A 144,179-nucleotide genomic window follows, 5' to 3' on the forward strand; every position below is an offset into this window, starting at 1 on the left:
ATCTGAGCATGTATAGTGGTACAGAGAAGGAGAGATAGACAGGGAGAGAATGAGTAATGTATGTGGGTTTGTGATAGAGCTGGGATATGATGTGGAAATATTATGGTAGTTAGTGAAGTGAGTTAGTGTTGTGAGTGTACAAAGCAGTAACAAATACTGTCATTGTGAGTTGAGATGGTGAGAGTTTAGATGGTGGGTAGAGGAAGGTAGAAGTTTGGTAAGATGATGACTCTTTGATATATTAATGAACGGAGTGTTATGAGAAATGGAGGAAAAAGAGTTGTAAAAGCTGGGGAGATGTTTGCAGGGTAGTGTATAGATAGTTAAGGTAGATGTTTACATTGTAGTATATAGATGATTAAGGTAGAGGAGAGTGGTTAGGTTGCTTGCAGAAAGCTGTGTGGTATCAGTTTGTGGGCAGGGGAGTTGAACAAGTGATTAGTGTATAGATGAAGGTGGAGATCAAAAATGTGTATTGATGATAATTATACTTAGGTAATCTAAAGGGTAGGACCCTAGCATGTTCAGGCGGTATCACGCACACTGAGATAGCAAATCTGCTAGTGAATGGTTTTAGTGAAAATTTCACTTCCTTATCCCCTCCTAACTTACAAAAACCTTCCACAACCCCACCCAACCTATATACCTGAAGATCAGGCTCTCAAAGCCTTGTCTGAGGCAAAAAACACAGTCTCTATGGGACCAGACGACATCCCAGGCTGTCTATTAAACAGGCTAAAACATGAACTGTTGTCACCACTAAGTACCCTTTTCAATCATAGCTTAATCACATGCTTTATTCATGTGGAATGGAGAACAGCAACAGTTATTTCCCTCTACAAAGGTGGCCTAGCAACAGAACCAGGGAATTACAGATGCATAAGCCTAACAAGCCTGATATGTAAGGCCATGGAACGTATCATTATGGACCTCATAAATATAGACATTGGTGACCTCCAAACCCTGGATCCTACCCAGTTCGACTTTGTGAATCCCCACTCCCAATTCCCCAGCCACCCCTCAGGCCCTTACATTCATTCCCTCTTTACTCCTCATACAATTTAGTACATATTACCCACCCCTTATAGACATATACATTAAAACCTTCTTCCAGTTTCTATCCTTTGTCAATTCATGCTGCAACCCATTCCACACACTTAAAGCTTTATTTACAGATATTCTCAACCCACTTTCTTCCATACACACTCCTCCTTACCAACACCTTTATCCATCCATCCATTCACACACACACACACACACACACACACGCACGCACACACACACACACACACACACACACACACATTTGTAAATTATAATGTACATACACACATTTATTAACACACACTGATACACACACACACACACACACACACACACACACACACACACACACACACACACACACACACACACACACACACACGCGCACACACACACACACACACACATGCACACACATATAAATAAATAACAATTCCACAAAAGCACTTTGTTTAGATACTCATATAACTAGTTATAGCTACTAAATAGGATCATAGGAGATTACTATTCTATTGACCAGGAGGTCATTTTAAGCCTAGACATTTTATCCCAATGTAATACCACAGAAATGCTAGTCAATACCCAAGATTGCATCTACTGATGACTGCCCATGTTCAAGAGGTTGTGGGGTCTAACCCTGAAAGAATTTACGGTGCCCATCCACTTATCAAGGTTCCTCTTGAACAGTGTCATAGAGGTACTCTGTTTCACATGAATTGGTAGCCTGTTTCAAAGATGAGGCAGTTGCTGGGAGATAAATCTGTCCTTCCAGCATATCCCATTTAAGTCACAGGCCATATTTAGATCCTTGGAATGGGTAGCCCTAGTCCCGTTTAATTTATGGATCTGTAGCAAGTTCATTAGGCTTGGGTCTTGGATTTCTCTGTAGGCCAGGCATAAGTCTCCCAAAGAAGTCTATACAATACAGAGTATAGTGACAGGGACTTTAGTTGGTCTGTGTAAGGTACATGCTGGAGCCCTCTGATCTTCTTTGTTAGAAACCTCTGAGGTCTCTCTAATTGCTGCAGGTGCTTAGTACAGTACATGCCATATGGGGTATCATACTCAGTTATGGGCCAAATAAGTGCTGAGTATAGTAGATTTATAACTTCTTTTGCTCTCAAGGTGATACCTTTACTAATCAAGTATGCAGTGTAGAAAGCTTTCCTTACTAAAGTAGGCACATGGTTGTCGAAGTTGAGATCGCAGTTAACTTGTAATCCCAGGTCGCTTACCACTTCATGGGTACTTAGGATATTGTTGTTGATTTGACAGTGTGAGGGGACATTGTGCTGAAGGGAATGATGATGCATTTGTTTACATTTAGTTTGAGACCATGACTAATACATCAGTTGCTGGTCTGGATGAGGCCCTCCTGGAGTATGCAGACATCATTTGGAGATTCAATGATTGGACCTAGTTTACAGTCATCTGCAAACTTGGTCAGCCACAACCCCTTAGTTTTGACCTGAACTTTTGAGAAGTATATGCCAAACAGTAGGGAGCCCAGCACTGACCGTTGTTTCACCCCACTGATGACAGGTATGCTGGTTGATGTGGAGTCACCCACTTTGATAGTGTGTGCCTGGTTTATGAGCCAATTATCAACCCATCTTACAATGAAGGGGTTTACATTCAGTTTGCTAAGTTTATCAGTAATGCCTAAATAAAGCCTTTGCCAGGTCAAGGTACGTTGTGTGCATAGATTTGCCCTTGCCAATGGCCTTGGTCACATTTTCAAAATATAAGTACCATTAACTTGAGACATTGACAGAATAAGAGAATGTGGATTAATATACAGTTTCTGAAGTAAAGAAAGTCTATAGCTCTAATGTTGTTGTGTCTTTTGGCTTTTCCCGGTTAGGGGTCACCACAGTGGAACTCAGGTCCGCTAATGATTGGCAGTAGATTTTTACATGCCGAGTTGCCGGCCCTGAAGCACAACCTTCAATGAAGGTACGCCCATTCATGCATGTCTCCAAACAGAAGACACTCTAGCTGAGAATCGAACAGGACAACGTCTTACTGTGAGGTGACAAAGCTACGGCAGCACCACCACTGCAGTACCCCTAATAATTGTCATTATTTAAGTACAATTCATCACATTTTGTTCAAAATTCACACTTGTAGGAGGGATTAAGAAGGGCATAGATAAAATTTGAGTCAAAATCAGGGACATCCCTGAAAATCAGGGACAGGTGAGAGGTATAGTAGGAGACAATCAGTCTATGCTGGCAATTTTAGCACAAGTAGTAGCACAATAGCAATTTCAGCACAAGTAATGGTAAAGAGACCCATTTAAAATCATGTACATTGCTAATTACGGACTAATGCTTAGTTGTTAGTTGGGGACTTGCAAACTTATTCCTAGCCCAAATGAACTTAGCTAACAATAGATAAACTATTAAAGCATATGTGTGTGTGTGTGTGGGGGGGGGGGGGGGGGGGCAGTCACGGATGCTTTCATAGCCTGAACTGATGCAGTTGCTTTTACAAACAATTAACTGAGGAGGAGATGCAAGCCTTGCTAAAAAGTAAATTAACAGGGACTGCTATCTCACTACTAAATAACAATAAAGATATACAACAGAGTTAACCTGTATTTGCTACTTTAAATGTGTTTTGCAAGTTTAAAAAGGCAAGTAAAATGTTGTACTCGTGGGATTCAGTGGTAGATGTGCAAAGCCTTGTTGTGTTTTTTTAAAACAAAAACCCAAACTGTAGCTTGAAGAAACTGGCTGTGAGGAAAAGACAAATGTGACTGCCACAAAAATAAAGAATAGAAAAAGTTTAGATAATGTCTAGATTGTCCTCTTTTCAGTCTGTGTGAATTTATAGTTGATTATTCCCTTTGGGATAGATAGAGTTTGCATGTCTAAAGCCTATCTCTTTCTAACAACAAACAGAAAAATTAGAGGGAAAACAACAAAATATAAATCAAATTACTTTGTCTTGTCTGCAAGCTATCCCTTCCTTTCTACAATCAGTAAAAAAAAAAAAAAAAAAAAAAAACTGTGGTAAAAATAAAATATAATTCAAAATAAATCAATCTTCTCTTACCAGGCAACTGCACAGTCAATCACAAACCAACACAAGACTGGATCAGATAAATTATGATGACAGGTACCTAACCCAATATATCTCCCCTTTCTTGAATAAATTCTACTTATTTATTAAGTATAGTACTTACCTGGCAACATTTAAAACCAGTATGGATAATGGGATTGGTGATTTACAAATGGGACATGTGGGGAGAGTGTACATAGTGGGAGGCACTATTAATATCCTATAAATAATGTGATATAGCTGAGCTTCTCAATGTTCACATTGCCCACAAACTTAATAAGAACTTCTGAAACTATGAACTTATGAACTGTTGCCTGCTACAACCTTAAGACAGGTTATTTTCAGATGCCAAAATAAATAATGGTGTGTGTGTGTGTGTGTGTGTGTGTGTGTGTGTGTGTGTGTGTGTGTGTGTGTGTGTGTGTGTGTGTGTGAGAGAGTGTGTGTGCGCAAAATACTACTGACAAAAGGTATGTTAAAATGATAGATTAGTGTTGATTCGCCAAAAGATATTCAAAATTCATTCATGTGATTAAACCTCTGCAAACCATATTCAGTGAAAAGACACTCCTTTTGATAAGTATTTTTTGTTTGCTGAGGATAAGCCTTGTGCACCCCCAAATTGTCACACATCACTGGAGAGAAGTACAATCTCAATGATCACTGAAAAGTGCCTTTCGGCATTTACTTGAATAAGATCCGACAAATTGACTGACTCATAAAACTTTTATTTAACTTGAAATAAAGATGCTTTTTGTGTATCACCATCCTTATCAAATAATGTCACCTTAAGAAAACTCTACTCCATCTATACTAGAACAGAAAAAAATAAAACTTTTCATACTTCACACATGAAATACACATATATGAATATACAGTCCTGAATAAATACATTATTATAATGTATTTAGTATAAATACCCAGAGACTCCCCAGACTCTGGAATAGATTGCCCATACATGTCAAGCAGAGTACCTCTTTGGTCCTCTTCAAAAGGAACCTTGACGATTGGATGGGAGAAAGGAAATTCACCCCGGGGATCACGTCAGTCGCCCTGCTAGACAGGGGTCCAGGGAAGTAAATAGTGTGGGAAGAAATAGCCAGGGAATTGTTATGGCTAGGCTTGTATAGGCCCTAGGGCTGATAGCCTACTACCAACCTATGAACCTATGAACCTATTAACCCCTCAAAAATGTTGTTCCTCTTACAAGAAAACTAATAAAACAATTGAACAAACAAATTCATCAATAAATGAATCAAGAAATACACCCTAGCTAATCAATAATATAGCACAGGCTGAATATAAAACATATCACTAACTATGATTAAACTTAGTAAATATCACAATTAAGCTTTTTGCTTTTACAATTAGCTGTTTGCTAACTCTGTTGGCAAAACTTGGAACTCTCTTCCTGCTGATCTTACTTTTGAACCCTCTCTTAGTCAGTTCAAAAAAAAGCCTCAGGCTATACTTTAAAGCTCACTGGCTATGTCCTTGTTCAAAACACATCTAGATCCTCCTTTGTAGTCTGTAATCATGTTACATTGCCTAGTCATTTTGTCAACACTGTTTTAAAAATGTATGATTATATTACCTGCTTGCTCAACTGGAGCCTGTAAACAGTGTGTAACTTGTAATCATGATGTGATTTTTTACTGTATGTTCTACCTTGGAGCTTTTCTCCCTGGGCCTCCGCTGAAAATAGACATGTATCCAGTCGGACTATCCCGGTCAAAAATGTAAAATAAAATAAATAAATAAGCTAAAAAAATGTGTGTGTGTGTGTGTGTGTGTGTGTGTGTGTGTGTGTGTGTGTGTGTGTGTGTGTGTGTGAAGACCAACATCCAGAACACTGACTTTCCACTCGAGGTAGGTAACTTCTTGGCCATCCCCCAAAAAATAAATAAATAAACCAAACAAAATTAAACCCAACCTTGTGGGGTGCTTCACCCCCCACACCCCCCCTAACTAAATATACCAACTTCGAGATTGCAGTACCATGGGGATAAGGGGCAAAGGTCAACAGGATGGCCAAGTGGTTACTTACCTCGAGTGGAAAGTCGGTGATGCCAGTGTCAGTCTTCTGGTTTGTCGATCCTTTCGTCTCGGCGAAGTGAAAGTTGGTCATGTGGCCATTCAGGTAAGTAAAGTAGTCCCATATATATATATATATATATATATGTGTGTGTGTGTGTGTGTGTGTGTGTGTGTGTGTGTGTGTGTGTGTGTGTGTGTGTGTGTGTGTGTGTGTGTGTTTGTGTGTGTGTGTGTGTGTGTGTGTATATAGACAGTTATAGAAATGATCTGCCTCTGTAAGCTGAAATGTTCCTGAAATAACATAAAAGAACAATGAGTACACAAAAGTGCTAAGCCACACCCTTGCTTCATAACTATCAACATCTTGTTTCAAGATTTCTGGACAACACCAAGATAATGAAGGGCGCCAAGGTTTCAAAATCAGGAATAATTTTTAAATGTGACTCTAACTTGCTAAGTTAATAGAACAACAGGTTTTGCATAAGCATGCATTTCTGGACAGTAAGAAGTATGAAGCTCTAATGATTACATTCACTGGCTGTTATTTTCAGTGATTTATGAAAACAAAATCAAAAATGTTGTGAGGGACAAGCCAAAAATATTAGGCAAAATCAGGGACAATTGGGAGGTTTATCTTTCCTGTAAGTTTTTGGTGTACAATATGAAAAAAATTGAGTACGTTGCTTACATTTTCAAAGTCTGAGAATCAAACACACATTATTTCTAGCACAGATTTTTTGTTTTTGGTTTTCACAGTCATATCAGTAATGCAATGTTGCATTGTCCCAGACTTATGCCTAATAATCTAATATATTTTTAAACTCTCTTATTTTCTGGCACACTGACTAATCATCCAGACTTTTCTCATATTCTAATGACCCATTCTTTCCCTTATCCCAAATGGTCTTGATCTGCAATCACTGGGGTGATTTTCAAGCACAGGGAATCTCCCACTGGTGGAAGTGTACCATTTTTATAGCCGTATTATCCCCCGAAGATTGGAGGTATATGTCCATACTTGCAGCGATTGAGACTAATAGCACTGAGTTTACACATCATTCTCCTGACTCAAGCAAGCACTTTTCATTCTAGATACATGACATTTCCTAAAGTTTGACTAGGGTTCATCGAGCAAATTTTTCCCCTAGGATTAGAGCTCTATCCACAGGCTGCTCACTTCCACTACCCTGGCCATCTCCTCTGACACATGGGCTTGCTAGGTGAACCTGGGTCACCAGAGCTGCAGTCAGGACTCTGACCTTCTAAACCTCAGAGGTGACCCATTTGATGTATAGGTTAACTATGTGTCATTGGCATGCACAAGCTCTGTATGCACACCCTTACAAGTATCACCATGAAACATATTAACGTGGCTCTACAAACTCTCTAAAATACATGTACTCTAGCAATACATGTTTTTATGTGAAAAAAGAAAAAAAAAAAAAGGAAAACAAACATTTTTTTTAAAGTGTAAGTCTCCTAGATTTTTACATGTGAGGTCCTTACCCCCCCATATTGTCCGTTGCTTAGGTATTCTTACTGAACATCCATTGTAATCTGCAACTCAGAGAAGTAGTGATCATCTTAAAAATTAAAACAAAAAATTTGCTCTTTCTCTGTGACTCATTGATATCAGCATTCACATAATATACAAATCTTAAGGTTAAATACTTCTCTACAATGGGGTATAAGCAATCATAACATGAACAGAGAGCTAAAATGCTAGAATAGACAAAAAACACACAAACCCTTTTTGAGCAAATGAATATGAACCATAGCATATTATTTGATGATTATACATAGCTGTTTGCATGCAGATATGAAGTATGGATATGAATGTGTGTACTAGTGACAAAAGCAAATTATTATTGTCTGACAAAGATGGATTTAGGATAAGCTGTTACTGAAACCCTGTCAGCCCTGTTCCATCTAACTAATGACGTTTTCACATTCTATGCTGTGTGAATTATAAAAGCCTCAGTTTCACCAATAATCATGTTCTGTAATGGTTGTGTTACTGACTGAGAAATTTTAGTGTGATGACCTGAAAGTAAACAAACTTCGGTTCTTTTGATATTTGTACTGCAGTTTGTTATCCATAAAGCAAAATTCTGGATAAATGATTTATAAGACTATAGGCTGACAGAGCTTCCGCAATGCCTGACCCTCAAATAAGAATGTTTTATAAATGAGAATGTTGCTATAACCTTCCTTTGTAAATTCCCCTTAGATTAAAACCAAAGCAATGTGATTAGCTACATGGCAGGTGCAAGTGTTTCAGTGACATGCCTGCTAAGAAGTGGTATGCATAATTGATGGTTCCAGTATAAATGACTGATTACCAAATCTCTGAACCTTAACTCGTCAGTTGCAAATGATTGAAATCCCCCTCCCCCAAACCCTAAACTCTAGAAGAGCTAATTTATGCTATTTGTTGGAGGGGGAAACAAGCCCCCTGCAGCTCAAAACTCCCTTATTTAAATTAAGTAACTGTATGGATGCACAACTAGTGGGAAAAAATGAACCTCATGAAAGGGTTATCATAATATATGCACTGACTGCAATTTTACAATCTGTGTGACTGCAGACAGTCTGGAAAATGTAACATCAGGGAGACAGAATAAGGAGTTAAGGTTCAGAAAATATACATTGACCAGCTGTAGAAAAAACATGATAGATGAATCTAAGAATGTTACTGTTCCTGCTTTGAATACATGATGATACTTCTATTTGATTGCATAAAAAAGACTGGTAGAATGTAACATGAGAGCGGATGTTTTGAAATGGGTCACTGTTCTTAGGACAGTTAGGCTTTCTGTAGCAGTGGCAAAAGTGACATTTGAGTTTTTTGCATTTTTATATATTTCTGATGTTGCTCTTCATTTAAAATTTAATTAAACTGTGAGGATAATTCATCTACAGTTGAAGCTTATCAGTAGAAATTGTGCCTCTGTGGTGCTTATCCATTTTAATTTTATTTCTCTGACATGTCTAGTGTATAAGCACTTTGAAAGCCACCTTGTCCTACTAAGTAATTTTAACAGATGTGACTGTTATTAAAGAGGATAATTATGATAATATCAGTTTATACTGACTATTGTCTGCTGCCTGTAGCACAGAGATTCACAGTGGGCTTGGTTTCCCGGTAGCAGAATTAGATGTTCTTCATCTCACATTGCTGCAGTCCTTACATATGGGTAGTCCGCTGTCCTCGGTCGGCCCGAATACCAAAGTATTAGGCTGACGTCGGTCAAGGCGCTTAAAACTGACATCAGGACGTCAGGGTACAAAAGCGCATGACCGACGTCATTTCCTCAGTCTTTTTTGCCGCATGGTCCGATGCAGAAGCAGCGTTGCAAGTGCCGTTCGGCGTTCTGAAATTTTTCTAATTTGGAGTTTCAGACCGAATCCAAGTTGGCTAAGTACCCCGTTGGGGAATATTTTGGTTTTTTCTTGCCTCAGTGTTTTACCGGATGTCAGAAAAAGTGAATAACTGTATTTCTTGTGGGAAACAGATACCGCATAGGGATTATCATTCTTTGTGTATTCCTTGTTTGGGGCCTGAGCTCGACGTTGTTGGGTGTCGCTTTTGTGCTAGGTTCAATAAACGCACTATTAAGCGAAGGTTAGATTGTGCTAGGCTGGTCTTTGGGAAGCGGTGCAATTATAATATGCCGTCAGATTCTCCGGCGCCCGCTTCTGCGAAGAAGCGCAAAGACAAAGCAGTTAAACCCAGGCAAGATGAGTCGTCCGTTCCGGACGCCGGTTCTTTAGAGGCTTCAGTGGAACCTGTGGTTCCAACGGAGACTTCTCTGGAGTCTCAGGGGGAGACTTTGATTTTGCAGGAGGTGGTCTCTCAGGAGGCAGGTCAGGCTGAAGGGGCTTCTCAAGTTACTGTACTCCCCTCCCTTCCTAGGGTGGTTAGGCCTTCTCCTTCTGTTTCCAAGGCTTCTCCCAGAGGCAGGCCAGTTTTAGCTTCTGTTGGTGTCACTCCTAGTTCAGCAGGGTCTGTGCCTAAGAAGCACATGCTTAAAATGGCAGAAGATTTGATTACTCTGATTAGAGGTTCTTTGCCCCCTCCTGATAAGAGGCCTAGGATGGAGCCAGAGTTGGGAAGTTTTGAGCAGGCTTCGGATGTTTCAGAGTCTTCAGCTGAAGACTTGCAGGAGTACTCTCCTTATTCTGATTCTGATGCAGATGATTCCACTCCTTCTGCTTCTCCTCCAGAGGATTTTTCTTTTTCAGAGACACTTCATTCTATGAGGGAACATTTTAAGGGGAAGGTCAGGACTTCTCTGATTGTCGGAAAAGGCTTAGGGAATTTTTGCTGTTACCCCAGCATAGGCCCTTGGCTATACCCCCTGTTCTGGATGTTGTGGAAGATGTGTTTGCAGAGGCTTCACTTAATCCTGATTCTCTGCCTCCTGCTCCTGTTAAACCGGATAGGTATTACAGGGTGCCTGAGGCTCATAAATATCTTTATAAGAGTCCTAGGGCGGACCCAGAAACTATTAGTCAGGGACCTAAGGGTGTCAAGGCCTCTGTTGTAAAAAATCTGGTTCCTCTAGATAAAGAAGCCAGAGCTTTGGATAGATGGGGAAAGAAGGTCTATACATCTTCTACCTTAGCTATGAGGGCTTTGAATTGCCAGTTTCATATGTTGAAATATCAAAACTTTCTTCTTTCTCAATTGAAGTCTAAGGTGGATTCTCTGGCGGAAGGCATTGAGCGTAAAGAATTACAATATTTGGTGCATGTCTCTGAACAGGTGGGTAAGCATTCATTACAGTGTGGTTTTGATGCTGTGCAGGCCTCGTCTAGGGTGGCTGCCACTGGCTCAGTTCTTCGCAGGCACGCCTGGCTGAAGGATCAGAATTTATCTGACCATGTTAAGACAAGGATTTTGGATGCTCCTTTGCAGTCTGATGTGTTGTTTGGTTCACCTGTGGAGTCAGTCTTGAAGAAAATGGAAGACAAGGCTAAGTCTATGCAGGCTGTTAAAGATTTTTTGCAAGTTCAGCCTCCGAAGTTTAGTAGGAATTGGCCTGCTAAGGGGTGGACGTATCCTTCTTATGATTCTCAGTCTAGGGGTAGATCTAGACGTGGTAGGGGCAGAGCTCAGAGTTCTTTCAGACCTAGAACAGGGAGTTCACCTGCACAATCTTCGGGTGAGGGCAGGGGCCAGTCCTTTCGTAAACAGGCCCAATGACCTACTTTTTCAGCTGCCAGATCCTGCTTGCCTGGCAGCACCTTTGGGAGGAAGGTTAGCACTCTTCAAGGAAAATTGGATGTTGATTACCCAAGACAAATGGGTATTGGATATCATACACCAGGGTTACAAGTTTTATTTCCATACCTTGCCTCCTTTCAAAGGCATACCGGACGTTCCTCCTCAGCAAAGACTAGAGGCTCACAAACAAATTTCTCTACTACTTCAAATAGGGGCCATACAACCGGTCCCTCTGCCAGAAGTGGGCCTAGGATTTTATTCTCGCCTGTTTCTAGTACCAAAGAAAGGAAACTCGTGGAGACCAATTTTGGATTTATCTATCCTCAACACATATCTGGACATTCCCAAGTTCAAAATGTTGACGTTACAACAGCTTTTACCTCTGCTGGGCAAAGATCACTGGATGGTGACTCTGGATCTCAAGGAAGCTTACCTTCATGTTCCTATCAGGCCCAGTTGCAGGAAGTATCTGCGTTTTCGGGCTGGGACTTCACATTATCAGTTTTCTGCATTGCCCTTTGGCTTATCTACTGCACCCAGAGTGTTCACGAAGGTTCTGGCTCCAGTGGTAGCTTTCTTCAGGCTAAGAGGAATACAAATCTATCCTTATTTGGACGATTGCCTGATTCTGGCCCAAGAAAAGGACGAACTTCTTCATCATTTACAGTATGTGATGGCAGTGTTAAGATACCTGGGGTATTCTGTGAACGAAATAAAGTCCAGTCTAGTACCCTCTCAGGACATGTGCTTTCTGGGTGTGAGACTGAATACAGCATCCCAGATGGCCTTTTTGACCCCGGACAAACAAAAGAATCTTTCTCTTTACTTCCATCAATTGTCTCGTCAGTCCAGGCTGACTGCAAGGACAGTCCTTCAAGCCTTGGGGTTCATGGCATCTTGTATTCTGGTACTTCCCAATGCCAAACTGCATATGAGGAAGCTACAGTGGTATCTCAAGAATGTATGGACACAGCACTGCCAAGATTTGGACACTGTCATTCAGATAATACCTTGCATTCAAAAGGAATTTTTGTGGTGGGCTCAGGAATGTCACCTAAACAAGGGACTCTCTGTGACCCGGCCAGAGGCGAGTCAGATTTTAACGACAGATGCCTCAGACAAAGCTTGGGGAGCTCATCTAAATGGAAAATGGGTACAAGACACGTGGCCTGCCAGACTTCAACATCTACATATCAACTTGAAGGAGATGTTAGCAGTCCAATTTGCATTGATAGCTTTCAAGGATTTACTTCTTCCAGGGCAGGTGTTGATTCAAACAGACAACACAACTGTCATGTGGTACATCAACAAGCAAGGGGGAACGCATTCTTATCCTCTATGCAGACAAGCAATGATTTTGTGGGAGACTGCTCTCAGTTTACAGCTAAATCTTCAGGCAAGGTTTCTGCCAGGAGCACAGAACTCCTTAGCAGATGTGTTGAGCAGACAAATTATGGATCCCCACGAGTGGAAATTGGATCCTCATGTATTTCAGAGATTGACAGTGTTATGGGGAACTCCAGACATAGATCTGTTCGCTTCTCCACTAAATTACCAGCTGCCAAAGTTTTGCACAAAAGGTTTCATCCCACAGCTTGGAAAGTGGATGCTCTCTCATTCAATTGGAGCAATCTTCACGTGTATGCCTTTCCACCTCTGCCTCTCCTCCCAAAGGTACTGCTGAAGGTCAGACAGGACAAGCCAAACATGATTTTAATAGCTCCAGATTGGCCTCGACAACACTGGTACCCATTACTGAGAAGTCTGGTACAGGAGCCTCCATGGCCTTTGCCTTGATTCCTCACCTGCTGTCTCAGGAGAACAGTCATTTACTCAATGTCAAACTTCATTCTCTACATCTGACAGCCTGGCATATTCTGTTTTAAACCCTGGAGGGTCTCAGCTTCCACAACAAGTTTTGAATGTTATTTTGGAGGCCAGAAGGCCTAGTACAAGGAAAGTTTACGCAGATAAATGGAGGAGATTTTTATTTTGGAGTACAGCAAAGGACTTTGATGTTTCTAAACCTAATTTAAGTGTTGCGCTTCAATACCTTACTGAGTTATTGGACAAAGGTTTGTCCTTCTCCTCTATAAAGGTTCATGCTGCAGCAATTTCTGCTCACTATGACTGTGACCCACCATTATTTTCTCAGCCTTTGTTTAAGCAATTCCTTAGAGGGGCAAAGAATATAAGACCCCCACGTAGAGCTCCTACTCCTGCTTGGGATCTCAATTTTGTGTTGGAGAAACTCACTCTACAACCTTTTGAGCCTGCAGCATCGGCAGAGTTGAAATATTTATCATGGAAGACTGCTTTTTGTTGGCCATTACCTCTGCGAGAAGGGTTTCTGAATTACAGGCCCTTATGGCAGTTGAGCCTTTCTTAATTTTCCACAAGGATAGGGTGTCTTTGCGTACTAACCCTTCTTTTATGCCTAAAGTGGTTTCTAGTGTGGCTTTAAACCAAACTATTCATTTGCCTACTTTTTATGCAAACCCCCAAAATAAAGGGGAAAGGATTTTGCACACTTTGGATATACACAGACAGTTGCGATATTATTTGAGCAGAACTAAAGGGTTCAGGCAGTCTCAGCAGTTGTTTGTTTCTTTTGCTTTGGGTTCTCAGGGCAAACCTGTTTCAAAACAACTATTTCTAAGTGGATTGGGTTTTGTATTGCTTTCTGTTATTCCCATCATGGTAAGGAGATTCCAGCTGGGATTAGGTCTCATTCCACTAGGGCTACTGCCACTTCTACAGCTTTTTTAAGGGGGGTGGCTACTAAAGATATTTTGGAAGCAGCTACTTGGAGTTCAGTGCATACTTTCTCTAAGCATTACCACCTTCCACTTTACTCTAAATCTAGGGCTGGATTTGCCACTGCAATTTTACAGGGCATTTTGGCAGCTCCTAATGCTTTATAGTTTTGCCATCCTCCCTTACCTCTGCTTTGGGATTCTACCCATATGTAAGGACTGCAGCAATGTGAGATGAAGAACATAGTACAGTTTTGTACCTACCATAAATGTAGATGTTCGAAGATCCACATTGCTGCAGTCCAATTTACCCTCCCTCCTTCCCCTCTGTTCTTGAAGGTGGTGGTGTGGTTTGTGTTGTACATATTGTAAATATGGTTAGTGCACGGGTGGTTGGTTAGTTTTTGCTGGTTTTTGGCTTTGGCCTTTCTTGTTAGGGCCTTCTGACATCTGGGGCAAGAAAAGACTGAGGAAATGACGTTGGTCATGCGCTTTTGTACCCTGACGTCCTGATGTCAGTTTTAAGCGCCTTGACCGACGTCAGCCTAATACTTTGGTATTCGGGCCGACCGAGGACAGCGGACTACCCATATGTAAGGACTGCAGCAATGTGGATCTTCGAACATCTACATTTATGGTAGGTACAAAACTGTACTTTTTTTCTACATTAAAAACTAATAATTCCTGTTATGAGAAATAAAATAAAACAACTAGGAAATAATGTTAACATGCACACAAATAGAAAACCAAGCCATAAAAAAATCACCAGCTGGTTTATATATGTTTTTAAGTTAAAAGACCTACCATCAAAAGTAACGCGTCATTCACTTTGTCTCTCTTTTTTTTTTTAGAGGTCATTTTTCCCCTTCTGTAAATAATCAATACATGGTGCTAAGACATGGATGACATCAAACTCGTTGTTGTTTAGAAAGGAATAATAACTATTTTTTTGACTGAAGTGAACTATATTAATTGAAAATGCCTGTCAAACTTAATAGATTCAGTAACAGAAACATACAATTGTGCATTATTCATTTTATTTCACTATTTGCCAAGAATATTGATCCTTCTGCTTTATTGTTTGCTAAGAACATATGACCTCAATGTACTTCATTTTATATTCATTAGTCTTTACCGTCACAAAACAGTTGTACATAGTTTGATTAGCATTCATAAAACCATGATGGAAAATGAGGGAAGAAGATTCAGTTTTGATGCAGTGTGAGTGTGTGTGTTTGTGTGTGTGTGTATGTCTGCATGCACTTGAACATGTGTGTGTGTGTTTATGTGTATGTATATATGTACTTGTGGGTCAGTGTGTGTGACTGTGTGTGCATGTCTGTGTGGGGGTGTGAGTGATAGAATGAAATAAGTAGTTTCCTGAGTACCTATATCAGAATAGAAATATTTTTGATTCATATAAGGTATGACAGCATACACTTCTTCAAAGGGTCAGTCGACCAAAAGAATATATTTCAAAATTATGTTACTTAAAAACACAGAAAGAATTAAAACAAATATATGGTAGTAAGTGCTCTAATTGAATAAAGAAAAACATATCGGTCTAGTTAATTACCATGATATAAAACATACTGAAAGAAAAAAAGACATGTAAACAAATAAAAATATAAAACTGCTATTTACATTTCTTTGTGACAGTCCAAGGGGTACCTGTGGCATTGTTGACAATGCAGTTCTTCATGATTGTTTTACATGTTTAAATTAAAAAGGCGAGAAAGCAGCATTGTTATTAATATTATACAATAGAAAGATTTTAGGGAGATCAACCATTCAGCAAATGCTACTGTCTGGAATGCAATTTCCTTGATCCCAGCCGCTCAAATTTTGTGGACTCCAATAACCTTTGCATTTATATACTTCACTGTAAGATCACAATAATGAGAATACATTTTTACCTATGTAGGTGTTTCTGCTTTCTACACAGCTGTACAGCCAGTATGTAAAATAAGTGGGCATGGAGGACAATGTGCATTATATGGGCTATTGCAGGGGATTTTCCCACTATAAAAACTCTTTTCCTCATTGTTTTGCCCACAATTTTAGTGGGTGTTCTGTTTGACAAGTTTAACTCATCAAGTTTGCCGTCAGACTGTTTTGTGCTAACTTCTTGCAGAGCAACCAGGATCTCAGCTCCTGTTTATGTGATTTATCTCTCAGTCAGGTGGAAAAATTAATATTTCACCAATTATAATAGAAAGTGCAGAGACTGAAAGTCAGTGACACTAACAAAAATGCAACTTGAAACAGTCATTATTTGTATTGCCACTAAACAGTATCCCCCACAAATATAAACACAAATATTAATAAAAAAATAAACAAAGTTGGCATATTTTTTCAGTAATGACCATCGCAGTGCTTCAGTAAACTATTTTGATATAACTAGTAATAGTCACAAAATCAATGCTGCAAAGTACATTTGTTTGCAGTTTTTGCCATAAGGTACATTTCTCTGTATAGACCTGGTGAACCTAGACTTTGTCATCAATTTCGTTTTTATTCTCTTTCAATGACCATCAAATTCCTCAAGAGGAATCATTCTGATTTAGCTGAGTGTTTGTTCACTTCCTAGTTGTTGGTGATCTCTTTTCTGCTGTTAATGAAGGAGATTAAAAGAACCTCAACTTGTCCTGCACTTCCCTCTCAAAAATATACAATCACACCTGACTACATTATTGATCAAAACTTCATTAGGCAGGAAAATATAAACAGCACATATTTTCCATCATTATTTGGTTATCTTTATAATTTGCTGCATACTGACTGAGCCAGGGAAGTAGAATGCTGGCAATAAATGACGGTGTGTCAGAGCCCCCGAAGCAGGCAGGCAAATCAACTCCATACAATTAGTAGACAACCACTGCCTCGTAGCTTTATCAGAGCTACTTCCTATTGACCTGGAGTGACCATAAAGTTTCATGTAAAGGAAGGACATGGAATTGAAGAAGAGCAGAGAGAGTGTTTAAACCTGGGACATTTGAAGTGTAAGACAAGTCTCTACTTTGGGTGAGTGTTCTTAAAAGAGAGTTTCTACTGTTAGAAAGTAATGCATATGTAATGAATAGCTGTTGAGGTTTGTCATACTGCAGAGACATATAAGGAGATAGACAGAGAGAGAGAGAGAAATAATGCTATCAGCCCAAATATCTATGGAGACTAATTATTTTTTTTTGTTAAATGTTTTTTTATTAATTTTTTGAAAAAACAAAACTACACTAACCCATTTAATCAGAAAATTAACAAAACCATAACTATTTACAAACGTCCACAACAAAATTTGATATAATAAACTAAGCCATTAATATTTGTTTAACAAATCACTTAATTTTAGTCAATAGTCTGTTTTTTCAGTCTAGTTAATTACCATGATATAAAATGTACTGAAAGAAAAAAGGCATGTAAACAAATAAAATATGAAACTGCTATTTACATTTCTTTGTGACAGTGCAAGGAGTACCTGTGGTATTGTTGACGATGCAGTTCTTCATGATTGTTTTACATGTTTAAATTGAAAAGGTGAGAAAGCAGCATTGTTATTAATATTATACAATAGAAAGGTTTTAGGGAGATCAAACATTCAGCAAATACTATTGTCTGGAATGCAGTTTCCTTGATCCCAGCTGCTCAAATTTTGTGGACCCCAATAACTTTTGCATTTATATACTTCACTGCAAGATCACAATAATGAGAATAAATTTTTACCTACGTAGGTGTTTCTGCTTTCTACACAGCTGTACAGCTATGGAGGTAGTATGTAACATAAGTGTGTGTGGAGGACAAGGTACACTATATGAGATATTGCAGGGGACTTGCCCACTATAAAAACTCTTTTCCTCATTGTTTTAGCCACATTTTTAGTGGGTATTCTGCTTGACAAGTTTAACTCATCAAGTTTGCCGTTAGACTGTTTTGTGCTAACTTCTTGCAGGGTAACCAGGATCTCAGCTCCTGTTTATGTGATTTATCTCTCAGTCAGGTGGAAAAATTAGACATATTTCACCAATTATAATAGAAAGTGCAGAGTCTGAAAATCAGTGACACTAACAAAAATGTAACTTGAAACAGTCATTATTTGTATTGCAACTAAATGACAAAGCTAATCTTAAAACATATTATAATATATCCCCCACAAATACTAACACAAATTTTAATAAAAAAATAAACAAAGTTGGCATATTTTTTCAGCAATGACCATTGCAGTGCTTCAGTAAACTATTTTGATGTAACTAGTGGTAGCCACAAAATCAATGTTACAAAGTACATTTCTTTACTGTACTGCTAATGCATTGCAAGTTCATGAAAATGCACACAGAGACACAGTAAACTCTGTGGCCCCCTTTCTAACATATTAGTGAAACGATGGAAACTCATGAAGTGCACATTATATAATGATTTTGTTTAATAAAAAAAAAGGTTGAATAATTCTTTAAGTAATGCCATTGCATAACACCACTGCACTCTGGAGAAGGAGTGGGTACTTCATATATTTACCTGTTGTCAGTGGGTATTGTTTGGTCACTTGAGCTGTGAACTTTTAACTGAACAATGCCCCTTACTTGGGGTAATTAGATACATCATGCACTTTTTGCAGTTTTTGCCATAAGGTACATTTCTCTGCATAGACCTGGTGAACTTAGACTTTAAGTAATCAATTTCATTTTTTATTCTCTTTAAATGACCATCAAGTTCCTCAAGAGGAATCATTCTGATTTAGCTGAGTGTTTGTTCACTTCCTAGTTCTTGGTGATCTTTTTTTCTGCTGTTGATGAAGGAGATTAAAAGAACCTCAACTTCTCCTGCACTCCCCTCTCAAAAACCACACTTAACTACATTATTGATCAAAACTTCATTAGACAGGAAAATATAAACAGCACATATTTTCCATCATTATTTGGTTATCCTTATACGTTGCTGCATACTGACTGAGTCAGGGAAGTAGAATACTGGCAATAAAAGATGGTGTGTCAGAGATCCTGAAGCAGGCAGGCAAATCATCTCCATACAATTTGTTTACAACCACTGCCTCATAGCTTTATCAGAGCTACTTCCTATTGTCCTGGAGTGATCACAAAATTTCATGTAATGGAAGAATGTGGAATTGAGAATGAGCAGAGAGAGTGTTTAAACCTGGGACATTTGAAGCGTAAGACAAGTCTCTACTTTGGGTGAGTGTTCTTAAAAGAGAGTTTCTACTGTTAGAAAGTAATGCATATGTAATGAATAGCTGCTGAGGTTTGTCATACTGCAGAGACATAGGAGATAGACAAAGAGAGAAAGAGACAGAGAGAGAAAGAGAGAGAGAGAGAGCCCAAATATCCATGGAGACTAATTATTTTTTTCTTAAATGATTTTTTATTAATTTTTTGAAAAAAACAAAACGGCACTAACCCATTTAATTAGAAAATTAACAAAACCATAAATATTTACAAAAGTCCAAAACAAATTTTGATATAATAAACTAAGCCATTAATATTTGTTTAACAAATCACTTAATTTTAGTCAATATCTATTTTGATTTGTAAAATTAGAAGTTTTCATTTCTAAGGTTAACAGTTCTTTCTTGCAAACATTTTTAGCCAAATAAATGAATTCAGCAAAAGATAAATACGTTTTACAGTTCCAGTTTTTTTTTCGCAATTACTTTCCTTGCTATGTTTAAAATGGACCAAATAAGATGCACTTATAATTTAGGGATAGATTTTGGGATTGGAGCATTAAACAATATCAATGAATTGGTTATAATACATTTATCTGTCCACAACACTTGAGAAAATTCATAAAATCAGTCCAGAATGATGTGACCATTATACAGTCTGTCATATAATTTCAGTCTGCTTCAAAATTATCGTTACATCTCCAGCAATTATTTTTTCCAGTTTTATATACTAATTCAATTTTATGAGGGTTAAAAAAGAAAAAAAAAACTCTGGGAAGAAAATTCCAAGTATAAATTCTTCAATAAAGAGAAGATGTAGTCTTTCCACCAGACTTTAGAATTAACTTTTTATCACTATTGGAACAATCAATCCCATTAATATTTAAAGGGTAATTCCAAAAGGATGAATCTAAAGATGTGAACTCCACTTTTAAAATTTTATATATTATTGATAAGTAAGATATATTACTACTTAAATTACTATTACTATTAAAGATAAATTCCAGGGTTTTAGAGATATGCTTTTCTTGATAATCCATGGAGATTTTAATTTGACCACTTTTACATTTTTACAGCTCTATATATTTAACCAAGTATTTTTCTCTAAACAAATTTTCCAAAGAAGATGATTTGTAGTACATAATTTATTCCCATTTAAAAACTGATGTCAGAATATTATATTTGTTTCTTTAAGTTGTAAGATTTTACTTGTAAAATGATATAGGAACTATCCTCAGAGATACACAACATTTGCTGAGAGACTTAGAATCTTTTGACCTCCTGGAAAAGACTAATGGGAAACTGCTTTTGGTCACCTTGGATGTCCGTGACTTGTTCACATGCATCCCCAATGACTATGGGACTCAGGCAGTAAGAGAAGTGTTGGTAACTAACAGCAACTTCTCCAGGAACAGGCAGATACTAATTAACCAACCACTTGATTTGGTATTAGATTGTAATGTGTTTACATTTCACAATAAATACTACCTCCAAACATGGGGTGTCGCTATGGGCACCCCATGTGCAAACTCTTATGCCAATTTGGTATTATATCACTGGGAACAGGCACATGTCTTTAATAGTAGGTGGATGAAACATATACGTATATATAGGAGATTTGTAGATGATGTGATTCAGGCATGGGATGGGACCGTTGAAGAATTGAACAGATTCGTGGAATACTTAGAAACAACCACCACATTTCTAAGATTCACACATGAATACTCCTATACAGAGGTTAATTTTTTAGATCTAACCTTATTCTATGACATCCATGATAAATTGTCCTTTAGACTTTTTAGAAAAGTTTGTTGGAGGAATACCATCTTGGAATACAGCAGCATGCACCCGAGATACATGTTCACAGGTATAATGAAAGGACAATTCTCGAGGTTAACCAGGCTATGCAAGGATACAGACACTTTACAAATAGAAGCAGACAACATGGAGAGATTGTTTATAGCCAGAGGTTACAAAAGCAAGTTAGTCAGAGACATGAGGAATTGTGTTATACCAGAATATAATAGACACATCACTCCAGGGGAGAGGAACACAAGATCCAAAGAAGTAAGAGATGGAAATGATTCCACCTATCACAGGCAGAACACAACAGTTAATTTTATATTAAAATACACAAACGATATACATGAAATCAAGAAGATTATCAACAGACACTGGAACATCCTTGGTATCACAGATGACACAAGAGGAGTAGTAGGTCAAAGACCGAGTTTTGTTTTCAGGACTTGTGATAATCTGAAAACAATATTTTCATACAATTCAAATGACATCTCCTATACACAAGATACAACATCTGCTACAATAGGAACTTTTCCATGCAAGAAATGTAGCATGTGTCAATACATCAATCCTATTCAGGAATACGAACACCCACATGGACATTTCCATTTCATACCTAGAAGTTATACAAATTGTGACACCAACAATCTAGTTTACATGGCTAATTGTGACTCATGCTCAGCTTTCTATGTTGGCCTCACCAAGAGGAAACTGAGAGAGCGTATATACAATCACGTATATGATATACGCAAACAAAATGAGTTGAATGCATTAGCCAAGCACATTATTTTGAATTCTATGCACAATTTTAAGTTCAGGGTCTTACAAAACATCCACATCAGCCCAAGACTGGGAGATAATGAGAGAGCCCTAGCGAAGCTAGAGATGGAATGGATTTTTAGATCTGGAGCACACAGGTTCCCCGGCATAAATAACTATGTATCAGTGAAACCGTTTTTAGAATAAATTGTGACATGGTAGTACAAACTCATATACTTGGATTGTAGACTCTGAATATAGTTTTTGGTACTCTAGTCACTCAAGCACTCTCAATATTTTATTTAGATTATAAAATATAGGAATACACATATATTTTTCTTATTACTGAAAAATCCTGTCAAAAATAGAACATATTGTTCTCTTGAATACACTTAGGTTGTAGGTAGACATTTCAGCCTCCTGCAGCTTCATCACAGAGGATACGTGGATAATAAAGAGGGGATGTTCCTTTTGTGAGGCAGTTGAACAGTATTTTTAGTAGAATCAATAACTGAGTAGACAACATATAAATAACATCTAAGTTTTATCATTGAATGATCATTAACGATATATATATTTATGCCTGGGAGTACTAGGATTATACACAAGTTTTTCAGGCATATGATTATTGCAATACACACATTCAGTTGAGATGCGTTAATCCATCTGATATTCAATGACTCTAACACACAGCACAGCGCACTTTATATCTAGATGTAAGTGAGACACAGAGATTAGAGACAGTTTAGGATGCCTCATTTAGTGACAGCAAATCTCTCTGAAAAGATAGTAAGCTAGGATTCTAGCGTCAAATGAATTGACATCCAATATATATATACTCATAGTGAATAGTTGACGCAGACTTTACACCCCATATTAGATGTGATGCTGACTTAGCGTCAATTGCCAGATGGGTTAGAAAATACTCACACGTCTTATAAAGCCGAGGTTTGACATTTGCAACAGCATTTTTAACAGAACCCAGATGAAGCATTTTCTGTTGCTAGATGATGAAGCTAGGATTACAACAACAACATTAGCTGCGCAGCAGACAGACTACTGAAAACATGAATTAAGTGTATATTTTATTGGATTTCACTGTATTGTGTTCCTTCACCTCGCATATATGCACACCTGACTCACTATTTCCATATTACCGTGCATATAAACCCTCCTATATTTCCATGCCTGTATTCATTTTATTCATTTTATTCATATATAGTTTATATTTGATAAATTTGGAATACACACACATTTTCATCCGCGGTTATATCTTTGGTCATTTGTAGATAATGCGACACCGCGTATCAGTAACAGAAGAAGCATCAGAGAGCTTACATTCAGTTAGTGTGACACTGCATTAGAAGTCTTAAGACTAGATACACTTTAAATCTATTTTACTTCATTTATATGTCTTTTTTAAATTTGTTTGAATGATTTAATTTGTGATGTGTCTAAATGCTTTTGAATTACACCCAGGACTTAGGTTGATGTATTAGCTAGTATTCATATGAGATATTTCTGATGACAGTTTTGTTTTGTATTTGCGGAAGAAAAGTGCCATGATTTCCAGCGAACTGAAATGCATCAATTCACTAATTTTGAAGCATTCTGAATATCCAGCCCCATGGCGAGAGATTGTTTTTGAATTGTTTTTGATGTGTTTTATCTTGATTTTTTAATCATTATTTACAACAAGCTGAGGTTTTTAATAATTTAATAATATAAAAAATACAGTTATTTATTTATGGAGCGAATAGGAAAGGTAATTATTTAGCTAACTATTACAAGAACATAAGGATGTTGAGTTGTTTGATTCAGAAATGAATTATTCAATTGGGGATAAGTGTTAATTGCATAATGAATTGTTAGATTATGTGATTAGCAAACACTGTTTTTGTATATAAACAACTGAAAAATATATGGAGATTGATCTGAAGAAGCTTGCTAGCCGCAAGTGAAAGCGCTTATCTCTACTCGTTCACTTTATTTATCGAATAAAGACTTTTTGTTGAAGAAGGTGTCTCGTGGTGTATCCTGACTAGTTTTCTTCTGTAAGATTTTACTTGTATTAAATGTATATAAACAACCATTAGTATTAGGTACAGGGAATAAAAGAAACATTAAATTTTTAACTATATGGTTAGAATTCATAAATCTTTTAAATGCATATATAATGTAGTCTGTAAAAAGAGTAGAGATTAGATTTTTCCTATCATTTAGACAAAAATCTTTCAAAACCCAGTACCATTTATTTATTTCAAAAAAACAAATGAGAGTCTATAACATGTATGTTACTAGAAAATAATCTTTCATGGATGGACTTCCAATTAGATTGATATGACGAGTTTAACCATAATGAAAGTATATTTGGAATAGTAGATTTGGCATACAATTCAATATTTAGGAAACCTATACCACCCTCCTCCTAACCTTTAGTATGCTAATCAAAAGTTATTTTGGTTTATTAGAGATCCATAAAAACTTAATAAGAATAGAGTTCAACTTCTTAAAATTTTCTTTATTGGGACATATTATTAATGACTGCATGTGAAATAGAATTTTTGGCAAAATCAATGTGTCAGTCTTCCATTGTGAGAAAAGATTTATTCTAGTTAACAATTAATTTAATTACTCTATCAAATTATTATAATTTGTTAAAATTGAATCCTTTACAATAGATCTAATAATAACCCCAAGGTAATAATTTTTATTATCCCAGTTAAATATTTTAAAGTTATTTAAATATTTATTATTTTTTATTTATTGGCAGAGTTTTTGTTTTGCTGTTATTACATTTTAAACCTGAAGCTTTTTCAAAATATTCTATGGAAATAATTATTTGTTTCAACAAAGATTCAATAGCACCACTAGTTATCAAAATGTCATCTGCAAATAGTTGGATTTTACAACTATGATTACAATCTATTGAAAATCCCTTCATTTTATCATTAGATCTAATATAGTTGGCAAAACATTCAATGGCTAAAGCATATAATAAAGGGGACAAGGGACATCCCTGTTTAGTGCCCATTAAGGTTTTGAAAGAGCTACATAAGAAAGCACCAATCTTAACAAAAGAGAATGAGTTACTATAAAGGTTTTTATAAGATTTATACAAATTTCAGAAAAAAATATATTCTTTAGGTAATTTAAATAAGTAAGGCCAACTGATAGAATCAAAAGCTTTATCTATATCTAAATATATTATTGATTATTTTTTGCTTTTATTAGCCATAAAAATTAAAGTATTAAGTCTAATAATGTTAACCTCAACCTTTCTATGTAAAATAAACCCAGTCTGGTCATCATTTATAAATTTTGGCATAATGAGATTTAATCTTTTAGCAAGGATAGACAAACATTTTGTAATCTACAGTTAGCAATGATATTGGTTTATAAGAAGAGAAAAGTTTAGAATCTTTATCTTGCTTAAGAATGGGATAAAAGGGGGCATACTGAACATAGTTTTAATTTGGTCAAATCATTTTATAATATATGTAATATATTATCTGGAATTAGCTTGTATAACTCTGGAAATAAACCATCATGACCTGGTGATTTGTTTGCTTTAAGATTATTAATTTGATCTTTCAGTTCTTTAAACAAAAATGATTTATCAATTCTAACTTTTTGTTCTTTAGTCAATTTATACTGTATATTATCTTTCAAAAAACTTCCAATAATATTATTATTCTCAAAAGTTATCTTATGTTATTATTGACTTCCTCATAATAGTTTCTAAAACATTCTAATATAGCTTTTAAATCAGGTACTCTTTAACTTTCTCCCCTTGTTTAAACATTAATTCCTTAATACGATTTGCTTTTATTTTTTTCTTAGATCTGATAGCTAATTTATGTAAACTCTTTGGATTTATTGAATATGACTACAGTTTCAACCTTTCTAAGTTTATTGAGATAATATTGCAATGTATATCAAGATATTTCATATTCAAAACTTTTAATTCATAGTTTGCAGCCTTATCTTTATGTTTCAAGTTTAATTTTAATTTATGTGTATTAGATTGCAAGGTTTTTAATTCTTTATCCCGTTCCTTTCTTTTACATAAATACCAATTTTAATTCTTGTATATACATATGCTTTTAATGCATCTCACAAAATATCTTCTGTTATTTCTCCATTATTTATTTGAATAGATTGATCTATTTCTTTCAAGAACCAATCTTTGAAATATTTTATTTTTGCTATATAGACCGGAATTCATTGCCAGTGGTTCATATCTCTGTTAAAGTAGTGTAAGGCATTGACTTTTCATTCTAACTTACACATCCAAAAAAAAACCCTCTACATTATTATAAAATAGCATGCTTTATCATATAAGATCACTATTTTCTTTCTATTTTCTGTTATTCCTTATGAAAACTGTAAAATCACATATTTCATATTGCATATATAAGTTAAACCTCTCATAAAGATAAGAAATTATTTGTTAATTTACTGTAATGAATTAATTATATTTAGCTTGGTTGCAACAAATAATTATTCTTGCTCTGATTGAACACTATCTTGAGTTCTCAGATTAGTCTTTTTATAGAAGAATAACAAAGACACTAAAGAAGCACATTTTACAGTCAAACACACACACACACACACACACACACACACACACACACACACACACACACACACACACACACACTTACTTTCCTCAGTTTCTCTAATTTGATAGAAGGTTCATTTTATTTCCCAATACCTGGCCCTAACCAGTCACCATTTAATTATGCCCCTTCCACACACATGCACACTTAAACATATATACTCATACCTTCACATACACATTTATATAGATTAGTTTATTTTAATGTGGGCTTAGACTTTAGCAGATTTTCTTCTTGAGTATGTAAAGAATATAAATTTACTGGGAGATTGGGTCTCTAACAATGTAACAGGTGTTCATTCATTAATTTAATTAGGTAAATGAAAATACAAAAGTAAGATAATGCATAATTGGATAACCTACATTACATCCTTAGAATAACTTTAAAACACTGCAATTACTAGAACAATGGGTATATGAATGAGACAATGGATAAAATAAAACAAACAAATGTATTATTTAAAATCTATTTGTATAATTAGCATTTTAGCATGTATTTATATAAACTCTATGCTAAAGCTTTTAAAAACTTGCTGCTAGTTATTTTTATGCTAAATCACTATTTGCAGTTATTAGATGATTTAAACGATTATTTACAGCATTTACTATTATTTTAAATTGTTAAATAGCTTATAAAAACTGACAGAGCATGTTTAGAATAGAATAAAAACTTCAATTTGTCTGAATCGTCTTTGCTTGCTGCTCGTTTTAACACTCTTTTTGTTTACTTCCTGTTCAGAGCTGGATCAAAGTTCAATATGTTTCTTCCTGCTTGCAGACTGCACCGAGAGAGAGTCTGAGCTGCTGCTGCTATGTTCAGAAAAAGCTTGAGCTATTAGAGCTACATTCTTTTAAAGTAATTTGTGCTGTGAGTGGGAAAACAGTATAAAAGAAGACTACTGCTTAAAAAAAGGCTTGCGATCATTTACCAATTGCGAATGAAAAAAGATGTTAAGCAGTTTAAAAAAAAAAAACTAACAAAAAAGATTTCAGTTAAAATACACCTCTGTAAATATCCAGCCCAGCCCACAGTCGAAATAAATGTCTTCCAAACCACACTCATAATAATGTAATACAAGAAATACTCCATTTAAATATCCAAAAGCTATTAAAGGCAAACAGTCACTAAAGAAACAGTATAATATAACAAATAGTTAATTTAAACAATACAAAGCTGTGTTTTCTGTACAATCAACCAGATCTACTATTTTTCTTTCCTCTTCTTCTTTTTTTAAATATATAATAATCAATTTGGAAAAAAAAAACAATAGAAATACAGCAACTTATATTTATAGAAAAGAAAATTAAATGTATTAATGAAGAGAAGTGAGGGTAATACCATTTTAAACATATTACCTTATATTAATAATTTACTTCGATACTAAAGTGAAATTGAATATTAAATAGTAATAAGTTATATGCAATAATAAAATATTAAGTATATTGATAAGAAGAAAAACATTTCCCTTATTCTTGATGATGAAATTTTAAAGCTGACAACAGTATTTATATGAGATTATTAAGTTAAATAAATAACAGTACCATTACTTTTGTTTATTTTTTTGTGCTCTTTTCTTTAAAAGTTGCCTGTCTCTTCAAATTGGTAAGATACCAATCCACATCTTTAAATTTATCTAATAACTTCTTTCTTTGAGCAAATTCTATGGCATATTATAGTATTAAACATTTTTGAGAATCAGATAAAGAAATCCTAATTCTGGCAGGAGAAATTAATTGAGGTTTAACATCCAGTTTCTTCAAACTTTTTATAAATAGAATACAGGCTTTTCTTTTAGTCATAACTGAAGAAGTATAATCATTATCAAACCTGATAATATTTTTCTTTTATTTTTACTGGAGAATTAGCCCAGACAGATTTCAGCACCAAATCATATCCTTGGCTGGAATGTAAATTAACAATGACAGATCTGGGAACAGGATTTTTTTTTCAGTGATGAAGTTGAAACATATCTATGGGCTCTCTCTGGCAGGCTAAGTGCTTTTGGTAACCAGTTATTCAAAAACTGTAACATACTGTCCCCTTCTTATTTCTCTGTAACTCCATATATCCTGATGTTGTTTGTCATAGAACTACTCTTTAGATCTTCTACTTCTACTTTCTCCAGCAACAATGTATTTTGGTTAAAAATGAATTGTGTATGGTTTGTATTTTATGCCATTCTTCCATCTATTTCACTTACTTATTCCTCTATTGATGAGATATTCATTTAAAATGTCCATTTGTTTTCTGCAGTCTTCTTTTATGTAGTCCAGTTTGGTCTCAAGTTTATCTAATTTAATGGAAAGTTCATGGATACTGCCCACAATAGTTTGTAATTCCTTTTTCACTGAAATTTCCTAAGAGTTCACTTTTGAGTGGTTCATTTTGTTTAAACAGGCAATAAAACGTCTGACAGGAAAAAGTAAAAAAAAAGTCTTATAAACTTAATTTTTATGTCAAAATGTTATCAAAGTTTGTTTAAGAGGCTCAGAATATATAAAAAAATATATATTTTTTGAATTTATATAGTAAAATCCTATCTGAAAGAATAAAATGAAGAAGATCAAAAACTTTGTACTGCTAGCTGATCACCATCATGGCCATGCCCCATCATATATGACTTTTCTTCAAAGGTGAAGTTTATTAACAAAAGATGGGAATTGCAGTGGGAGCACCATGGGCCCCTATTTTACCAAACCTGGTGATGGTTTATTGGGGAAAAAGTTTTTCACATAATTCTTCATTTACCATGTGTTGAAATGTTTATGTATGTTATATTCATTTATTTTACATCTGGTTGTGAGCCCATTTTCAGTGGAGGCCCAGGGAGAAAAGCTCCAATAAAAGAAGAACAACATTGACAGGTACAGTGTCAGTTTTGCATAGAATTTAACAGAAATATCTAGAGACAATAAAGAAAGTACAATATGTAATAGGCACTTTAGTGGAAAGGAGAAAGTTATTACAATATAGTAAAGTTTTATATATATATATATATATATATATATATATATATATATATATATATATATGGTTCTACCTTAGATAAACGAAATACCACATAACCGACAAGCAGTTAACCGACACAAAAACACCGAAAACTTACATCACCGACACCGTAAATAACTGACTCTGAAAACACCAACATTGGTATGCTAATAGCGCCTCTTGCTCCTACCACATTACCTGGAACGTGGTAGGAGCGAGAGGCGCTATTCGCATACCAATGTCGGCGTTTTCAGAGTCGGTTATTTACTTTGTCGGTGATGTAAGTTTTCGGTGTTGTTGTGTCTTGTCGGTTATGTGGTATTTCGTTTATCTAAGGTAGAACTATATATATATATATATATATATATATATATATATATATATATTTTTTTTTTTTAAGGGCAGGGGTTCATCTTTAGTTGATCATTTGAGTATACTTTAATACGTGTACGTATGTATACCCTTACAAAAGAAAATAAGTTATCAAATTATACTCTTATTGTAGGTAGCTGATAGGTGGCGTTAACAATTGGGAGTGGGGTATACATGGAGACTATAACATTTAGGGGATGAAATTTGATGTGGGCTTATGTGGTATTAGCCTGGCTTGGTGCAGGAGCAGAGCCAGTTGTTAGTGAGGTGGTCTTTGAGCAGAGTTTTGAGTTGGTGTAGGTTGGTACCATTTCGGATGTGTTGAGGGATTGAGTTCCAAAGTTTAGAAATATGGTGGGAGTATAGGGCATCCCCAGCTTTGTTGTTGCTTTTGGATACTTGGAGGAGTGTTTTGTGTTTTGTGTGTTATTTAGATGATATTTGTATAGACAGACTTATGGATTTTATTACTTACATAAACACTCACCACAAGATTTTCAAAATTTACTTCAAATATTACCAAATATATAGATAGTTATTTGGATGTTTGATTTATTAAAGATCCGGTCAGTAGAAGTTTTACATCAGTGATTTACAGTAATCTGACTCATTCTAATAAATTATGGCACTTCACCATTTGCCACACTTTTACTATAAGAAAAGCCATTTTAAAGGGCCAATTGTGTGTTTGGCAAGGATAGTTTCAGAGGATTCTAATTTTTGTAACAAGACTGGGGTCCTTAAAAATATGCAGATTAGGAGGGGTTAACCTCATGCAATACATCAAGAAATTGGATCAGAAGCTAGTTCAAAAAGAACTAATGGGGATTACCAATCAACACTTGGTTGTGGTAATGATTATTAATGTAGAGTGTTTAATAGTAAAAATAATTATTTTGGTTACTCTATGATTATGACAAATTCTGCAGTCAGTATTGATAAAAGGAACATCATGAGGAAGAACTGGAATTTTTTTACATTATACTATTCAAAAAATTGTGGGATTAGAACACAGTTTTAAATGGCTTGTACAAGCTCCTTCTTCTTCTTCTGATGGTAAGAGGGTAGCCTTATGAAAAAGAGGAGTACTTTCAAGTGTGATATGTGTTACCAATGTAGTTACATTAAAGAAGGTGAATGTTTGGTTGTCAATGGGATAACTAAATATCCTTTGGTCATATTAATTGTGGAAGTAGGGGTTTGTTTATATAGCAAACTGCATTGAATGTTCTGGTCTTTATATCAGTAAGACTGAGAGATGCCTCCACAAATGGATTCAGGACCATTTGTATAATATCTGGATGAGACACCCTATGATTGCACTTTTTAAATATGTTAAAATATTTCCAGGCATAACCATTTGTTCAGTGTACTGAAAAGGGTGGAAATTAACTTGAGGAGTGGTCCATGGAATGAAGTGGAAGAAGTAAATGAGTTATAGTGGCAGTTGTTTTATAATGCTGAGATATATCCTGATTTGAATGAACTTATTACTATTCTGTATGTCTTAAAATTAAAATCTTTTTAAAATAATGTATTTTATTATTTAGCAATGTATATTTATTATGTCAACAGGTTATATCATTGTTGGTCACATACCTTGTGTAGTGATCCTATTTAAAGGATCGAGAGTGAAGGATTTTGTTCTGATGAAGTACCGTGAGATTTGGGGGACAAAGGAACTAAGGCAAATTGTTTTTTAATAAAAGGTGTGTCCTGGGGGCCAGTGTTGTTGTTTTTATTTTTTCTGGAAGAGCACAAAAAAATGAAGCACCAGATCAAGGCACAGGGGCAGCATTATTTATTTTGTAACAGTATTGTCAAAGAATAGTCAAAACATGAGTCATTCCTCATTTTGCCTTTCTCATTCACGTTATTTCAGCATAGTTTTATGTTATTATGTCATCAGTTTGCATGTCCTTTCACAGGAATGCAGACTGTCAACCTGTCAATGTCACAAACTAAAGAAATCTCAGACAATTCATACCCAGCATCTGAATCAAAGGTTCCATGTGGACCCAAAAGAAATATGTGAATTATTGGAATTACTCTGCTTCTCTAGGCAAATAATACTGAAGATAGCTAAAATTTCACAGTCAGAAATAACAATAAACAATAAGGTTTAGAATATGCACTTCCTAGTCAGGGAAAACTAGAGACGACAAAGGGCATCAGCTTCTCTAACACTGATACATCTCCATTAATATATGCGAACATATTCAAGTAAAACATCATCATTGATAAAGTATGAGTTAAGTGCAGTCAGCCATGCATGCTTATGATGCCAGTACTAGTGAGAAATCTGAAACTGCCTGAAGTGTAGTTGGATCCTGCCACAACCCCACCTTCAATATCCCTTAGTCACAAACACCCATGTAGCTAATTCTTCAGCTTTCAAAAGCTTCAGTCTTTCCCCTCTTCACCTGCACTGTAGAGTCAACCATCTTCATATCTTTATACCAGTATGTGCATCCTATTTACTAGGAGAGAATTTGCTTTGAAGAAACCTTTATGCCTACCTTCACCATCCCTTATAAAAGATGGTAGTGATCCTCCAATTGGAAACACACAGCATGGCAAGAAGCTCACCACTGCCATTATTTTGTCTGGCTTGAAGCACAACAACAGCCTGACTCCTACTTTGTCTCTTTACCTTCTTCATTAATCTGCTGCTTATCAGTCAGCCCCTGACTTACCCCATAAATACCTACCAGCGTGTCTTATCATACAGCTGTCGAGCTTGTAGACATCATACATTATTAAAAAATACCCTCACTTGGAAGCCAAAAAATTATCTCATCAAGTGCCCATTCCTATTGCCTGAGGATAGTATAACCAATAACCTATCTGACCTTATCTATGCTTGCCCCCTGCTATTCACACCAGTTGACATCTTATCAGTTTGACCAAATAATTCAATATATTCATCTGACCTTCTTCCAAACCCTTCTGTACTTACCAGCTGAAACATTGCCTGAAACTGATGCATCCGCTGGCTAGTACATTCTTTCCATGGTTGAGTTTCCACCAGATAGACACTAGATCATCTGTTCTTGTGATGACTTTGCCAACCTAAAATGCAAGAGGAACCATAACAACACTTATACTCTAAAAGAATTCTGAAGTTTCTGACCTAATGTACCTGTGAGAGCTATGTAGACGCCAAAGAAGGCTAATACATTGCGTGCTTCCTTCCCTTTTCTCTTATATGCATCTGCAGATGACTGTTTTATCAATGCCACTTGTGTTCTTTATTCAGTCATCATGCACCTTCACATACCACCTCACCTACCCTTATCTTACTAGTCAAAATGTATATATTTATATCATTTATTTAAACATATAAATAAATAAATAAAATAAAAAATATGTCCTTGCTTATCCTTATGTTATTAATCTATGTGTTTATCTAGCATTTTTAGGATGATACCACACAGCATGTCTGTTGAGGTTCTTCTTACAGGGTGATAAGTCTAACCGTCTTGTTGACTAGTCTGCCCACTGTTATGGTTCATAGGTGATTACTAGGCTAATGATCTCAAGAGGCCTTTTTAAGCCTAGCCATGTTCACAAAGATAAGAATCAAACCTTGCACCTTGTGTTTGTAAGACAAACATCTTGACGATAAAGGCAACCCCCAATCCCAAATTTATTAAAGATTCACTGACTATGAATCATACCTGGGCTGCAGCAGTGAGAGTGCCGAATCCTAATAACTAGACCATAAGAAACTCCCCTTAATTGATCCTGCAATGCATATTTCTGCCAAAATCTTACCTTTTTCCCATTTCATGTTTAATTCTAAATCTGTGTTTATATCTTATATGTAGCTGCATTGTGGCTAAAAGTTCTGACACCGCGGCAAGGTTAGTTTTCATTTTTTATTTCTCCCCAAATTTCTAAGTTCAGGTATAACAGCTTAACTGAAATAAATGGATTTCTTGTATCTGTTAAGTAATGTGTTAACTGGTCCTTCATAGGTTCAGTGACTTACAGCTTCAGAGATGTTTGGTTCCCTATTAAAATGTTGGTAGTCAAAATGCTGAGTGCTGAAAAGCTGAAAAAAAAAAGAAAAAACCTCAGTAGAAAAGCAAATCTCAAAAATCACTCTTTGCTTTTCTCCATAAAACTTGTTTTTCCAGGGATGCAAGCCCCCTGCACTCCCAAACCTATATATACCAACTTCAAGATCATTATACCTCAGAGAAAAGTGGATATTCCAAGAAATGGCATCTTGGACTTAATATATGTAAGTCCGATCTTTTGGCTTTTCAGTTTCAGCATTTCTGGACTCACTCTAGTGGGTCCTAACATTTCAAATGATTACCCAGCTATTTACTAAACCATTACTTGACTGAACATTGAAAAGCTGAACTAGAATATCCAGTAGAAAAAGATAAGTAAATGACCTTGGTCAAAGATGTACAACATTTTCATGGAGTGAATTTTAACATATCCATCCACTCCAATCATGACACCTAATTTTAAACTTGGCTCAGGTGTTACTTTCATAAGCAAAAGGAGTCTGGAATTCAATGGGTGAGATACCATACCAGTACATCTTGTTTATTTGCTGAGGGCGGTAAGGTATTTCGTATGGGTATTCATGATATCACCAGTTTTGCAGAGGCGAAGGAGATCAAGTAGGAAAAGATCAATTATAGCATGGAAGGCCAGGCAGATGTCATCATGCAGTAGTATATCATGGAACATTGTTGGTGAGCTTCTAGTCTGTTCTGGTAGCTTATGAAGCTAAGGTTGGCAATTTTCTTAGTCAGGACTCCATGGAGTCTTTTAACATGGGTAAAGTGTTTGGAGCAATGCATGCTAAAGAGTGTATTGTATTCAATCTGATGAGGGGTGTATAGAGGGGGACCAGGAGCTCCTTGAATCTGTTGGCTATGCACTTGGAAAAGTAATTGTGCAGTATAAAATAATTTTCTAACTATGACAGACATATCGTGAATAAGCTCATATATAACTACATATATGATAACTGCAGACAAAATTACATGAAAAAGAAATATTTCTTAGAACCAAACAGCACTCAATTTAGTAAGCTGGAAAAATGCAGTAGACATAGTTGCTTTAGATGTGGAGCCATACTGGATTGCTAAGGTGAAATATTATTTTCGGAGTACAGCAGCATTGTTCAAAAAAGTAAAACAAAAATAGCACTTGATGAATAACCAACAGTGCATGCATCTTATCTTGACCTCACAAAGGCATCCAACACTGTTCTACATATGGGAATAGCTGACAAAACAGAAGCATTAAACATCAAGCTACAACAAGTTCAATTGGTAAAAAATTGGTTAAACAAAAGGACACATCAGTTAGGGTGTGGTTTACTTGTCTATCTTGGTGAGTGATACCAGTGGTATTCCATGGGGCTGTCAATTGGAACAAATTTTTTTGAACTATTTTTATTAGACAGACATATGGGAATTGGGATCTGGATGATCACAAATGCTAATGACTGCAAACCAGGTAACTAAATTTTCTTCTGTAAAATAAGTTCTCCAAAAAGGTGTACAAAAAATATATCTAATGTAGTCCTAATCACCTCCCTTTTAATGTCAGTGATTATAGTTCTATGATACTTGGCAAAAAGGGCATAAATTATGATTTAAAAATAAACTGCAGGCTCATAAAAATGACAACATCATTAAAAATCTATGTACACTAGTTGTGTGCATATACCAAAAAACTAATTCATATCCTGTAGCTCATCTTGTTTTAAAGGGCATGTATACACACTCAGGGAAGTCAAAGTACCACTTTATATCTTTCTATTCCTTCTCATTTTTGAATGCAATTATGCAGTTTATAGCCATTGCAAAAGTCATCTGAAACAACTTGGAAAAGTACAATGAAATGTATAAGACTGTAAATTTTGAGCTATTCAAAAAGTCTATAGGAATTGTTAATTACAGTCTCTTTCTTATTGGATACTTAGATGTGATCTGTGCCTGATATATTAGATCATGTTTGATGCAGTTGTATTTGAAAGTCTGTGCTTGCAATTCACCATTGGGGAAGAAAACACCACACCAGGAAGTCATCTTCTTAAACAAATACTATTAATATAAAAAATGACATTGTTTGTGTCTTCTAAAGTTATGGAATAGGTCTCCCCTTACACTCGCAATTCTTTCTTTATCTTTAATCTAAAATTCTATATCTATATCTACATGTATCTATGGGTATATCTATCTATCTATCTATATATATATATATATATATATATATATATATATATATGTGTGTGTGTGTGTGTGTGTGTGTGTAGATATATAGATGTATAGATATAAACTGAGACAAAATAAAGTGCCGACCAAATAAGGCTGTAGTACAAAAATACTTTAATAAACAAAAAAACTGGTAAGCACTTTCGCGATAAACACACCGCTTCATCAGTCATGAATGACTCTACAAACATTTAAATAGAAATATCTAACCAATAGAAATGGCACAAAATAATGATGTCATACAACATTTAAAAACAATGAATACAATAAAATTATTTAATAGAAAAAGAAAAAAGAAAAAAACATTATACATATATAAATATGGGGGGACTGAGTTTCAGCAGCTTTCCCCCACCCTCCTCCTCCTCCTTTTTTAGCTTCCAAATAGTACCTGCACCTCTTATTCTGTCTGACCTGACTCATTCCCACTGGATTTTCCAGAGCTCCTGACTAGCAGTTTCTTTCCTACACCTTCCCCTATTTTCCCCTATACCACCGTTGTCCACTAGGTGGTGCTCCTATCCCTCTCCCTTATTCTTTTCTTTACATTCACTCCATCTCTGTCTAACCTCTACATTTTATTATCTCTCTTTTTTTCCCTTCAGTCTATCCCTCTCAGCACTTCACTACCCCCTATTTCTGGATATCCTCCATCCTACCAAACCCTCCCTCCTACTGCTCTTACATACTTACCTAAAACTACCTGCATCTCTGATTGTCTCCTCTCAACTCCTCATTCACTTGTGTCTGCCCGCTCCGCTTCCCTACCCTACCCCCAAATCCCACCCACCCCCAGTGGTCCTACCTATATACACACTAAGCCACACCCCTCCCTCATCCCACCTACTTGGTAACCACTCCACATCCTCCATTTAACCACACCTTCCTCCCACACCTCTGTCACTACTACTCTCTACTACTGCTCACTTCACCCCCAACCGGCTTTGAATCCTTTCTTCCTATAGTTCTTCCTGCTTTCCCTAACTGGCCCTCTTATTCCCTTTTCCAACCACACAACAGAAATTTCATATTGCCATTCTCTTAAGCATGCATACTATATCCAAAGTCCCCACTCTAAATTTCTCTCTTCTATCTATCTTCTTACCCTTCCTTACCTCTGCCTACCTCCTCACCCATTATGAAAAACCCAATCTATTCCTCACTAACCTCCCTCCAAAACACATTACCACACCAAATATAGTCTACTCCCACAAACACATAAACATCATTTCCTCTCCTTGTTATTTGTCACCACAATACCATCGATGTATCCATATAAAGCTTCTAAACCTGAACACAAAGAAATGGAAGCTTCTCATAAACATCTAACATAACCCCATATCCTCATCCATAAAGCATATCTTAAAGGATGGGGACATACACCCTAATCCAGGCCCTACCATAGCAGCTTCACTAAATAACCACCACACATCTGACCAAAATCCCACTAGTCTAAATAAACTTACTAACTCCCTACTAATAGCGCACCTAAATACTCGCAGTATAAATAACAAAATTGCCCACATTCATGCTCTACTTGAAACTCACTCAATTGACATTTTCTGCCTTACAGAAACATGGTTAAAGCCAGGAATCAAGGATAATGAAATTATTCCTCCTGGCTACAACATTCTGAGGCAGGACCGCCTAAAGCGTAAGGGAGGAGGAGTTGCACTCCTTTACAAAAATGGACTCCAGATCTCCTCTATTAATGACATCCCACCCTTGCAAAATAAAGCTGAAATCCTCATCTCTAAACTGCAGATTAACCCTAAAAAATACCTCTATATAATTTGTCTCTACTTACCCCCTGGTAATAACAACATAATTATTGAAGAAATTCTTGGTTGGCTGTCTACTAATTACCCACAGGAAACAATAGTACTAGGTGACTTTAATTATGACTGGAAAACCATTAACCCCTCCACTCACATTAATCTCCATGGTTTTACTCAAACAATCAACCTAACTACCAGAATCAACAAACCTACAAACAAAGAGAGTACCTTAGACTGGATACTCACAAATAAAGACCCAAGTACTTACAAGGTAGGTACCTTACCAGACGATCTTAGTGATCACATGCTTACCTACATAATAAGACAAAAAAATGATATCTTCATCACCCCAACCTACAGAACAATTTGGTCTAAGAAACATTTCAACCCTGAACTCTTCCAAAACGAACTTAGAGCTTGTGATTGGAAACCTGTTAAAACCCTTCCACTCGATGAAGCTGTCACATATTTTAACTCTCAATTTCTTGATATCCTAGACAAGCATGCACCCCAATGATCTATTAGAATGAAATTCAAACCAGCCCCATGGCTAACACTTGAAACCAGGGATAAAATACTACAAATAAATAAAGCTTGGAATAATTGGAGAACTAACAGAACCTCCCCTGATAGACAAATCTTTAGACAATTTAGAAATATGACAAAAAAGGCTATACTATCTGAAAAAAAGAACTACTATAGCAAGCTTCAACAAACTCACCAAAAGCAACCACAGAAATTCTGGGCAAGCATCTATAGTCTCCTTAAACCTGGTCACTGTAGTACACCATCTCCTCATGATGCTGACCAAAACACCCAACTCCAAACTGCGAATAATTTCAACACCTACTTTACAGAGACCATCCAGTCCTTAGCAAACCAGCTTTCATCTGAAAATATGAGGCAACCTTCCCATAGTTCCATACCTCTACCAACTTTCACATTTCACCCCATCTCTACTAACTCTATCTACAAAATCCTCCTAAAGCTTAAACCTTCTTCCCCCTCAGCAGACCAATTACCTGCTGAGTATCTGCAAATAGCAGCAAAATCCATTGCCTTTCCCATATCCATCCTACTAAATAGAACCATTAATGAAGGTATCATCCCTGAAATTTGGAAGGTCTCCCATATCATCACACTTCATAAAGGTGGTAAATCCACTGACTATTCTAACTGCAGACCAATAGCTCTTCTTTCACCCTTAGCTAAAGTCATGGAAAAATGTATTCATCATCAGTTACTTAACCACTTAATGAAACACAATATTTTGGCTACTTGCCAACATGGCTTTAGGCCATTTCACAGCACCACCACTGCCCTTCTATCCTTCACTGATACCATCAATAAAAACCGTAATAACAACACCCTCTCTTCTGCTCTTTTCATCGACCTGTCAAAGGCTTTTGATATGGTCAACCATCCTCTACTGATAAATACCCTTGAACTTCTGGCTCTCGACCCCCCCAGCTATTCAATGGTTCAAATCTTACCTTAACAATAGGCAACAAGCAGTTGTCTGGCAAAATAAGCTATCATCCCTTCTACCAGTCTCCATAGGAGTCCCCCAGGGCTCAATTCTGGGACCCCTTCTTTTTTCGCTATTTATCAACAACCTTCACATTGCAGTCCCTGAAGCCACCTGTATTCAATATGCCGATGATTCCACACTTATATGCTCTGCTAACTCCACCTCAGACCTCCACTACATAACCCAAAAAGTATTTAACATGGTTGAAGAATGGTTCCTAAAACATTGCCTTCTTTTGAATGCCAAAAAAACTAAACTTCTACTATTTCCACCTACCAATAGGTCCTCTCCTATTGATCTCTCTATTGTATCTAGCAAAGGCACCCTGATTACGCCTGAACAATCTACCAAACTTCTAGGAGTGACAATCGACAACAACCTCACCTATGATATACACATTAACAACAGCTTACAAGCAGTGAACAGAAAAATTGGTTCCTTATACAGAATCAAACCTTTCCTTACCCCTCAGGCCAGAACCACCACTGCCCACTCTCACTTAATCTCTACACTTCTCTATGCTTCATCTATTTATACTAATCTAAAAAGAACTAACCTCCAAAAAATTTCTCATGCCTATAACAATATTGCCAGGTTTGCTACCAGCAATCCATACAAAATACACCATTGTCTTAATCTTAAGCAGCTCAACTGGCTTGAATTACCTAGCTTACTAACATTTTCCCAACTCATCATTGCTCACAAAATCTTTTATCAACCTAAAAATACTCCTATTCTTACTAACCTTATCACCCCATACACTAATCTAACTTCACTACGCTCCTCTACTAGATTACTTGTTTGTACTACAAAGTCTAATAACTTGTCAGGTGATAGCATTTTCTCAAACACTGTTGGCAAACGCTGGAACCTTCTACCAACAGACCTAACTCTAATACCATCCCTTCCTCTCTTTAAACTAAGACTCAAACTTCACCTAAAATCACACTGGTTGTGCCCTTGCACAAACCCTGACTAATTGCTTCCTCTTTCACTTCTATCTTCCTACTTCCTTGGGTCCACTTTCACCCTTTTACCCCGCTTATGTCTATAACTGATCTCCTTTGTTTGCTCTCTGACTTTTCCTTTCTTCTACCTACTTCCTCTTCAGCCTTCCTATAATTCTCCTGTATACAAAGGTTTGCATATAATTACGATGTTTACAAGTATATTATAACTTTTTTAACAAACTACCCTTAAACGATTTTCATTATGCCACACTTACTAAGAGTAGTTCATCCTCCAATTAAAAAGAAAATAAAAAAAAAAAAAAAAAAATTTTAAATCGATTTATTTTTTTTTCCTCTATATTCTTATTTGGTTTCAATGTTTTTATGTTACAATTACTACTGTTTATAATTGTTAATGTAATTCCTCTATTAATCTTTCATGCTTTTAATGTTTGTCTGGAGCTTTTCTCCCCGGGCCTCTACTGAAAATGGACATGTATCCTTTTAGACTAGCCCGGTCAACAAATGTAAAATAAAATAAATAAATAAATAAATAAAAATAAATATAGTATATAAAATGCTGCTGTTTAGTGTTTCAAAGGATGTCCTTTTAAAAATGCTTTCAGTGTAGAAACACCATTCAAACCTGGTGGTTTTTCAGCATTGGGCAGTAAAATCCATTTCTGCTCGGCTGTTTCAGTATGCTTTAATAAATCCCTGCCCCTCAGACTTGTATCTTCAGTTTTTTGCTAATACTGATCAGTGATGCCTTCCCTTTTTGGGATTTTGCTATGTCATTTAGTAGCTTCCTCCTTCTATTGTATAGTTTGTTTATGGCTGGGGTCCACCAGACAGGACGTCTGCCTTTGGAGGATTGGGTCTTGGTTTTATTTAGGATTGCATGATCCATGCATTCCTGAAGGTGTTCATAGAATGCATTTATAAAGGATTCTGCGGTCTGAGCTGTATTTTCCACAGGCCCGGGGGCTTTGAAGGATTCCACCTCAGTTTTGAGGAGTGTGAAATTTGCTTTAGAGAAGTTTTTCACTGTGGTTTTCTGGGCAGGAGGTGGGGTCGGGATGTGAATATCCAGTGATATTAGTTTATGGTCTGGTCTTACCAGTGAGGGATACACTTCTGTTCTGGTGCATAGAGTCCCCATGTTGGTGATGATCAGGTCCAGTATGTTTTCCCCTCTTGTGGGAGTGGTAACAAGTTGTTCCATAGCATTTGAGTTTATAAATTCTAGGAACCTTTGGGCTAGGGTGTTGGAGCTAGAGTAATGTTCCCAGTCTATGTTTGGGTATTTGAAGTCACCCAATATAATGGTGTTTGGAGAGACCTTCATATTTTCCAGTGTTCTCAGGAAGGCCGAGTGGGGTTCCTGGGTTTGGGAGGGTGGTCTGTAGCAGGCTATAAACTGGATGGTAGTTTTACCCACTGTTAGTTGCACATGGATAGTCTCTGACGCTTCGTGCTGTGCCACCAACCTGGAGGTGTGGGTATCTTTGATGAATATTGATACTCCCCCTCCTTTTGTGGTTCAGTCCAAGTTTTGGGGCCGAAAAGCATGGTATGAGGTATAACCTGGTAGTGCTGGGGTGCTCTCGGGACCCTTGAACCAGGTTTTTGTTACTGCACAGATATCGATGTTCTCTATGCTAAGGAGAGTTTCGAGTGCATTCATCTTGAGGTTTAGACTTCTGGCGTTGAGTAGCATTACTCTTCGTTTCTTATCACTTGTGATACCTATGGAGGTGGGTTTCTCTTTTGAGCCTTGTCTAAAAAAGGCACTATGGGGGTAGCAAGAGCCTTTGCCAATATCCGAAAGCCCAGGGGTGACAGGTGCAAGCTGTCCCTAGCGAAGCATCGTGGCTTGTTGAGCATGTCATCCCAGGCTGACAGGCATTGGATCCCCTTTGAATGACACCAATACTTAAAGCCAATTGTTGAAATTGATCATCTTGTCTTCATATTGTGGCATCATTCTTGGTGAGGGTAAGATGCTACTCAAGGTCAGGGTCATACCGGCCTGGGCCACATGTTCAGAGAGCTCCTCTATGTCTCTTTTCATGTAGTCCAGGGACGTACGTCTCAGGTCATTCACACCAGCATGGACAATGACTGAGTCATATTTGTACTTGCCTTGGAGTGACCTGAGTGCTTGTGTTATGTGGCAGATCCTAGCACCCGACAGGCAGCTCACCATGACCTTCTCCTTGTTCAGCCTGGTGAGCGGGACGTCAGTGTGCCTGACGATAGAGTCTCCTATTACAAGTGTATCAGGTGTGTTGTTTAGCCTTAAGGGCTGTGACTGTTCGGCACACTGGCTTTGAGAGCTATGTGTTGCACGTGTTTTGTTTTGGGGTAGCGGTTGCTTGGGTGTCTGCTTTGGAGGTCTCTGCTGCTTAGGCAGATTTTTATTTAGAGCCTCCGCGTATGTTTTTGTGTGTTTATGTGTTTGGTTTGCTGTCATGGTAGGTTTATGTGAGACTGGAATTGTAGTGAGTGTGGTTTCCTTCTCCTCCTGACTGGTTATGCCAGTACTGAGTTGAGAGAGCTTAGCCTCCAGTTTGGCTATATGGATGCATCTCTCACATGTGTTGGAATTTTTGGGAGGAGGAGAGGGTTGTCTGTGTACATGAGGCAGTTGTAACATTGCCTCAAGATTCCCAGATTCACCAGCTGGACCAGAGAGGAGATTGACAACTGACCTTTGGACATGCTAGAATAGTATTAGGAATTCCTTTATAATTGAAAAAAAGGGCCAGTGGGGAACAAGGTACTCAAGGGGAGTTTGTGAGGGTGTAGTGATTTTAATTTTTTAGTGCTGACTTATATAATTGCTTTAGTGAGCAAGTGCCAGGTAACTTAAATGCAATGTGTTACAGGTAACTTAAATGCAAAAATGACAAACAGTAACTTTCTTTTAAGTGAAACAAGGAAATAAGTACAGTAAGCAATGCAGATATCACTAGGGATCCACAGAAGTGCTGAAAAGCCGCGGTTTAGGTGGTATTAGCGTTTCAGAGAAATAACAAGCAAACAAACAACAAGCATACAAACAAAGCTAGATTCAACAGGCCTGGATCTAGTCTATGCTACAGCAAACAAGGTGTACCAATTTCAGTAAGAAACAGTTGAAATATGCAGGCACTATAAGCCTTTAACCAGAAATTCCCAGCTCAGAAGGGCAGAGTCCAGCCTCTCCTCCCACAAGAGTGCAGACCACGAACCTTCTTAATGTAAAATAACTGGCCTGAAGCCCAAGTGCTTAAACCAGAACTAATACACTTTTAGAACAACAGACACTGAGCCCTCAATCAGCAGTTCCCAATTTAGAAGGATGTAAGCTACCTGTCCTGCCACCACAGTGCAGGCCACAAACCTTCCTAATGTAAAACAACTGGTCTGAAGCCCAAGTGCTTAATACAAGAGACTTAGAATGATAGCTACACTTTAATCAAGTTACTACCAAGCAGTAGTAAATATAATTGAATACTTTAAAGAATGCCTGGATTAGTGCTCAAGTTATACAAACAAAGCTAGATTCAGCAGGTCTGGATCTAATCTATGCTACAGCAAACAAGGTGTTCCAATTTCAGTAAGAAGCAGTTCAAATATGCAGTCACTATAAGCCTTTAACCAGAAATTCCCAGCTCAGAAGGGCAGAGTCCAGCCTCTCCTCCCACAAGAGTGCAGACCACGAACCCTTTTAATGTAAAATAACTGGCCTGAAACCCAAGTGCTTAAACCAGAATTAATACACTTTTAGAATAACAGACACTGAGCCCTCAATCAGCAGTTCCCAGCTTAGAAGGATGTAAGATACCTGTTCTGCCACTACATTGCAGACTACAAACATTCCTAATGTAAAACAACTGGTCTGAAGCCCAAGTGCTTAAACTAAAAGGCTTAGAATGAGTTACAACAAGCAGTAATAAATACAACTGAGTAGTTTTAAGATGACGCAAAAGCAAAATAAAGTAGGAAGAAACACAAATACAGTAAAAGCAGAATTTTTTTTTCAGAAAAGTAGTAAAAACAATTCACATGCAGTGCAAGCTAGCACACTTGAGTATGTAGCAATATTAATCCACACACAGTTTGAAAAAATGTAATTAAATTAAAAAGGACTAAAAGCAAGTGCAGAGAGGGTTTATTAGTTAGAATGCGATAAAGAGATGGGACTGGGGGAGTGTCCTAGATCAAATCTACAGTGGGGCGGGCACTGCAAAAGCCGCCAACAGATATCTAAGTAACAATTTAGCTCTATAATACAGAATAATACGAAAAAATATACTCAGCTCTATATATTTGCAGAGAGTCTTGTAAGGCTGTCTCTCAACAATCCACGTTAAATGCAGGCTGCTATTAACAGCAAATTAAGTGAACCTTGAGTTAACACACAAGCTATAGAAACTAAAATGAGAGGGGGGGTGGGGAAGACAGTTTCAACAGAGATAGATATGAGGAATCACAGTGCAAATTATAACCAAAAATATATATACTGATATCTGTATATTTGCAGAACAGTAAGACAACAGATATCTACGTAACAATTTAGCTCTATAATACAGAATAATACAAAAAATATACTCAGCTCTATATATTTGCAGAGAGTCTTGTAAGGCTGTCTCTCAACAATCCACGTTAAATACAGGCTGCTATTAACAGCAAATTAAGGGAACCTTGAGTTAACACACAAGCTATAGAAACTAAAATGAGGGAGGGGGTGGGAAGTTTCAACAGAGATAGATATGAGGAATCACAGTGCAAATTATAACCAAAAAAATATATTTTGATATCTGTATATTTACAGAACAGTAAGACAACAGATATCTAAGTAACAATTTAGCTCTATAATACAGAATAATACAAAAAATATACTCAGCTCTATATATTTGCAGAGAGTCTTGTAAGGCTGTCTCTCAACAATCCACGTTAAATGTAGGCTGCTATTAACAGCAAATTAAGGGAACCTTGAGTTAGCACACAATATATAGAAACTAAAATGAGGGAGGTGGGTGGGGAAGACAGTTTCAACAGAGATAGATATGAGGAATCACAGTGCAAATTATAACCAAAAAAATATATACTGATATCTGTATATTTGCAGAACAGTAAGACAACAGATATCTAAGTAACAATTTAGCTCTATAATACAGAATAATACAAAAAAATATACTCAGCTCTATATATTTGCAGAGAGTCTTGTAAGGCTGTCTCTCAACAATCCACTTTAAATGTGGGTTCCTTGTATAGATCAGAGTAGGGCGGGTCCTCATCCCTCTTATCACTGGCAAGTACTCATGCCCATTTTCATGACATTAGTCAAGATGACTGAATCACCTAGGGCCATATTTTACACCACTGAGTGGCTAGTCATGCCATGACATGCAGTCTGTGTTCCATGTTCTCCTATCTTGAAGATACTCCATATCACAGTAGATGACCAGAGCGGTTGGGCTATACAGCTCTTCCCCCTGTAGGTCACAATTTAGAGACTGTGCTCCTGCCCACAACTCCATTCTTTGTTGAGTTTGAGATGGAAACCCTCTGCATGTTTTTGGGAGGTGGGAGGAACCCCACAGAGGCACAGGTAGAACATGAAAACTCCATACAAGCAATGGCAGGTCACGATGGGAGCTTGTACCTTAAACATGGGAGGTGGAGACCTTAGCAAACTAAACAGACTTTTTAAAATTTATTTTATTTTATTTGTTAACCCGGAAATTCCAGTGGACACAAGCATCTCTGGAGTGATCCAGGAGCACAATCTGGTTAAGTGACTTGCTCACAGCCAAACAGTAGACAAAAGGAGGATACCAATATCTTCCTTTCCACTGTTTTTGTTTTCATTCCTCTTACCCTGGTTTCTTGGTATAGTTATTCTCATACCTCTTGACTTTGTCCCCTCCTTTATTTTATGGCTTTGTCCAAATTTTTGGCTTTAAGAGGTTGAGAGGTATGGTTGTTCTGTATCAATCAAAAATGTGTACATACTTTTCTTTATGTGTGGTTGCTATTCTTTAGCTGTCAGATTTTATAGGATTATTGTAAATTAATCTCAATTGCCTGTCTGTTCTTTGTTAATAGAGCTTCTTTATTCTAATATGGCAACTTCTGTTACCCAAGAGGAAACCATGCTACTGAACTGTGTCAACTGGCTTTATATAGCACTGCTTCTCTGTCAGCAAAATCAGTTGCTGGTGCCTAACCTGGAATAAGCAAAAGCCAGTTAAGCATTAGTAGGTGAGCAAAAATACCAGCGCAGGAACATTTGAATTACTTAATTTTCATGACCATGGGCTGCTTTTCCTTAAAGTTTATTTTCTTTACATTTATTTCCAGTTGTCATTGTTTAACAAAATAAATACTGGCAAAAATATTAAACACTGCAACAGAGTTTGAATTTACAAAATAAATATTGCACAGAAATAGTAAAACAGCGTCTTTATGCAGTAGATTTCTGCATGAAATCAGAAACATTACTGTAGTTATCTGAATGAAAGTAAAAGCTACCTGAAAACAGAAACACATTATATTTTATAAAACTGTAGCTAATCCATAGAAGAATCAGGCTGCCAATTCTTAAAAATGTAAGAGAGTAAAAACTTTTGCCTATGGTAGTACAAATAGGAATATAGGATTGCTGACTTCCAGGGAGTTGATAAAAGCGAATAAACCAAGGATCAGAATCCCTGAACTGCATTCACAAAAAAAAAAAAAAAAAAAAAAAAAAAAAAAAAAAAAAAAATCAGCTGAAAAAAACTCTTTTTTGAGCGTTTTTTGCAGGGTGGTTGGGCAGCCCCCTAAACTTATATATACCAACTTCATGATTGTACCAAGTCAAAGAAAGTGGAATCCCCCCCCCCAAAAAAAAGCATCACTGCCAGTACAACCCATCGACAGTGGTTTCCTACAGAGGAACTCTGTCAATGCAGGGAACCTCGAGCAACTGAAGCTCAAGAATTCAGTCTTCATCCACTAGTAGGGTAGCTGGCAGCTCTGATGCTGTTTATTTTTCACATATGCAAAATATCCATCAGAGTGGGATTCAAAGATGTCTCGTATACTAGGCATAGATCACCTGTCAGCAACCTGTAGAAAACTCGAATATAGAGACAGGGCTGTGACGTGATCTGCATGGATCATTGTGTTTACTTCCTGTACTCTTTTTGTGAGGAACCTCTGTGGACATTCCAGTTGCTGCATGTGGCTTTTCAGGTATATACCAAAGAAGGCATTATATTCAATGGTGGGTCTTGTGAGGGCAAGTGGAGTGGCATTATTACTTCCCTGGACCTAGATGCCATGCCCTTACTCATAAGTTGAGCAACATAGAATGATTTTCTTAAAACCATAGACACGTGTTGGTTGAAAGCAAGATTACTGTCTACATGAGTCCCCAAATCCTTGACTACTGGGTCTACTCTTAGGGATGTTTTATTAATGAGGTAGTTTCCCAAGGTGGTTGACTTCCTGGAGGGTACTATTATGAATTGCTTAGCACTGAATTTTAAACCGTGCCAATGGCACCAGTTATTTGTATGTGTTAGACCTTCCTGTAAGATGGTAGTATTTTGAGGGGGGGTCTACAATTGTTCCCAGTTTACAATCATCTGCAAACTTGGTGAACCAGAGACCCTTGACATTGCCTTGACTTCTCAGAAGTTGATACCAAAGAGGCACAGGCCCAGAAAAGTGCCATGAGAGACTTCACTGGTAGCCAGTGAGGTAGTTCATCCAGTCTTGAATTACTGGCTCTTGTGTGTGAGCCAGCTGGCTATCCAATGTGTTACCTGGGGGGGTATGCCTAATTCTGTGAGTTTGTTCATGATGCCCAAGCCTTGGCCAGGTCAGGGTAGGCAGTATGTACTGTTTTGACTTCCTCCATTGCCTTGGTGACCTTTTCTAAAAAGCCCACTAGGTTTTGTAGGCATAAGCTACATTTGATGAAAACAAACTGGGTTGGATCTAGTGATGGAATGTTTCATATTTCATTGTTTATCATTTCCATGATAATTCTTTATGTAGCTTTGCATCAATCCGATTAATGCATCTGTAGTTCCCAAGATCCATTGATGGTCCACCCTTGTGCAGAGGGATGACTGTTGCAGTCATCCATTTGTGTTGGATGAAACCTGATTGGAAGCTATAGCTGAAGAATGAGTCCAGTGGCCTTGCTAGGTCATATTTTATCCTATTTTGGAGTCATCCTCATATATTATCAGGGCCTCCTTGAATCTGTGTTCTCGGCCTTGAAGAACTCATTTAGGACTTGCTCCCTATTGATAGTTATTGGAGTTATGTTTACTTACTTACTAATAACCCCAAACAAGTATACATAGCAGGAACCCTCCCAGAAGACCTAAGTGACCACTTACTAACTTATTTGATCAGAAATAAAACCAACCTAACTTTCCCATCTTCATTTAGAACAGTACGCACTAAAAAGCAATTTAACCCAGAATTTTTCCAAAATGAACTTAAACAATGTAATTGGTCACCATTAAAAGATCTCCCAATCAATGAAGCAGTAGAATATTTCAATTCTACATTCCTAGATATACCTGACCACCATGCCCCATCATGCTCAGTAAGAAATAAGACTAAACCAGCCCCTTGGCTTACTAATAATAGTAGACAAAAAAATCTGTCTCAGAAACAAATCCTGGGCAAAATGGTGTACTACTAAAAACCCTTTAGATCAGCAAATCTTTAGACAACATAGAAATATTACTAAAAAAGCCATCCTATTAAATAAGAAGAACTTTTACCTACAGCACTCCTACCACAAGGAACCACATAAATTTTGGGCTAGCATTAACAAACTCCTACACCCGGGTCAAACATTCACTCCCAACCCAACTGGCTCCAACCCAGACAATCCCTCTCAAACCGCAAATGATTTTAATTCTTTCTTCACAAATGCCATCCAAAATCTTGCTAGCCATCTATCTCCTGACACCTCAAATTTGCCCACCTCTAACACTATCCCACCCCCACCATTTCATATGCAACCTGTACCTACTTCCTTCATCTGCTCTCTTCTCCAAAATCTAAAACCTACTACCCCCTCAGCCGACAAACTCCCAGCAGAGTTCCTACAAAAAGGAGCCAAAGCCATTGCCTACCCCATTTTCATTCTGATCAACAGAACCATATGTGAAGAAATCATCCCATCCATCAGGAAAATTTCTCATATCATCCCACTACATAAAGGGGGCCACTCCAATGAATATTCTAACTTTTGTCCTATAGCTTTGCTATCCCCCCCTTGCAAAAATTATGGAAAAATGTATCCATAAGCAACTACTACACCACCTTCTCCATAACAACCTACTTGCCAACTGCCAACATGGATTCCGACCTTACCATAGTACCACCACTGCCCTTCTATCCTTCACAGACAGCATAAATAAAAACTGTAATAATAATACTATTTCCTCTGCAGTATTCATTAATTTATCTAAAGCCTTTGATATGGTTAATCACCAACTCCTACTAAACATACTGAAATCCCTCTCACTCAGCACACTAGCTATAAATTGATTCAGATCCTACCTTGAAAACTGGCAACAGGCTGTACTATGGCAAAATAATCTCTCAAATAACCTTCATATTTCTCTTGGTGTTCCACAGGGCTCCATTTTAGGCCCACTCCTATTTTCTATTTATATTAATGACCTTCTCTCTACACTCCCTCACACTACTTGCATTCAATATGCAGATGACTCCACTATTATCTGTACAGCCACCTCTCAAACTGAACATAAATCTCGTACCCAAGAAGCTTTCAACACCGTAGAACTATGGTTCTCTAACTGCTGCCTCCTCCTTAACCCTAAAAAAACTAAACTGTTACTCTTTACACCAACCCGTAACTCCACCCCTATTCATTTCACACTCACATCTAATGATGGTACTGTTATCTCTCCTAACGCAACCACTAAGCTATTAGGAATAACAATAGACAACATCCTTAACTTTGATAGTCATATTAACAACACAATAAAATCAGTGAACAAAAAACTGGGCTCCCTTTACAGAATCAAGCCTTTCCTTACACCAGTAGCTAGGACCACCATAGCCAGGACCCACTTAATCTCAACTCTACTCTATGCCTAACCTGTATATACCAATCTTTTAAAAAATAACATTAACAAACTGGCTACATCCTATAATAATTTAGCCAGATTTGCTACAGGTTCTCCCTTCCAAACTCATCACTGTCTTAACCTAAAACAACTAGACTGGCTAGAATTTGCTAACCTTCTTCAATATCTCCAGCTTGCAATTGTCCATAAGACCCTGCATCAACCTATTAATACTCCAGTACTCTCCACTATCATCAAACCCTACAAAAACCTCAAGAACCTATGCTCCTCAAACAAACTACTAATAAACATTTCAAGATCTAACAACTCATCAGGTGACTCCCTCTACTCTAACTCTGTAGGAAAGCTATGGAATTTACTACCCACCGAACTAACAACTCTAACTTCTCTCCCACTCTTTAAAAAGAAACTTATGCTATTTCTAAAGACACACTGGCTATGCAGCTGCATTCACCCTGACTAACTTTTTTTACTCACCCTGACTAACTTTTTTATTTTTATTTTTTAAAGGCTTTAGTTACTCTGATACTCTTTACATTTTCCTAGATCAGTAAAATACCATTATATTACCAACAAACTTTATTATATGTAACACATTAGACCACTGAATATATCGCATAAAAAAAAAAAAAAAAAAAAAATTTGATCTGTATTTGCTCTGTATTTGAATTTTTTATGTATCTCTTGGAGCTTTTCTCCCCGGGCATCTACTGAAAATGGACATGTATCCAGCTAGACTAACCCGGTCAACAAATGTAAAATAAAATAAAAAATAAAATAAATAAATGTTTCAAGGCATTTCCTGTGTGGTTGCTGGTGGTGGGGGGAGTGGGAGTGAAACTGGATTTGCCAGCCAGTATATTTGCTATGTCTCCTGGATCCATGAAAGTGATATCATTTACAACCAGTTCAGTGCACTGTTGTGTGCTGCCTTTCAGGTTTCGGACATAGCTAAAGAAGGTCTTATAGTTGTCCTTGGTCTGAGAAGATATGTTCGCCTCATAAGTGGCTTTGCTGGACTAATTTGCTCCCTTAGTTGTCTGTTTAGTATGATGAGAGAGTTTTTATATTTATGGATGTTGCACCTCCCAATTTTAGCTGTGATTTTTTTCCTTTATTGTACAACCTGTTTAATTTTGGATTCCACCAGGGTGATTTGTTTTTAGTGTTTGTTTTGGACTTACTTCTGGTAGGCACAGCAGCCTCTACACAGCCATTGACATGATTGTGCAGAGCTTTAGAGGAGCTTGGAATTTTTTACATGTTATCAGTTAATAAAATTTAGACTGTTTTGTGGATGTTCCTCACTGTTATGGGGTTTACTGTGGTTATAGAACTGATTTTTATTTCAAAGGATACTGTTTGTGGTCTGACCTTACTAAGGTGGACACAACGCTGGCGTGGGGGTGGGGTGCAGCATTCCCCTGTATTTGTGAGTCTCACATCCAGTATGTTTGCAACTCCAGTGGGTATGCACTTTCTGGCATAGGGTGTTTATGTTTTACGAAGTCCAGGAATCTCTGTGCCTTTGTACTCTTGGTCATGTAGGACTCCTATTCTGTGGAAGGGTAGTTAAATTTCTACATGATTATGGAATTTGGTTAACTGGTGAGTGTCTCCACTAGGCCTAAATATGAGCTATGGGTTTCCTGAGTCATAAAAGGTGACCTATAGCTTTCTAGGATATAGTATGGGACTTTGTCTATGGTAATCTGGACATGGAAAATCTAGCACACGTCATCCTGTTTAACCACCCTAGAGGTATGTTTGTCATTGATTTAGACTGAGACACCTCCACCTATAGTCCCTACCTGTGCAATTACTGGTCTGGATGTGTAATAGACGCTGAAGCCTTGCACTGCTGAGGCACTCTCTGTGACTTTAAACCATGTCTCTTTAACCACACAGATGTCTACATTCTCCAGGGTGAGGAGAGCTTGAGGGAATGGAGCTTCTTGTTTAACTCCTGGCATTAAACAGTAACCCTTTTAGTTTCTGCTGGGTTGATTTTGCTATGTTGGTAGGACTGTCAATTTGGCATTGTCTAAAAAGGTCTCTATGGGGAAGACAATGTTTTAGCTGATATTGAAAAGCCTAGAAGGGGTGGACGCAGACCATCCTTGGCAAAGCAATTTGGTTGGTTAACTACGATCTACCATGCTGAAAAATATTGTATACCATAGAATGATACCAGAAGCTTAACAAATTATTAAAGACAGCCATCTTTTATTCATATTTTGGCATCATCCATGGTGAATGATGTTCAATACTAGGGACATACTAGTTTGCAACACATAGTCTGAGAGCTCCATGATGCTGTCTCTACTTTCATATGGTCAAGGGACTTATGTATCAGGCATTAGACCTACATGGACTATGACTGAATCAAACTGGTACCTGTGCTGCAAATATCTGAGAACTTGCATAACTTGGCAGATCTTGGCACCTGATAGACAACTTACTGTTATTTTCTCCTTGTTCACCCTGGTGAGTGGGGCATCAGTATGTTGTACAATAGACTCTCCTATGACTAATGTCCTGAGTAGTGTATTTCCTTGCATTATTAGTTTTGTAGCTGAGGCTTCACTGGATGTGGTTGTACATGTACTGTTAGCTATTGTTTCAATTGGATGCTTTTGTGATTGCTGAGGATAATTTTTGCAGCATGATTATCCGGGAGGTCTTTGTGGTTTGGTACTATTGCATTAAGTGCCTCAGCATAAGTAGGTCTATGTGTGGGGTGTGTGCTTGTGTGTTTCTGACAACCTGATTGTTATTTTGAGCAAAGTACTTGAGAGTTTTCCCTCTAGAAACATTATGTATATATATATTTGCATACTGTATTTGTTTCTTTAACTCATTATAGCCAAGTGAGATTTCCAGGTGTTTCTGCAGTTACATCCTCCTGATATTTTTGCATCAAATATTGCTAGTTCATGTTTGCATTAAGAGTTTCACAACAATGCTACATGCAAAGTATTAAAATATTTCATCTTAAAACTTACACAGTGCCAAATACAACTATAATGATATCTGAATGACCTCTGTCTAGTGCAGGTAAAAATATATTAATTGTTGTTGATACAATATTTACACTGCATACATTTCATATTTTTCTAAGTATCTTGACAACCAAGTAGCACAGATAGAATTATAAAGCCTCATATGAAAGCCCTCAGTTGGATATATCAAAATGCTGATGAAGGTATGTGTGTAACTTGAGTGGTTGCTGACATATTGAACGTTGTTTACAAAGAATCTGCTGCATCTAAAGCCATCTACTGCATCTGAAGTGATGCACTGTTAAAGAAAATAAGTATCATTTGAACTTCTGCTTATTATTTTTACTGCATTTCATAAGAAACCTGTATTAATTACATTTCTCACACTTTAGTAGAGTTTCAAAGCTGAACTATTTCTACTGTTGCTGTAGTACTTAATTACATTGTGTCTGCTAGTTTTACATGACAGTAATGTCTAGATTGTGTGGTTTCCCTTCACTTGAGCTTTAAAACTAGCATTTTTACATTGAGGGTTTTCTGACTGCAGTCTTGTGGTGGAAGTGTGCTGTAGCACACCTATATGAGTTGGGGGCTGCTGGCTGAAAACTTATTGAATGTTTTCCTGAATGGTCTGCAGGCCTTGGTGTTGTAAAATGTCTTTTTCTGACTATATAAACAGTTTTTGCACTAGGCTGCTCTCTGCACAGTGGAGGTTAGTAGTGCCCTGTTTAGATGCAAATGCTGTCAAATTCAAATTTCCTTTAGAATAACTATCTCTGCAACCTTCTCCAGTCACCCTGCTATTCTAGGAGCATTTGAGTTGCACACAGAGCAGCCTTGCTGGATAGCTGCAGTTCACATTGAGTATAGCATCCATTCTTCATCTGTGTGCTATCATCACAGTCCAATTAAATCTCCCCACTCTTATCCATGGCTATACCCATAGTAAAAAACCTGAAACCATGGATAGGCACAGGAGGCCGGCCTGGTTGACATGGAGATCCTGAGGCAATGTAGCAATTGTCTCATGTATACTGACAACCACTTAATTCTGATACAAGCAAACACTGTATGTGAGAGATGCAGTTACACCATGAAAATTGATACACAACTCTCACATTCTAACAAATCAAATGACAAACAGGTTGTCAGCACACGCACATCATTTCCCGCACTAAATAAGGTCTTGACAAATAAACCCACATATGCAGAGGTACTCACAAGTAACTTACTAAAATCTCAGAGGCCTCCTGTACACTGCCATCAGAAAGCACATTATTAGAAACCACATGCTGCAAAACCAAGTCAACACCAACCAGTGCACATAAAAATTCACATCAGAGAGTCTCCAAAAGCAAGCACCTAAAGTGAAACACCACATATTCAAACATCTTGGTCATAAGAGACTTCATTGTGAGACACATGGATGCCCCTCCCCCCTCCAGGTTGGATAAAGAGAGGATTACAGTCAGTTGACTGTCAATGGCCAGGATTCACCAGATCATGCAGGCACTCAGGTCACTCAACCACAAGTACCAATACAATTCAGTCATAGTCCATGTCATAGTTCATGTGGGTGTGCATGACCTGAGATATACCTCCCTGGACTATAAGAAGAAAGACATGATGGACCTCTATGAATGCATGTTGCAGGCTGGTATGAGCCTCACATAGAGCAGCATTTTACCCTCACCAAGAATGATACCACAATACAAACAGAAAATGATTGACTTCAATAATTGGCTTGGCAACTGGTGTCATTCCAAGGGGATCCAGCATTTGTCAGCCTGGGATGACATGATCGACAAACCACACTGCTTTTACAGAGATGGTCTGCACTTGTCGCTGCTAGGGTTTCAAATACTGACCAAGGCATTAGCCACTCCCATAGTGCCATTTTAGGCAGTGACAAATCAACAGACCTACCAACATAACTAATTTTTCTGATGCCAAGCTGAAAGTACTACTGCTCAATGCTGGATGTCTTAACAAGAAACTACACTCCCTGGAAGCTCTTCTCACCCTGAGGAATGCTGACATCTGTGCAGTTGCAGTGATGTGGTTCAAGGCTGCAGAAAGCACCCCATCAGTTCAAGGCTATAATGCTTATCACACATTCAGACTACCCCCTGAAAAGGAAAAAAATGAAACGAGGACATTTTTCCATTTACATAAAAAAACAAACACCTCCAGATTAATCAAGCAGGAAAACTCACTTGAGCTATTCCATGTGCAGCTGACCATAGGCAACCCCCCCCCATATTATCACTAGCTACAGGTCCTCAACCACAGATCATGAAAACCACTCTGCATAACTAATGTTACTAGAATCATTTACTATTCATCCCAATGCAATACTCTCAGATGATTTTAACTACCCCACCATAAACTGGGAAACATACGCGACCACTAATATGCAGGCTCAGAGATTCCTGGACTTTGCCAATACAAATAATCTGGAACAGCTGGTCTGCACTCCCACTAGGGCTCAAATATCCATGATATAGCACTTGCAAACATGGGGGGCATTGCAACACCCAGTGTAATGTCCTCATTGGCAAGACTGGGTAATAAATCTTTCTCTGTTGAAATAAATATAATAGTAGAACCTCCATCAAACCCTAAAACTCTAAAGAATTTTTCCAAAGCAAATTACCTTTTATTAATTAATAGCACAGGTAATTTAAAAGCTCCCCCTAACCCCAAAACATGGAGGCCTATGCAGAAGTATACATGAATGCCCTGTACAACCACTTAAACAACTCCATAGAAACAGCAATATCTCACCAAACTAAACCCAGTTCTAGCTTGAAAAACAAGCCACCCTGTTAGGCCCATGGCATAAATAGACCATATTACAGAAGGACGAAATTCATGTCTAGAAGTAAGTGGGAGGTAGTACAACAAAGAAATAAATCTCTCATTAGTCTCAACAGACCCTACCTAGTCTTCCTTCCCTTTATGTACCCTCAAAAGGACCATACGTAGTACCTCATTACACCTCTCTCTCCAATGTGTCTAATATGCATTTGCACAATTTTATACAAAGAAAAATGTTTATTGTTGACCTATTGAACTATATCAATGTAAAATTGTTACTTAGCTTCTTTTTAATGCAACTTTAACTTTATGCATGTAACCCAACATATGTGAATCATTTTGCTATAACTGCTATTATATCAATATTGTTTAAAATTGTACTTCTTTTAAAATGTATTACTGGAGCTTTTCTCCTTGGGTCTCCACTGAAAATGGGCCACAAGCCCAGTTGGACAAACCTGGTTAACAAATGTCAATAAATAAATAAATAAATAAACAGGCAAATCAGGGAACTAGTCAAGTCTTCAAAAGTTAAATATGAGGAAAAAATAGCCTCTCAAGCAAAGAATAAATAAAAAGAACTTTTTAGTTAGGTCTGAATTTTTAAGGGAAACACTAAACAGTGCACTGAGTTGACTGTAGATGTCACTACCTACACTCAGCCAGAGGAAATAGCAAACCTGCTGGTTGATAAATTCAGCTCAAATTTCACTCCCTAATCTCCTCTGGTCACAACTTATGAAGTACCCCCTGCCATTCCTTCACCTGTTAGTACAAAAGAACAGGTAATCACTGCACTCTCTAAAGCTAGAAGCATAGCATCCACGGGCACTGACAGAATCCCAGGTGCCTATTAAAAAGCTTCAAATATGACCTAGCAGACCAACTTGGGTCACTATTTAACCACAGTCTCCAGACATGCTTTGTTGTAGTAGAGTGGAGGACAGCAACAGTCATCCCTCTGCACAAGGGGGGACTATCAACTGACCAAGAAAATGACTCCACCATAAGTCTGACTAGCCTCAAGGCTATGGAAAGGATAATCATGGACCTGATTGTGAAGCAGCTGAAAACACTGTCATCTGTGTTAGCATGTCTGGCAGGAGATTTGTGCATATTCTTAGATTAACTTGTATTGTATGCCAGCATGCCTATTTGTGAAAAGTAAATACATTTTAAAATGTTGAGCATTTTCCTGTTTAAACAGAATGTTTAAAGAAACTGTCACTGCTTTGATACAGTTCTAACTGCACATATTTGTGAGGGACATTCTAAAGTACAAACTGTGGAGAATTAGCTAAGGGATGTCATTGGAATGTTCCTTGCTACTAGGAGATGATTTAAACAGCAGTGTTTTTCTTTTGTGATTAGAAAACTGTATGATACTCCCCAGGTCATCCTGAGGCCTAGCTGTTCTGGTCATAGCTATAATTTATTCTGATAATTAATTTTCATAATTGAACAACTATTTTGAAGGGCATGGGACACTTTGCTCTGAAGTGTGTAATAAGGAAATACATTTGGGTGGACAGAGGTATATTGTCCAGTCCCAGAAAAATAGAGCCTGTTCCTTTTGTGCTCTTAGGGGAAAATTGTGAAATATTACTTTGTTTAAGTGACAGTCTCACATTGGAATCAGTAGTGAGGATTGAAGCTATTTAGTTACTGACCCAGGATAGTAAGAGATGTCACATTAGTTGGTGACAGTCTGGTGAGGTATTTGCCAGATGTCACATTAATTGTTGCCAGTGGTGTGGGATTTTTAACTCAATCCCAGTAACCTGTGGGTAGTTGTCATTATGGTGTGCCTATTGACCACCACAAGGTTAACATTCGGAATTTCAATCCACCACAGATTTATTTGTTTTTTTAGCTAGATAGTCAGGGATAGCAGGCAAGGATGCCAGCAGAAGATTTTAGCAAGCTGATAAACATCCAGTTGGCTAATGAGTGTGAAGCTAGAAGATTGGTGCATGTCAACCTGACCAAGGAAGCAATGATTTCAGCCTTTGTTGCAGCCATAACTCAGACCAGCTGGTTGGAGGATATCCAGTTTGGTGTTGGTGATGTGCACCATGCCGAGATGGAACAGTCCACATTTTCATCTGAGGACCTGAGAATCCATCTAGAGTTAGAAAGACTGTACCTGGAGGTCAAATGTCTAGAGACTGAGGAGAGACTGCACTTAGAAACCCAATGTCTGGAGGCCAAGGAGCAAATGCGATGTCCAGAAGCTGAGGGGAAGCAGCACCAATATGAACTGGAGACCAAATATCTGGAGACCGAAGCGAGACTGAGGCATTAAGAAGCTGAGGACAATGAGAGACAGTGGCAGCATGAAATGGAGCTTCAAACCCTTTGAGAGTGTCATGGAGGTAATTTGGAAGGGAATAACCAGTTAATAAGCTGAAAATGTCAGTAAACTTTTTCCTCAGTACAGGGATGGGGATGACTTTGATAGTTTTATTTATATTTTTGAGAGGGTAAACAATATGATGTTGACTATGAACTCTGGGTTCGGCTCCTGACTCTCTTACTCCATGGTAAAGCTTTTCATGCCATAGCAAAGTTAAATGATGTAGATTGTTTGAACTATGAAAAAAGTGAAATGTTCTTTACTTGACTGTCTCAAACTTACACCTGAATCTTATAGGAGAAAGTTTTGTGAACACAGACACAAGTTAGATGAAAGTGTAAGTGATTATACTGCTGACTTAAGTACTTACTTTCACAGATGGATGAGTGCGTGTCAGGACACCACTTTTGAGGGACTGGCAGACCTTTTGGTGAGCGAACAAGCCCTCAGTATTTTGTCTGATGACATGAGAGTCTGGTTAGCAGATCATATGTGCAACTCTGCAGAGGATTTGGTGAGAAAGGGAGATCTCTACTTGGCAAGCAAAGCACCACTGCATAGGGGAAGGATACCCAGTGCTGTATATGGGTATAAGGGAACCCATGGGGGAAGTCTAAACCACTCCAACAGAGTACACCAGTAATGGGGAGAACTACTAATCCAAGTACATGGTTAAGGATTAGATGTTTCAAGTGTAACCAAAGGGGACACATACAGCCAAATGTCCAATCAAGGAAGGTGAGAAACAGAAGGTGAGGGAGCTAGCAAGTAGTGATGACAAACTGCCAGTGGTAAGTTGTTTAGAAACAACTGGGATGCCAAATTATCATAAAAATTTATATCCAATCTTAGTAGATGGTAAACCGGTAATTGCTAAGAGGGACACCACTTCTGATATAATCATTGTGAGGCCTGCAGTGGTTAGAGAAGAGCAGTACTTGCTTGGGCAGTCCACTACCGTCAGAACATTGGGAGTGACCCCATTCAAAATACCTTTGGGTAGGGTTCATTTTGACTGGGAGGGTGGAAGAGAAGGCAAGCAAGTATGTGTGTTCGAGGATATTCCTGCAGATGTCCTGATAGGGAATTACTTTAATGATGCAGTACCTTGTGTACATGCAGTGACACCCAGTCAGGCTTGGAGAAAGGCATTTAGGTCCAGTAGTCTGGGAGAGACCCTGAAAGATCTTATATCTGAAGCTCGGACTGGCGAGGTGGCTGTTTCAGAGAAGGTGCTACCTAATAGTCTGAATGTGAGCCACAGCTGGTGGTGGGTACAAGTACTGATGTTCCCTTGGACTTAGTGACTGTGAGGATGGAGGTGAGTGGTGGTACCCAGAGTGACAGCGAGGCACAGCTGTCAGAAGTTACTAGGCTTCCTGTGGAAGGGGAGCTAAGGAAGGTCATGAAGGTAGAGTTGAGATAGGCTCAACTTATGGATCCTATGTTATGAAGCTTGAGGGATATATCTAAGGCAGCACCTCAGGCTCAAGGAAGAGGGGAGTCTGCATATTGGAAGAAAGGTTTGGTGCATAGAGAATGGACTCCTGGAGGTGGCTGAAGGTAAAGTGATAAGGCAGTTGGTAGTGCCTAGAGCTTACCATCTGCCACTCATAGCCATAATGCATGACATTCCTTTCTCAGGACATATAGGCATAAGATGTACTAATACATGTATTATGCAACATTTCTATTGCCCTGGGATTGCAAGTGATGTGGTAGGATATTGTTGGACTTGAGAACAGTGGCAAAAAGTTGGTAAAGCAGGGGAGAAGGCTGATGTTCAGTTAATGCCTTCACCTATTATTGTACAGCTGTTTCAGAGAGTGGTCCTAGATATTGTGGGATGCTTGAGTACTCCATGTTCTACAGGAAAGAAATACATCTTAGTTGTAGTAGACTATGCTACCAGATATCCTGAGACAGTGGCTCTGCCATCTGTTGAGGCAGAGAAGGTTCAAATGCTTTGCTAGAAATATTCAGCAGAGTAGTTTTTGCACAGGAAATACTGACTGAACGAGGTGCTAACTTCATGTCAGACCTGCTGACTTGTCTGTGGAAGCATTATGGGGTGAAACGTTTAAAGATCACCCCTACCATCCTCAGACTAATGACCTTGTGGATCGGTTAAACTTTACATTAAAGACTATGCTACTGGCACTTGCAGACCAGTTCAAATGGGAGTAGGACAATGGTTTGCCCCATCTGTTATTTGTGTACAGGGAAGAACCACAGGAATCTACAGGTTTTATACCCTATGAGTTGTTATACTGGCATAGGGTGAGGAGGCCTTTAGATTTAATTTGAGATGAGTGGGAAGGTGAGAGTGAATCTCACAGAGAGACTAGAGAGTCTGTTGTGGCTTATGTTCTCAACTTTTGTACAAGACCTATGGAGCTCATAGGTTTAGCTCAAGAGAACCTAGCAGTGGCTCAACAACAATAGAAGGTTAGGTATGACAGGCATGCACGGGCTTGAGAGTATGCTGAGGGACAGAAGGTGATGGTATGATGGTACTTGTTTATGTTAAACATAACAAGTTACAAGCAGCTTGAGAGGGACCCTTTGAGGTGATGAGGAAAATCAATGATGTGAACTACATGGTAACTTTGATAGGTAGGGGACAAGGACACAAAATGTACTATGTGAATATGATGAAACCTTATCATGACAGGGGGGCCCTAGTATTCAGCATTCATAGTGGATGGCAAGAAGAGTCTGAAAGAGATATGGTAACTGATCTTCTGGGTTAGGCTAGAATTGACACCTCTGTGGAAGAGATCGCCATATCACCGCAGTTAGCTCCTAACCAAGTCCAGGAGATAAAAATAGTATTGCAGGAATTTGGGGATATGTTCAAAGAGAAACATGGGTGTACTGATTTGGTGCAGCAAAAGTGGCCACAAGACTCCAAAAACCTATTAAGCAGATTCCTTATAGAGTACCTGAGTGAGTGAAGCAGACTGTGAAAGAAGAATTAAGGAAAATGCTAGAACTGTGGGTAATTCAAGAGTCTAACAGTCCTTGGGCTTCCCCAGTAGTGCTAGTGACAAAGAAGAATGGATTGTTCAGGAGAGGGTGGGTTGACATTCTCAAGTGGACCTTTTTTCCTCAAGCGCTGGTTTTCAAGGGTCACTTGAAAAACTGTGCTTGAGTAATAGGGGGGGGGGGAAATGTGAAGAAACTGAAAACACTGTCATCTGTGTTAGCCTGTCTGACAGGAGATTTGTGCATATTCTTAAATTAATGTGTATTGTATGCCAGCAAACCTATTTGGGAAAATGTAAATAAGTTTTAAAATGTGGAGCATTTTCCTGTTTAAACAGAATGTTTAAAGAAACTGCCACTGTTTTGATACAGTTCTAACTGCACATGTTTGAGAGGGACTTTCTAAAGTACAAACTAGGGAAAATCAGCTGAGCAGTGAGTGATGTCATAGGAATGTTCCTTGTTGCTAGGAGATGATTTAAACAGCAGATTGACAGAAAAATAATCTTTTTATAAGCTGACTGTTATATTTTGAAATTAGGCAGTTGTGGCAGTTGAACGCACTGAGAAGCTGTGCAATTTGTCAAGTACTGAGCAGTCAGTGAACACCAAGAACATAAGAACTCACCAAGAAAACTGTAAGCTTGCCTTGGCCTTGCTATTATATCTTAGAGTAGATCAGGGACAGTATTCTTTAGTTAGATCAGAAAATTGAAGTTATTAAGATAGGGTTTTTCTTGATTCCTATCCTGCAGTTTGATTTACATTTCTGCTGAATGAATTCTAATGTTTATTGAGAGTTATTAATTTTCAATTTTGTAATCATTTTTACTTATTATTAAATGTTTTCATTATTTTACATTATAGCTGGGAACCAGTATTTTTCTTTAGAGATTAGAGAGTGCTTCTACCTGTTTGATACTCCCCAGGTCACCTTGAGGCCTGGCTGTTCTGGTCATAGCTATCATTTATTCTGATAACTAATTTTCACAATTGGACACCCCTTTTAAAGGGCATGAAGACCCTCTTATTGGTGGCAGCATTTCTGTATTTATTTTGGGAAAGAGACACAGCTGGACATCTATGTCAGGTTTTCTCAGAAGAGTCTGGATGTATAAACTTTTGAGTGTGAGTGTATCAGAAGTCTTAAACAGGGACACTTTGCCTGAAATGTGCAATAAGAAAATACATTTGGGTAGGCAAAGGTATATCGTCCACTTCTAGAAAAATAGAGCATGTTCCAGTTTCATATTGGAGTCAGTAGTGAGGATTGAAGCCCCTTAGTTACTGACACAGGATCGTAAGGGACGTCATTTAATTGGTGGCAGTCTGGTGGGATATAGCTGGATGTCACACTGATTAACAATGACATAGAAAATCTCCAGACTCTAGACCCAACTCATCAAGGGCAGGTCTTGCCTGCTGAGTATATTATACTTCATTTAGAAGGTCACCAAAGGTATGTATGAGGTAAGACAGTGCACACCACCTACCTTGACCTGGCCAAAACATTTGACACAATACCTAATTGGGTATTATAAATACATTCATAAAACTGGGGATAAACCTCCATGTTACCAGATGGATAGCCAACTGTTTGTTAGAGTGCAGGAATCCACATCCAGCAAGAGGCCCTTCACCAGTGGAATACCACAGGGCTCAGTGCTGGGTCCCCTCCTGTTCTGGATATATTTCTCAGATGTCAAGGTAAATGTAGGTGGCCTTTGGATGACCATGTTTGCTGATGACCGCAAGTTGGGTGGGGCAATCACTAACCCCCCAAAATATGTTGATATCCTACAAAAAGGTCTTATGCAGATTAATGATTGCTGTCAGAGCCATGGCCTTAAACTAAATGCAAAGAAAATAATACTCTTTGATAATCAAATACCCCTGAAAGTTATAACATTGATTACAACCCCCTAACAGTGGACCCAGTGGTGAGCAATATTGGTACTCAGATGGATATTAATCTGAACTTTGACCTCCATGTGGCCATGGTAGTGAGGAAATTCTTCTATGTGGCTTGGCTTATAATTAAGGACATGGTATCCAGATCTAAGAATGTCATAGTACCACTGTAATCAGGCCTCATTAGACCAATAATTAAGTTCAGTGGTGTCTTTGGCATATACCTCGCCAGGCATTTGCAACAGCTGGAGTGTCCTCAGAGGTTTCTCACCAAAAAAAAATACAGAGTATAACAAACACATCATATGCTGACCTATCACTCTATTCAGTTTTGTACATATTACTGAGGGGTGATCTGTGCCTGACCTACAAGGCAGTCTCTGACCCAACCCTGATGGAAGTGTTGCATATTCGCAAAACTAACTGTACAAGGGTTACCCACTCTAAAGATCTAAACCTGATCTCTGACTTGAATAGAGCATGCTGGACAGACAGATATATGTCCAGAGATTGTCCCTCCTCTGGATTAGGCTTTCTGTTCACATGAAGCAGAACTCTTCTCTGATGGTGTTCAAGTGCAATCCGGACCAATGAATGGGAAATCACAACTGGACCAATGAGTGGGAAATCACAAATTAATTCCTGGGATGGCACCCATGTCCCTTTTGGACATAGATATTCTGTAAAAATTGTCAAAACTCCACTTGCTGACCCTTGGTATCTTTCCCCTAAGGATAGAAAACTGGGTAAAATCTGGATAAAACTAACAAGGCTTGTAAGAGCTCTTGAGCAGTTAGCTTAGTATTCTCCTATGAACCTATGAAATATTACAAGCTTAATGGTTGTTGTGTTTACTGTTAGTTATAAAATCCAGTTTAAGACCTAGACACTAAAAAAATGCTACCATTATAAAAATAGTTTTTGCTGCAAAATTTAATTCTTACACTTCTTTAGTAACAAGTAACACCTATGTAGAGATATGATCTGTTTGAAATGAGAGGACATAATTTGATTCTGTCAAAAAGGTTAGGCTCTTCCATTTGAAGTTACACTGCAAACTTCCAGAGCTCCATTGGAGGGAATGAGTTAAAGATTAATTGGATGTCAGTGTACATGATACAATTGTGACATTGTCTCAAGATACCCAAACCCACCAAACTGGCTGCAGAAAAATTGGGAAAGTGCAAATGCCCAAACAAATATTAGGTCAGCTGCAATGACTGGATGGGAGACTATAAATTTCTGTTGGGAATTTCCCCTGCTTCTTTCCTGGACATGGGTAATCTTTGCTAGAAAAATATTGGGCATAGATGATATCTCTCATCTAGTATTATATTGGGATTTTACAGCTACGCTTGTAAAGACCCTTGGTTCAATAGCCTAGTAACATCCTATGAACATATGAACATATGAGAGGTTAATAGTGGGCTAACTAGTGGTGCTTTTGGAACTAGAGACTAGGCTAGGCTTATATAATATTGAATTTGGGGGCATTGCTTCCCAACATGTAAACTTACTCTATGTGCCTTAGTGTACAACGTATTTGCTCTGCACTCACCAGGTTATTAGGTGTAGTTTCAGAGCTGGCTTTATAGGAAAAATTTAGCTATATGTGCTTGCATTTGTACAGGGCACTGCTAACTGCAGTACTGAGCAAATTCAGCAAGTTATTTCTAGCAATAAAAACACAGAAAACTGGCTATTAAGCTTTCTGACCAATAAAATAACTATACTAGGACTTCTGGTGTGGTTCAGAATGAATAAATAGCAATTCAGTGGAGCTCAAAAAAATTTTCAAAATAAGCAGGCAGACAAAGAACGCAAGCCTGAATGCTGCAGAGATGACAAAATGAGTCAGGGCATCAGGAGATAAGATTATGCTCAAAGCCATATGGACTGAGGTGAAAAATATTTAAAAAATAATAGTAGAAAATATTGCAGTGCAAGAAAAATAGCTGGCAAGTTGACAGAAGGATTGAATGAACAGACAATGGTCATCCATGCCCTACTGGCAGGAAAAGAACTAAAGGCAGATGCAGTCAAGGCCAGAATAGACTACTTAGAAGCCAAGGCAATCAATTTTAGAGGCTGGGAAATACGAAAGAATGTAAAATTATCTGGGGTACCAGAGAATTATGAGGGAGCTGACTGTATGAAACCCATGAAGCAGTTGTTGGATATATGGTCAATGATCCCACAGGATGAAATAAGGGTTGAAAGGGCACACCATACTGCATGGTGCCTTGAGTGACATGTGCATAAAAGACCTAGGTCGATCATCACTCAACTACAGATATTTGAATTAAAAGAGATGCTATTGAAAAGAGTTATGGCAGCTAAGAAAGTGACTAAAGGTGGGAAGTTAGTTGTGTTTATTGATCGTGGCTATTTCTTTGAAATGATAATCAGGAGGTCCAGAATGGTGCCTGTTATTAAAGCATGCAAAGAGAAGGATCTCTGATGGAGATTGTTACACCCAGACATAAGACTTTATGCACAAGGCACTTCAAGGTTGTTTTACAGCCCAACAGATGCATTGCATTTTATATGCAAGCCAGTCTAATGATATCTTATGTGGTAGATGCAAGCAAATGGAAGAAATCAGAATAAAGAGAAGAGGATAATATCACAGGCCTCCCGTGAAGAGAAAAGGACTATTTCCCACTATTTAAGAGACAGAAGAAGATTAGAGAGTGAATGGAGAAGATTCAGGAGAAGAGTGTGAAAGACCAACAAAAGGTATAGGACTTAGCCCATGGTGAGTGATGTGTTTGAATTAATAGAAAGGAGGTAAGATCTGAGACAAAGGAGAAGATGGAAAGACAGTAAAAGAGGGAATTTGTGTACAGATATATCTGGACTTTACCTTGACATTAGCAGGTATGAAAATACTGTTGCTGTTGGTGGGGCTTCAGTATATCCTGTCCTTTTAGCAATTTCTTATACTTTGTCTGTTGTGCATCTAACATAAGATTATGCATTAGAAAATGGACACTTTCTACTCAAGTGAGGAAGAATAGAGGAACAGAAGGAGAGTGGTGGATTGAGGATGGATTATAAAGAATGTATAACCTGATTGCTTTGCAAACATATATGGGATGTGACGGGGGGGGGGGGTTGGAAATGTCTATATCTTCCTCTGTATTCACAGGAAATAGTGTCCTGTAATTGACACCCCTCATATAGCAAGGTAGAATTTTATCATAACTGTATATTTCTGGAAGAAATTAAGAAGGCAGCATTACTAAAATGCTATGAATGTGTATCAGGGGTGCAACAGTGTGAGACACAACTGCAAATGCATTTGATTTGACAGCGACATGCAAAGGCCACTCATCTTCTGATTCATTGATGTTATATTATGTGCCTGTACAGACTCATGAATGAGATAATAAGTAAGTAGTAGGACTATTATGAGACTGCCTGATTCAGGAGGTAAAGTGTGTGTGTGTGTGTGTGTGTGTGTGTGTGTGTGTGTGTGTGTGTGCGTGGGGGTAATCCAATTATTGAGGAAATATATAGGGGACATGAACAGGTGTATGTGGCATGGAAGTACCTTTTTTCTTTGTTGTATTTGCATCGGAGTGTATATTGGTCTTGCAATTGGGCACCTGCTATCTAAAAGGATTACTGATTTCAATGCAATCTGTTCCAGGAGGTGACTGGTGAGGGTATAACAAAAATGTCTGAATATTTATGAGGATGGCAATGATACTTGGGGTGGCCAATAATGTATTTGATATGTTAACCAGAAGCATATATTGAACATCATTTAGATGTAGGGACATCATGTAAACCTACATCACATCGTAGTTTATGCAGTAAAGCAGAAGGGTTGTGAAGGTATGGATGGTAAACCTGGAATGTAAATGGAAGATGCATAGAAAAGGGAGTGGAAGTTGAATGAATGGGTGTCAGAGAGAGGAGAGCCATTACAACTTGATGGTGGAGACAGTCTGGAGAATTCAGATTAAAGGAGGATTCAGACATATGTAAACTAGTAGGTGAAGAATCCACCAATCAAAATTAAGAAGTATGGAAAGGCTACTGGTGGACGATCACTATATTGACTATAATGTAGGGTGCATGGGGTGTACAGATAATTGTATTGCTCTCACTGAGAAAAATCTTATGTTAAAGATAGCAATAATAGGGATTAACACAGAAAGCAAAGTTATATGAAAGGCAGAACATCGACAGAAACAGGGAGGGACTTGAAAGGTTGACAGACAGTAGTAACATAAGTGTTAAATAGGCATAATGTAGAAGAGGAGATGTAGGAAGAAAAGAGGCAAATTCAGATGGTGAGATAACTACAAAGGGAAATAAGTATAAGGAGGTGATGGAAAATGAAATGAGAAGACGAAGCAAACATATAGGGAAACTGGGGGGTGGCACAGGGTGTAGTTATTATGAGCAATTGAAAACCTTGACCCTATCACTCTAAGGCAGCAGGGGAGTAGAGATGGACAGGACTGCGGAGAAGAGAGAAAGAAGTATTGAAAAAAGCAGTGCTGGGGAATGCTAAGAGCAGGGATACATGGCAGAGAATAAAACAGAGAAGAGATTCAGTATGCAATGAAGAATCAAACAGAATTAGGCAAAACTGTAGCAGCAAAGGGGGAACTGAAAGCAGTGAAGATCGCAGGAACCCTATGCACATTTTTGTCATATTTGTGACAGTAAGGGGATCCATATTAGGAGTCAAACCATTTATTGCTCTGAAGTTGGAAGTGATGTATATAGGTTTGTACATACTTAACACTTGGAGGGGTTGTTGAGTGGGATTGCATCCAAGAAAGCAGAATGAGATGGCTTTAAAGGAAACATGTCTGACAGGCATGAGTCAAGAAAGATGTAGGAGAAAGAGTGGAGAAATAGGTTTGGAAGAAGATAGCGAGAAAAGTACTTCTCAAATAAAGGGAAGAAATGGGAAAAGTTGAGATTATCAAAATAAGATCATAGGTTCATAGGTTGGTACTAGGCTATCGGCCCTAGGGCCTATACAAGCCTAGCCATAACAATTCCCTGGATATTTCTTCCCACAATATTTACTTCCCTGGACCCCTGTCTAGCAGGGTGACTGATGTGATCCTCGGGGTGAATTTCCTATCTCCCATCCAATTGTCAAGGTTCCCTTTGAAGGGCAACAAGGAGGCACTCTGCTTGACATGTATGGGCAGTCTATTCCAGAGTATGGGGAGTCTCTGGGTCAGGAACCTATCCCTCCAGCATGTTTTTTTTCATTGTGATGACAAAATTTAGATCCCTGGAGCGTGTGGCTCTGAGGGATTGGAATTTCTTTAAGTGGATCATGTCCAACAGCTCAGGATTTGACATGGCCTTGTATGTTAAGCAGAGATCGCCTCTGAGTAGATGATATGACACAGAGTATAGCTGGAGTTTTTTTAGATGGTCAGCATAGGGCATCTGCTTTAGGCCTGTGATACTTTTAGTGAGGTATTTCAGTGGCCTTTCCAGCTGTTGCAGACGTCTTGTGAGGTACATACCAAACGGGGCTTTGTACTCTATAATGGGTCTAATGAGGGATGAGTACAGTGGGACAATGACCTCCTTTTTTCTGGATGAAAAGCCCTTAGTGATGATGTGTGCTACATAAAAGGATTTCCTGACTGTTGTGGTGATGTGATTATCGAAGGTGAGACCACTGCCCACTTATGCCCCTAAGTTTCTCATCACTTTTGCTATTTAGTGTACTGCCACCTATGTGATAATTCATGGGTACATGTTTTTTCCTAAAGGGGATAACTATACATTTCTTGGCATTAGGCTTGAGCCCATGGCTCTGGCACCAAGCATCTGTTTCTGTAAGGCCCCTTTTGTAGAATATCCACATTATTTGGGGATTCAGTAATGGCTCCCAGTTTGCAGTCATCTGCGAACTTTGTTAGCCAGAGTTCCTTACTGTTGGTCTATACTTCAGAGAAGTAGATGCCAAACAAGAGTGGTCCCAGGACTGAACCCTGAGGTACTCCACTTGTCACTTGTCTGGAGCTGGATTTGGAGTTGGATACTTTTACAGTCTGGGTTCTGTCAGTAAGCCAGTTGACAACTCATCGAGTGACATAGGGATTTATGCCTGGTTTAGTAAGTTTATCTATGATTCCAGAGTGGGGGGATGGTGTTGAAGGCCTTTGTGAGGTCCAGATAGGCTGTGCAGACCGCCTTACCCTCGTCCACAGCTCTAGAGACTGATTCAAAGAAGTCAATCATGTTCAGGAGACAAGATTGGCCTTTCACGAACCCAAACTGGGTGGGGTCCAGTGTTTGAAGGTCGCCAATGTCTTTGTTTATAAGATCCATGATAATGCGTTCCATGACCTTGCAGATCAGGTTCGTCAGACTGATTGGATGGTAGTTCCCAGGATCCAAGGTGGATCCCCCGTTATGGAGTGGGATAACTGTAGGTGTGCACCACTCACTGGGTATAAAGCCTGAGGTGAGGCTATGATTAAACATGACACTTAGGTGAGGTGCCAGTTCATTTTGTAGTTCATGTAGTACACAGCCTGGGATGCCATCTGGTCCCATGGATGCTGTATTCTTAGCTTTGGAGAGTGTGGAATCTACCTGTTTGGCCGTGATTACCAGAATTTTGCAATCTTTTGGTATTGAGATGGGCCCTTTAGGGGGTGGGGGAGTGAAGTTGGCACTAAATCGATCTGCCAAGATATTGGCAATATCCTTGGGATCAGTATATTTAATGCCATTCTGTTGTAGATCAGAGAAGATCTGAGCATTGTCATTTAGATTCTTGACATATCTATAGAATGCCTTGTGGTTGTCTTTGGAATCTTTGGCAATTCTATTTTCGTAATTAGCTTTGGAGGATTTTATGAGGGATCTCAGCTTCTTACTGAGGCTGGTAAGGGAGTTTTTTACATCCTGGGATTTTCCTCTTTTCTGCTACAGTTTCTTCCTTCTGTTGTATAGTTTGTTTATGGCAGGGGACCACCAGATTGGCTTCCTTTTTTTGGAGGAGAGCATATTGGTTCTATTTGGGATGGCACAATTCATGCATGAGTGGATGTGCTCGTACAGTGCCTTAGTGTAGGATTCAGCAGTCAAACTTTCAGCTCCCGTCTGCATGGGTGTCATTAAGTTTGTCACTTGTGACTTGAGTAGCATGAAGTTGGCTTTGGAGAAGTTTTTTATGGAGGTTTCCTTACTGGGGGGTGGGGGTGGGATGTGGATGCCAAGGGTGATTAGCTTATGGTCAGACATGACCAATGAGGGGGTGACCACTGGTGTGGAGCATCTATCTCCCATGTTGGTAGTGACCAGGTCTAGGATATTGGAGCACCTGGTGGGACAATGGCTTAGTTGATCCAGGGTGTTGGAATTTATGAATTCCAAGAACCGTTGGGAAAAGGTGTTGGTACCTGAGTAGTTTTACTAGTTAATGGCAGGGTAGTTGAAATCACCCAGTATTAGGGTGTTTGGTTGTATCTTAATATTTTCTAGTATGTTTAGAAAGGTGTAGTGAGAATCTTGGGGCATGGTGGGGGAGCTGTAGCAAGCTACAATTTGGATTGCGGTCTTACCTAGTGTTAGTTGCACCTGGAGAATTTCAGATGCATTGTTGTTAGAAAAATATGTATTAATGTGTGTATTAGTAATATGCTTAATGCATTCAGAGCCTAAAAGAGTTAACACATTTATTCTATTTCATACTGCATAAATTTGTACAAACTGCAGTTGCTTTCTGACCTTGTACTGTCAGCTAAATCTTGCTTGTGCTTTCGAAATTTACTGAGAAGCAGATGATTTCTGCTTGCGTTAGGAAAATAATGAATAGAACAATACCGCTTATATGAAACCTTTTGTGTTTTGGTCTTGGTTTGGTGGCCGAAAAGTGTGGTAAGAGTTGTAGCCTAGTATTGGAGGGGTGCTCTCTGGATCCTTGAACCAGGTTTCAGTTACTGTACAGATATTGATGTTCTCCATTTTTAGGAGTGCCTCGAGAGAGTGCATTTTGAGGTTTAGACATCTAGCATTGAGTAGCATTACCTTCAGATTTTGCATGCTTGTATCTGTTGCAGTGGTTGTTTTGTCATTTGAACCTTGCCTAAAAAAGGCACTATAGGGGTGGCAAGAGCTTTAGCCAGTAACCTGAATCCCAGGGTCAACAGGTGCAGACCATCTCTGGCAAAGCATCGTGGTTTATCGATCATGTCATCCCAGGCAGACAAATACTGGATCCCCTTTGAATGACCCCAGAAGCTTAGCCAATTGCTGAAGTCAGTCATTTTGCCTTATACTGTGGTATCATTCTGGGTGAAGGCAGGATGCTACTCAGGGCTAAGGTCATACCTGCCTGGGCCACATGATCCAAGAGCTCTTCCATGTCTCTTTTCATGTAGTCCAGGGAGGTACGTCTCAAGTCATTCACTCCAATATGGACAATGACAGAGTCCTATTTGTACTTGTTGTGGAGTGACTTGAGTGCATGCATTATGTGGTGGATCCTGGCACCCGACAGGCAGCTGACTGTAATTTTCTCCTTGTTCAGCCTAGTAAGTGGGACATCAGTGTGCCTGACTATAGAGTCACCTATGACTAAAGTGTTGGGTACATTGCCTTGCCTTAGGGGCTGTTGTTGGGTAGCACACTGGTGTTTTGAGCTATGTGTTACTTTGGTTGTGACTGATGTTTGTTTGCATTTCAGCTTCAGAGGTCCTTGTTGCTTGGGCAGGGTAATGTTAAGGGCCTCCGCATATGTGGGTTTAGTGTTGCTATGTATGGGTGTTGATGGTGTGGGTTTTGAAGGGCTATGTGTTGCTTGAGGTGTAGTGCACGATGCGAAAAATGCACAAACACACACGTTTTTAAGCCAGAAAGTTGAAATGGATAGAAATCAGCCCAAAATGTCTAATAAAATTAGAATTTCAGAGCTGGAAACCACTCCTCTAGTGTTAGATAGGCAGTACAATGCTCACCACTCCCACTGGTAAGCAGTAGGACTTCCCTCTACCACAGCAAGGTCTGGATAGCTCTGAACACAGAAAATAAAGTCCTGAAACCAGCAAAGCCTGGGATATGGACTATACTAGCTAGGAAAGGTGGGAAATGAGCAAACAAGATAGCATTTTTTTGTTTTTTTGTGTTTTTTTTTTTTTTTGTTAAAACAGGCTAAACAATGCAATAATACAGTAAATAAACACAGAAAAGGGTAACACACTTGAATGTGTAGCCCTAAACAGTAAATGCAATTAAAACTCTACAAAATTAGCAATTTAAAACTTTTTAAATAAAGCAAGGCAAGTACAGAACTGAAAAACAATTTAAGAGGCAGTAATACAGTAGAATAAGTAGCTAGTCTACATATACAGGAAAGTCTATATATGCAGAAAAGCAGCTAAAACAACACTAAAATAATTCAGATGAAATGCAACCTAGAGCACTTGAGTTGTAGCAATATTAAGGCAAATACAGTTTTAATAAATGCACTAAAATATACTCTATATTTCCAAAATGTTTGAGAAGCACAGTCAGAACACAAGGAGGTTCAGGCATTTTTTTTTAAGAAAGGGGGAAAGGAGGAACAGAAGGAAAGAAACTAAGTGGGTTGGCCTTCTTTCATGTTCTCTCTGTATTAGTTAGAATGAGTTAATATCACTAGACTGGGAATAGTGTCCAAGATCAGATTTAGTGTATGGGTGGGCAACTGCAAGACCAGCAGGTATAAAGACAAGATGCCAATAGGGAGGGAGGGTAGGAAGCTATTTTAGGCAGAAAACACTACAGAAATGTTTATCACAGCAGAAAGCTAGCAGTGAGACAATTGCTATGAAATACAGTACAAGTATGCAGTATACAATAAAATTGCTATAAATATCTAGAATAAGCAATAACTACTAAAAATAAAAAATAGGCTACGTATTGCTATATATCACAGATCAGGTGCTCCTCCTCAGATAGCTCTGTATGTAATGGCTGACACACTCAAATTAGCTTCTTAAGTAACAGAAAATTGAAAGCTGAAACAGCTTTAAAAAAAGCTCAAAAGAACCAATGAGGTGCTTTCTCCAAGCCGTAGACCTGGCAACCCAACTAGACAATGACATAAATACTAAACTCTCACTGAAGAGGGGGATTGTCTTTGCTAACTAAGATGGCCTGGACAATGAGCTCAGAAAACAGCCTCTAACAAACAACTAGGCCCACAAACACAATCAGGAATATGGCGAATATTACAGCTACTACCCAAACTATTTTAGGCAGAACACACCACACTAGAGAAATGTTTATCACAAACATAATCAGGAATATGGACAATATTACAGCTACAACCTAAACTATTTTAGGCAGAAAACACTATAGAAATGTTTATCACAGCAGAAAACCAGCAGTTAGCCAATAGCTATGAAATACAGTACAGGTATGCAGTATACAATAAAATTGCTATAAATATCTAGAATAAGCAATAACTACTAAAAATAAGCAAAAAATGGCTACTTATTGCTATATATCACAGATCAGGTGCTCCTCCTCAGATAGCTCTGTGTGTAATGGCTAAAACACTCAAGTTAACTTCTTAAGTAACAGAAAGTTGAAACCTGAAACAACTTTAAAAAAAGCTCAAAAGAACCAATGAGCTGCTTTCTCCAAGCCGTAGACTTGGCAACCCAACTAGACAATGACCATAAACACTAAACTCTCATTGAAGTGGGGGATGGACTTTGCTAACTAAGATGGCATGGACAATGAGCTCTGAAAACAGCCTCTAACAAACAACTAGGCCCACAAACACAATCAGGAATATGGCGATTATTACAGCTACTGCCTAAATTATTTTATTCAGAACACACTAGAGAAGTGTTTATCACAAACACAATCAAGAACATGGACAATATTACAGCTACGACCTAAACTATTTTAGGCAAAAAACACTACAGAAATATTTACCACAGCAGAAAACCAGCAGTGAGCCAATAGATATTCAGTATACAATAAAATTGCTATAAATATCTAGAATAAGCAATAACTGCTAAAAATAAGCAAAAAAAAAAAAAAAAAAAAAAACAGGCTACTTATTGCTATATATCACAGATCAGGTGCTCCTCCTCAGATAGCTCTGTGTGTTATGTGAATGGGCTGGGAGGGGAGTTAAAGGAACAGAGTGTGGAACTACATCAGAAGATTTAAAGTTCAGTTAATAGCCATGCAGGAAATGCACAGGAGCAATGCAGACCATAGAATGCTATGAGGAAAGGGATATTGTGTAGTAGTAAGGTCAATGTGGAGCAATAAAAAAAAGTTGAGGAATAGCAATGTTGTAGAGGAAAACATGGCCATTAGGAATAGTAGGTATGACAGGAGGATAAGAAGGGTAGAATGGCAGGGATGATAGGAATATTAGAAAAAATGATGATTATGACAGTGGCAGTATATATACCCCCAGGGTCAAGGATAAAAACATTGAGAAATATCATGGAAGAGATGAAAAGGTTTCAGGGAGGGATGGCAGAATATGTAGGGGACTGGAATATTATCATAAGAAGGGATAAAGTAGATAAAGGACTGAGAAGTAAAACAGTCTAAAAAAAAATATTTAGCGGTTATCTGAAATCAATATGGATATGTAATGTCTGGCCCTTGAAAGGAGCTGAGGAAAAAAAGTTAAGTATATACCTTTTATTCCGTGAGACATAACTCATGGGCTAGATTGGACAAAGGGTATATTCCAGTAGATCATTCATACAGGGTACTGGAGACAAGAATTGACCCACTTATTTATTCAGATCATGCAGTAGTCCGTCTCAAGCTCATGAAGAGGAAGGATGTTTAGTTAGACAGACTATGAAGACTATGCATGATTTGCTTGGAGAGGAGAAAAGGATAGAGACATGTTAGCAGAGGTGATTAAGCAAGAGGTTGCAGGAGGGGGATGTGGACACCAATGCGTAGGACAGGATCAAAGGAAAAATAAGCAAGAGGATTCAGGAGGAAGAAAGAGAGAGAAAAGATAAGGGAGACAGAAATAGGAAGGACTGGATGCGGGAGGTGGTGCACATATGAAAATAAAGGAGAAAAGGGAACATAGTCTTAAGAGACGGGGAAGAGATTTCAAATGAAAAAGGCAGAAGATGGAAGATGAAGAGTGTGGGTGAAGAAAATGGCAGTAGAGAAAATTATTCTTGAATTTTAACCCAAAAGCAACAAAGGCGTTATCTCTAAGACTGTGGCAGCATGACGAAGAAAGGGGGATTTATAGGTTAAAACAGGAAAATAGTGAGAAAATTGCTATTGAATTATCTAAACAAATTTACAGAGATTTTTCAAGACTTATATGTGGAAAAAATGAAGAGATACTAGAGCAGGAATGAGAGGAGGGCAAGTGGAAAATTCTGGAGGTTCAGGTAATAGAACAGGAAGAGGAGGGGAAAAGCTATTGAAACCAATAGGAAGGGAGGAGATAAAAAGCATGGGAGAGGATGCCTAAAGGCAACTCTCCAGGAAATTATGGTATCCCAATAGAGTCATGGGAAATTGAGAAAGAAAAGGTGACAGATTGATGGAAAAATATTTAGTGAGGTCCTAAATGGTAAAGAGGCACCTAAATCATGAAAAAAGGCAATTAATATAGTCATCTATAAAGAAGGAATAGTCCCTTAGCAGCCATCATCATATAGGCCTATCTCAAAACTATACCATCTTTAGCAATAGTTTATACAGATTTAAGCAGATAAACTAGGTAGCATCTTGATAGGAGAAATGAAGGATGATCAAGCAGGTTTTTGAGGAGGGGGTAGAACAATGCAGTAGTTAGTAAAGACAATGTTAATAATACAGGAAGCACGGGAGAAGGAAGAGGAGCTAGTGCTAATTCATTGGGTGCAGAGAAAGCATTTGATAGTGTAAGATGGGAATATGTGTTTGCAATGACAAAATGCTGGGAACTTCCAGAGGAATGGAATTAATATTATCAGAAGCATATATGAAGGGGTAAATGAAAGGGTTATGGTAAGAGCTTGTCTCTCAGGAAAGGTTGAGATCAAGAGAGGGATGAGGCAAGGATGCCAACCCTTCCTGCTTCTGTTTACATTATATATAGAGCCCCTAGCAGTACATATAAGAAGATCAGGAGAAAGAGATTCAGATAGAGAGAGGAGGACAAAAAGATAGCTTTATATGCAGATAATATAGTAATGATTATGACAAAGGTAGAAGAGGATCAACAGCGATTATGAGGCACTGTTCAACAATCTGGGAGTCGTCAAGGGTATAGGATTAACAAAGAAAAATGCAGGCAGTGAGAAGGGTCAAGAATTCAGATGCAAGGAGATCACTAGGGAAGGGAATCACGGCGGAAAAGCAAATACGATATCTAAGAATCTGATAGTCAAGTTGAGAACACAGCAGGAAATAATTCTGAAAGGATATATGTGAAAACTAAGTGACAGTTACAAAAATGGAGAGTAATTAACATAGAGTTAGACCAAAGAGTAATGGTAATTCAGATGTGTGTAATGCCACAGTTTATGTAAGCTGGAAAAAGTTTTCTGGAAATTGTGAAACATGAAATTGCTGAAGACAGTTAAAGAAATGTGCATTGATTTCATATAGGATGGGGAGTACCTGACGATCAGATGGGAAAGGCTAACAGAGACAAAAGAAAAGAGAGGATTGGGAGTTCTGGACCTGAAAGAAACATTACAAGCTTGCTTTGTTACGAACATTATTAGTCTAATTGATGTGCAATATGATTAGCATTGGAAAAGAATATTGAAAGTAAAAGAAATAGCATGGAGAGAGGAGACAGAGATTGTGTTGCTATTAATAGAAGGGCCTTAGGGGAGTTGAGAGTCACACTGAATGAAAGAGGCACATAAGGTAGTTGCGGAAAAATGGAAAGAGAAGGATTTGGAACTATAGAGAAGACGTATAGTTGAGATAATAGGTTTAAAGAAGGATGAGCAGAATAGGAGCAGTGCTTGATGATGGAAATGAGCAAAATGTAGTTAAATATTGGACTCAGAGATGATGATAGGACATAGGTTTAAAGCCTGGGAGGAGGTAAGGGAAGAATATCATCTTGAAAAGACTCTGGAATAGGAATATCAAGCTTTAAAAATGGATGGAGTAAATCACACAAAAATAGGAGAGAATCTGGACATTCCGGACATGGCTTTAGAATATGAGGAGAGAAGAATGGATGGGAAGAAAACAAGAGGACTCTTGTATACAGTATACTGGAGACATGGAAAAGAGAGGGTCAGCTTGGAGGCATACCTTTTGGAATTGTGATGCTCTAGAGGAATTTATTCAAGAGACAGAGAAAATATCACAAGACGTATTAGATGAAGAGACAGAGCTGACACAAAAAATGTTTTATTAGGATTTCAACAGGTAATGATAGAAGAAAGGGAGGAGTTTCTGGGGCTACTAATGAATGTAGGTAAGAAAGCAATAACCAGAAAATGGAGGATAGATGCTGCCATCCATGCAAGAGGTTAAAGACTAAATTACAAGAAAAAGAAGAAAATGAACTATAGATCAGGAGACATCCGGATTTGATGAAGAAATGAGGGATATATCAGGAAATAATGGTTTAATTTGATTAGGGTGTAAGAAAGAAGAACAGGGAAGTGAGAATATATGAAGAAGGGAGGGATGTGGGTTTAGACAGATGTATATAGTTATGGAAGGTTAGTTTTTAATGAATAAAATATATACTTATGCTCATATTTTGTAAACTGTATAGTAGCATGAAATGAACAACAGATAGATGTTTGCATGCTGGCTAGAACAAATTTAAACTCAAGCATTGGGCTTTGTCCTACTGTAGCTGCAGGATAGAAAAGATAAAAAGTCAGCTGCTGGAGTACAGATGAAGTGCACAATGCATGGGAATTGCACAAGATGTTGGATGAGTTAAAACTGAGTTGAAAATAAAGTTTTTTCTAAATAAAATGACTAAACTAGAAGGTTTCCCAAGTGTTTCCCAACTCATATAGACCAGAACACCTCCTACTGTCACTAGATGGAATATCCCAGCCATCATAAAGTAAAAATTCAAGAAAGATTGCTAAAATATGTTCTGCTACCAAAAACACTTTAACAAACAAGTTAGATAAGGTGATCTCAGGGCAACCAGGCAAACAGCAAGAAACAGTATGAGCAAATGCACTAATTTCTGCTATAAATGCTGATAAATTCACAATGAGTCAAACAAACAGCAGTCAATCAGGAAGTGCAATTTATAATTTCAAGTGGTTAACTTTTGCCTGGATAAAACACAAGCCACACTTCCACCATAGCTACTTATTTACTGCACAAAGCTGATTGCTACTTACTTACTTACTGCACAAAGCTGATTTAGACAAATAATAAAATAATTTGATGGCACCACTTCTAGAGATGTATGTGGTTATGTCATACATTAGTGACTGCAAGCCACACTGACTGAATGCTGCTGTAAAACAGCTGCTAGTACTCCTTGAATTTTGCAAAGCTACACCGCTTGATGTGTTTTTTTTCTTTCATACTCAGATGGAACAATTGCACCACTCTGCATCTGATGACCTCAAATCGGGATCTGCTCATTCTGCACTAATTAGACTGCACTACTTCCTTTGCATGTCATTATACAAACATTTACATGCCCCATTTCTGTGAATCTTTTTAGGGCAATGCCCTATAACACTGTAGGTTTTATGTTTTGTCTACATAGCTGTGTGTTCCAGATTTTCACTCAAGACACTCTGTGATTTCACTATGAATACCAGTTATAATACTTAAATGGGTACTGGCAGCATTGATTGTCTTATAAGCCTACAAAGTAAAGCTACAGTTCACATTATTATGGATTTTTATATGTTGACTGTATTATTCAATTGAAGATAATTAAAAGTTTTTACAAGCACTGTGATACTCTAAACATATTTAAATCTGCAATGAGCTGTCAGTATCTGACACTATACAACATTATTCAATTCCAATATGTGAATAATAATTCCCTTGTTATTTTTATTGATTTTATCTACGTTAATTGCATTGTTTTCCTGAGCTAGGGAAATGTCTTTTGATACCATCATTTCCTTGAAAGACTGATGGCAGATATAGATACAGGTTATAGTTTACTGATGCTTAAATGCAACTTAAACAACTTTTATGCTTAAATGAACTATGCAGTTAATTTGAATATTTTTGTATAATATATGTGCATTTAAAAGGCATTGGTGAACTCTGATCTGAAACATTAACTAAGCAGCATCTGATGAGAATTTGTTAGCCAGTATAGTGAATTAAAGCAAAGGTCTGCTGATCACATTTCAGAGTGCACTGAGTGCATGGTGCGATCACTAGGGGGCAGAAAATGTATCCATTTAAATGTGATATGTTGAGTAGCAGGATGAACTTCTACATAATTTTGTTTTTAAGTAAATTAAGTTTTGGAACTTTAGAGAGAAGATGGTTTATTGTCTTTTCCTTGCAGTAACAACCGTAGATTATCCTTGACAATCCTGGAAGTACAAATGCATGCTTTTTAAATACAGATTTTGGGAAACATATTTTACAGAAAATCACAGTCTTAAAACATCTCCTGCATTGATTGTTATTTAGGGGTACTCATAAAAAAATTAGAGATTCAAAAAGTGGATAGAAACATTTGTTAGAATGAACAGAACACTGAAACTGAGATTGTTTCCCTTGAAGCTTAGTGACTTAAAGGAATATGGGGGAAATGTCTCCCATGGTGACCTTTACTTTTAGCCATTGTGTGACTATTGGATGCCCATCCAGTGTTTCATTAATTCAGAAAATGCCTCCTTTGAGCTTTTGCCTTTACAATTACTCATTTAGAATCATTACTTTGACATTTCAAAACTCATGAAAAAAACTGTGGAGGGGAAGGTTAAGGCTCTGCTATAGGGACTGAAAGCACTATTGGATAGTAGTGATACACTCGATAGGTAATGGTTCTTTTTTTAACAAACCTAGTTCGGGAACCTATCAGCTGGGCATCACATCCAAGACAGAATAGTTTCACAGCAATAATGTCTTGCTAGGCAGATTAAACATATTTATTTAACTGTTTAACCTTGGCACTATACAAGCAAGGGACTGTAAATAAGGTCTGCTTAGACATTGTGAATGCTTTTGACATGGTACAAAACAAAATGTTAGTGAACAAATGAGACCGATCAAGATTCTGCTGTAGGATTGTAGCAACGCTAAAAGATTGTCTTGATAGATACAGACTGCAATAGTAGCTGAAGTCCATTAAGAAAAAAATATGGTTATCAGTGGGGTATTACAAGCTTCATTCATACAAGCTATTTTCATATGAGTGACCACAAAACAACAATCCTACTTGGTGGTACACTACTAACCAAAAAAAATATATCAAGAAATGTCTTCAAAGAATTGTTTATTAAGAATTTGTGGATTGCTTTCATCCAGCTATGAATCATGGACCTTTACAAAACGAACAAACTTCTCTGTACACATCAATTAATACATACTAAATGATTAAGGCTTTTAGCCAATGAACCCTACTTTCTAATAACTCATGAAAAGTACACTATGATCAATAAATTAATGTTACAAACCGATACTTAAATAAAAATTAAAACATTTAATGTCAAAACTATTTTTTTTCATTTAAAAGCACATTTAGCACTATTTTTTGATCTGGTCTAGTCTGAATGCAGTTTTAAAGCAGAAGTAATATTGATGTGATTATTCAAACCTGGCAGACTACCAGAAGTTAATCTGAGTAGCCACTTTAACTCCTTACTTTCAAGAATGTCCTTGTAAGCACCACCATTTTGTTGTGAATCAGTTTTATCTATAGCAAAGAATACAATTTTCTTTTTAAATTAGGACAGTTAGTAGAATGTTTAAACAGAGCACTGTCACTGCGTTTCTATTGATGTCATGGCAATGCTCATATATCCTGCACCTTAGATTTCTCTCAGTCTTGCCAACATAAAATGTCTCACATGACCAACATGTGGTAAAATAGACTATACATTTAGTGTTGCTATTACAAGTCTCTAGACAATAAATAGTCATAGGATAATGTACAACAATATTGTTGGAACACCTGATAGCAATTGCCACATTTGGAGAGTTTATTGATCTCATTTATATGCGGTAGCGTTGTCGCCTCACAGTTAGACGTTGCCCATTCGATTCTCAGTTAGAGCGTCTTCTGTGTAGTGACATGCGTGAATGGGCGTTCCTTCGTTGAAGGTTGTGCATTAGGCCCAGCAAGCCAACACGTAAAAATCTCCTGCCAATCATTAGCGGACCAGAGTTCCGCTGTGGCGACCCCTAACCGGGAAAAACCGAAAGACACAAACAAATTGATCTTATTTATATGAGTATTAAAATGCCTTCAACCATGTTTTATGTTAAAGTTCTTTCTGTGCACTACCTTGGGTTTCTATCCAAATTTATTACAAAACTTTGTGGTACATGCATTGTCCCAGTGTTTCTCTAATACATATCTGATATTGTTATCATTGACAGAATAAGGTATAACAAAAGCATTGCTGTTATCCAGACAATTTCTTTTTTGTGATTCAAAACTTGTGTTACAAAACAGCAAAATTGGCTTGAATCTAAAATCATTTAAAACTTCTTGTCTGGTGTTATGTAAAGTTAAGGGCTAGCCCCACTCAAGCAACATGCTGTAAATATATCTAATTCTTCCAAAATTACAATGTCTAAGGCAGTTAATCGAGATAAATGGACAATTTGTCCTTTCACTACACTGCTTTTCAAATAAAGGATAACAACTTGAATGATATAGATACTAATTAGAAAATGTTGTTTTTCTATAAACAGTAGACTGAAACTAAACACCTTGGGTATCCTTCTTAATAACGGTGCCTAAATGGTTTATTGAATCAAAAGAACAAATGTAAGAAAATTCTAAGAAACTTGTGGTTGAGCTGAGATAATTAAAAATTATTTTAATCACACTTCAGTAACTAGCCGTAACAAGAACATGTCATCTTGATATGAAAGATATAATGAATCTTAATCATGTGCGCAGATTTAAACACTTTCAGGGGAATTCATTAAAGACTACATGATTTTTTTTTGTGTACACATTGTGGCACAATGTGTACCTGAGCCCAAACAGTTTTAGATTCAGTAAGCGTTGCTTAGCTGCTCGCAAGTATGTGCAAACAAGTAAAGTTCCTTGTAATACAAATTACATCATAAGCAGGTGAATTTTATGCAAGTGACCCGGGTGGAGTGAGCCAACAAGCAGAAATGTATCTGTGTAGACCCTGTGTCTGTGTCCATAGTGTACATAACAATTTCCACATACAGGAGTGTACACTGAAAGAAGGAGATGTAAAAGTCCACAAATATGTACATAACTCCCTTGAGATGGTTAGATCACATACGTTGATGTGTGAAAATTTTATTTATTTATTTTATTTATTGACATTTGTTAACCGGGTTAATCCAACTGGGCTTTTGGCCCATTTTCAGTGGAGACCTGAGGAGAAAAGCTCCAAATAAATAATACAATTTACAGAAAAAGTAAGTAACATTTTTGCAAATAGTAAAATACATATACCTAATGAGGTATTGCTTAAAATGCATTATACCAGGAAAATACACTTGTCAAAAATTATACAGAGTAACATTATACCAGGAAAATACACTTGTCAAAAATTATACAGAGAAACAAAATATATACATATTTACAAGTTTTAAAACTCATCAGTTGTGATTAGAGAGCTAGGACTAGTAACCATTCTCTGAGAGGGAAACAGCTATGTGCATGGGGGATAAAGGAGATGATGTAAGGGGAGTTAAGTTGGGGCTTGACAAAGGCAGGTTTTGGAGTTGAGAAGATGAAGTTTGAGTTTCTCTTTGAAGTGGGATGGGTGTAAGGTACAACATATGTCTTTAGGAGGTGTGTTCCATACTTGGGCTACTGAGTACGTGTATAGAAGTTTGTCCACTGATTTTTTGGGATAATATATGTGTAGTAGTTCTTGGTTTGATGCACGGAGGGTACAAGGTGGAGAAGAGATAGTAATGAAGGAAGAGAGAGCAGGGCAAGCTGAAGGTTTATAGAGAATGGTATGTAATATTTGAAGTTGTGATAACAACAGTAAATGGGGAATTCAAGCCACTGTAGAGAGGTTAGGGCTAGGCAGTGATGAGTATTGTAGGGAGAGTTAGTGATACATCTTAATCATGGGCTGAGATTTAAATTTGCATTTAAAAATGCATCGTGGGTGTCTGAAACTGCAAGGGAATATGTAAAAATGCATTTTTTTAAATGGTTCGGCATGTATGCACTATGTGCTGCAGTGCACAAACATGCTGAATTGAATATTAAAAAAAAGCAATAAGTATTTTATAATATTTGTCAGAAATGTATTATAGGACATTGCATTGGGTCCATACAATGGTGCATTGGTGCTGCTGCCTAGGTCGTATGGGTATGAACTGTGTAGTTACCAGGCTGTCAGCATGGATATGTATGCAAGTGAGGTGAATTTGTAGAACTGGTAAAAGGAGCACCATGTCTGCAGATCCCTTTTGTGTAGGCTTCTGCACCATTTTGATATTTCCATTGGATGTAGATGTCAGTAGGGAGGTGTGTCCCATTACTTTTAAGAAATTTAAGAAATTTTTTAATTCCTGATGTGCGTGTCTGCACTACACGCTGCATAGTTGAGTGTGTTCATGCAAAAAAGACCACCCTTGTCATAGTGATGACGTAGGTAGCCAGTAATGAAAAGGGATATCTTCAATTATTGATTTTGACTTTTGTATGAGCTTTGCTGTCTGGTGCGGTACAGAACACCGAGTCACGCAGTAAAGTAGGGCTAGTAAATTATGTTAAATAGAATCTAGACAGGTGAAATGCATAATAATTAGCCAATCACACATGCTGGATTTACAGAAAACCTGTCTAAAGTATGCCTACAGCCTACATTCTGATTCCCCCATTTCTCTGTACCACTGGAGTACAGACTTGGGAATTTTAACTGAGATAATGCTAGGGGCTGCTGCAGGTCTGTCACATCTGTATGTGCTAGATGCTGAAGTCAATGCTGCTGCTACTGTTGCTAACAATAGGCCTAGGCTGAGAAGGAAAACAGTGTTCAGGCCCAGGGTAACCTTCCAGGAGCTACATGAGTTGGAGATTGTAGAGCACTACAGCGTGGACAGGGACATATTATAAGAACTCACTGAGCTCTGCTACCCTCAACTCAGAGCCAGAGCCAACAGTGGGAACCCATCCCAGTGGAAACAAATGTATGTGTAGCCCTTAGGATACTTGCTAAAGGTACTTTTCAAAGACCAGCTGGGGATATGATGGGGGTGCCACAGGCATCTGCATCCAGGATACTCAACCAGTTCCTGGATTCTCTGCAACCACATGCCAATGAGCACATATCTTTTCCCCTCTCCCCTGAGGTGAGGGCTAGCATTATGCAACAGTTCTACTGTGTAGCACACTATCCTGAGATACTGGGTACCATATATTGCACCCATGTACACATCAAGGCTCCATCTGGTGAGCAGGGTAGAATCTACGTTAACCGCAAGGGGTACCACTCCTTCAACTGCCAGCTCATGTGCAATGTCCAGGGGATTATCCTAAATGTGTGTGCTGGCAGCCCTGGCAGTTAGCATGACTCCCATATCTGGCACACATCACAGCTGTACCAGATGTTTGCTAAGGGGGACATCCTACATTGCCATTTACTGGGAGATGCTGGCTATGTCCTGGAACCGTGGATGATGACACCCATCAGGAATGCACACCCACAGAAGAATGCCAAAATGAGGAACAGACACAAACTAGGAACAACATTGAGAATGTGTTTGGGCTGCTGAAGTCATGGATGAGGTCTCTAGATACATCAGGTGGAGCTCTGCAGTATTCTCTAGTCACATGTGCACATATAGTCACAGTATGTGCTATGCTACTACACAATATGATCATGCTGAAACAGCTGCAGCAGGATTAGCAAAGAGACAGGATATACAGCCCCCCACCAATGCCTAGGTCACCCCAGCCACAGTCACGGAAGGATTTGGAGGAGGAGCCCCTTGCTGATGTCCCTGTAGGCAGACATAGGCATGCTCAGTACACCCTGGCTTTGGCAAGGAGACAATGCATAGCAGATGCACTGGCAATCTAGGGCCCTAGGGACTGGCACCTTACTCCTACTCACATCCAGAAATTAAAAATGATGGAAGTCAATCCACAAATCCTGTACCTACTCATGTATTGGCTGTGCACTGCTAGCATCAGAGTCAGCCCTGAACTACTGCTTTGTCAGCTGCTGCATTTGCAAGGTAAGTCCATAACCTACACAATACTCATACGTATTATGATATAACATTGTATGTATGGATCTGGAACATTTTGCAAGTAAATATAGTGGGCTACTTGGGCAGAAATTACATCCACCTAGGAATACAGAAACCCATTCCACTACCTTGTTTCCATGATTATTCTCTAGGCCTCATGCATGGAATAGTCAAACCCTGGAAACTACAAATCCATAAGTCTCACTAGTCTTATATGTAAAGCTATGGAAAGAATTATCATGGAGATGATCAGTAGAGATATAGTAAACCTCTAGACACTGGACCAAACCCAGTTTGGTTTCTTCAAGGGCAGATCATGCCTACTCAGCCTGGTGGACGTCTTTGAGTAGGTCAGCAAAGCAATGGATGCGGGCAAAATTGTTCACACTGCCTACCATGACTTGACTAAGGCATTTGACACAATACCCCACTCGGGCATTATTGACAAACTCAAGACGTTAAATACATACCTGTATGTCATCCATGGAAAGCCAACTGGCTCACAGAGATGACCCAGGAAGTTAGAATTGGGGAGTCCACCTCTACAAAGAGGCCAGTCACAAGTGGAGTCCCTCAGGGATCAGTCCTTGGACTGCTCAATTTTGGTATTTACTTCTCAGAAGTCAAGGCTAATGTCAGTGGTTTCTGGCTGACTATATTTGCAGATGATCACAAATTAGGAGCTGGCAGTGAATCTCACACTGACGCAAATGTTCTTCAGGAGGGGCTGACACAGACAGACAACTGGTGTCAGAACCATGGATTAAAATTAAATGCCAAGAAATGCATAATAGCATCCTTTGGGAAGTCATCCATCTCTGGTAACTATCATATTGACAACACACCCCTTAGAGTTGACTCAGTAGTCAGGGACTTAGGGAGACACACATAGATAGTAATCTTGCCTTTGACCATCACATAATTACAGTGGTGAGAAAACCATTCTATGTTGTGCAACTTATAAATAAAAGTATGACATCTAAGTCCAATTGTTTTACTATATTTGGCATTCATCAGACCTATCACTGAGTACAATGCCCCCTTTGGTATGTACCTAACTAGGCATATCCAACAATTGGAATGTCCACAGAGGTTCTGCAATAAAAGAATACATGGTGTAAGTAAAATGTCCTATGCAGACTGCCTCAAGACCTTATCCCTGTATTCTGTCTCCTACAGGCTTCTGAGGGGAGATCTATGCCTGGCATACAGGGCATTCCCAGGCTTCACTCTGATGGACTTCCTGCATATCCAGAAAACAAATGTCACCAGAATTACCCATTCTAAAAACTTAAACTTTGCCTGTGATATAAATAGGACCTGCCGGAGAGGTAAGTATGTATCCCAGAAACTACCCCATCTATGGAACAGGCTCCCCATCCATGTGAAGCAGAGTTCCTCCCTAAACCAATTCAAGTGCAACTTGGACAATTGAATGGGAAACCGGAAATTCATCCCTGGTTTGGCATCTATGTCTCTAATGGAACCAAGTAACTTGTAAATGGTTCATCTCCCAGACCCACAGGCCCATGCTTACACTCATCAAGGGTATCAGAACTTGTCAGAGATTTGGGATTCATGGCTAGGCTTAAAAAGGCCACTGTGGTCGTTAGCCTAGTAAACACCTATGAACACACACACACACACACACATATATATATATATATATATATATATATATATATATATATACATACATATAGACACATACATCTCTGCCCATACATCTACATAATACATATACATATATCATAAACACACACACACACACACACACACACACACACACACACACACACACACACACACACACACACACACACAAACACACACATACCTCCATGTATATTTACGTCTCTGTTATCTACAGATATATGTTTATATGTCTGTGTATGTCTGTATTGTCATACATACCCAGATAATGGTGATTAAAGCTGCAGTATGAGACATATAATGTTGCTTGAAGGACTAAATGTAAGGGCTCAACAGTAGATCATGCATTTGCCTAGAGCCCCCTGTGCCTGCTGGATGTCACAACACATATATCAACAGGTGAACAAGTGGTGCTATGTATCAGGTTCTCTACACACACATTGACAGGGCACATTGTTTTAGCCCACAGGCTTGCCCATCCAAATGCAAACAGCCCCATATGGCCAAAATGGCTACAATAGACATATAGCTAGGATATAAAATGTTTATTTGACAGCTAGGCTACTGTATACAGAGAACAGTTGAGAAGCAATGTCACTCTGCAGCCCATATATGCTGTTCAACACAAGCCTACTTTATGTATTCCACTAGTATTTGCCTGCAGTCACATAAATAACAGACATCACCTGTGGTGTGTGCTGTAACTCCTGTGATCTGTAGTATGTAATACTGGATAGGTAAAGGTTCTAATCTCACTCTGTCCCATTTGGTGTGTTTGTGTGCACATCTCCCTGCATAACAAATTGGAATTTAACATTGACTTCCAATATTCAATGAGCCTGCACTTTTTGGCACTTGCAGGTGCTGCCGGCCTCCAAATCTCACTCTTCCACAAGGCCTGTTGATGTCATGTACCTTAACACTATAATGTCAGACTTCAGCCATGGTATGTTTTTTAAATACTGTGATCTGTAGTGTGGAAGACTAGGTAGGTAGGGGTTCTAATCTCACTCTAGCCCACTATGTGTGTGCATCTCCCAGCATAAGAAATGTAAATCCCACATTGACTTCCACATGTCAATGGGCCTGCACTTTTTGGCCCTTGCAGGTGCTGCCAGCCTCCAAACCCCACTGTTCCACAAGGCCTGTTGATGTCATGTACATTACCACAACCAACTGTGATTGTAATATCAGACTTCAGCTGTGGCATGTGTTGTAAATACTGGGGTCTGTAATGTGTAACACTAGATAGGTAGGGGTTGTAGTCTCACTCCAGCCTGCTGTGTGTGTGTGTGTGTGTGTGTGTGTGTGTGTGTGTGTGTGTGTGTGTGTCTGTGTGTGTGTGTGTGTGTGTGTGTGTGTGTGTGTGTGTGTGTGTGTGTGTGTGTGTGCAAAACAAATAGGAATCCCACATTGAGTTCCAAATTTCAATGGGCCTGCACTTTTTGACCCTTGCAGGTGCTATCGGCCTCCAAACCTCACTCTTCCACAAGGCCTGTTGATGTCATTGTACCTTAACACTACCAACTGCCATTGCAATGTTAGACTTCAGCTGTGGTGCATGTTGTGAATGCTGTGATCTGTCATGTGCAAGACTAGATGGGAAGGGGTTCTAGTCTCAAACCAGCCCACTTTGTGTGTGTGTGTGTGTGTGTGTGTGTGTGTGTGTGTGTGTGTGTGTGTGTGTGTGTGTGTGTGTGTGTGTGTGTGTGTGTGTGTGTGTGTGTGTGTGTGTGCATCTCCCAGCAAAATAACTATGACCACAACACTGACTTAGAAAGAGGTGGGATTTGCATTCTTTTGTTTGTAGCACGTGACATGCGCCTCCAAAGTCCTGATCAGAAGAAGGCCTGCTGATGTCATCTACCATATCATTACCTAAACAGATATTAATAGCACAACTGTGGTGTGGCCCATGTGTTAAATACTGTGATCTATAGTATGTACCATTAGATAGGTAGGTGTTCTAATCTAATTGCTGCCAACTTGGAAAGTGTCTGCCTAACAGTGTTCTGTACATATTACTTGATAGTGGTACTATTCTCACTGTAGCCAGATGTGTGTGTGTGTGTTGTGTGTGTGTGTGTGTGGGGGGGGGGGCAGAAGTTAATGCATTTTACATCAGCGTATGGGATTATTGGATCATTGTACATTAGTAGTCTAATGGGTCTAGGTCCCATAAAACCCTTGTCACATTCTTACCTTTATTTACATGATCAGCACATATTGCCCCTGTCCACAAAGGACACACACAGAAGCCATGTGGTGACATGGCAGTCATCCAGACATTTATATAGATTGCATCTGAGGAGGGCCAATGAGGTGCACTGTTTACCATTAGGCGAGAGTCTGTTTCAACGGTTGTGAAAGTGCGGTAGACATATCTCCCCCACCAGCATGTATTAGTAATGTCACATACCAGGTAATGACTTACAGCAGGTAATGCATGTACCATTCCACCTACAGATATGCAACATTTCCAATACAGCAGGGTGAGACATTGCCCTGTAAGCAAGGCAGAGATTACGTCTGTGTAGTCTATATGACACAAGCTACAATTAAAGTTATTGCACATGATCCCCGTAGGACAGATACTGTGAGGAAACTTTGTGTTGTGTGCAATTGCCACTGGTGCTTGCATAGATAGATGAGAAAATGGCCATTGCAGTGACATATTGTCATGCTGAGGGAAGACTACACGGAGGTTATAACTACATCATTATCAGGTGACACTGCCCTCACTAATGACATGAGCATGATATACTACCATTCTTACCACTGGGGAGACATGGTGATCTATGTTAAAGTAGGTACAAACCTGTGTTGCCAGGCCTGTGTACCCAGGTCTATTACCCATGAGTATGTATATCAGGTGTTGCCAGTGAATTGCTACTTGCCAGGAACAATGTTGTTACTGCTGGAAATGATACTACATACACATTTGCATAGGATGATGGCCATGCATATGTGAACAAGCATATGTTCATGAAAAGACCCTCTTGTAGGAGAGCGGCATAACTGGGAGATTGTATGACTGATCCCAGTTTGTTGTGCCGTGAGGTACTTTCTGCCCTCTTGTCAGCTACAAACAAGTTTATGCAGCTGTACAGGTGGCTGCATAAAGCATTATTGTAGAGGTTGCCATACTTGCCTGTTACATCTCAGGGTGGAGGTATATTCACACTATTTATGCCATCTCATAAGAGACTACCCTTTGCTTTGTTGAAGTTTACCACTGTAGTTGCTGAAGGGATGTTCAGGTGTGAGTCTTAGATGTAAGGAGACTGATTTGTGGTCAGATCTTACCATGGAGGACCTCACAGTGCAGGTGCTACAGTGGTCAGCCATATTGGGAAGCACCTGATGCAGTACATTGACTCCCCTTGTAGGGATTTCATGGCACTGGTTCAGGGCATTTTAGTTAAGTACATGGAATAACCTTTGGCCAAGTAAGCTGAGCATGAGTAACAAACACAGCTGGTTAGTAAAAGTCACCCCACACCATGGTATTGTGATGTAGCTTGATAAACACAGGTAGATTCAAATAAGCACAATATGTGTCCTGATTTATGGAGTTGCCCATGTAGCCAGCAAGAGCATCATTATGTGGCCTATCAGCACTGAATAGCACCTGCAGTGTCTCCAGGGAAGCACACTGTTTAACCAATGTGGATGTCTATCAGTCTTTAATGACTATGGATACAGCACCTACATTAACTAGCACACTTTTAGTGTGAGTTCTTAACATGTGGAAGGATATGTAGCCTGGAATGGCTGTGGTGCTCTCCCCAGCCTTGAAGAAGGTGTATGTAACTGGACAAATGTCTGCATCTTCCAAGGTGAGGGCACCTCCCAGTGAGTGGAGTTTAGTGTTGGCATTCTTACCATTTACCAGCATAACTGTGATGTTGTTTGAGGATGGTGTTTCCTCTATGGAATATTTTTCCATGAGACAACACCTATAAGACTCACTGTGGTGATGTCAGCAGCCTTGGCCACTACACAAATTCCCAGAGGTGACAGATAAACACCATCTGTGTGAATTAACTTCTGGTTAGCAAATCATCCCAGGCTGACATTTACTGGGTCCTCTTAAAATAACACCACAATATAAGCCAATTATTGACTTCAGTCATGTACTGTGTGTATTGAGCCATCATCCTAGGTGAAAATGTAAGGCAGTTGAAGGCTAGGAGCATACCCACCAGAAACATATTCTGTAAGCTCAGTCATGTGTCTGCTTACAGTCCATTGAGGTATGTCTCAAGTTGTACACACCAACAGGAACTATGATGTTGTCATAACATCACCTGATGTTGACAAACCTGCATGCATGTGTAGTATGGTATATTATGGCACCTCACAGACAGCTAACTATGATATTTCTCATGTGTAGCCTGGTGAGAGGGACATCAATGTGTCACATGGTGTAATCACCTATGAATAATAGGGTTGAGTTTGTGGTTTGCCTCAGGTGTTTGACCAGTGAGAAAGTGGTGCATGAGCTATTATGCGTACTGTGTTCTGCTGAGGTATGAGTATGTGTACTGATCTTGCATTTGGGTTACAGAGGTTTCTGTTCCTTGCGTATGTGTCTGGTAATGACCTCCACACATGCCATTGTCTGATGTGGGTGTGGTTGGAGTACATGGTGAGGTGTGTATGTTGTCAAACTGCTCATTGTCATGCGTATTGACTGGTGTGTTTGTTGCAAAAAAGAAAAAAAAAATTATCCTTGTTTCCTGTCTTTTCTGACCTAGAGTAGTCCAAATACAGGCGTTGCTGTATTCTGGACTTTTGGAAAGTTCCAGTGTTGCCCATTTCCTTTCTTGGATAAAGGGAGGCTTCTTTGTTCACCAGTGGCAGTGGGGAGCTTAGAACAGCCTATCTATCCCTGGAGGAGTGTTCCCAGCACAAGAATCTGTTAGTCTATTGTCCGTTTTGGGCCAATTTCTAGCTCTTTCAAGTCCCCCTGTATAAAACCAACTTTGGCGCGGTTTTGCGCTTGTTACTACTCAGCCAAGCTCCTCATGGTCCTGCAGAGTGGTGCTAGCAGCAGAGAGGCTAAAAGAGCAACTGCTAACCTGATAAAAATGTTTTTTTCCTGCTACTACCTGGGCGACTGTCCGATCTAGCTAAACTGCAAGTATTTCTGCAGTCTTTAACTGTTTTAAACTGTTTAAAGTTGTTTTTGCACCTGCACTTTTTAAGTTTGTCCTGTTTGTTGCATTTACCTGTTGAGGCTACACACTCAAGTGTGCTAACCTGTGTGACATATTTATTGCATTTTCCTGCTGTTTGTTGCAAAAAAGACAAAAAAAAAAAAATTATCCTTGTGTCCCGTCTTTCCTGACCTAGAGTAGTCCAAATACAGGCTTTGCTGTATTCTGGACTTTTGGAAAGTTTCTGTGTTGCCCATTTCCTTTCTTGGATAAAGGGAGGCTACTTTGTTCACCAGTGGCAGTGGGGAGCTTAGAGAAGCCTATCTATCCCTGGAGGAGTGTTCCCAGCACAAGAATCTGGTAGTCTATTGGCCATTTTGTGCCAATTTCTAGCTCTTTCAAGTCCCCCTGTATAAAACCCACTTTGGCGCAGTTTTTGTGCTTGTTACTACTCAGCCAAGCTCCTTGTGGTCCTGCAGAGTGGTGCTAGCAGCAGAGAGGCTAAAAGAGTGACTGCTAACCTGATAAAAGAGTTTTTTTTTGCTGTTACTACCTGGGTGACTGTCCGATCTAGCTAAACTACAAGTATTTCTGCTTCTTGAACTGTTTTAAACTGTTTAAAGTTGTTTTTGCACCTGCACTTTTAAAGTTTGCCCTGTTTGTTGCATTTACCAGATGAGGCTACACACTCAAGTGCGCTAGCCTGTGTTACATATTTATTGAATTTTCCTGCTGTTTGTTGCAAAAAAGAAAAAATAAATATCCTTGTTTCCCATCTTTCCTGACCTAGAGTAGTCCAAATACAGGCTTTGCTGTATTCTGGACTTTTGGAAAGTTCCTGTGTTGCCCATTTGCTTTCTTGGATAAAGGGAGGCTTCTTTGTTCACCAGTGGCAGTGGGGAGCTTAGAGCAGCCTATCTATCCCTGGAGGAGTGTTCCCAGCACAAGAATCTGGTAGTCTATTGGCCGTTTTGTGCCAATTTCTAGCTCTTTCAAGTCCCCCCCTGTATAAAACCCGCTTTAGCGCGGCTTTGTTTGATTTTGTGCATAGCGCCGCATCGGGCAACGCCACTTAATTGGGTTTAAACCATTCTCGGCTCCACAAAGTCTGCTCTTCACTTTTCCCTTAGAACTGATCTAGTTCTCATAATAAACACCCTATTCCTACTCTAAAGCCTGGCACTTGCTCACTAAAGAAATTATATAAGTCAGCACTAAAAAATTAAAAGCACTACACCCTCACAAACTCCCCTTGAGTATCTTGTTCCCCATTGGCCCTTTTTTCAATTATAAAGGAATTCCCAATACTATTCTAGCATGTCCAAAGGTCAGTTGTCAATCTCATCTCTGGTCCAGCTGGTGAATCTGGGAATCTTGAGGCAATGTTACAACTACCTCATGTACACAGACAACCCTCTCCTCCTCCCAACAAATTCCAACACATGTGAGAGATGCAACCATATAGCCAAACTGGAGGCTAAGCTCTCTCAACTCAGTACTGGTGTAAGCAGTCAGGAGGAGAAGGAAACCACACTCACTACAATTCCAGTCTCACATAGACCTACCACGACAGCAAACCAAACACATAAACACACAAAAACATACTCGGAGGCTCTAAATAAAAATCTAACTAGGCAACAGAGACCTCCAAAGCAGACACCCAAGCAACTGCTACCCCAAAACAAAACACGTGCAACACATAGCCCGGAAAGCCAGTGTGCCAAACAGTCACAGCCCTTAAGGCTAAACAACACACCTGATACACTTGTAATAGGTGACTCTATCGTCAGGCACACTGACATCCCGCTCACCAGGCTGAACAAGGAGAAGGTCACATTGAGCTGCCTGCCGGGCGCTAGGATCCACCACATAACACAAGCACTCAGGTCACTCCAAGGCAAGTACAAATATGACTCAGTCATTGTCCATGCTGGAGTAAATGACCTGAGACGTACCTCCCTGGACTACATGAAAAGAGACATGTAGGAGCTCTCTGAGCATGTAGCCCAGGCCAGTATGACCCTGACCTTGAGTAGCATCTTACCCTCACCAAGAATGATGCCACAATATGAAGACAAGATGATCAATTTCAACAATTGGCTTAAGTATTGGTGTCATTCAAAGGGGATCCAATGCCTGTCAGCCTGGGATGACATGCTCGACAAGCCACGATGCTTCGCTAGGGACGGCTTGCACCTGTCACCCCTGGGCTTTCGGATATTGGCAAAGGCTCTTGCCACCCCATAGTGCCTTTTTTAGGCAAGGCTCAAAAGACAAACCCATCTCCATAGGTATCACAAGGGATAAGAAACTAAGAGTAATGCTACTCAATGCCAGAAGTCTAAACCTCAAGATGCATGCACTCGAAACTCTCCTTAGCATGGAGAACATCGATATCTGTGCAGTAACAGAAACCTGGTTCAAGGCTCCTGAGAGCACCCCAGCACTACCAGGTTATACCTCATACCATGTTATTCGGCCCCAAAACTTGGACCAAACCACAAAAGGAGGGGGAGTATCAATATTCGTCAAAGATACCCACACCTCCAGGTTGGTGGCACAACATGAAGCATCAGAGACTATCCATGTGCAACTAACAGCGGGTAAAACTGCCTTCCAGTTTATAGCCTGCTACAGACCACCCTCCCAAACCCAGGAGCCCCACTCAGCCTTCCTGAGAACACTGGAAAATATGAAGGTCTCTCCAAACACCATGATATTGGGTGACTTCAACTACCCAAACATAGACTGGGAGCATTACTCTAGCTCCAATACCCTAGCCCAAAGGTTCTTAGAATTTATAAACTCAAATGCTATGGAACAACTTGTTACCACACCCACAAGAGGGGAAAACATACTGGACCTGATCATCACCAACATGGGGACTCTTTGCTCCAGACCAGAAGTGTATCCCTCACTGGTAAGATCAGACCATAAACTAATCTCACTAGATATTCACATCCCGACCCCAGCCCCTGCCCAGAAAAGCACAGTGAAAAACTTCTCTAAAGCAAATTTCACACTCCTCAAAACCGAGGTGGAATCCTTCAAAGCCCCCGGGCCTGTGAAAAATACAGCCCAGACCGCAGAATCCTTTATAAACACATCCTGTGAACACCTTCAGGAATGCATGGATCATGAAATCCAAAACAAAACCAAGACCCAATCCTCCAAAGGCAGACGTCCTGTCTGGTGGACCCCAGCCATAAACAACAGAAGGAGGAAGCTACTACATGATAGAGCAAAATCCCAAAAAGGGAAGGCATCTCTGATCAGTATTAACAAAAAACTACGGGCATTCATAAAATCGTCAAAGGCCAGCTTCAAGAGAAAATTTGCACAGGACACTAAGGATAATCACAAGGCTTTCTTTAGTTATGTTAGAATTCCCAGATATGCTCAGAATTAGTCCAAAATGACAAAAAAATACACCGAACCCACAGACATTGCCAACATCCTAGCTGACAGGTTCAGCACAAACTCCCCCCCCCTTCCCTACCAAAAGGGCAAATATCTATCCCAGCAGAGTGCTGCCCCCCCTGACATCTCAGATGCTCAGGTAAGAGCCGCCCTCTCCAAAGCAAAAAACACAGCATCAATGGGACCAGACGGTGTCCCGGGCTGCGTCCTACATGAACTCCAAGAAGAACTAAACCAAAACATAAAACTACTGTTCAATCTCAGCCTTGCTACAGGAACTCTGATCAGTATTAGCAAAAAACTACGGGCACTCATAAAATGGACAGTGTTGTCCATTGCCTTACTTGGATAGAAGGAAGTTTCTTAGCTCACCAGTGGGAGTGGGGAGCCTTGAATAGCCTACCTGTCCTTGAGGGAAGTGACCTCAGCACAAGAAGCTGTAGTAATTGGTCATTTTGGACCATTTCTAGCTCTTTTGAAGTTCCCTGGTTAAAATCTGCCTCTGGCATTTTTTTGAAGCCATATTGCTCAGACACAGCTCCACGTGGTCCTGTTGAGTCTTCCTGGCTACAGAGAACTGAAAAAAAGCGACTGCTTTCCTGATTAAGTATCCTGCTGTTTTTATATTTGTTTTACCTTCTACTGCTTACCTAGAGCAAGCTTTAACTGTTTTCATAGTTATTTACTGCATTTTTGATTATCTGCACTTAAAAGTACATTTTAGTCGAAATTAGTCTAATTCAAGTCGAAAAGTGTTTGTTTGCTGTTTAATTTAATTGTTTGGCTGCCCACTAAAGTGTGCTAGCCTGTACTACTGACTTATTGCCTTTTCTGCATTTAGCGCGGAGTTGCCACTAGAGCACCATCGGGCAGCGCCGGTTAAACAAGATTAAACTATTTCTGGCTCCGTAAAGTCTGCTCTTCATTTTTTCCCTTAGAACTGCTCTACTTGTAATCTAAACAGTCTATTCTCTATCTGTAAAGCTCAGCACTTGTTCCTAAAGCATTTTTAGTCAGGTAAAGCACTTCTATATTATACAAAGTACTTCACTAGCTTAAAACACCCTTGAGTACCCACTTCCCTATAGGTCCTTTCTGACTCAGTTACACAGCAAACTTTTTCATTTCTTCTAGCATGTCAAAGGGTCAGTTGCTAGTGTCCTCTCCTGCTCAGCTGGTGAATCTGGGAATATTGAGGCAATGTTACAATTGCCTCATGTACACAGACAACCCTCTCCTCCTCCCACAAAACACAAATACTTGCGAGATGCAACTATATAGCCAAACTGGAGGCTGAGCTCTCTCAACTCAGGACTGGCAAAACCAGGCAGGAGGAGAAGGTAACCACACACACCATAAACCCAGTCTCACATAGAACTATCACAACTACAAATCAAACACATAAACACACAAAGACATACTCGGAGGCACTGATCAAAAATCTACCAAAACAGCAGAGGCCTCCAAAGCAGACACCCAAACAACTGCCACCTCATGACATAACACAAGCAACACATAGATCACAAAGTCAGTGTGCAAATCAGTCACAGCCCTTAAGGCCAAACACAATGCCAGACACACTTGTCATAGGTGACTCCATAGTCAGACACACTGACGTCCCACTCACCAGACTGAACAAGGAGAGGGTCACAGTAAGCTGCCTGTCGGGCGCTAGAATCCGCCACATAACACAAGCACTCAGGTCACTCCACAGCAAGTACAAGTATGACTCAGTCATTGTCCATGCCGGTGTGAATGACCTGAGACGTACCTCCCTGGACTACATGAAAAGAGACATAAAGGAGCTCTCAGATTATGTAGCCCAGGCTGGTATGACCCTGACCCTGAGCAGTATCCTACCTTCACCAAGAATTATGCCACAATACAGAGACAAAATGATCAGTTTTAATAATTGGCTTAATTTCTGGTGTCATTCTAAGGGGATCCAATGTCTGTCTGCCTGGAATGACATGCTTGACAAGCCACGCTGCTTTGCAAGGGACAGCTTGCACCTGTCACCCCTGGGTTTCTGGATATTGGCAAAGGCTCTTGCCACCCCCATAGTGCCTGTTTTAGACAAGGCTCAAATTCTAAACCCACCGCCCTAAAAAACAATAATGGAAAAAAACTAAGGGTAATGCTGCTCAATGCCAGAAGTCTAAATCTCAAGATGCACGCCCTCGAAGCCCTCCTCAGTATGGAGAACATCGATGTCTGTGCTGTGAATGAAACCTGGTTCAAGGCTCCTGAGAGCACCCCGGCGCTATTAGGTTTTACCTCATATCATGCGTTCTGGCCCCAAAACCCGGACCGTACCACAAAAGGAGGGGGTGTATCCATATTCATCAAGGATACCCACACCTCCAGGCTGGTGGCAACTCACGAAGCATCAGAGACCATTCAGGTGCAATTAACCATAGGTAAAACTGCTCTACAGTTTGTAGCATGTTACAGGCCACCCTCTCAAACTCAGGAACCCCACACAGCCTTCCTGAAGACACTGGAGAGTATAAATGTCTCTCCAAACACCATCATATTGGGTGACTTCAACTACCCAAACATAGACTGGGAACATTACTCAAGCCCCAATACCCTAGCCCAAAGGTTCCTGGAGTTCATAAACTCAAATGCTATGGAACAACTTGTCACCATTCCCACAAGAGGTGAAAATATACTAGACCTGATCATCACAAAAATGGGGACAAAATGCTCCACACCGGAAGTATATCCCTCATTGGTGAGATCAGACCATAAACTAATCTCACTGGAGATCCACATCCCGCCCCCACCCCCCACAAAAAAGACCACAGTGAAGAACTTCTCAAAAGCCAACTTCACACTTCTTAAGACTGGTGTGATATCCTTCAAGGCCCCTGAGCCATTGGAAACCACAACCCACGCTGCTGAATCCCTTACAAATGCTTTCTACGAGCACCTCCAGGATTGCATGGATCAAGCAATCCCAAATAAAATCAAGACCCTTTCCACCATAGGCAAGCGCCCGATCTGGTGGACCCCAGCCATAAACAAACTTTACAACAAGAGGAGAAAGCTACTACAAGATAGAACAAAATCCCTAAAAGGGAAGATATCTCTGATCAATACTAGTAAAAAACTACGATCACTCATAAAATCATCCAAGGCCAACTTTGAGAGAAAAATCACCAAGGACTCAAAAGACAATCATAAGGCCTTCTTTAGCTATGTTAGAAATCTGGGTGGAAACTCCCAGATATGCTCAGAATTAGTCCAAAATGATACAAAAATCACTGAACCCACAGACATTGCAAACATACTGGCAGACAGGTTCAGTGAAAATTTCTCCCCTCCCTCACCCCCAAAAGGAGAAATATCTATCCCAGCAGAGTGTAGCCTCCCAATCATCTCAAATGCCCAGGTGAGAGCTGCTCTCTCTAAAGCTAAAAACACAGCATCAATGGGACCGGATGGTGTCCCCGGCTGTGTGCTACATGAACTCAATGAGGAAATAAACCCACACATAAGGCTGCTGTTTAATCTTAGCCTTACCACAGGATACATACCCAAAGAGTGGCGTACAGCAACTGTGGTCCCACTCCACAAAGGCGGTGCTTCTACGGACCCTGGTAATTACTGCCCCATAAGCTTAACAAGCCTGGTCTGCAAAGCTATGGAGAGGATCATAATGGAACTCATAAATAAAGACATAGGGGACCTACAGACATTGGATCCTACCCAATTCGGCTTTGTCAAGGGCAGATCATGCCCCTTGAACTTGTTCGACTTTTTTGAAACAGTCACCAAGGCCATTGATGAGGGTAAGGCAGTTCACACAGCCTACCTTGACCTTGCAAAAGCTTTCAACACAATACCCCACTCGGGTGTCATAGAAAAGCTCACCAGCTTAAATGTAAACCCATATGTCACAAGATGGGTTGCAAACTGGCTCAAGGACAGAACCCACAGGGTTAGAGTTGCTGGTGCCATGTCAGACTCCAAGCCGGTCACAAGCGGTGTCCCACAGGGCTCAGTCCTGGGCCCCCTCTTGTTCAGCATCTACTTTTCAGAAGTGCAGGCAAACATAGGAGGATTGTGGCTGAGAAAGTTTGCAGATGACTGCAAACTGGGCGCCATAGTTGAAAATCCATCAGACACAGATATCCTTCAGAGAGGTCTCATAGAAACGGATAACTGGTGCCAGAGCCATGGCCTTAAGCTAAACGCCAAAAAATGTATAGTCATACCCTTTGGTAAAAACAAGGTAACCCCAAGTTACCACATAGGTGGCAATCCATTAAGCTCAGAAGAGGTTATCAGGGACCTGGGGACCCAAGTTGACAGTAACCTTTCTTTTGACACTCACATTGCCAAAGTGGTTAGGAGGACCTTCTACATTGCCCACCTGATTATGAAGGGATTCACATCCAGATCAAGGGAGGTCATTGTTCCCCTGTACTCTTCACTTATCAGACCAATGATTGAGTACAATGCCCCATTCGGAATGTATCTTACCCGACACCTGCAGCAATTGGAAAGACCCCAAAAGTTCCTCACCAAAAGGATAAACGGGCTCAAAAATATGCCATATGCTGCCCGACTGAAGAAACTCCAGCTCTATTCAGTCACATACCGTCTGCTCAGAGGTGACCTGTGCCTGACATACAAGGCCATGTCCAACCCGGAATTAATGGACATGCTCCACCTCAAAAATCCAAATCCACCAGAGCCACAAGAGCAAGAGACTTAAACCTCAACACGGATATAAATAGGATGTGCTGGAGGGACAGATTCATCACCCAGAGACTCCCTATGCTGTGGAACAGAATCCCGGTCCATGTGAGACAGAGCACCTCGCTGGCTCTGTTCAAGAGGAATCTTGACCAGTGGATGGGAGATCATAGGTTTACCCCGGGGATCATCTCTGTATCACTGCTGGACAGAGGCATGGCAAACTAATGGGTATAGTATTCTTCAACCTAAGGGGTGGTGAAAGCCACACAACTCTGGCTAGGCTTATAAATGCCCTAGGGCAGATAGCCTAGTATGAACCTATGAACCTATGAACCTGTATGTACCCAACGTGTGGCGTACAGCAACAGTGGTCCCTCTCCACAAAGGTGGTGCCTCAATGAATCATGGAAACTATCGCCCCATAAGCCTGACTAGCTTGGTCTGCAAAGCTATGGAAAGGATCATCATGGACCTCATAAATAAAGATATTGGGGACCTACAGACACTGGATCCTACCCAGTTCAGCTTTGTTAAGGGCAGATCCTGCCTCTTAAACCTGGTCGATTTCTTTGAAACAGTCACCAAGGCCATTGACGAGGGGAAGGTGGTCCACACAGCCTACCTGAACCTCGCAAAAGCCTTCGATACAATACCCCACTTGGGCATTATAGATAAGCTCACGAGCTTAAATATAAAACCCTATGTCACTAGATGGGTTGCAAACTGGCTCAAGGACAGAACCCACATGGTTAGAATTGCTGGAGCCCTGTCAGACTCCAAACCAGTTACAAGTGGCGTCCCACAAGGCTCAGTCCTGGGACCTCTCTTGTTCGGTATATATTTCTCGGAGATACAGGCCAACACAGAAGGACTGTGGCTGACCAAGTTCGCAGATGACTGCAAACTGGGCACCATAATCGACTCTCCAGCCGACACAAGCATCCTACAAAAGGGCCTCATCGAAACAGACAACTGGTGCCAGCGCCATGGCCTCAAGCTAAATGCCAAAAAGTGTATAGTCATCCCCTTTGGCAAAAATAAAGTGCCCACAAATTACCACATTGATGGTAATCCATTAAGTACGGAAGAAGTAATTAGGGACCTGGGGACCCAAGTTGATATCAATCTCTCATTCGGCAACCACATGGCCAAAGTGGTTAGAAAAACATTTTATATAGCCCACCTAATCATGAAGGGATTCACATCTAGATCAGGGGAGGTCATCGTGCCTCTTTACTCATCCCTCATCAGGCCCATAATTGTGTACAATGCCCCTTTTGGGATGTACCTTACCAGACACCTGCAGCAACTGGAAATACCCTAAAAGTACCTCACCAAGAGGATCAAAGGGCTCAAACAGATGCCATATGCTGCCTGGTTAAAGAAACTCCAGCTCTACTCAGTGGCATACCACCCCTGCTCAGAGGCAATCTGTGCCTGATGTATAAAGCCATGTCCAACCCGGAATTAATGGACATGCTGCACCTCAGAAAATCCAAATCCCATCGAGCTATGCGCTTGAGAGACTTGAACCTCAGCAGTGAAATAAATAGGACATGCTGGAGGGATAGATTCATAACCCAGAGGCTCCCTTCACTCTGGAATAAAATCCCAGTCCAGGTTAGGCAGAGTCCCTCATTGACTCTCTTCAAGAGGAATCTTGATGAGTGGATGAGAGATCGTAGATTTACTCTGGGTATCACTTCTGTGTCACTGTTAGACAGACGCACAGTATACTAACCTCAAAAAAGGGCTTAGCAAAATTAATTTAAAATGGGTGGTGAAAACCAAACACACTCTGGCTAGGCTTGTAAATGCCCTAGGGCAGATAGCCTAGTATGAACCTATGAACCTATGGTGTGTGAGGCAACATGGAATCAAGGTTTTTTTTATATAGTCAGATCTCTGAGACATTTTGTTTGAGTGCTATAGCAGAATATGGTGAGGGACACTGTCCACATCTCAACAGCTGTCAATGATAATGCCATTAGCAATATAGTCTTGCTTGTGTGTATGTCACCGCAGGTGTTCATTAGGCAGTGATCTGACAGAAGGTGAAATGTAACATGTTATCACCTTTATGTAGTTTTCTTAATGTAACACAGCACCTGAGAGTGTGCCATAACATGGTTGAGTGAGTACAATGCTTTGCCAGGCGTGTGACCCTTGGATTAACTGTAATACCATGATTAGGGATGGTCTCAATGGCATACCTGCAAATATAACAGTGTACAACTCCCCAGCACATTATGGTCATGCTGCTACACCCTTGGGGTTGACAGCCTCAAACACACTGTCTGTAGGCACTCCTTGCAGTGAAGATGTGGATGTCTGTGAACTTGTTCAACTCTGCAATGATTACTCTGGCCTTGCTAGTCTACACTGCCTGTCAAGCAAACAGACAGTACACTGGATGTTGTGTGACATGATATGGGAACACAGACATGTTCTGGTTACAAAAATGTACAGTATGACATACGTAGGACAGCTGTGGGTGCACACATTTTGGCCAAAGGTGGCCATTCTTCTGCAGTACACCTCAGATCCATGGCACACAGACATGCACCATGAAGCTGTTGAAGGTCAGGCTGCATGAATAGCTGTGAAATTCTCACCTAACAGGAATCACTGCCACTATGGTGCTTGCTTGAGCAACCTTTGTTGTCTATGTCACATGGCATTGAACATCATATTGTGACACTGCAGCTGTGCTCCAACTCACCATCTGCATATTATCCTACTTAAATCCTAAGAACCTTGTAATACATGCCAAACTGTAATGATTGCTCTGACTGCTACTTGAGGTGTCTACTGGGAAATGGATATGTCAAGCCTAAACAACCTTGCATGATGTGGGACAACTATGTGGATGAACAAACATTCTGTGGCCTGCTCCTCATGTGGGGTTTGGTACTAACATTTTGCTTTTGGTGAGAGACAAAGTATAGGAGCATGGTATCCCAGGAGAGAGTGGTTGTGATGAGACCAGCAGTTGTAGTAGGCAGGCACCAGCAAATCAGGGGGCTCCCCTATTGTCAGCATTCTTCACAAGGTAATTGTGACATCACAATACACACTGCTTGAGTGGTGCGCAACTGCAGAATAACTGTGTAGACTCACCCTCTTTACCATTCCTAGGGTGTATGTATGGCTCACCCTCCCACTGCTTGCCCATGCTCTGTACAGATACAGACATGTTGGATGACTACCTTCTTGGAAACCATGATGGAATTAACTTCAGTACTTATCTGCACACAGGGCAAGTAGCATGCAGTGTCAAGCAGTGTCCCCAGATGTTTCAGTAGTGTTACATTTAAAGCCACAAAAAGACTTACCATGGAAATGATCATTAACAATATAGTACACCTACAGACACTGGCCCAACCCAATGTGAGTTTTTTCAATCTCAGATCATGCCTACTCTAAGAATTGCACCTCGTGGATAAGTGGAAATGACTCACCCCACCTACCATGGTCTGAGAAGGCATTTGACAGGATTAGGCCACCAGGCATTGTGAACACACTGTAGACGTTAGTAACAAGCTTGTATATCAGCTGTTGGATAGCTAAGTGTCTGACACTCATTATCTGGGAAGATTGTGTAGGTCAGTGCTACAATGAGGCCAGTCACCAGTGGACTACCCGCACACATCATTCCTGGGACTACCTCTCCTAGCCATTTCCTTCTCTGCAGTCATGGCCATTGTCAGTGACCTCAGACTGACTACATTTGCAGCTCATTGCAAATAAGGAACTGCCACTGAATCCACACAGAACCAACAGTTAACCAGGAAGGGTAGATACATTTGAGGGTTGTCAGAGTCAATGACACATATTACATGCCAAGAAATACACAATACTATACTTTTGTCAGTCATGCAACCCATGGAAATATCATGTTATCCAGACACCTCCAACAGCTTACCCATTGGTCAGGGACTTATGGACACAGAGAGTGATCTAGCCTTTCACTTTCACTGGTCAGTAAGATGTAGGCTTCATGCACTGTTGCACAACCTATAGAGACAGGTATGGCATGTAAATCCCAGAATGTCATTGTTACACCATATGTGGCACTCATCACACCTATCAGTAAGTGCAATGCCACCTTTGGTATGTAAGCACACAGGTATATCTGACACCTGTAACAGCCAGAGAGGTATCACAGTAACCCAATACACAATATACATAACATGTCCAATGCAGACAATGTCAAGGCAGTAACTGTGTATTCTGTCTGCTACATGTTTTGGAGAGGAAGTGTATGGCTGGCATACAGGGATGTGTCAGATCCCACTGTGCACCACCTGCACATCCAAGACAGGACTAGCATGAGAAGTACCTGTTCTACACAGCTGCACCTTGAATGTGGTATAAATAAGACATGCTGGAGAGACAGGTATGTCACCCTGACACTACACACTATATATAACAGGCTCCCCATCCATGTGATGCACACTTCCGCTGTAATGCACATCATGTGCAAGTTACACAATGGTATGCGGAACAGGGAAATCATAACTGGTTTAGGACAAATGTCTGTAGTGGACACAGGAAATTGTAAATGATTCATCTCCTATGCTATAGCTTGTAGATGTGTCATCTCCCAGAGCCCTGCTTATAATTATCAAGGGTATAACATCATGTCAGAGATTATGGATGCAGGAGTAGGCTGCTTGAAGCCATTGTCTCTGTTAGCCTGTGATACACATAGCAGCCTATAGAGCCATACACCTATACTGCTTTATTTTTGTGAAGTCATTTGCTTCTGTGCTGACATTCCCTCCTGTGGTCTGATGTTTATGGGTTTATTGTAGCTGTGTACCCATAGGTGTGTCCCACACAATCCTTCAACTGAAACATAAACAGCTCTGTGAGACACCATTTATTGTGTACAGCCATTACAATATCATGCAACTTAATGTACACAGAATAATGCAGTTTACTCATTACAACTGGCAGCACACAATATCTGTCAGTGACCAGTATAAGTGGCATTTCAAAGGCAACAATAGATTAAACAAATACATTGTAATTTAGGTAGTCACTCTGTACATCAGACAATTTCCCTGCAATGATGACATGAATGACAGAAATGTGGCACAGGTATCATCACTTGCACAGGGTGTTGTGTGGTGGTGCAGTAGGCCTATGCTCTCCCAATAGGTTGGCAAGCATGTGTGTGAGTCAGGTAGGGAAGCAGGCAAGATGGACCATGGAATGTGACAGTGATGTGTGAGTGTCTGCGTGAACACATTCAAGGTGAGTGCTAGACCTAGGTGACTGTATGCTGGGCAGCTTTAAACCATGCATGGTGGAGCTGACAGTTCACCATCTCTGCCCCCAAACATGAGAACTGGCTCTGCCGGGAGTTGAACTGGCACCTCCATGCCCATGGTCAGAAGTAGAGCTACTACCTGAGGGTTACTGCTGTCTGCTGGGACCATGTCCTCCATGAGAAATCCCAGGACCATGAGCCCCTAGCCTGCCACATCTTGGTGTGGACAGCACTCTTGTCTCTGGGGTGCTGGATGTACTGCCACTACAGGAGTGTGATTGAGCATGGCCATGTGGACTCTCAGCAGATGTAGTTGCTGACCTACTTCCACTAGACCAACACTCAAATCCAACCAGATGTTCCATCACAGACAATGACCATTCCAAGATAGATGTTCTGCAATCTCTTTCAGACCACTGTCTTTCCACTGCATCATTCAACTGATCCAGGGTATTAGCAATGAAATGGAGGCAGTCATGGATGTCAGCCTGTAATGCATCCATAACTCTGAGCATTTGTCCTTTTGGAATGTGCCTGTGCTTCCATGATGGCCCTAAACATATGCCGAGTGACACATGATCAGACACTTGCAACAAATGGTGGAAGGACAGTGTGCCTCCTTATGAGCACCGCTATTAATCCTCTTGTGTGCAACCTTACCATCTCTTTGGCTACGGCCAGTATCAACACTCACTGCAGTCATAGTAGCCACACTTTTCTGTTCAATGTCCCCACTCTCTGACTGTCCAATATCTGTGGCCTCAGGGAACTGGGTATGCGTAGGCATACTGACTGTGTACGGTGATAATGAGGACTGAAGAGGGATGTCAACCTCTATGACAAATTCAGTCCCTGCAACCCCCAGCTGTGCCTCACTTTGGCCACCATCATCATCAGAGTCTGAAGAGACAGTGACATCAGGTTGTAAAGGGTACAGAGCCCAACCCCCTGTTCACTTGTGATAAAAATAGAAAAGTGGGACATCATACATGCACTTATATGCTCTACAGTACTATCTTGCAATATATGATAAGCTGTATACAATGCTATCAGTATTACAGACTTGTTTAACCCCCAGCCTCATATACTGGGACCTGAGGACATTATTTTCTAAAACAACTTATGTAGTCACTTGTAAAGAATCAGCTCCTTAATCAAGAATCTCATGAGCAACAGTTATGTACACTGTTGACATTTGCCAACACACTGCACAGTTGACACTTTAGGCAATCTGTACTGTCCTGCAAATACTGAACAAACAACTGACCAGGAAGCCAAAGATATGATTGGATTTCTGTTACAGTTCCAGGGAGTTGTTTGTTCTGTGCTTGGATTTCTGTTCCAGTTCCATGGAGTTGTTTGTTCTGTGTATTTACAAGTTGTTTGTTCTGTGCTTGGATTTCTTTTCCAGTTCTAGGGATTTCTTGGCTTTTTGTGGATGTCCTGCAAATACTGCAAATCTATCAGTGTGGTCAGAAGTACAAGGCATAGGTATGACTGTAAACCATGTTCCATTGGTAAAAATCAGTGAGGTTGCCAATCATGCAGACAGTACATTAATCCAGCTGGCAGGCCTGTGATGGCACTTTAGCAAATACAATGCACTAATTCTACATCTGTAACAGAACACTGTTATGCTTACCAGGAGCAGGAGCATGGCTGCATCTGATTCCTGATGGTCATGTGAAAATTTGAGGGAGAGGTAATGTAAACAGCAATCCATGTTGCACCATGACAGGCAATTATATCCAAATATCTCACATTTACAGTATATATTATGTAAATTGGTATGTTGGTCACAATCTGAGCATGAGATTTAAACTTCAACTAACCCCACCCCATAAAAATACCTACTGCCCACTATGTACACCCTGACACATTAAATGCTACAGTGTTCTAATGCTTATCCAGATAAGAATACCTGGATGCTCCTCTTGCATGGAAATGGTGGCACCCACATCCATGACATACTGTGTGATGGATGCCTGGAAGCTGTCCTATGTTCCTAGGTTCAACAGGAATTCCTCAGTAGCTGACAGTGGTTGCTCCACTGCTGGCCCTCCAATGGTGACACCATGATCCCTGGCTACATCTGGTGCTCTTCTGTGGGTGGCATTTATCATGTCAGTTGCACAATGTCACACCTGCTCATATGTCCTGCTCTGCTGACTAATTCCCTTGACATTGTGAACCAGGTCAGCCCACAATGCTGCCGGCTCATCCCTGTTTGTCCTCCCCCTGGACAGCAGGAGTTGGTGTTGTTGATGCAGGGCATCCAGGATGGTGTCATTTTCTGCCTCTGTAAAAGGGTCCCAGCATTGAGGATACATATTTCCTGAAAAACAACAAATTGGGAACATGTGTCAGGATCACATATGTGGGAGTATAGTATGTAGAGATACAGCAATAACAGATGGCTACCAGTGGTCACTGCTTGGTTACACATCTCGTATTCAACACCATGCAAACATAGTGAAGGTGTGGATGCGAGTAGGATAGTATCAGTAGGCATCTATCCCTGCTTGTGCAATGACAGATGTTGTTGTGTAATCACACAATCAGCAGAGCAGTCCATTACATTATGCCCTGGTGGTGTAAACCCCATTATAATATTTAAAACCAGCAATACCACACAAATAGCCATCACTATCAACAGAAAATCTCCAGGAGAGTGGTATACCTAATTAACAAAGAGCATTCTACTTGTACTGTACTCGAGTTCCTCTGTATGTGTAATACATGTGCAGATCAATGACATGTCATCAGTACAGTTCCAAGAAAGGCTTACTATTGTAATCCCCATTCCCCCTAAGTATATTGAAACATATACATCATGTTGTAAACAAAATGGTTACATACCTGATGGAGTACAGTACTCCTCTGTTGAATAGTACAGATGTAAAAATGTGCCAATGAGTTGACCATGCAAAGTAACTCTCATACACAGTGTTTCCCCAGCTAGCTGTTTGCCTTTTTAACATGGTTCTCTACTAGCAAGTTATTGTCTCTGAACCAATCTGTGCTTCTGAAATGCTAATTGCAGAAAATACAGCTGTTTTGCAGTATAATCAGCCAATCCCATGCAACTACTGAACAAGATATCATGCCTCAGTGTATCTTACAACCCCCTTCTCATATGTTGGGTTGGAAAATAGTGGGGACAGATACTACATCATGGCAGGGAGAATGTCTGTTGCAACTAATATTTACATACAAATGTGTGTGCTACAGGCTGAAGCTGAAGGTGATGCTGCAGGCAATAGGGATAGGCAGAGATGGTGAAAACTTTGCAGGACAACAAGCTTTAAGAGTAAGTGTGAGACCTGTGGCAGCCTTGTTGTATAGGCAGAGACAGATTGAGAGTACCCACCCCACTGGGAAGTAAAGTATGTGTGTCAGGTAAGTCTGTCAATCAGTGATATCAGTAACACAATGCAAGTCAAAATGCTTGGTATGTTTTATAACAAAGGTAGGTGTACATTAACCATTATGTTGTGCAGTTGGACAACTGCCAAGTCATGTTATGTCATGGCAGTCCCCTGTTGAGTGTGTGCTGGCACCCCTTGCATCTAGCTCAACCTCTATATATGTATGTTACTTGTGCAGCTGTGGTTGTCTGTGATATCATCAGCAACACATATTGGGCTGTAGTGTGATATTACTGGGCCTCAGTTTCAGTGCACATGTCAATAGCCTCTGGAAATTCAGGCTATGGCATTACCTGATTTTCTCTGCACTTTATAGTGTTGTACTAGAAATAGGTGAGAGTGCTCCTATCTGTAGGCTTTTGCCCTCTATTATATAGATGCAGACATTCCAAATGTACTGCTTTGTTTGGATAAATAGGTGATGAGACAGACATACGTATCACACTTTATGATACTGATGGCCACATACATGTGTTTTCATTGGTAGATGCAGTTGTACTTCAACCTAGGACCATGCATACCAAAAAGAAACATTTTAAATGCATTTTACAGACTGAGCTACATAGTCACTATCACAGTAGGTGAATTTTTATATGTTGCAGATATCATTCCACAATTATCTCCTGTTAAATACCATACTTACATCTATTATTATGTGTATGGCTTTAGAGTGCTGTTTTTGTATACCAGAGTCCCAGTGAAAATTCTGTTTCCTATTAATGTTTTATCAAATGTATTGCTGTAGACATAATTGCAGGGTTACCTGCTATCAGATACCTCACTTATGTCTAAGCTTATGTAAGTGCCTTCATAGTAATATATTTGTATACTAGAGTGCCAATTACAGTACTATTTTTCTAGTAATCTTTTAGCTGATTTGTGCAGTTTGGCACGATGTACAGCACTGTTTATACATACTTAATGAGGAGAACTTCAGCATTAGTATGTTTTGCTTAAAACAGTTGTGTTCATTAGCAGCTGTGTGGCTTGGTGGAATGGCTAACTGTTTTGCAGGTGCAATGGTTGTGGGTTTGAAATAGGGTGCAGGTGTACTTTTTGAATGTGATTAATATTGTTCCAAAAGCATATATCAATATCATGCTAGTTAGCATTGTTAAGTGATGCGGCATGCTGCACCACATTGCACAAAAAATCTTTAAAGAAAAGAAAAATGGGGAGAGAGGACAATGTTGAAAAGGGGTGCAAGCAATGGGGAAACATTATGACAAGCAGGTAGGGATGCGCAGGTCTGGTGTAGAAAATAACTGTAGCTATCTATTTCTTCAACAAATCACAGATTTTTTAGCTGAATTTGGACTGTCAGCCCCAGACAGGGGTGATGAAAACATAACTGCATTGTCAAGCCAATTGGACCAAATTAAGTGTGTCCAGTGGACACGTGTGTGAAATGGAGAGCTATGTATGGGATCATATTTTTTTTGGGACAGGTGCCCGTTTTCTTTTAAGGTGAGAGTGGAATGTTGGGGAAGGGACATAGGTACATGTGGGGGAGGTAATTTGGGAAGTTGAGGAAGCTTTTGTAGACAGACAAGACAGCAGACAGGGTTGGTGTGTGACACAAGTGGGGGATGAACACCTTGGATGGGGAAGGTGCTGTGGAATCCCAGTCCCATGAGCATCCACATGGTAGCAGTTCAACTCAAGTCCTCACCCATGGGACTGCCAGCACTGCTCCTTCATTGCTATGTGGTGGCAGTGATGGAGGCTGGCATCTGGGGCCAGTCTGCCCCATCAAGATGGAGATCATGCTCTCCATCCAGGGCAGAAGTCCACTGACACTTCAGTGGAGCACCCTGCAACCATACCTGACAGTTCTTGATTGATGACAAAACCATCCCCTCCAACTTAGCTTCCAGAGGGTGACCAACTCCAGCCTGTGGGGCAGAGCTACCCAATGCCATAGGTAGTGTAAGGGCAGCAGAGGGAGCACCACCAGGCTGTGGGACAGATGTGCCATGGCCTGGGGAGCCAAGGTAGGGGGATTGCCTGGAACCAGCCTACCTTGTTATACTGTAGTAAATTAAATATAAACATACAGTAATATAAGTTATAACCAAACAAATGTTGGTATTAACATAATGGAAGATAATATTGATTAATCAAAATACATACTAAAATATATTAGAAGGAAAACAACAATAAATAACATAACAGTAAGTATATTAACAGCAAACCAGTATGAAATAACCCATAAGGCTAACATAACAGTTAGTTTAAAATAATATATTAATATCAAATCATAATAATAAATAACACTAACAAATTAAAGAAGATAAGGGGTGGGGAGATAGAGAAAAGCATACCATTAGTGACCTTGCAGGTGATATTGCTACACAGACTAATAATACATACTTCTACAGGTGTGCAGTGTCTGTTGTGGGTACAGTGACTCCAATTCCTGTATAGATGATATTCCATGTACATACCTCTCAACTTGTTAGCATGGGACAGTATGGGCCAAGCAGTAACAAATGCAGGTACACAACTACAGGGAATTGTTTTACATACAGTGCTCATACATTACTACCAAGGTGTTCTGTAAATGGATTTGCCAATATATTGCATTCAAGTAATGTCATTTATCTGCTAATCAAGGACCAGACATATGGGGCATTAGTCAATACATTCTGAAAAATCATGACAGTTGAGAGGTATGTTTGTGTATATTAAGTAGACTAGCCAGTGATTTATTTGTTGGCTGACATGGGATTAGAACCTACAAGTTGTTACTCCAGGGAAAATGTGCACTTAATTTAACAGTTGACTGCTATCAGATTAGAAAAGACATGACATGCATACAGGACTACTTCACACTTATTGGAAAGGATTATTTATCAAGGCACAATCCTGCTTTACACTTTATTGATATTGATCCTTAAAATCTGGCACTTATGCACATGGATATCTGTCCAGAATGTGAGCTACCTTTCCCATATACCTTGTTCCTGGAGAGGGCGGAATATACAGCATTATTTGACTAAAAATAGCCACAACACAGGCTTGAACATTACTGTGGTTATTGCATTACATTTATCAGACATTTTTTTCTGCAGTCTTTATTAATTTCCTTTTTACAGTTGACAGGTGTCCGATTAGAACATACATTAAGTGAATACAGCCATACTGCACACTTATTTGGACAGATTACTTATCAAAGCACAATCCTGTTTTAAACTTTATTGAGAATGTACCTTAAAATCTGGCATTTATACACGTGGCATCTGACCAGAATTTCAGCTACCTTACCCATATTCCTTGTTACTGGAATGTGAGGAATATACAGCATTATTTGACACAAAATGGCAATAACTCAGGCTTAAACCTTACTGTATGTATTGCCCTACATTTATCAGACAGTTTTTTTTCTGTACTCTTTATTCATTTCCTTTTTACAGTTGACTGGACTCAGATTAGAACACACATGCAATGACTAGAAGAATAGTGAACACTTATTTGTTTGAAAACAGTAGACATGACAGCACCATCACCATTTAAAATCTAACAATTACTATTGCTTTAAGTCTGGCATGTACAGCATGGATAGCTGTGTCAGACTTCTAGGGAATAACCCATATACCCTCGTCATTACATGAGTGCATCCTACAGCATATTTCACACAATGAGCAGAGGAAAACAGTGACTGTTAATCTGGGTAGACCACAACATCAACTGATGTTTGGAAGGTATACTACACAGTAATGCATGTTTACTTGATTTAACTTGCTTTACAATTTCAGGTTGACAGTGACAAATTACTAAACATATTACATGTCCTAGGTATGTCATACCTGACTGTTATGACTGCAAACTCTGTAAATAATTTATTTTGACAGTACACTATGCAATAGATTAATACTTTGATGTTTCCCTACTTACCAGACTCACAGCTCATTCTGGTCAGGTGCCCTGCATGAGAATGGACATTGCAAGCACTCTTGTCTGCAGCTGTTGAAAGAGAAGCAAACCATTACCAGTTTTGCACAGATTCAGCTTGTATATTTCTAAACTACTGACAAACATACTTACATACCTGTGTGGTATGACCAGCCCTAGCCTCTAGGACCTAGTGGTCCAAGGTTCCCCTCTTCCTTTGCTTCAGATCATATTACTGGTGATGACACTGCTCACCAGTGCTGGGGATACCAGTAGCACTGGTAAGATCACTAGCCAACTGATCCCAGACTTCAGACTTGCATTCTGAGCCCTGGTAATCACGCTGCAGCAGCCAGGGTTCATAGCCTTTCACCAAGAGTCCAACAAATACTCTAGACTCCTGCACACCCCACCTCTGCACCCAAAAGTTCACTCCTTCTCCAACATCACAAGGCATACTGACAGCCAAGTGAGAATCCAATGAATGGTGTGAAATTCCCACTTATTGGCCTTAATATAGGCTGCATTCCTGCCCGTACACATCATACTATAACTTTCAAAAAAGTGCTGCATTGCTTAGCATCATACACACCATTTTAGTGTAGCTGAGCATCACACAGCTTTTCTAAATGCGACAATTTTTTTATTTTTAACTGAACTGCTGTTTTAGTCACATCACACATTATCACATCAATAAATGTAAAAGGTATGACTGGTCAGGACTTGAACCTGGGACCTACTACAGTGTAAGTTGTGGCTCAACCTATCTAGCCACTTAGTAAAGAAAGGCACTATATCTTCACATATATTACTAAGATGCCTGTTAGCATTGCTAAGGACTGTGCAGTGCCATGCAAACATGCATTAAAAGAAAAAAACTGTAAAATTGATTACATCCAGTTTCTATTTTTAGGTATATGGCAGGTGTCTGCTATGTATGTATAAACCCAGCTTGGCATCGCTAAGTGCTGCACCTCAACATGCGAACAGGCAGATTAAAAAAATAATAAAAAATAAAAAATAAAGAAAACTATTTATACATTAGCAGAGTACATTACAAAGATTATCCTCCTATGCTCACCATCTGTTCCTTGACAGAACACAAGTACACAAGTATGGGACAGCCTCTACACTGCTGCTTGCACGGATTCAATATCCATGTTACTGTGATCTTCCTTGGCAGCACGCCATGATTAATATGCATGGCACACTGCTAAGGGCGGACCGTGGCTGTGTACATGGGTACATTCCATGCAGGCTCTACATGGAGCCTACATGAATTTTATTGAATCCTGGGGATTATCTATTTCCCAATAATGAAGTAATTGGGGGCTGATGCAGCACTCACTGCTACACCTTTCTTTTGATGATAATATTCACTTTCAGGAAATATGAAATTGTTGTTGAAGGTAAGATCCATGGATGTTTCAATAAGCATAATATCCAGTGCATTTAATGATTCATATGAAGTAACCATTTCGACAAACATACTGAGAATTACAGAATGTGGAATAACTGTGGATATATCTTTCAAATCAGTACAAACTAACAGCAATTCATCTAAATAAATAAACAGTTTGTGAAACTGAGTTCAAAAAGTGCCAGGAATCTTTTTCTATATGTTTAAAATTACTTAAAAAGAAATTCAAATTTCTATCTACAAAAATGGCTGATGATTCAGTAATAGAATCATTTGTGGAAACACTTAGCCACAATGGTGGATTGTTTATGTACTTATGTATTTTCAGAATACCAAAAATACAAGGGACACAAAGATTATTAACAAATAAGTAATGAGGCAAAGTCTTATTAACAATTTCCAGTAAGAAAAGTTCTCTTAAAATGAAATGTGTCTTGGCATATACAATGTTAACATCATTTTGTGAGACACAAATATAAAATTCAATGTTATTATGTACAGTTTTCGTCCTTGTTGAATAATCAAAGGCAAAGGTAATAGTAATAATGCCCCCTCCCTTATAAGATTTCATAAAATGTACAGCTGTTTTATGACTAATTTAAAACAACAGAGTACAGTCTGTGTTGGTAAGATTAAACCACTATTTATAATGTGAACATAACTCTAATGTCATTCTTACATAACTTTTCAATCACACTAATCCATGAATGCTGGGAGGGGGGGGGGGTAATTAAACTTGACCTATTGTATTCCTCATCCATCCATCAAAAAAGAAAATTTAACTTGCAAATGTATAATTTCAAATCAATTTAAATGTTTGCTAAGTCAGCCCTTCTGGACAGAACAAAAGAAAATTCCCCTATTAAAAAAATATTTATTTAACTGTGAATGAGTAGATATAAAGTTCATTTACTGTTGAGTCCTGGAGCAGTGAAAAAAATTGTATTGTGATCAGTAGACATGATTCATCTCTAGGTCTTATTCTGCTGTAATACCTGTTATTCAAAGTGCAGACTCCGTTTTACTTGGCTTAAAATGTTCTTGAAGTAGGCAATTGTGATTTCGGTGTGGCCTAAAATAGTATACAAAGGCAACTAAATGTAATCTGCTTTCACCTTGTCTTCTTTTTTCCTCACAGAGGATATATATTCATTAATCTGTGAACTGGAGTATCTTATATTGTAGAACTCTGCCTACAGGAGCTAACAAGGCTTACATCAGAGGCATTATGGCATTAGAAATGCTGTGCGCATAGAATTTTCCCAGAGTGCTAGTCCTATCTCCTAAATTGCATAATGCATCATTTCCTGCTTTAAAAGTTCTCAAGTATGTTAGCTTATCTACAACGAGAAAGAGACTTGTTTCATCTCTTCTTTTGTAAGGCTATTGTTTTATATTTGCTGTTTAACAGCATTCCTTTTCTCCTCTTTTTGCCAGCTTATTTGTGGAGCCTAGATCCTTAAGACTGTTATGACTACCTTAGCTTCAAAGTATACTATGGAAAGCAATTTCCGATAACTAATAAGCACAGTAAGTTCTTGTTTGCATAGGACTTAATACTGGCACATTTGATTGCTGAATTTGTTTAAAATGTAACTATGCTTCCAAGCATTGTAGGTATAAAACAATGGAGAGTGACTTAATGTCTCAACAGAAGCATTTAAAAGTAAATATGAGAGATCAGGCAAGTCTTTTTCTGAATTGGAAAGGCTGAGAATGAGAAGTATGCTGGTTCCTTATCCTTTTTAATTTTGGGTTCCTGTTAATAATAAAGGAGCATGCATCTCATCCCCCCCCCCCCCAGTGCTTATCCTTTTCCCTGCCACCATTAGATGGACCCTAATTATACCTAGAATTAACAATAACCAGGTTATGGCCATGAAATCTGGATGCTAGGAACTTTTCAGGAGCAGCTGTGTCAGTTTAATTCCATGTCAGATGTAGGTTCCACTAACTCCTCCACCAGGTACCTGTTGAGCAGGCCTTAGCTCTACAGGAAATAGTCCCTCCTAATGCTGGTACTGAAGATGCTGGTCAAGCTGAAGTTTTTTGTATGTCTATCTGGCATTGTCCTAGCTGGTGCATGTACATTGGCTGCTTGCTTTGCAAAGGTTAGGAATCTGTTTTTCCTGCTAGACAGGTACCTGCCTCACAGACACATACTGCTATAGGATCAGTGTTGCCCTTTTCATTTTTGGGCACAGAACCATTGCTTAATTACTCCAGGGAACTGTTGTCATTGTTCATTAAGGGTCCAGGTCAAATGGATATTTTTCTTTCTCTCTAACAACAGCCTAACCTGATCATGTCCTGCCTCTTCCACTCAATCCAGTTATTGAGGTGCACCATGTATCCTAGTCAATTTTCACAGATCATAGAGCAGGAAATACCAAAATATTTATGAGTGCCCTCTGTTTCTGAATTCTCAGATCACGAAAAAACTAATAATTATGTGATCAAAACAAAACATTTTGAAATAAACCTTGACTCATTAGGTGAGGATGTGAATGATAACTAAGGGACTCCTTTTTCTCTATCTTTTCTAGAAGTCCACAGCTCAGAGAAATTTCCTCTTAAGTTGTCTCTTCTCCTCCTCCAAAGGTTAATATAAAAGGCATGGAGAGTGTTGGAACATTCCTTTTGGGTCATCCCTCCTTTATTAGGCATCATTAAGGATGGCAGCACTTCTGTATCCACTGCTGGCATGGTTGACAGTCACCTAGTCTGGGTTATTTATAAAAGCATGGATAGTGTTGCTAGCAAGACAGGATCTGGTATCATGATACACCAACATATCCTGGATCCATATGACAAACTTTACTGAGGACTTTAAGGCACCCACTATTGTCTCTTCCTTTATAGGACTTCTGCAGTTTAGTCCAGAGACAGATGAGCCTCTGAAATAATGAAGGTGAATGGCAAAATGTCCAACTGCCAGGGTAAAATTTCATTCTCTAGAGTGTTGGTTTAATAGAACACAGAGTCAACAGAGACCATTGTGCTGCTCGAGCCATTAGAAAATTGCAGGATTATTCATGGCTTCAAAAGCTCTCTTCTTGGGTTAAACAAGGCTGCTGGCCCAAAACACCCAGTTCCTTGGTAGTTTCAAGAGAGCAGGGTATCCCCAAGATGATTCACAGCAGTACTTACTCTAAGCATGGCCACCATCATATGGAGGTGTTAGGAAAGAAATTGCACCCCCCCACACACCCTAGAATGTTTTTCCAGCACTGTAGAATCATGGAGCAGAAGACCATATCCCATGGGTTTCACGTATTTACTTGTTTGTTTGTCTGTGTGGTTAATTACATTCATTAACTAGGAATCACCAGTCCCATTTTCACAGGTGTTCTGGAGAGACATCCTTCAAAATAACGCAGAAATATCCTATATATAATTTTAACAGATTTATGATGATTATACATTAACACACAGAGAGCATCATGTAAGGGAGTACATTATGTACCCTTCTTACCCCACTTTCACTAGCACTTTCTGAATGTTGAACAATGTCATACAAATCAGGCAAGAAAGGAGATGCAGGTCAATTGTTGAATGGGCACATGTAAAGAGACAAGGCAGAGGTAAGACAGACTGCTGGCACTGAAGGAGGTCATGAGACAGTAGTGGTATCAGCAGTCTAAGTGGGCAGCCAGCACAGGTATGGGACACTTCAGATAACCACCAGCTGGAGCCCCATGTCTGTCCTCAGCATATTAGTGGAGCGGTGGTCCTTATCCTGTTTTTCTCTTTACGTGTGCCCTTTCTGCATTCCCTTGTCAGTCATTGTGTGTAATTTGGTGTTTTCACAGGTGGTAGGTATGTACCTCTGCAGTGCCATCACCACTTATGTACCTAATGAAAAGAATACTGCCCCTGTGGATAGGAGAGAAGATTTGGATGGGCTAACCAGGTAATGCATATGATATACATACATATGTAGTCTTCCAATACATCTTTCAAACATCAGTAGTAATCTGTTTGCATTTTCTTTTCTGTGCAGATTTTTCCACCTTCTGACTATGACATGACTTGATGAGCAGGAGAATGACAAATGAGAGTATGGAAATGTGGCCATTCCTACATTCACTGGGTGGCCAGCCATGCCTCCGAAACTGAAAACCAGTACAACTTGAGCTTCCCCACATCCAATGTGAAGGTATACTGGATTGCAAGAAGAGGTATGCATTGGAGCGGAGTACTGCAGTTGTTGGAAGAGAAGTGTTCCTTCTACCCTGAGCCTGACATTCTTGTGCTGCACATTGGAGGGAATGATGTCATCAGTCAACCACTCGGAAGGCTACGGTTTCAAATCACAGCAATTTTTGAACACCTGCAGTCATTGTGGCCACATTGTCATTTTGTGTGGTCTGATATAATTCCTCGACATATATGGAAAACAGCAAACAGTCAATGGGCAGCTCACAAGGCCAGACATTTACAGAATGGGTTCATGCATGGCTTGATGCACAGGGTCGGTGGATCTACAATCTGCCATGACAGCATCACATCGGAAGATGTTCACCTGTTCAGAATGGATGGCATTCACCTAACTGAAGAGGGGATTGTGTTGTTCTTGACTGACCTCTACAATGGCATGAGGAGAGCTATACAGGAATGGTAACATGCAGCTTGTGAGAAGAATGGAAAACACCCACGACCAAGTAGGACCAGTATGGTAAGTAAAACTCTATTTTGAAATGTGTTGTGTAAAATATATTTTTATGAGTTTGGCAAATAACTGTGGTAAGGAGCTGGTGAAGATGCTGAGAAAGAACAACTGTTTCAGGAGAGTGCTACCACATACAATCTAATATGTCAGTGATCATCCTGCAATACTTCTTTTTTTATTCTACTTTTATCAGGCATGTGTAGAGTTTAGATGACAGGAAGGGCTTAGTAGTACAGAACTTGATCCCTTAGGTCCATTGCTGAATGGACACATGGACACATGTAAAGCGAAATGGCATAAGTAAGGCAGACTGCTGACACTGAAGGAGGCCATGAGACTGCAGTGGTATCAGCTGTCTGAGTGGGTAGCCAGCACAGCTATCAGACAGATCAGATGGCCTTGCCTGCCACTGAAGTCCTATGCCTGTCCTGGGTTCATTAGTGGAGTGGTGGTCTTTATCTTGCTTTTTCTCTTTACATGTACCCATTCAGCAGTATGTTGGCTACACCAAGAATGTGTATATTTACAATCATATGTGTCTACATGGTAAAACAACTGGTTCTGAATGTTGTACGCATGTACATATATCAGTTTTGTTAGGACTCAGGTTATGGAAATTATGATTTTTTTATATTTTGGTAAATAACTGCAAGGGAGCATCTGAATGTGCTAAGTAATACCTTATTTTGAAGACAGTACTGATAGTTCCAACATGGTGAATGAACTGTGCCTGTACATCATACACATGTACAAATATCAAATTTTGTTTTGGACTTAGGTTATGGAAATTATGATTTTTTTTTCATATTTTAGTAAATAACATCGTAAAGGAGAATCTGAATGTGCTAAGTAGTACCGCATTTTGAAGACAGTATCGCTAGTTCCAACATGGTAAAATAATTGTACCTGTATGTTGTACACATGTGCAGATATCAAAGTTTGTTTTGGAGTTAGGTTATGGAAATTATGATTTTTTTCATACTTTGGTAAATAACTTTGCAAGGGAGCATGTCAGTATGCCAAGTAATATCTCATTTTGAAGACATTACAACATGGTAAAAGAATGGTGTCTGTGCCCTGTACACATTTACAGATATCACAGTTTGTTTAGTCTTGTAGGATTATGAAAATTATACATTTCCAATACTTCTCATTATTATGCCCATATCTTTGCAAGGGAGCATGGTGATCACACAAATGATGCATCATTTTGAAGCTGACATTGAGCTGCACAACTTCTACACTGATATGTAGCCTCTGTCTGTTACAGGTGATGAGATATTATGCTTTGTTTATTTATCAATTATGAGAAATAATATATTAATCATATTTATGTGAATATCTCTGTAAAGGAGCATCACACAGTAATGGTTAAGGTATCATTTTAAAGCTGACATTCATACTAACAAATTAAATACAAATTGTATGGGTCTACATGGTACATTGACCAAGATACTGTGCTTTGCTTTTCCAAAAAGCAAAAAAAATATGCACAATATCAACATTCCTTGCCAAATATTTAATTATGACTTTGATATGCACTATCAACCTTTACACTGTTGGAAAAGTCTGTGTCTGCTGAACAACTTTCGCATTTACATTTTTAGTCTAGCTCTTATAGTTAAAGATTTATGAAAATTTGTTTTCTGTATGGTATTATAAATGGATTTTCTGAAAATGAGCTCAGGCTGCACTGTTGTTCTTATGGTGGAATTAAGCAGGCAGCTTTTTCTGAGCTGCTACGGAGTGAATGAGTTAATATATTTATCCCAGCAAAGTTTTCTGCATGTCACACTTTAGTTGCTCCTCCAATGTTTAGAGAAAACATGGTGCGCTCTTTGGACTGTTAAATATACTTGCACATAATTTTATCCATACAGTTGTGAAATGTTCCTGTATGTTTGGTTAGGAACTATTTACTATTGACTTCACATCACTTTTATTTAGTTTCACATCACCCAGATCTTTTCGTGAAATGCATGACCAGTAACAACCCATTTTAGCCATCTAGGCACCAGAGTTTTCCTAGATTTGGATTACTGGCTTCTAGTAGCTACCTCAAGAAACAGCCTTATTAAACAGGAGGAGTACCTGCTTCACATCTTTTGCTTCTTGGCGATCACTGTAAATTTTACAAAGTCCCACCTGACCCCATTCCTGTAACTGTCTACTATAGGCTGTTCCTTAGTTACCAGAATTTGCTTGGCATTTTTGTCCCTAGAGAGATTTCATGGCATTCTGTTGGTGGTCTGAACATCCCTATCCAACAACCAGAATATGTCCTAGAGCCTTGCGGCTAATGGCAATGGTTATCATAATGGTACCTCATGGCAAGTACAATATGAAGACACTCCACCGGATGCTAAGAGTAAACTAGTCTAAGCAGAAAGATCAAGCGAGAAAGTTTTCAAAGACCTACAGGAATCATTTAACCTGGTGGACTGTTCCAGTTCATGTTATTTTGAGAAGGCTATTTTTTCAACCATTTCCTTCAGGAACCCTGATCAAAGACACATCAGCATGGGCCAAACAGCACAGGCTTGTTGTCCATTATGCAATCCCTCTTATATGTTATTGCCTTGGAAATGGATCATAGGATCAGATCATACTAGGCTATCGACCTAGAGGTCATTTCAAGCCTAGCCATTTCATCCCAATGTAATACCATTGAAATGATAGTTAATACCCACAATTGCATTTAATAATGGCTGTCCATTTCCAGGAGGGTTGTGGGCACTATCCCTGGTAAGAATTTACAGTGCCCCATCCACTTGTCCAGGTTCCTCTTGAACAGTGTCATAGAGGTGCTCTGTTTCACATGATTGGGAAGCCTATTCCAAAGATGTGGCAGATGCTTGGAAATAAATCTGTCCCAAGCATGTCCTGTTTAAGTTGCAGGCCATATTTAGGTCTCTGGAACAGGTAGCCCTAGCCCCATTTGATTTATGGATATGCAGCAAGTTCATTGGGTTTGGGTCTGAAATTGCTTTATAAGCCAGGCATAAGTCTTCACTAAGAAGCCTATACAATACAAAAGGACTTTAGTTGGCCTGTGTATGGCACATTCTGAAGTCCCTTGATCTTCTTTGTTAGTAATCTGTTAGGTCTCTCCAATCATTGCAGGTGATTCTTATGGTACATGTCAAATGGGGCTTGATTCAAGCAGCACATCACTGCTCCCAGAAAATACATAAATGTGCTGCAGTCCTCAACATCACTGTTCCCAGAAAATACTGGGATAAATGTGCCACAGCCCTCAGTATATATTTGTTTTTCTGTTCCAGTCACAGAGATCCTTTGCTATCTTTTTAAGACTTTTAATCCTGACATTACTGTAGCTAACAGATAATTTTTAATTTCTATCCTAGCCACAAGTCTAGGTTTTTGGCATCATTTAAGCCCAGATGACCTTTCACTGGGGCCTAGTTCTATTTCAGGACATTGACTTCATATTAGAAGATGGGCTTCTAAAAGAATAAAGCCCCATTAGACAGATGACATTCCAAAAGGTTGAATTAATGTACAGGGAGAGCCCAGTGCAAAAGGAGTATGACCTATTTATGACAAAAAATCCATACGTCATATAAAATGGTTTTCTGAATGCCAATATATTTTCCCTTCACTAACTGCATCTCAAATATATGAGCTATGTATACAGCAGTTTCTGTGTGACTACTTGTATTACAGTCATTAAATATGAGAGACTTATCCCATGTTTGAGAGAGAATGTCTAAAGTACAGCTGAAACATGTGCTGTTCCAGTTGATAGCAAATAAGATGTTATAGCTACAATGACAAACAACAACCTGTTCAGAAAAGAGTAGCATAATGAGGTGGATTAGGATTTACTAAAGTAAGTAAAGTAATAAGTACATGAGACAGTAACAGTATGGAATTAATTTTGAGTTGAGATGCTGTTAATCTATAGTCACATATGGTGGATGCAGTGTAATGATAACTTGATATAGCAGTTCTACTGAGCAATGCTACAAATAGGCAACAGTCAGGACCCATACCACTGCATGTCAAAATGCAGTGCTGCACAGCAGCAAATGCATACAGCTAACCAATTGCAGTGTAAGTGGAAGGAAATGCACACACTGCATGTGACAGTGAAAAGAAAACCCAAAACTGCTGGTGCAAGGGTAGCACAGCGTTGCAGTGGATAGCATGGCTGCCTCAGAGCAAGAGGTTCCCTAGTTTGGTTCTTGGCTGGGGTATGTTCTATGTAGAGTCTGCTTGTCCTCTATGTGTTTGTGTGTGTTTTCTCCCACATTCCAAAGACACGCAGTAGGTGAATTTCACACTCTAAATTGGCTATACGTGTGTGTGCAAGCATGTGGTGTTGAAAAACTATAGTGACAACTAGCTAGCAACTTGGTGGTGTAAACCTTTCCTCTAGATGATTGTCACTGTTGAAGTGACATCCTGACCCCAAGTGCAAAATGGAAAAAAAAGGGGTGCTGTGGATGGATGACTCTCTCTCTCTCTCTCTCTATATATATATATATATATATATATATATATATATATATATATATCTGTATATGTGTGTGTGCGTGTGTGTGTGTGTATAAGATACAAGTAATTTCACTGTGAAATGTATGTAACACTCATGATTTTTTAATGTGTAGTATGCTGTCATGTTTAAACTGTACTGACTATGGTGCTTAATCATTTAAGGGGAAAATATTTGTTCTGTGCACAATAGATCTCGGCTGCTAACTCAGGGTTTTTAAGAGATACTGAAAAGGAATAAAGGAATAAGTTAGATAAGACAATAGAGAAGTCAGAAACAGTAAAGAAAGAGTGAGGTTCTAGAGGAGTTTGGAAAAAGTTGTGAGTGGAAACTGGATTATCGACTGTGGAGACCAGTTAGAAGGATCATCTAACCAGAGGAGAGCCCCAATGATGCTTATGTCTGACATGTGGCTAAAGACTGTGGAGGGAATTTAATAAAGCCGACACACTGTTTTTTACCATGTAGGCATTGTGCTGTGCTGCTTACATGAAAGTAAGCAGGTTTTAGATTTAGGAAATACTGCTGAGTGGATCACATACACGCACCAATACTGGAAATTCCTTGGCATGCAAATCACCTCATGAGCAGGTGAATCTCATGCAAATGAGTCAGATAGAGTGATCCAACAAGCAGATAGGCAGCCCTTCAGACCCCGTAGCAGCGTCTGTACAATACATGGAAAAATTCTTTGTACAGGAGTGTATACAAACAAAAGGGGCTGTAAAAATGTAGATATATGGACAGAAATGGCATACTATATACAGATATGAGTGAAACTGTCCTCCTGTGTGTCTGAAAAATTAAAGGAAATAAGTTAAATTAATTTTATTTTTTTAATAATCTGGGCATGTTTGCATGGCATGCTGCAATGCACAAACATGATTTAAAAAAATTGGAAAAAATCAAAATTAATATTATGTAACAGAAATGTATTATAGGACCTTGTGTGGAGTATCTACAATGGTGGATTGGTGCTTTTGCTAATGTGGTAGGGCTATGAAGCATGTAGTTTCCAGGCTGTGAATGGTCCCTATGCAAATGAGGTGGAGTTACTGAATAGCATAAAGGAGTTACCGTATCCACATATCCCCTTTGTGTAGGCAGAGAACCATGTTGGTGTTTACAGAGGAGGTAGCTGACATCAAGGGAGGGCATGTCCAATAACTTCTAATGTTATTTTACCTTAACTGCACCTGTTTGCATAGCGCACCACGATGCTGAAAATGTCCATTCGGGGGGGGGGGGTGTACTATGTTTTAGTGTTTGTTTAGCTAAGGCCATGTGTTTCCGTGTGTTTGTACGGTACACCGCTATGCTGAGCGTGGAAGTCTGGGGGATGTGTACACTAAGTGCTAAGCTTTGTTTACCTACTGAGTGTGTGCTTGTGTGGCTCACTACAGTGCTGAGTGTATCTAAAAGCCAATGACATGTTAATTAGTTTGACCCCTGTTTAACTTAAACTAGGGCCATTAAAAGATGTCACTGATATACTAGGCCAGTGTAATGCATCATAGGTAACCAATCACACATTTAGCACCTACAGCAGAGCACTCTAAAATATGCATGCACCCTACAATCTGATTTTCCCCCATACTCTGCACCATTAGAGTAAAGACTTGGGATTTTAACTGGGAGGAGGTCTACTACAGCTGTATATGCTAGATGCTGAAGTCAGTGCTGCTGCTGCTGCTGACAATAGGCCTAGATAGAGAAGGGGAAGAGTGTTCCGGTCCAGGGTAACCTTCCAGGAGCTACATGAGCAGGAGATTGTAGAGAGCTGCAGGATGGAAAGGGACATACTACAAGAACTCACTGAGCTCTGCCTCCCTCAACTCATACCTAGAGCCAACAGAGGGGAACCCGTCCCAGTATAAACAAAGGTATGTGCAGCCCTTAGGATACTAGCTATAGGTACTTTCCAAAGACCAACTGCGAACATGATGTGTAGCCATTAGGATACTAGTTATAGGTACTTCCCAAAGACCAACTGGGGACATGATGAGCATCTCACAGGCATTAGCATCCAGGGTACTCCACCATTTTCTGGATACCATGTTACCACATGCCAGTGAGCACATGTATTTTCTCCTCACCCCTGAGGTGAGAGCCAGCAATATGCAACACCTCTACCATGTAGCACACTGCCCTGAGGTACTGGGTGCCATAGATTGCACTAATGTGCATATCAAGTTATCACCCAGTGAGCAGGGTAGAATCTATGTCAACCACAAGAGGTACCATTCCATCAACTGCCGAGTCATGTGCAATGCCCATGGAGTTATCATGAATGTGTATGCTGGCAGTTCTGGCAGTTATCATGACTCACGTATCTGGCATGCATCACAGCTGTGCCAGATGTTTGCTAGGGGGTGCATCCCACATGGCTATTTACTGGGGGATGCTGGTTACACACTGGAACCGTGGATGATGACATCCATCAGAAGTGCACACACACCCACGGAAGAATACCATAATGAGGCACACGCATAATCTAGGAACATCATAGGGTAATTGTTTTGGCTTCTGAAGTCACGGTTTTGATGCCTCAATATATCTGGTGCAGCCTTCCAGTACTCTCAGGCCGTGTGTGCACATATGTTCACAGTATGTGCCATGCTACACAATATAATCCAGCGGAAACAGCTGCTGCAGGATCAGCAAAGCGAAGGGATATACATTCCCTCACCAGTGCCTAGGTCACCACAGCCACAGTCACAGGAGGACTTGGAGGAGGACCCCTCTGACAACATATCTGTAGGCAGATCTAGGTGTGCCCAGTATGCCCTGGCTTTGTCTAAGAGACAACGCCTAGCACATTCACTGACAACCTAGGGCCCTAGGGACTGACACCTTACTCCTACTCACATACATATATTAAAATTGTTGATGACAGGCAACCCACACAAGCTGTATGCATCCATGCATTGGCTGTGTACTGCTTGCATCGCACAGAGTCAGCCCTGAACTACAGTCCTGTCAACTGCTCCATTCACAATGTAAGTCTCTAACTTACACACTACTTGTAAGGATTACTTTAATATGGTATCATATGTATGGATCTGCTGCATTTATGCAAGGAAATGTAGTGGGCTATGTGGACAGATGTAACATCCACATGGGACTACAGATAGTCCAACAGTATGTGTTCACTAATAATCACTAGGCCTCATCGTTGGAATATTCACTACATCAGTCAAGAGATATGTTAAACAGTGGTGTCACATGATAGTTGGACTACTGTATATCCCAGCAGATCATGTGCTGTTGCTCACCCACCCCCAACACAGCAGTGTTCCATTATAACTGCTTTAACAGTAAGTCAGCAATGGTACATCAGCAGACCAGGCAATCTCATGGCTGTAACATAGAACTTGATCACACATTGTATGTCACACATAATGCAAGAATAACAATGTGTGATGAATGACTCTTCTCTGCCTGGCAGCCTGTGTAGCTCAGTGGACTAAGGAAATCAATATGGATGATGGTGTTGATGGTTTTAACTTGGACGTAGTCACATCTTTTGCATGTGAGGTATTATTATGTTGGTGTTTTCACAGACTGTGTGTGGTGTAACATTATGAACATCAGTCACATATTAAGTATAGCAGACAGCCGGGGAATGCCGTCGACATTATGAGTGAAGTGCAGTACTACAGAAACAGGGACAGATGTCATTGTTTGTTACAGACAAACTCTCAGACTTGAGTATAGGTATGTGTGGCCTGGAGTCACTTTATAAGTACTGACAGTCCCACTGGGCATGCCCATACACTTAGCTAAAATGAGCGCAATTCTGTTGTCCCTTCATCAAAATGACCTGTGAGGTATAGATAGGTATATGCATACAGACACATATGTATACATATCCATCTGTCACTGTCTCTCACATACATAGTATATCTATCTCTATGTAGTGTCAAATATATATATATATATATATATATATATATATATATATATATATATATATAGATATACATACACACACATAACACATGTACATATCATACACACACACGGCTACATTTATATATACATCCCTGTTATACACATAAATATGTGAGTGGATGTCTGTATTGTCCTACATACCCTAATAATAGTGAGTAAATCTGCACTATCACACATCCTTACTGTTGGTCAAAGGATCAAAATTAAGGGTGCAACAGTACATAATCCACTTACCTACAGACACCTGTGCCTGCACACTTACGTAACCAGCTTATTGTTCGTTTTTTTATTTTTTATATTTTTACCCCGTAATAGATTTTTTTTGTTTTTCAGTTGAATTGTACAGGTTATAGCTTACATTAAAGGTGGGAAAAGTTTTGAAATAATTTATTTTGGTCTCATTTTTTATATCACAAAAACCTGGTATTTTAACAGGGGTGTGTACACTTTTTATATCCACTGTAGGTATGAGTCTAACATGTGAACAATCAGAATATATGTGTGTGCAGTTAGCAGTCATGCTGACAGCACAGCAATGCAGGTACCAGGCCTGGGATGACAGTCTAGGGAATTACATTGCTGTAAACCTACATCTATAACAAAACAGTGGTAATGCTTACCAGGAGCAGGATCATAGGCTTGGCCAATACCTGATGTACCTGTGAAAAGTTGAGGGAGAGGTAATGTCTGTACCACTACATGTTCCACCACCACAAGATAATACATCCATATATCTTATATTTACAGTAGTTACTGTATTCATTGTTATATTGGTCAAAATCTGAGCATGACAGTCAAACTGCAGTGAAACCCTTCTCCCCCCCAGAAGCAGACATACCTGACACCCACATAAGATTATGTATGCCCTGACACACTGAGTGCTACAATATTGCAAAGCTGATCAAACTAAGCTTACCTGCATGCTTCTCTGACATGGACACTGTGGCACCCACATCCACAATGTAGATTGTGATGGATGACTGAGAGCTGTTGTGTGTGCCTAGATTTGCAGGAATTCCTCAGTGGCTGAGAGTGGTTGTTCCACTGCAGGCCCTCCACTGGTGGTGCCATGATCCCTGGCTACATCTGCTGCTGTTCTGCATGTAGCATTGACAAGGTCAGCCTACAATGCTGTGACTCCCATTGGACAGTTGGAGTTCATGGTGTTGATAGATCCCTTCCAGTATTAACTCATTCTCTGCATTCATGAAAGCTGCACAGTGTCTTGCATACATGTTTCCTGAAAGACAACAACATGGAAACACATGTCAGGATCACATACATGAAAGTACACTATGTAGTGATATAGCAAGGACAGAATGGCTGTCAATATCCACTGTTTGATCACACATGTCATATTCCACAGTGTGCAAACATACTAAATGCGTGGATACAACTAGGATACTAGCAATAGTCAGGTATCCCCATGTGTGCCATAAGAGATACTGCAGTATGTTCATACAGCTGACACTGGAGTCTATTGTAATGTGTCCCCAAGGGGCAAACCCCCTTGATAATATGTCAAACTAACTGTGCCAAACAAATAGCAATGTGCTATTACAACCACTGTAAATGAAGAGTTTCATGAGCCCAGTGTGTCACATTGACAATATACATTTCACCCTTGATGTTTTGCACATCCTCTGTATGTGTAACAAATCTGGATATCATTGACATGTCATTACCACAGTTCCAAGAAAGGCTTAGTGCTGTAATCCCTATTCCCTGTAAATATAGTCAGACATCTGCATCCTGATGTAAAAAAGATGGTTACATACCTGATGGAGTGCAAGTCTGCTCTGCTGATATATGCTGATAGTTAATACTTTGCATACGCATGGTCTAAGTGAGGAAAGTCTCATACAGAATGGTTCCCTATAGCCAGCTGCTTGCCTTTTTAACATGCTTCTCATCAGCAGGTGATTGCCTCTTAACCAATCTGTGGCTTGAAATGCTAACTGCAGCCAACACAGCTGATTTGCACTATTATCTGCCAATCATATGCAACCACAGTACAATATATAAGGCCTTTATGTAGATTATGGGCCATTTCTGATATGTTGTGCTGGACATTACTGGGATGAAGAGACTACTTCATTGCAGAGGGTAGTTCTGTAGCAACAACTTTTACATTGAGATGGGTGTGCTACAGGCTGCAGCTGTTGCTGCAGATAATAGACATAGGCAGAGAGTGTGAGCACTTTGGGGGAAAACAAGCAGTAGGAGTAACTGTGGGAGCTGTGTCAGCCTTGTTATAGTGCCAGAGCCAGAATGAGGCTACCCTTTCCAGTCCAATTAAGGCATGTGATTAAGATAAGTATGTTAGGCAACAATATCACTAACAGAGTACTAGGCCACATGTTTGCTGTGTCCTTAAGCAACATGGGGGATAAATATAACAATATGTCTACCATTTGGGTGACTGTCAGGCCATGTTTTACAGTCTGGTAATAATTTGAAGTGTGTATGCAAGTAGTCCATGTTACAAGCAGGTACTTCAAATGTATATGTTAAGTGTGCAGCTGTTCTAATCAGCACTGTGAGTTATATTAGTGGCCCTCATTTGTAGTACCTGATTTGAATTTCTCTATGAATGCATATTATTGCATGCCATGACACTTTATGCACTTATACTTTTTGCTATAGGGATATGTGAAGCGTTCTTCTATCTGCAGGCCTGTGACTTTCATCAGTGAAATACAGCCATTTCATTTGATATGCATTGTGTCGATAAAGACTGCAGGAAGCAGTCATTATTTGCTGGCTTCTCAATGCCACAATTCTACTGTTATACACCACTAGATTTGAACCCATGATGGTGTGTGGCAAAATGTACTGTTATAAGGCATTTAATAGACTGAACTACTGAGTCACTGCTACAACAGGTGTATTTGCAAGATATATGTGCACACATACAGGCTGTGACAAACATTTTCTACATCCAGCAGCATGTGCATGACTTTATATGGATGTATTTCTGCACAGCTGAACATGCATTTTGCCATTTATGCCTTAGCAGGTGTCTTTCTACATGTTGCTGCTGAAGGGCACATTTACCTGCTATCACAGGCCTCACTTATATCCATTATTATGTCTTTGGCTTTCTAGTGGTGTACTATTGCACCTGAGTCCAAGGTACACTCCCATTTCTTCCATTACTTTTTAATCAAGTTTGCACGATGCAGCAGGTTGTGCAGCTCTGCCGAAACATGCTAATGACTGCAACTGCCAATTACTGTTTTGTTTTAGCCACTTGTTTTTATTAAGAGTTATGTGGTGTGGCAGGTTAATGCAGTGATCTGCAGTTGTGATGGCCTTGGGTTTGAAATGTGGGACATGTTTATTTTGTAACTGTGTGGACAAATGTTTTTTTTGTAACTGTGTATTGCAATTTTAAAAAACATATATAGCTATGTTTAGCTGAGTTTAGTGAAGTCATGCTAAACAATATAAAGAAAAGAAAAATGGGGAGATAGGAAAGTGGTGAAATGGGGTGAAAGCAGGGGGAAAACATAGTAAAAGGCATGTAGAGTGGTGTAGGAAAGAAAAATAGCTATCCATTTCTTGTACAGTAACAACTGAGCACTGATAGAATTTGTACATGACTTTGAACTCTCACCCAGAAAGAGGGGTGAGGGCAACATCAAGTCAGTTGGAACAAATTACATGTGTCCAGTGGATATGTATGTGAAATGGAGAGCTATGTATGGGATGATTTTTTTGGGGGGACAGGTGCCCATTTTATTTTTTTAGTAGGTGAGAGTGGAATGTTGGGGAAGGGACATAGGTATTTGTAGGGTGAGGTAAGTTGGGTAGGTTAGGATGCATTTGCAGACAGACAAGATAGACAAGATAGCAGACAGGGTGGTGTGTGACACATGAGGGTGTGAACACCTTGAATAGGAAGGGTGTTGTGGAATCTAAGTCTCATGTGCCTCCACAAGGCAGCAGCATGACTCACGTTCCCACCCATGGGACTGTAATCACTACTGTGTCACTGCCCTGGGTGTGCCAGTGGTGGAAGTTGGGCACTGGAGCAAGGCTGCCCCATCAGGTTGGGCAGCATGTCCTCAAACTGGTGCAGGCAGCGGTCACAACCATTGTAGACTATCTTGCACACCAAAACCAGCAGCTCAGCTTGGGTGACAACTCCCCCTCCACTAACGCTCCTATAGGGGGCCCGTCTCTGTCCAGTGGAGTGGTACTACCCATTACCACAGGTAGTGCAGAGCCAACAGAGGGGCATCCACTGTTCTAGGTCCCAGACATGCTGGGTCCGGTGCCACAGCCAGAGGAGGCAAGGTAGGCAGATTGGTTGGAACCAGCCTACCTTGATGTGCTGTGGTAAACGAGGTTTAGCAATACGTTAAGGTTAGTAATAACCAAACCATTCTTAGTATTAACAGAATGGAACATCATATTTATTTATTCAAATACATATTAATGTATATTATGTGTAACACAACATTAAGTAACATAATAGTCAGTATGTTAACAGCATGTCAGTAAGAATTAAACCATAAAGCCAACAAAACAGTTAGTTTAACAAAATATGTTGATATTGAATCATAATAAAACATAACAATAATAAATCACATTTTACCAAAATATAGTTAAACAAAGTATGCTAACATTAAATCATAATAATAAATAACAATAATAAATAAATGAAGATTAGGGGTGGGGAGAGAGAGAGAGAAACATTCCATTACTGACAATGCAGACTATATCCCTGAAAACACTGATAATATATACTCTACAGGTGTGTTGTGTCAGTTTTGAGTACAGCGACTACAATTCTCCTATGACTAATGTAGCACATACATACCTCTCAAGCTGTTAGTATGGGTCAGTATTTGCCAAACAATAACAAATGTAGGTACACAACTACACAGAGCAGTTTCACATAATGTGGATTTATATAACTACCAAGGTGTACTGTAAGTGGATTTGGTAATACATTGCATTCCAGATAATTTTTCTGGTAGACCTGTGACAGACAGAGTAGGCAGTTTTAATTACATTTTGAGAAATCATGACACTTGAGAGGCTTGTTTGTGTATAATACATAAACTAGATTGCTGTCATGCACTAGTTGGCAGGTAGGGGAATAGAACCCAATAGCTGTGACTGCAGAGGACATCTGCAAATAATGTAGCAATTGACTACAGCAACTTACTACAGACATGCGAGGAATACAGCCATACTGGAAATATTGAGACCAATTTATTTTGGAATCAACAATGCTGCTTAACACTTTTTTTGATATTGCTGATAAGTGTCTATGAAATCTAAACACAATATCTGCTCATAACATGGGCTGCCTCAAACATGTAACTTTTGCTCTTGGAGTGGGAGAAAATGAGAGCATTATGTGACTGATAGTGGCCTGGAGACAACCTTGGACCATATTATGAGTTTAGCAATACATGTTACAGGACATCTGTTTTGCATTGTAGAACTATTACAGTGTTATACTTGACTGCAGTGACAGTAGAACACACATGCATGGAATATAGCCCTATTGCATTTATTAATTCAGATTTCTTTAGGAATCAGCAATGCTGCTTAACACTTTATTGGTATTGCTGATAAATGTCTTTGAAGTCCACACACAATATCTGCCCATAGAGTGAGCTACCTCACCCATACACATCTATTACCTGGACTGGAGGAACAGATAGCATTATATGACTGATATTGGCCTGGAGACAGTGTTACACTTGACTACAGCAACCTTACCATACATCTGCAATGCATACAGCTGTACTGCAATGGTTATGACAACACAATCCTGCTGTACACCATTTTGCTTACTGTTATTGGTATTGTTTATTGTTTATTGCAATACCATTGTTACTGTTCATTTATTGCATTACAGCTCTAATTGCCATTTATTGCACTACAGTTTTTATTGTGTATACTTTATTACAGTAAATGCTTTGCTGTTTCTTGCTTATTGCACTACAATTAGTATTATAAATCTGTACTTACCACACTCACAGCACAACCTGGCCAGGTGCCTGGCATGGGACTCAACATTGCAAGTCCTCTCAGCTGCAGCTGTTGGGAGAGAAGCGCACCATTATGCATACCAGTTTTGCAGACATTCAGCTTGCATTTTGATAAAACGGTGAAAACATGCTTACATATTTGTGGGGCATGCCCAGATCTTGGCTCTTGGACCCAGGTGTCCATGGTTCCACTCTTTCTCCTCTTCAGGCCATCATAATGATGATGACACTGCTCACTAATGTGGGGGATGCCAATAGTAATGGTAAGTTCCCTAGCCAACAATCCCAGGCCACCGCCTTACATTCTGAGCCCTGGTAACTGCCCTGCATCAGCCTGGGTTCATAATTCTTTACCAGGAGCCCAACAAAGACCCTGGACTCCTGCACATCCCATCTCTGTGCCCAAAAGTATGCACCCTCTCCAACACTGCCTGGCATATCAGCAAATAAGCAGACTCCAAAGAATGGTGCAACATTCCTGTCCTATCTATTGTGTGATATATAGGCTGTTTTCCTGCCTGTACATGTCATTCAGCAACATTCAAAAAATCTCTGTGTCACTTAGCAGCACACAAACCAGCTAAGCAGAGCTAAACAGTGCAAAAACTCTCACAACCGAGGTTTTAGCAAAGCTTAGCACCGCACAAACAGTAATAGCCCTTATTATGTTTAAGCAATACTCAGCACAGTGCAGCAGTGCCATATTTTACATTTTCTTTTAAATTAAACATAAATACTAAATTATATTACAGACTCGAACCCAAGACCTACTAATCATTAGGCTGTAACTCTACCCATTTAGCTGCTTGGATATTATGAAAACTAGAGTACCTTCACATATACTACTGGGCTACCTGTTAACGTTGCTGAGCACTGAGCCACACAGCACAAACACAGTTAAACAGACTCAGAAATAAATAATTAATTACATCTGGTTTCAATTTTTAGATGTCGGGCAGCTGTCGGCTATGTATGTATAAGTGCTGCTCAGCTCTGCGGTGCTCCTCGATGCACCACCCAAACAGAAATTAAAAAATTAATATGTAATTATGATAATTAAAGAGAATAAAGAGAAACTTCAGTTACGGCACCAAAATTCCATAGGCTTAGTTGCTTGGCAACCATTAATACATCATTAATCCACCCAAAAGCACAGTTCTTATCCCATAAAATCTTAAAAAACACACACATTTTCCCTATTGTTAAAATTAATTCAACTGCACAGAAAAAAACGCATGTATATTTATATGTACACATATATAAAAACAATTAATTTCCTAGTAAACAACTAAATATTATAAAATGGGTATTTTACAAAAGACAAAAGTTGTTTAATATAACCTAGAAGCCTTTTTCTTTAAACAGAGTCTAAACGATCATATTTCCATCAAAACTTATTTAAAATATACATGCATGTTTTTCTTGCCAAGCAACTAAGTTTATGGAATTTTGGTGCCTTTTTGGGATTATCAGGATATTTAAATTAATAAGAGATGTGTGTTTTTTATTCACTTTGAAAAAGTCCTGCATTGTGGCAGGATGAAAGCGCTTGTGTGCTTAATTTATCATTAAATTTTTGCTGTGCAGCCTGACTTAGTGTGCCGTAACCGCAGTTTCTCTTTATTTGCTTTACCTTTGCAGTTAATCCCATGTTTTTTACTGGTATTGTGTGCTTTTCGGAAGTGGGTGCACTGACTGATGACAGCACTTAATGCAGAGGAAGGAATGATTCAATCCGATCAAAGGGACTATTCTGCTTGGAGGGAGAGACTGAGTTATGCTGACTTTTCTATTTTGGAATCCCAGCAACATGACACATCTGCAGCGCTTTCTGGGCTGAGTACTGAAGTTAGGAATTTAAAAGAGAATCTTTCAAAACTTATAGATCTCCTAACGCAGACTGATGGTTCACTTCCTTGTGGGCAGGGAAGGCCTACTACAACCAATCAGGTTACTTCACAAGAGAAAGGAGTCGTGGTGGAATCAGAAAATTGCTCACTCCGGGACTTTGTGACCTGTACGCAAGATGGTTTGAGAAGTCAGTCATTGTTTTTTGGGAATGTAGGCACGCTTCTCAACCATGACCAAAGAAGAAAAAGCCCTAATATCTTCGGAAGGGCTGAGGTTGGTTTGCCTGCACCTGATACATTAAGAAACCAACATACCTTGGACTCAGGTACTGTTGGTGTTCATCTTTCTACTTCTAATGAGCCTTGTTATGAGCGGTTTGCTCATTTTTCTGACTTTTGTACTATTAATGACTGGGCTCACAAATTTAATGTTAAAAGTAATGTATTTTCTGGAGAAATTGAGGCTGACAAGGCAGTCAGACAGCAGGAATGTTCCGTTTCAATGGCATTATTGAAAGCAGGAATTAGGAATTTGGAAGACATTTTATTTAAAGTAAAAAATGTGAACTTAAATATTTTATACTTAGAGGAATGTTTAAAAAAAGTATTGTTCCACAGGGACTACGTGTTTGTAAATATATGGAAGGCTTTTTATATGATTTTGAAATGATTAAGGAATTTAATTTAATATTTGATGAATGTGGGTTTAATATTATGACACTTATGATTAGTATTGCTAAAAGAAAAATGGAAGTTCTTTTGGGGAAGCAGAAAACTTGAACAAGGCCATTAGAAGTTGTTTACTATTTGAATTTTACAAAGATGTTTATGAACACTCATTTCTTTGGGTCGATAGGAAGTGTGAAGAGGTTATTTTAAGAAAACAGAAAAAATAGCAAGGGATTTGAAACAATATTGTGAAAATAGGGCTTATATATTTAAAGAAAAAATTCTGAGGAGTAGAACAATGTAGTGAAAATTACTATGGAAGATAAAACCAGTAGAGAGAACACTATGGGGCAAGTTAGAGAAAGGATAGAAAATACTGAGAATGATATTACTGTGGGAACAATAGAGGGGATGGAGGGAAATTCCTCTGAGGTAAATATGCAGGTAGGGATGAACACCGCCAACCCCATGGACCCCAAAGTTGGTTTAGATTTTATTGAAACTTCGGATGGGGGAGTTGAGGAGAATGTAAGTGATCCAGGATTTTTCAATGGGCAGAGGGAAAGGGAAGAATCAGTCCAAAACTAAGAGAAAAGGTAAGGTATAGTTATTGCAAAAGATGGCGTGACCCACACCTTCAAAGGTTTCCATATTTTTAATTTAAGTAAAACCGAGATAAAAGAAAAACATTTTCAGTTGTTCGAGAAAGGATTTAAATTTGTGCCCACTGGTGGTTTTGATGTTTGTGATGTCCTCATTGAACTAAAATGTTTATTAGAAAGCTTAATTTTTCTTTGATATTTGATCAACCAGTTTCAAGGTTAAATATGCCTTTTAGACAATTAAGTACATACAACCCCCCTGTGCACCCAGCCCTACAAGTATTTGAAGCAGTGTGTACATCAGATATATACTCTCTTAGTGTGGATAGAAAGTATAAAACAAGTATGATAGAAATTACAACTTATCTACAAGTGAAAAGGAGACTTTAGATGAATTGGCAAATAATAAAGAGATACGTATTATGAAACCAGACAAGGGGTGTGGAATGGTCTTGGTAGATGCCATTGACTATTCATATAACATGTTAGAAATATTGAACAATACAAATGTGTATGTTCAAGCATCTATTAATGAGGTGAACATTTCCTGTAGAAAAATAAATATGTTTTTAGAGGAACTCGTACTAGAGAATAGACTTAGTATGAGACTAGGGGAAATGTTAAAAAAAAAAGAGAAACCGAGGTTAGCCTCCTTCTTTGGCATCCCAAAGATCCATAAAAATATTGAGAATCCACCATATAGACCAATAGTATCTGGAGAAGGTTCTAAGACATACCCAATAGCTACTTTTTTGGACTGGTCTCTTAAATATATTGTGGGGAAATATGCACATTTAATAAAGGATTCATGGGATTTTTAGTGGAGACTGGCTAATGACATCAATACAGAAGAAACATGTTTCTTAACTATTGATGTGGTCAACCTATTTTCTTGTATTCCGAATGAGGAAGGGTTAGACTTCTTTAGGGAAGTGTTAAATAGTAATGAAATTTTATTGGATAAGGATGTAGATCTTTAAGCTGGATTTATGAGGACAGTGTTAGAAAACAATTATGTCTATTTTGAGGGAGAGATTTTCAAACAGATAAGAGGAGTGGCTATGGGGGCAGCTTGTGCCACCATATTTGCCAGTTTAGTCCTTCTACAATGGGAGACCACATACATCTTTAAAACAGAATTTTGGAGGTATATTAGACAGTATAGACATTTTTGGATAACATTTTTGTCATCTGGGATGGGCCACTAGACACCATTGGTCCATTTATAGAATATTTGAATTTCACTACTAACTTTTTAAAATTTACCCAAAAAGTTGATAAGACTGGGCTAGATTATTTGGATGTGAAAGTGGTCCTTGTAAAAGGAAAGTTAAAATCTAGAATTCACAGGAAATCTACCTTTAGTAACTCTTATTTACCATACTTTAGTGCCCATCTATTCAAACAGAGGAAAAGTATTGTGAAAGGCTAGATGGTCTGGGCAGCTAGGATGACCTCACAAAAAGATGATTTTCTAGGAGAAATCAGGTTGATTTCTAATTTATTTATTGACAGAGGTTACCCAGTAAGCCTTACTGAAGAAGTGGCACTCGAGATAGTTGATGGATGGGGGACTAAATATATTTCCCTATTGAGTGATAAAGAGCAATTTTTTGTGCAAAATAAGGAAACTGATGGCTAGGAATTTTCTAAAGCCTTAGTGTTAGGGTACAATTATGCTTCACATGGGATAAAAGAGATAGTGAAGAACAACTGGAAAATGTTGAAATTTAATCCGGATCTAGTGGAAAAAATAGGAGAAAATCCTATATTTGTGTATAAGGCAGGCACTAATTTAAAAATGTTTTTGAAAGAAATAGGAAGATTATGAACTCCGCTACTGAGGGTGGGACTAGAAAGTGGGGTAGATGTATGCACTGTAAATACATCTATGAAAAAGGAAGTATCACCTTGAGTAATGGCACTCGGAGTACAATAAATTTTAAAAAAGGTAATTGTAGCACCAAAGGCATAGTTTATTTAGCTATATGTAAAGACTGTCCCAGTTTTTACGTGGGTAAATCAGAAAGGGCACTAGGGAAAAGTATATACGAGCATACTAACAACATAAAGAAGAAAAATATGAATAATGCTTTGTATAGACATCATTTAGCACAACCAACCCATCCTGTTTTTTTCCTTTGGAATTATAGAAAAGGTGTTAATGGACCCTAGGGGGGAAATTGGGAGAATTGGCTGTGTTGTAGGGAAACATACTGGTGGTTCAAGCTTAATGCAATTACTCCACCAGGTCTAAATGATCATATTTCTATCAAACCTTATTTAAAGAAAAGGGCTTCTAAGTTGTAATATATAACAAATTTTGTCTTCTGTAAAATATCCATTTTATAATATTTAGTTGTTTACTAGGAAATTAATTGTTTTTATATATGTGTACATATAAATATACATGCATTTTTTTCTGTGTGGTTGAATTTATTTTAACAATAGGGAAAATGCGTGAGTTTTTTAAGATTTCATGGGATAAGAACTGTGCTTTTGGGTGGATTAATGCTGTATTAATGGTTGCCAAGCAACTAAGTTTATGGAATTTTGGCACCTTTTTGGGATTACCAGGATATTTAAATTAATGAGAGATCTGTGTTCTTTATTCACTTTGAAAAAGTCCTGCATTGTAGCAGGACAAAAGCGCTTGTGTACTTAATATATCATTAAATTTTTGCTGTGCAGCCTGACTTAGTGTGCCGTAACAGTAGTTTCTCTTTATTTGTTTTACATTTGCGGATAATCCCATTTTTCTTTACTGGTAATTATGATAATTAATTACATCCGGTTTCTATTTTTTGATGTGTAGCAGGTGTCAGCTGCCTATATGTGAGCACAGCTTGGCATTGATGCACTACACACCATGGCACGCAAACATACAGAGAGGAGAAAAAATAAAAAAAATTCATAAAAATATAATATTTACATATTTAAGATAATTCACAGCATTTCAACAGTAGCAGGGAGCATTACAGGTAGCCTCACCTTGTACATATCATCTGACCAGGCATCCACAACCATGGGTAGCCTCTACACTTCTCCCTACACATATTCAATATCCCTTTTCCTATGCTCTCTCTCTTGGTAGTATACCATCATTAATGTGCATGGCGTGCTGCCGAGGGAACCATGGCCGTGTATACAGATACATTCTGTGTAGGCTGTACACGGTGCCTAATTAGATTTTATTAAATCCTGGGATGTATTTTGTTTTCTTTTGTTTGTTACTCAGCACCACAGGTACTGCAATGTTCTTTGAAAGTGAGACCACTGCAACCTTTATTTGTGGTACAGAAAATCAAAGAGTAATTGGGGTGAAATTGCCAGAGACTTTATTGTACATGGACTTTAAAAGAATTTTATGTTCTACAAAACTGTCAAAATCTTTTTATTTTGATTGGGGAAAGTCAGGCTACATGGCTGTCTTATGCTTTATATTCCACTTATATAGTAGCATATATGGATTTGTGTGTGTGTGTGTGTGTGTGTGTGTGTGTGTGTGTGTGTGTGTGTGTGTGTGTGTATACACGCATATGTATATATATATATATATATATATATATATATATATATATATATATATATATATATATATTGTCTGTATCTATTTCTATCTATCGGAAACATGCACAAATCTCAAACAGATAAACATAGATCCCAAAGACTGAATGCGAGACCTCAAAAAACATGTTTTTTGCAGGGGGGACAAGTCCCCTGCACCCCCTGCTAATTTTATATATGTGTATATATATATATATATATATATATATATATATATATATATATATATATATATATATATGGGTCTAGGACTATTCACTAAATGCACAGTTCACTGAAAGTCAAATGACTGTTCATATATCACTGAAAGCACAATTCACTGAAAACTCAATTCACTAAAACACATTTCACTGAAAGTTATATATGGCATTTTCCCCACTGTAGTGCAACCCTGTAGCCCCCCCCCCCCACATATTTTGGAAATATATTAAGTTTAGAAAAGAGTAATTTATTGAAATTGCTAGTATCCATGTGCATAGTTCAAAATATTTAAAATAGGTGGGGACTACACCTCCCACACCCCCCATACCCCCCTTACTATATATTCTAACTCCAGGGTTGCACTACAGTGGGAAAAAGGCCATATATAAATTTCAGCGAAATGTGTTTCAGTGAATTGTGTTTTCAGTGAATTGTGTTTTCAGTGAATTGAGCTTTCAGTGAATTGTGCACAGTCAAATGTACTTCAGTGAAATGTGCTTTCAGTGAATAGTCCTAGACCTATATATATATATATATATATATATATATATATATATATATATATATATATATATAGTAACTCTGAGATCACTCTACAGTGAGAAAAGCGCAAATTCCCCAATCACCACTTTTGACAATCTCACTTGTACTTCATGCTAGCAGATGCATTGAAATAAGTTTGAATCACTTCTGTCAGCTTAAAAAAACCTTCAGCATTACAAAAATTTGATTATATGGATTGTTTTTTCATATACGTATATGTATTAGTATTTGCTTCTCTTGCACTTTGAAGACGTATTTGGTTTGCATACACTATCCTGCACTTATTTTTATATAAGCTTCACTCTGGTGCATTTCTTTTTTGTTAAGCCAGCTAGAACTGAGTTTGATTTTTAGTTACTAAATGTATTTGTTTTAGACTATTTTATGGAAGAACTACTTTATATCAGATCATCATCATCATCACCAAGCCCCTTTCTTCCATTTTTCTATATTTCTGGTCAGGGTGTTGTGTCAGTTCTCACCAACTCTGAATTCAGTGCCTCTCTCCTACCTTCTTAACACTCACACCTGACTGTCTCACGTGTTCTCTTACACAGTCCATCCACCTCTTTGCTGAATACCCTAATTTCGTCTTGCCTTCTTCCTGTCTGACCCAAATCTTCTACACCATATTGTGTTCTGCTTTTCTGCACATGTGCCCAAACCATTATAATCTGTTCTCTTTGACAATTTCTGCAACAAGAGCAACTTTGAGTTCTGCTCTGATGTCCTTATTTCTTTGTCTGCCCCACAGTGTGCATCCTACCACCCATCTCAAGCACTTCATCTCTATCACCTCTAGCTTCCTCAGTTGCTCTCCCTTTACTGCCCAGATTTCTGTACCATACAGTGGTACTAATTAAACCACTGTTTTGAACACCTTATTTTTCAGATTCCTTGCCATTCTTCTGTCTCTTCTATATCTCTGTGGACTATACGAAGAAAGAGAGAGACAAAGCTCTCAGAGTATGTGTTTTAGGCTGGAATAAGAATAGCACTGAGCAGCATATTACCATAACCAAGGGTGATGCCACAGTGCGAGCAAAATATTATTGATTTTAACAACTGGGTGTGTTTCTGCTGTCACTCTAATGGGATACAATATTTGTCACCATAGGAGGAAATTGTTAGCAGACCATGTTGCTTTGCCAAGGATAGTCTTATCTTTCCCCTCTAGTCTTTCATATACTGGCTAAGATATCCTCCCTGGAAGTGCCATTTTTAGGCAACACCAAATTGACAAACTGACTGACATAGTAAAATCAACTAACTGAACCTCAGGCTGTTACTGCTCAGTGCCTGGAGCCTAAAAAAAAAAAAAAAAAAAAAAAAAAAAATATGCTCCCTCCAAGCCCTCCACATACTCAAGAATATAGAATTCTGTGCATTTGCTGAGACATGGTTTAAAATGACAAAAAGTACCCTGGCAGGGGTCTACTTTATGCACTTGAAAGCTGAAACACCCGAATCCAAATAGCGCAACACATAAAGAGTGAACTGCAAATACGTTGAATGAATGAAACCGCGAAAGTGGAAATATTGAATTTCAATAATTGGCCCGTCTGCGGTATAGCTCCGTAAGGTAAGTGTGAGATAGTTATGGACCTTAGGGTTAGGGAGGGGTTAAGGTAAGTGCATAGGTAAGTGGTGTATGTAAGGTTTTGTGTAGGTAATGTATGTAAGGTTTAGTGTAGGGTTTTATTAAGTGTATGTGTGTAAAATATTTAGTTTGTTTGGATGTAGCTCCGTAGGGGAAGTGTACGTTAGTTACGGACCTTAGGGTTAGGGAGGGGTTAAGGATAGTGCATAGATAGTTGTGTATGTGGGGTTTAGTGTGGGGTTAGCCGTAAGGTTTTGGTGCTTTAATTTAGGGTTAGAAGTAGGGTTTTGGTTACTGTATGTATGTGTTTTTTTAATTGTGTTTGGGTAGGTAGTGTGTTGTGGGTGGTGGGATAGCCGACTGTGATTGTTCAAGGTTTTAAATTTCACGCTTTAGTACATTCAACATATTCGCAGTTCACTCTTTATGTGTTGCGCTATTTGGATTTGGGTTTTTCGTGTTTCGAGCGCATAAAGTAGACCCCCCTAGCAGTGCAAGGTTTCAGTGTCTTCCACACTTTTAGAATAGTAGCTGGAGACAGGGACTAAATGTGGAGGTGTCTCGATATACATCATTGATGAGCATACCTCTAGGCTAGTCAAATACAGTGATGAGCTGGAGTTCCTCCACATGCAGATCACCATAGCCAAAATCCCCTACCATATCCTAGCCAGCTATATGTCACACTTCGTGTCAAAAGAAGCTCACAATGAATACTTGGAACTACTGGAGACACTTACCATCCACCCTAATACTCTACTCATGGCAGACTTTTATTCCCTCTCTGTAGACTGGAAATCATAAACGGCCTCAAATCTACATGCTTATAGATTCCTGAACTTTGTAAATACAAAGACCCTTGACGAAATAGTGAAAATGCCCACTATAGGCTACAACATACTGGACCTCATAAATATAGGAGAATGCTTATCCCCTCCAATACCTTATTCTCCCTGGAAAGGTCCAAGCATAAAGTTGCATCCTTCAGAATCAAAATCAACTCTGTAAACCCAGTAAAATTAGAAACAGGAACTATTTCAAGGCAAACTACCTTTTATTAGGTGATTGTACCTTTCATTAGGTGATGGTTTATCAAAGTTCAATGCCCCTCCAAACCTAGAAAACACAGT

This window comes from Protopterus annectens, chromosome 2.part2, assembly GCF_019279795.1.
Source record: "Protopterus annectens isolate FY-2018-M chromosome 2.part2, PAN1.0, whole genome shotgun sequence".
Lineage (NCBI taxonomy): Eukaryota > Metazoa > Chordata > Ceratodontiformes > Protopteridae > Protopterus > Protopterus annectens.